Consider the following 109952-nt stretch of genomic DNA (forward strand, 5'->3'; position numbering starts at 1 on the left):
ACCAAATACTGACTGCAGAGACTAATATTATACACCAAATACTGACTGCAGAGACTAATATTATACCCCAAATACTGACTGCAGGAGACTAATATTATACACCAAATACTGACTGCAGGAGACTAATATTATACCCCAAATACTGACTGCAGAGACTAATATTATACCCCAAATACTGACTGCAGGAGACTAATATTATACCCCAAATACTGACTGCAGGAGACTAATATTATACACCAAATACTGACTGCAGAGACTAATATTATACCCCAAATACTGACTGCCGGAGACTAATATTATACCCCAAATACTGACTGCAGGAGACTAATATTATACACCAAATACTGACTGCCGGAGACTAATATTATACACCAAATACTGACTGCAGAGACTAATATTATACACCAAATACTGACTGCAGGAGACTAATATTATACCCCAAATACTGACTGCAGAGACTAATATTATACCCCAAATACTGACTGCAGAGACTAATATTATACACCAAATACTGACTGCAGGAGACTAATATTATACACCAAATACTGACTGCAGGAGACTAATATTATACACCAAATACTGACTGCAGGAGACTAATATTATACCCCAAATACTGACTGCAGGAGACTAATATTATACACCAAATACTGACTGCAGGAGACTAATATTATACCCCAAATACTGACTGCAGGAGACTAATATTATACCCCAAATACTGACTGCAGGAGACTAATATTATACACCAAATACTGACTGCAGGAGACTAATATTATACACCAAATACTGACTGCAGGAGACTAATATTATACACCAAATACTGACTGCAGGAGACTAATATTATACACCAAATACTGACTGCAGGAGACTAATATTATACCCCAAATACTGACTGCAGGAGACTAATATTATACACCAAATACTGACTGCAGGAGACTAATATTATACCCCAAATACTGACTGCAGGAGACTAATATTATACCCCAAATACTGACTGCAGGAGACTAATATTATACCCCAAATACTGACTGCAGGAGACTAATATTATACACCAAATACTGACTGCAGGAGACTAATATTATACCCCAAATACTGACTGCAGAGACTAATATTATACACCAAATACTGACTGCAGAGACTAATATTATACCCCAAATACTGACTGCAGGAGAGACTAATATTATACCCCAAATACTGACTGCAGAGACTAATATTATACCCCAAATACTGACTGCAGGAGACTAATATTATACACCAAATACTGACTGCAGGAGACTAATATTATACACCAAATACTGACTGCAGGAGACTAATATTATACCAAATACTGACTGCAGGAGACTAATATTATACCCCAAATACTGACTGCCGGAGACTAATATTATACACCAAATACTGACTGCAGAGACTAATATTATACACCAAATACTGACTGCAGGAGACTAATATTATACACCAAATACTGACTGCAGGAGACTAATATTATACACCAAATACTGACTGCAGGAGACTAATATTATACACCAAATACTGACTGCAGGAGACTAATATTATACACCAAATACTGACTGCAGGAGACTAATATTATACACCAAATACTGACTGCAGGAGACTAATATTATACACCAAATACTGACTGCAGGAGAGACTAATATTATACACCAAATACTGACTGCAGAGACTAATATTATACACCAAATACTGACTGCAGAGACTAATATTATACACCAAATACTGACTGCAGAGACTAATATTATACACCAAATACTGACTGCAGGAGACTAATATTATACACCAAATACTGACTGCCGGAGACTAATATTATACACCAAATACTGACTGCAGGAGAGACTAATATTATACACCAAATACTGACTGCAGGAGACTAATATTATACACCAAATACTGACTGCAGGAGACTAATATTATACACCAAATACTGACTGCAGGAGACTAATATTATACACCAAATACTGACTGCAGGAGACTAATATTATACACCAAATACTGACTGCCGGAGACTAATATTATACACCAAATACTGACTGCAGGAGAGACTAATATTATACACCAAATACTGACTGCAGGAGACTAATATTATACACCAAATACTGACTGCAGGAGACTAATATTATACACCAAATACTGACTGCAGGAGAGACTAATATTATACACCAAATACTGACTGCAGGAGACTAATATTATACACCAAATACTGACTGCAGAGACTAATATTATACACCAAATACTGACTGCAGGAGACTAATATTATACCCCAAATACTGACTGCCGGAGACTAATATTATACACCAAATACTGACTGCAGGAGAGACTAATATTATACACCAAATACTGACTGCAGGAGACTAATATTATACACCAAATACTGACTGCAGGAGACTAATATTATACCCCAAATACTGACTGCCGGAGACTAATATTATACACCAAATACTGACTGCAGAGACTAATATTATACACCAAATACTGACTGCAGGAGACTAATATTATACCCCAAATACTGACTGCAGGAGACTAATATTATACACCAAATACTGACTGCAGGAGACTAATATTATACACCAAATACTGACTGCAGGAGAGACTAATATTATACCCCAAATACTGACTGCCGGAGACTAATATTATACACCAAATACTGACTGCAGGAGACTAATATTATACACCAAATACTGACTGCAGGAGAGACTAATATTATACACCAAATACTGACTGCAGGAGACTAATATTATACACCAAATACTGACTGCAGGAGAGACTAATATTATACACCAAATACTGACTGCAGAGACTAATATTATACCCCAAATACTGACTGCCGGAGACTAATATTATACACCAAATACTGACTGCAGGAGACTAATATTATACACCAAATACTGACTGCAGAGACTAATATTATACCCCAAATACTGACTGCCGGAGACTAATATTATACCCCAAATACTGACTGCCGGAGACTAATATTATACACCAAATACTGACTGCAGGAGAGACTAATATTATACCCCAAATACTGACTGCAGGAGACTAATATTATACACCAAATACTGACTGCCGGAGACTAATATTATACACCAAATACTGACTGCAGGAGACTAATATTATACACCAAATACTGACTGCAGAGACTAATATTATACACCAAATACTGACTGCCGGAGACTAATATTATACACCAAATACTGACTGCAGGAGACTAATATTATACACCAAATACTGACTGCAGAGACTAATATTATACCCCAAATACTGACTGCAGGAGACTAATATTATACACCAAATACTGACTGCAGAGACTAATATTATACACCAAATACTGACTGCAGGAGACTAATATTATACACCAAATACTGACTGCAGAGACTAATATTATACCCCAAATACTGACTGCAGGAGAGACTAATATTATACACCAAATACTGACTGCAGGAGAGACTAATATTATACACCAAATACTGACTGCAGGAGACTAATATTATACACCAAATACTGACTGCAGGAGACTAATATTATACACCAAATACTGACTGCCGGAGACTAATATTATACACCAAATACTGACTGCAGAGACTAATATTATACCCCAAATACTGACTGCAGAGACTAATATTATACCCCAAATACTGACTGCAGGAGACTAATATTATACACCAAATACTGACTGCAGGAGACTAATATTATACACCAAATACTGACTGCAGGAGACTAATATTATACACCAAATACTGACTGCAGAGACTAATATTATACACCAAATACTGACTGCAGGAGACTAATATTATACCCCAAATACTGACTGCAGAGACTAATATTATACACCAAATACTGACTGCAGGAGACTAATATTATACACCAAATACTGACTGCAGGAGACTAATATTATACACCAAATACTGACTGCAGAGACTAATATTATACACCAAATACTGACTGCAGGAGACTAATATTATACACCAAATACTGACTGCAGGAGACTAATATTATACCCCAAATACTGACTGCCGGAGACTAATATTATACCCCAAATACTGACTGCAGGAGACTAATATTATACACCAAATACTGACTGCAGGAGACTAATATTATACACCAAATACTGACTGCAGGAGAGACTAATATTATACCCCAAATACTGACTGCAGGAGACTAATATTAAACACCAAATACTGACTGCAGGAGACTAATATTATACACCAAATACTGACTGCAGGAGACTAATATTATACCCCAAATACTGACTGCCGGAGACTAATATTATACACCAAATACTGACTGCAGGAGACTAATATTATACACCAAATACTGACTGCAGGAGACTAATATTATACCCCAAATACTGACTGCAGAGACTAATATTATACACCAAATACTGACTGCCGGAGACTAATATTATACCCCAAATACTGACTGCAGAGACTAATATTATACACCAAATACTGACTGCAGGAGACTAATATTATACACCAAATACTGACTGCAGAGACTAATATTATACACCAAATACTGACTGCAGAGACTAATATTATACCCCAAATACTGACTGCAGGAGACTAATATTATACACCAAATACTGACTGCAGGAGACTAATATTATACCCCAAATACTGACTGCAGGAGACTAATATTATACACCAAATACTGACTGCAGAGACTAATATTATACACCAAATACTGACTGCAGGAGACTAATATTATACACCAAATACTGACTGCAGAGACTAATATTATACACCAAATACTGACTGCAGACTAATATTATACCCCAAATACTGACTGCAGGAGACTAATATTATACACCAAATACTGACTGCAGGAGACTAATATTATACCCCAAATACTGACTGCAGGAGACTAATATTATACACCAAATACTGACTGCAGGAGACTAATATTATACCCCAAATACTGACTGCAGGAGAGACTAATATTATACCCCAAATACTGACTGCAGGAGACTAATATTATACACCAAATACTGACTGCAGGAGAGACTAATATTATACACCAAATACTGACTGCAGGAGACTAATATTATACCCCAAATACTGACTGCAGGAGACTAATATTATACACCAAATACTGACTGCAGGAGACTAATATTATACACCAAATACTGACTGCAGGAGACTAATATTATACACCAAATACTGACTGCAGGAGACTAATATTATACACCAAATACTGACTGCAGAGACTAATATTATACCCCAAATACTGACTGCCGGAGACTAATATTATACCCCAAATACTGACTGCAGGAGACTAATATTATACACCAAATACTGACTGCAGAGACTAATATTATACACCAAATACTGACTGCAGGAGACTAATATTATACACCAAATACTGACTGCAGGAGACTAATATTATACACCAAATACTGACTGCAGGAGAGACTAATATTATACACCAAATACTGACTGCAGAGACTAATATTATACACCAAATACTGACTGCAGGAGACTAATATTATACACCAAATACTGACTGCAGGAGACTAATATTATACACCAAATACTGACTGCAGAGACTAATATTATACACCAAATACTGACTGCAGGAGACTAATATTATACACCAAATACTGACTGCAGGAGACTAATATTATACCCCAAATACTGACTGCCGGAGACTAATATTATACCCCAAATACTGACTGCAGGAGACTAATATTATACACCAAATACTGACTGCCGGAGACTAATATTATACACCAAATACTGACTGCAGAGACTAATATTATACCCCAAATACTGACTGCCGGAGACTAATATTATACACCAAATACTGACTGCAGAGACTAATATTATACACCAAATACTGACTGCAGGAGAGACTAATATTATACACCAAATACTGACTGCAGGAGAGACTAATATTATACACCAAATACTGACTGCAGGAGACTAATATTATACACCAAATACTGACTGCAGAGACTAATATTATACCCCAAATACTGACTGCAGGAGACTAATATTATACACCAAATACTGACTGCAGGAGACTAATATTATACCCCAAATACTGACTGCAGGAGACTAATATTATACACCAAATACTGACTGCAGGAGACTAATATTATACACCAAATACTGACTGCAGGAGACTAATATTATACCCCAAATACTGACTGCAGGAGAGACTAATATTATACCCCAAATACTGACTGCAGGAGACTAATATTATACACCAAATACTGACTGCAGGAGAGACTAATATTATACACCAAATACTGACTGCAGGAGACTAATATTATACCCCAAATACTGACTGCAGGAGACTAATATTATACACCAAATACTGACTGCAGGAGACTAATATTATACCCCAAATACTGACTGCAGGAGAGACTAATATTATACACCAAATACTGACTGCAGAGACTAATATTATACCCCAAATACTGACTGCAGGAGACTAATATTATACCCCAAATACTGACTGCAGGAGACTAATATTATACCCCAAATACTGACTGCAGGAGACTAATATTATACCCCAAATACTGACTGCAGAGACTAATATTATACACCAAATACTGACTGCAGGAGACTAATATTATACACCAAATACTGACTGCAGAGACTAATATTATACACCAAATACTGACTGCCGGAGACTAATATTATACCCCAAATACTGACTGCAGGAGACTAATATTATACCCCAAATACTGACTGCCGGAGACTAATATTATACCCCAAATACTGACTGCAGGAGACTAATATTATACACCAAATACTGACTGCAGGAGACTAATATTATACACCAAATACTGACTGCAGAGACTAATATTATACACCAAATACTGACTGCAGAGACTAATATTATACACCAAATACTGACTGCCGGAGACTAATATTATACCCCAAATACTGACTGCAGGAGACTAATATTATACCCCAAATACTGACTGCCGGAGACTAATATTATACCCCAAATACTGACTGCAGGAGACTAATATTATACACCAAATACTGACTGCAGGAGACTAATATTATACACCAAATACTGACTGCAGGAGACTAATATTATACCCCAAATACTGACTGCAGGAGAGACTAATATTATACACCAAATACTGACTGCAGGAGACTAATATTATACACCAAATACTGACTGCAGAGACTAATATTATACCCCAAATACTGACTGCAGGAGACTAATATTATACACCAAATACTGACTGCCGGAGACTAATATTATACACCAAATACTGACTGCAGGAGACTAATATTATACACCAAATACTGACTGCAGGAGACTAATATTATACACCAAATACTGACTGCAGAGACTAATATTATACACCAAATACTGACTGCAGGAGACTAATATTATACACCAAATACTGACTGCAGGAGACTAATATTATACACCAAATACTGACTGCCGGAGACTAATATTATACACCAAATACTGACTGCAGAGACTAATATTATACACCAAATACTGACTGCAGAGACTAATATTATACACCAAATACTGACTGCCGGAGACTAATATTATACACCAAATACTGACTGCAGGAGAGACTAATATTATACACCAAATACTGACTGCAGGAGACTAATATTATACCCCAAATACTGACTGCAGGAGACTAATATTATACACCAAATACTGACTGCAGGAGACTAATATTATACCACAAATACTGACTGCAGAGACTAATATTATACACCAAATACTGACTGCAGAGACTAATATTATACCCCAAATACTGACTGCCGGAGACTAATATTATACCCCAAATACTGACTGCAGGAGACTAATATTATACACGAAATACTGACTGCAGGAGACTAATATTATACCCCAAATACTGACTGCAGAGACTAATATTATACACCAAATACTGACTGCAGAGACTAATATTATACCCCAAATACTGACTGCCGGAGACTAATATTATACACCAAATACTGACTGCCGGAGACTAATATTATACCCCAAATACTGACTGCAGGAGACTAATATTATACCCCAAATACTGACTGCAGGAGACTAATATTATACACCAAATACTGACTGCAGGAGACTAATATTATACACCAAATACTGACTGCAGGAGAGACTAATATTATACACCAAATACTGACTGCAGGAGACTAATATTATACCCCAAATACTGACTGCAGGAGACTAATATTATACACCAAATACTGACTGCAGGAGACTAATATTATACACCAAATACTGACTGCAGGAGACTAATATTATACCCCAAATACTGACTGCAGAGACTAATATTATACACCAAATACTGACTGCAGGAGACTAATATTATACACCAAATACTGACTGCAGGAGACTAATATTATACCCCAAATACTGACTGCAGGAGACTAATATTATACACCAAATACTGACTGCAGGAGACTAATATTATACACCAAATACTGACTGCAGGAGACTAATATTATACCCCAAATACTGACTGCAGGAGACTAATATTATACCCCAAATACTGACTGCAGGAGACTAATATTATACACCAAATACTGACTGCAGGAGACTAATATTATACACCAAATACTGACTGCAGGAGACTAATATTATACCCCAAATACTGACTGCAGAGACTAATATTATACACCAAATACTGACTGCAGGAGACTAATATTATACACCAAATACTGACTGCCGGAGACTAATATTATACCCCAAATACTGACTGCAGAGACTAATATTATACACCAAATACCGACTGCCGGAGACTAATATTATACACCAAATACCGACTGCCGGAGACTAATATTATACACCAAATACTGACTGCAGGAGAGACTAATATTATACCCCAAATACTGACTGCCGGAGACTAATATTATACACCAAATACTGACTGCAGAGACTAATATTATACCCCAAATACTGACTGCAGGAGACTAATATTATACCCCAAATACTGACTGCAGGAGACTAATATTATACACCAAATACTGACTGCAGGAGACTAATATTATACCCCAAATACTGACTGCAGGAGACTAATATTATACACCAAATACTGACTGCAGAGACTAATATTATACACCAAATACTGACTGCAGGAGAGACTAATATTATACACCAAATACTGACTGCAGAGACTAATATTATACCCCAAATACTGACTGCAGGAGACTAATATTATACACCAAATACTGACTGCAGGAGACTAATATTATACCCCAAATACTGACTGCAGGAGACTAATATTATACACCAAATACTGACTGCAGAGACTAATATTATACACCAAATACTGACTGCAGGAGACTAATATTATACCCCAAATACTGACTGCAGGAGACTAATATTATACACCAAATACTGACTGCAGGAGAGACTAATATTATACACCAAATACTGACTGCAGGAGACTAATATTATACACCAAATACTGACTGCAGAGACTAATATTATACACCAAATACTGACTGCAGGAGAGACTAATATTATACACCAAATACTGACTGCAGGAGACTAATATTATACCCCAAATACTGACTGCAGGAGACTAATATTATACACCAAATACTGACTGCAGGAGACTAATATTATACCCCAAATACTGACTGCAGGAGACTAATATTATACACCAAATACTGACTGCAGGAGACTAATATTATACACCAAATACTGACTGCAGGAGACTAATATTATACACCAAATACTGACTGCAGAGACTAATATTATACACCAAATACTGACTGCAGGAGAGACTAATATTATACACCAAATACTGACTGCAGGAGACTAATATTATACCCCAAATACTGACTGCAGAGACTAATATTATACACCAAATACTGACTGCAGGAGACTAATATTATACACCAAATACTGACTGCCGGAGACTAATATTATACCCCAAATACTGACTGCAGGAGACTAATATTATACCCCAAATACTGACTGCAGGAGACTAATATTATACACCAAATACTGACTGCAGGAGACTAATATTATACACCAAATACTGACTGCAGGAGAGACTAATATTATACACCAAATACTGACTGCAGGAGACTAATATTATACACCAAATACTGACTGCAGGAGAGACTAATATTATACACCAAATACTGACTGCAGGAGACTAATATTATACACCAAATACTGACTGCAGGAGAGACTAATATTATACACCAAATACTGACTGCAGAGACTAATATTATACCCCAAATACTGACTGCAGAGACTAATATTATACACCAAATACTGACTGCAGGAGACTAATATTATACACCAAATACTGACTGCAGAGACTAATATTATACACCAAATACTGACTGCAGGAGACTAATATTATACACCAAATACTGACTGCCGGAGACTAATATTATACACCAAATACTGACTGCCGGAGACTAATATTATACACCAAATACTGACTGCAGGAGACTAATATTATACACCAAATACTGACTGCAGGAGACTAATATTATACCCCAAATACTGACTGCAGAGACTAATATTATACACCAAATACTGACTGCAGAGACTAATATTATACACCAAATACTGACTGCAGGAGACTAATATTATACACCAAATACTGACTGCAGGAGACTAATATTATACACCAAATACTGACTGCAGGAGACTAATATTATACACCAAATACTGACTGCAGGAGACTAATATTATATACCAAATACTGACTGCAGGAGACTAATATTATACACCAAATACTGACTGCAGGAGACTAATATTATACCCCAAATACTGACTGCAGAGACTAATATTATACCCCAAATACTGACTGCAGAGACTAATATTATACCCCAAATACTGACTGCAGAGACTAATATTATACACCAAATACTGACTGCAGGAGACTAATATTATATACCAAATACTGACTGCAGGAGACTAATATTATACACCAAATACTGACTGCAGGAGACTAATATTATACCCCAAATACTGACTGCAGAGACTAATATTATACCCCAAATACTGACTGCAGGAGACTAATATTATACACCAAATACTGACTGCAGAGACTAATATTATACCCCAAATACTGACTGCAGGAGACTAATATTATACCCCAAATACTGACTGCAGGAGACTAATATTATACACCAAATACTGACTGCCGGAGACTAATATTATACCACAAATACTGACTGCAGGAGAGACTAATATTATACACCAAATACTGACTGCAGGAGACTAATATTATACACCAAATACTGACTGCAGGAGACTAATATTATACACCAAATACTGACTGCAGAGACTAATATTATACACCAAATACTGACTGCAGGAGACTAATATTATACACCAAATACTGACTGCAGGAGAGACTAATATTATACACCAAATACTGACTGCAGGAGAGACTAATATTATACACCAAATACTGACTGCAGAGACTAATATTATACCCCAAATACTGACTGCAGGAGACTAATATTATACACCAAATACTGACTGCAGGAGACTAATATTATACCCCAAATACTGACTGCAGGAGACTAATATTATACACCAAATACTGACTGCAGAGACTAATATTATACACCAAATACTGACTGCAGGAGACTAATATTATACCCCAAATACTGACTGCAGGAGACTAATATTATACACCAAATACTGACTGCAGGAGACTAATATTATACACCAAATACTGACTGCAGGAGACTAATATTATACCCCAAATACTGACTGCAGGAGACTAATATTATACACCAAATACTGACTGCAGGAGACTAATATTATACACCAAATACTGACTGCAGGAGACTAATATTATACACCAAATACTGACTGCAGAGACTAATATTATACACCAAATACTGACTGCAGGAGAGACTAATATTATACACCAAATACTGACTGCAGGAGACTAATATTATACACCAAATACTGACTGCAGGAGACTAATATTATACACCAAATACTGACTGCAGGAGACTAATATTATACCCCAAATACTGACTGCAGGAGAGACTAATATTATACACCAAATACTGACTGCAGAGACTAATATTATATACCAAATACTGACTGCAGGAGACTAATATTATACACCAAATACCGACTGCAGGAGACTAATATTATACACCAAATACTGACTGCCGGAGACTAATATTATACCCCAAATACTGACTGCAGAGACTAATATTATACACCAAATACTGACTGCAGGAGACTAATATTATACCCCAAATACTGACTGCAGGAGAGACTAATATTATACACCAAATACTGACTGCAGAGACTAATATTATATACCAAATACTGACTGCAGGAGACTAATATTATACACCAAATACCGACTGCAGGAGACTAATATTATACACCAAATACTGACTGCAGGAGAGACTAATATTATACACCAAATACTGACTGCAGGAGACTAATATTATACCCCAAATACTGACTGCAGAGACTAATATTATACACCAAATACTGACTGCAGGAGACTAATATTATACACCAAATACTGACTGCAGAGACTAATATTATATACCAAATACTGACTGCAGAGACTAATATTATACACCAAATACTGACTGCAGGAGACTAATATTATACACCAAATACTGACTGCAGGAGACTAATATTATACACCAAATACTGACTGCAGGAGACTAATATTATACCCCAAATACTGACTGCAGAGACTAATATTATACACCAAATACTGACCGCAGGAGAGACTAATATTATACACCAAATACTGACTGCAGGAGACTAATATTATACACCAAATACTGACTGCAGGAGACTAATATTATACACCAAATACTGACTGCAGAGACTAATATTATACACCAAATACTGACTGCAGGAGACTAATATTATACACCAAATACTGACTGCCGGAGACTAATATTATACACCAAATACTGACTGCAGGAGAGACTAATATTATACACCAAATACTGACTGCAGGAGACTAATATTATACACCAAATACTGACTGCAGAGACTAATATTATACACCAAATACTGACTGCCGGAGACTAATATTATACACCAAATACTGACTGCAGGAGACTAATATTATACACCAAATACTGACTGCAGAGACTAATATTATACACCAAATACTGACTGCAGAGACTAATATTATACACCAAATACTGACTGCAGGAGACTAATATTATACCCCAAATACTGACTGCCGGAGACTAATATTATACACCAAATACTGACTGCCGGAGACTAATATTATACACCAAATACTGACTGCCGGAGACTAATATTATACCCCAAATACTGACTGCAGGAGACTAATATTATACCCCAAATACTGACTGCCGGAGACTAATATTATACCCCAAATACTGACTGCAGGAGACTAATATTATACACCAAATACTGACTGCAGGAGAGACTAATATTATACACCAAATACTGACTGCAGAGACCAATATTATACCCCAAATACTGACTGCAGAGACTAATATTATACACCAAATACTGACTGCAGAGACTAATATTATACACCAAATACTGACTGCAGGAGACTAATATTATACACCAAATACTGACTGCAGGAGACTAATATTATACACCAAATACTGACTGCAGGAGACTAATATTATACACCAAATACTGACTGCAAGAGACTAATATTATACACCAAATACTGACTGCAGGAGACTAATATTATACACCAAATACTGACTGCAGGAGACTAATATTATACACCAAATACTGACTGCAGGAGACTAATATTATACACCAAATACTGACTGCAGGAGACTAATATTATACACCAAATACTGACTGCAGAGACTAATATTATACCCCAAATACTGACTGCAGGAGACTAATATTATACACCAAATACTGACTGCAGGAGACTAATATTATACCCCAAATACTGACTGCAGAGACTAATATTATACACCAAATACTGACTGCAGAGACTAATATTATACACCAAATACTGACTGCAGAGACTAATATTATACCCCAAATACTGACTGCAGGAGACTAATATTATACACCAAATACTGACTGCAGGAGACTAATATTATACACCAAATACTGACTGCAGAGACTAATATTATACCCCAAATACTGACTGCAGAGACTAATATTATACACCAAATACTGACTGCAGGAGACTAATATTATACACCAAATACTGACTGCAGGAGACTAATATTATACCCCAAATACTGACTGCAGAGACTAATATTATACCCCAAATACTGACTGCAGGAGACTAATATTATACCCCAAATACTGACTGCAGGAGACTAATATTATACCCCAAATACTGACTGCAGAGACTAATATTATACACCAAATACTGACTGCAGGAGACTAATATTATACACCAAATACTGACTGCAGGAGACTAATATTATACACCAAATACTGACTGCAGAGACTAATATTATACCCCAAATACTGACTGCAGGAGACTAATATTATACACCAAATACTGACTGCAGGAGACTAATATTATACCCCAAATACTGACTGCAGGAGACTAATATTATACCCCAAATACTGACTGCAGGAGACTAATATTATACACCAAATACTGACTGCAGGAGACTAATATTATACCCCAAATACTGACTGCAGGAGACTAATATTATACCCCAAATACTGACTGCAGGAGAGACTAATATTATACACCAAATACTGACTGCAGAGACTAATATTATACACCAAATACTGACTGCAGGAGACTAATATTATACACCAAATACTGACTGCAGGAGACTAATATTATACCCCAAATACTGACTGCAGGAGACTAATATTATACACCAAATACTGACTGCAGGAGACTAATATTATACACCAAATACTGACTGCAGGAGACTAATATTATACACCAAATACTGACTGCAGGAGACTAATATTATACACCAAATACTGACTGCCGGAGACTAATATTATACACCAAATACTGACTGCCGGAGACTAATATTATACACCAAATACTGACTGCCGGAGACTAATATTATACACCAAATACTGACTGCAGGAGACTAATATTATACACCAAATACTGACTGCAGAGACTAATATTATACCCCAAATACTGACTGCAGGAGACTAATATTATACACCAAATACTGACTGCAGGAGACTAATATTATACACCAAATACTGACTGCAGGAGACTAATATTATACACCAAATACTGACTGCAGAGACTAATATTATACACCAAATACTGACTGCAGGAGAGACTAATATTATACACCAAATACTGACTGCAGGAGAGACTAATATTATACCCCAAATACTGACTGCCGGAGACTAATATTATACACCAAATACTGACTGCAGGAGACTAATATTATACACCAAATACTGACTGCCGGAGACTAATATTATACACCAAATACTGACTGCCGGAGACTAATATTATACCCCAAATACTGACTGCAGGAGACTAATATTATACACCAAATACTGACTGCAGGAGACTAATATTATACACCAAATACTGACTGCAGGAGACTAATATTATACACCAAATACTGACTGCAGAGACTAATATTATACACCAAATACTGACTGCCGGAGACTAATATTATACCCCAAATACTGACTGCAGGAGACTAATATTATACACCAAATACTGACTGCAGGAGAGACTAATATTATACACCAAATACTGACTGCAGGAGACTAATATTATACACCAAATACTGACTGCAGGAGACTAATATTATACCAGAGTCCTGACCTCTGGTTGCTTTATAGTATGACAGGCAGTGCTCCCCATGTTACTCCCTCTTCCTCTGACACGCAGTGCTCCCCATGTTACTCCCTCTTCCTCTGACACGCAGTGCTCCCCATGTTACTCCCTCTTCCTCTGACACGCAGTGCTCCCCATGTTACTCCCTTCTCCTCTGACACCCGGTGCTCCCCATGTTACTCCCTTCTCCTCTGACACGCAGTGCTCCCCATGTTACTCCCTTCTCCTCTGACACGCGGTGCTCCCCATGTTACTCCCTTCTCCTCTGACACCCGGTGCTCCCTCATGTTTCTTCCTCTGACACGCAGTGCTCCCCATGTTACTCCCTCTTCCTCTGACACGCAGTGCTCCCTCATGTTACTCCCTGCTCCTCTGACACGCAGTGCTCCCCATGTTACTCCCTTCTCCTCTGACACGCAGTGCTCCCCATGTTACTCCCTCTTCCTCTGACACGCAGTGCTCCCCATGTTACTCCCTTCTCCTCTGACACGCGGTGCTCCCTCATGTTACTCCCTCTTCATCTGACACGCAGTGCTCCCCATGTTACTCCCTTCTCCTCTGACACGCAGTGCTCCCTCATGTTACTCCCTCTTCATCTGACACGCAGTGCTCCCCATGTTACTCCCTTCTCCTCTGACACGCGGTGCTCCCCATGTTACTCCCTCTTCCTCTGACACGCAGTGCTCCCCATGTTACTCCCTTCTCCTCTGACACGCGGTGCTCCCTCATGTTACTCCCTCTTCATCTGACACGCAGTGCTCCCCATGTTACTCCCTTCTCCTCTGACACGCAGTGCTCCCCATGTTACTCCCTTCTCCTCTGACACGCAGTGCTCCCCATGTTACTCCCTTCACCTCTGACACGCAGTGCTCCCCATGTTACTTCCTTCTCCTCTGACACGCAGTGCTCCCCATGTTACTCCCTTCTCCTCTGACACGCAGTGCTCCCTCATGTTACTCCCTCTTCCTCTGACACGCAGTGCTCCCTCATGTTACTCCCTCTTCCTCTGACACGCAGTGCTCCCCATGTTACTCCCTTCTCCTCTGACACGCAGTACTCCCCATGTTACTCCCTCTTCCTCTGACACGCAGTGCTCCCCATGTTACTCCCTTCTCCTCTGACACGCAGTGCTCCCCATGTTACTCCCTTCTCCTCTGACACGCAGTGCTCCCTCATGTTACTCCCTCTTCATCTGACACGCGGTGCTCCCCATGTTACTCCCTTCTCCTCTGACACCCGGTGCTCCCCATGTTACTCCCTTCTCCTCTGACACCCGGTGCTCCCCATGTTACTCCCTTATCCTCTGACACCCGGTGCTCCAACATGTTACTCCCTCTTCCTCTGACACCCGGTGCTCCCCATGTTACTCCCTCTGACACCCGGTGCTCCCCATGTTACTGCCTTCTCCTCTGACACCCGGTGCTCCCCATGTTACTCCCTCTTCCTCTGACACCCGGTTCTCCCCATGTTACTCCTTTATCCTCTGACACCCGGTGCTCCCCATGTTACTCCCTTCTCCTCTGACACCCGGTGCTCCCCATGTTACTCCCTTATCCTCTGACACCCGGTGCTCCAACATGTTACTCCCTCTTCCTCTGACACGCACTGCTCCCCATGTTACTCCCTTCTCCTCTGACACGCAGTGCTCCCCATGTTACTCCCTTCTCCTCTGACACGCAGTGCTCCCTCATGTTACTCCCTCTTCATCTGACACGCAGTGCTCCCCATGTTACTCCCTTCTCCTCTGACACGCAGTGCTCCCCATGTTACTCCCTTCTCCTCTGACACCCGGTGCTCCCCATGTTACTCCCTTCTCCTCTGATACCCGGTGCTCCCCATGTTACTCCCTTATCCTCTGACACCCGGTGCTCCAACATGTTACTCCCTCTTCCTCTGACACCCGGTGCTCCCCATGTTACTCCCTTATCCTCTGACACCCGGTGCTCCAACATGTTACTCCCTCTTCCTCTGACACCCGGTGCTCCCCATGTTACTCCCTTCTCCTCTGACACCCGGTGCTCCCCATGTTACTCCCTTATCCTCTGACACCCGGTGCTCCAACATGTTACTCCCTCTTCCTCTGACACGCACTGCTCCCCATGTTACTCCCTTCTCCTCTGACAGGCAGTGCTCCCCATGTTACTCCCTCTGACACCCGGTGCTCCCCATGTTACTCCTTTATCCTCTGACACCCGGTGCTCCCCATGTTACTCCCTCTTCCTCTGACACCCGGTGCTCCCCATGTTACTCCCTTATCCTCTGACACCCGGTGCTCCAACATGTTACTCCCTCTTCCTCTGACACCCGGTGCTCCCCATGTTACTCCCTTATCCTCTGACACCCGGTGCTCCCCATGTTACTCCCTCTTCCTCTGACACCCGGTTCTCCCCATGTTACTCCTTTATCCTCTGACACCCGGTGCTCCCCATGTTACTCCCTTCTCCTCTGACACCCGGTGCTCCCCATGTTACTCCCTTATCCTCTGACACCCGGTGCTCCAACATGTTACTCCCTCTTCCTCTGACACGCACTGCTCCCCATGTTACTCCCTTCTCCTCTGACACGCAGTGCTCCCCATGTTACTCCCTCTTCCTCTGGCACCCGGTGCTCCCCATGTTACTCCCTTCTCCTCTGACACGCAGTGCTCCCCATGTTACTCCCTGCTCCTCTGACACGCAGTGCTCCCTCATGTTACTCCCTCTTCATCTGACACGCAGTGCTCCCCATGTTACTCCCTTCTCCTCTGACACGCAGTGCTCCCCATGTTACTCCCTTCTCCTCTGACACGCAGTGCTCCCCATGTTACTCCCTCTTCCTCTGGCACCCGGTGCTCCCCATGTTACTCCCTCTTCCTCTGGCACCCGGTGCTCCCCATGTTACTCCCTTCTCCTCTGATACCCGGTGCTCCCCATGTTACTCCCTTCTCCTCTGATACCCGGTGCTCCCCATGTTACTCCCTTATCCTCTGACACCCGGTGCTCCAACATGTTACTCCCTCTTCCTCTGACACCCGGTGCTCCCCATGTTACTCCCTTATCCTCTGACACCCGATGCTCCAACATGTTACTCCCTCTTCCTCTGACACCCGGTGCTCCCCATGTTACTCCCTTCTCCTCTGACACCCGGTGCTCCCCATGTTACTCCCTTATCCTCTGACACCCGGTGCTCCAACATGTTACTCCCTCTTCCTCTGACACGCACTGCTCCCCATGTTACTCCCTTCTCCTCTGACAGGCAGTGCTCCCCATGTTACTCCCTCTTCCTCTGACACCCGGTGCTCCCCATGTTACTCCTTTATCCTCTGACACCCGGTGCTCCCCATGTTACTCCCTCTTCCTCTGACACCCGGTGCTCCCCATGTTACTCCTTTATCCTCTGACACCCGGTGCTCCCTCATGTTACTCACTCTTCCTCTGACACGCAGTGCTCCCCATGTTACTCCCTCTTCCTCTGACACGCAGTGCTCCCCATGTTACTCCCTCTTCCTCTGACACCCGGTGACCTGTATTTCTGTAATTTGGGACCGTTCTCCCTCCCAGTGGCTTTCAGTGGTTTCCTCTATATTTAGGAATAGCGTGACTGGCTGGATGCCGGGCCTCACCTTTGCTGCCCCATGGATCCTCTGGGCGCCCGCTCTTGTTTCGTGGACGTGGATTCGTTACCCTGCTGGGCTGGTTCTCCAGTGGGGACCGATGTTCCTGATTCGTCTATGTGGCCAGAAGACATTGAGCGCCATGTCGTCTGTTCGCCTTTCCCACGCAGAGAGGACATTAATGAGAAGGTGATACTGTGGTGAGTGAGCGCCCCGTCCATCGTTCTGTCTGCACCTCTGCCCAAACGCCAAATAATAATTATATTATAAAAATGGTGCACATGCGTACTACAGACCAGACGCTGCCGGTCTCTCCATCTAGATGGGAAGCAGACGGTGCCACGTGCCTACCTACCGTGCCCGATGGTCCTAGATCCTGGGCAGACTCTCCACCTCTCCCGTCAATGGCTGGCGTGCAGTGCTACATGTAGCTCCCTCTAGTGGTCAGTGTACAGTTATACATGCCAGAGCTCCCTCTAGTGGTCAGCTTGAGGAGCTACCCTCTTGTGTCACATGATTTCACTTGACCGCCTATATAAGCCTCTTTCCGAGCACCAACAGGTTCCAGAGTGTTGGGTCCCGTCCAGAGTCCAGCACTCTTGTTCTAGTACCTGTGGTTGGCTATTCGTGCGCCTGATCCATTGCTTGTTACTAGGGTTGTGCGATGCGTCGAAAGTTTGAAGATGTCGTGCACCCTGAAACGGTTTAATACTGTTAATTCATGTATTTCCATACTTCGTTGTGCGGCCGCCCAGGTTAGTATTGTAACACATGAATGTAGTCCGATTGGGGCACCTGACCAGTGTGTGTGTGCGCGCGCGCGCGGTCATCATGATGTGATGCTGCCCGCGCTGCACTAATGAGCGCTGGCGCTGAAGACGGAGAACATTGTGGGATCACTGCAATACACCCCCATGTTCTGTCTTCATTAGCGCAGCGCCGGCCGCATCATCTCATACTGACCGCATGCGCACACTTGTTGTCAGGAGCGGGCAATGGCTGTATTACGGGACATACCATATATGGGCAGACAGGCCAGGGCTTCTGACCATATTTCCTGTTAGGGAATACTGAGGTATGTCCGAACAACTGCCTGTGTACTATCAGTATATAGATATATGCCTGTGTGCTATCAGTATATAGATATATGCCTGTGTACTATCAGTATATAGATATATGCCTGTGTACTATCAGTATATAGATATATGCCTGTGTACTATCAGTATATAGATGTATGCCTGTGTACTATCAGTATATAGATATATGCCTGTGTACTATCAGTATATAGATATATGCCTGTGTGCTATCAGTATATAGATATATGCCTGTGTACTATCAGTATATAGATATATGCCTGCGTGCTATCAGTATATAGATATATGCCTGTGTACTATCAGTATATAGATATATGCCTGTGTGCTATCAGTATATAGATATATGCCTGTGTACTATCAGTATATAGATATATGCCTGTGTGCTATCAGTATATAGATACATGCCTGTGTACTATCCGTATATAGATCTATGCCTGTGTGCTATCAGTGTATAGATATATGCCTGTGTGCTATCAGTATATAGATATATGCCTGTGTACTATCAGTATATAGATATATGCCTGTGTGCTATCAGTATATAGATATATGCCTGTGTGCTATCAGTATATAGATATATGCCTGTGTGCTATCAGTATATAGATATATGCCTGTGTACTATCAGTATATAGATATATGTCTGTGTATTATCAGTGTATAGATATATGCCTGTGTGCTATCAGTATATAGATATATGCCTGTGTATTATCAGTATATAGATATATGCCTGCGTGCTATCAGTATATAGATATATGCCTGTGTACTATCAGTGTATAGATATATGCCTGTGTGCTATCAGTATATAGATATATGCCTGTGTGCTATCAGTATATAGATATATGCCTGTGTGCTATCAGTATATAGATATATGCCTGTGTACTATCAGTATATAGATATATGTCTGTGTATTATCAGTGTATAGATATATGCCTGTGTGCTATCAGTATATAGATATATGCCTGTGTATTATCAGTATATAGATATATGCCTGCGTGCTATCAGTATATAGATATATGCCTGTGTACTATCAGTATATAGATGTATGCCTGTGTATTATCAGTATATAGATGTATGCCTGTGTACTATCAGTGTATAGATATATGCCTGTGTGCTATCAGTATATAGATATATGCCTGTGTGCTATCAGTATATAGATATATGCCTGTGTGCTATCAGTATATATGCCTGTGTGCTATCAGTATATAGATATATGCCTGTGTACTATCAGTATATAGATATATGCCTGTGTACTATCAGTATATAGATATATGCCTGTGTGTTATCAGTATATAGATATATGCCTGTGTGCTATCAGTATATAGATATATGCCTGTGTGCTATCAGTATATATGCCTGTGTGCTATCAGTATATAGATATATGCCTGTGTACTATCAGTATATAGATATATGCCTGTGTGCTATCAGTATATAGATATATGCCTGTGTGCTATCAGTATATAGATATATGCCTGTGTGCTATCAGTATATATGCCTGTGTGCTATCAGTATATAGATATATGCCTGTGTACTATCAGTATATAGATATATGCCTGTGTACTATCAGTATATAGATATATGTCTGTGTATTATCAGTGTATAGATATATGCCTGTGTGCTATCAGTATATAGATATATGCCTGTGTATTATCAGTATATAGATATATGCCTGCGTGCTATCAGTATATAGATATATGCCTGTGTACTATCAGTATATAGATGTATGCCTGTGTATTATCAGTATATAGATGTATGCCTGTGTACTATCAGTGTATAGATATATGCCTGTGTGCTATCAGTATATAGATATATGCCTGTGTGCTATCAGTATATAGATATATGCCTGTGTGCTATCAGTATATATGCCTGTGTGCTATCAGTATATAGATATATGCCTGTGTACTATCAGTATATAGATATATGCCTGTGTACTATCAGTATATAGATATATGCCTGTGTGTTATCAGTATATAGATATATGCCTGTGTGCTATCAGTATATAGATATATGCCTGTGTGCTATCAGTATATATGCCTGTGTGCTATCAGTATATAGATATATGCCTGTGTACTATCAGTATATAGATATATGCCTGTGTGCTATCAGTATATAGATATATGCCTGTGTGCTATCAGTATATAGATATATGCCTGTGTGCTATCAGTATATATGCCTGTGTGCTATCAGTATATAGATATATGCCTGTGTACTATCAGTATATAGATATATGCCTGTGTACTATCAGTATATAGATATATGCCTGTGTGTTATCAGTATATAGATATATGCCTGTGTGCTATCAGTATATAGATATATGCCTGTGTGCTATCAGTATATATGCCTGTGTGCTATCAGTATATAGATATATGCCTGTGTACTATCAGTATATAGATATATGCCTGTGTTCTATCAGTATATAGATGTATGCCTGTGTACTATCAGTATATAGATATATGCCTGTGTACTATCAGTATATAGATATATGCCTGTGTGCTATCAGTATATAGATATATGCCTGTGTGCTATCAGTATATAGATATATGCCTGTGTGCTATCAGTATATAGATATATGCCTGTGTGCTATCAGTATATAGATGTATGCCTGTGTACTATCAGTATATAGATATATGCCTGTGTACTATCAGTATATAGATATATGCCTGTGTACTATCAGTATATAGATATATGCCTGTGTGCTATCAGTATATAGATATATGCCTGTGTGCTATCAGTATATAGATATATGCCTGTGTACTATCAGTATATAGATATATGCCTGTGTACTATCAGTATATAGATATATGCCTGTGTACTATCAGTATATAGATATATGCCTGCGTGCTATCAGTATATAGATATATGCCTGTGTACTATCAGTATATAGATACATGCCTGTGTGCTATCAGTATATAGATATATGCCTGTGTACTATCAGTATATAGATATATGCCTGTGTACTATCAGTATATAGATATATGCCTGTGTACTATCAGTATATAGATATATGCCTGTGTGCTATCAGTATATAGATATATGCCTGTGTGCTATCAGTATATAGATATATGCCTGTGTACTATCAGTATATAGATATATGCCTGTGTGCTATCAGTATATAGATATATGCCTGTGTACTATCAGTATATAGATGTATGCCTGTGTGCTATCAGTATATAGATATATGCCTGTGTACTATCAGTATATAGATATATGCCTGCGTGCTATCAGTATATAGATACATGCCTGTGTACTATCAGTATATAGATATATGCCTGTGTACTATCAGTATATAGATATATGCCTGTGTGCTATCAGTATATATGCCTGTGTGCTATCAGTATATAGATATATGCCTGTGTACTATCAGTATATAGATATATGCCTGTGTGCTATCAGTATATATGCCTGTGTGCTATCAGTATATAGATATATGCCTGTGTACTATCAGTATATAGATATATGCCTGTGTGCTATCAGTATATAGATATATGCCTGTGTACTATCAGTATATAGATATATGCCTGTGTGCTATCAGTATATAGATATATGCCTGTGTACTATCAGTATATAGATATATGCCTGTGTGCTATCAGTATATAGATATATGCCTGTGTACTATCAGTATATAGATATATGCCTGTGTACTATCCGTATATAGATATATGCCTGTGTGCTATCAGTGTATAGATATATGCCTGTGTACTATCAGTGTATAGATATATGCCTGTGTACTATCAGTATATAGATATATGCCTGTGTACTATCAGTATATAGATGTATGCCTGTGTACTATCAGTATATAGATATATGCCTGTGTACTATCAGTGTATAGATATATGCCTGTGTGCTATCAGTATATAGATATATGCCTGCGTGCTATCAGTATATAGATATATGCCTGTGTACTATCAGTATATAGATATATGCATGTGTACTATCAGTATATAGATATATGCCTGTGTACTATCAGTATATAGATATATGCCTGTGTACTATCAGTGTATAGATATATGCCTGTGTACTATCAGTATATAGATATATGCCTGTGTACTATCAGTATATAGATGTATGCCTGTGTACTATCAGTATATAGATATGTGCCTGTGTACTATCAGTATATAGATATATGCCTGTGTGCTATCAGTATATAGATATATGCCTGTGTACTATCCGTATATAGATCTATGTCTGTGTATTATCAGTATATAGATATATGCCTGTGTGCTATCAGTATATAGATATATGCCTGTGTGCTATCAGTATATAGATATATGCCTGTGTGCTATCAGTATATAGATATGTGCCTGTGTACTATCAGTATATAGATATGTGCCTGTGTGCTATCAGTATATAGATATATGCCTGTGTGCTATCAGTATATAGATATATGCCTGTGTGCTATCAGTATATAGATATATGCCTGTGTACTATCCGTATATAGATATATGCCTGTGTACTATCAGTATATATGCCTGTGTGCTATCAGTATATAGATATATGCCTGTGTACTATCAGTATATAGATATATGCCTGTGTACTATCAGTATATATGCCTGTGTGCTATCAGTATATAGATATATGCCTGTGTGCTATCAGTATATAGATATATGCCTGTGTACTATCAGTATATAGATATATGCCTGTGTACTATCAGTATATAGATATATGCCTGTGTACTATCAGTATATAGATATATGCCTGTGTACTATCAGTATATAGATATATGCCTGTGTGCTATCAGTATATAGATATATGCCTGTGTACTATCAGTATATATGCCTGTGTGCTATCAGTATATAGATATATGCCTGTGTGCTATCAGTATATAGATATATGCCTGTGTACTATCAGTATATAGATATATGCCTGTGTACCATCAGTGTATAGATATATGCCTGTGTGCTATCAGTATATAGATATATGCCTGTGTGCTATCAGTATATAGATATATGCCTGTGTACTATCAGTATATATGCCTGTGTGCTATCAGTATATAGATATATGCCTGTGTGCTATCAGTATATAGATATATGCCTGTGTACTATCAGTATATAGATATATGCCTGTGTACTATCAGTATATAGATATATGCCTGTGTACTATCAGTATATAGATATATGCCTGTGTACTATCAGTATATAGATATATGCCTGTGTGCTATCAGTATATAGATATATGCCTGTGTACTATCAGTATATATGCCTGTGTGCTATCAGTATATAGATATATGCCTGTGTGCTATCAGTATATAGATATATGCCTGTGTACTATCAGTATATAGATATATGCCTGTGTACCATCAGTGTATAGATATATGCCTGTGTGCTATCAGTATATAGATATATGCCTGTGTGCTATCAGTATATAGATATATGCCTGTGTGCTATCAGTATATAGATATATGCCTGTGTGCCATCAGTATATAGATATATGCCTGTGTGCTATCAGTATATAGATATATGCCTGTGTACTATCAGTATATAGATATATGCCTGTGTACTATCAGTATATAGATATATGCCTGTCTACTATCAGTATATAGATATATGCCTGTGTACTATCAGTATATAGATATATGCCTGTATACTATCAGTATATAGATATATGCCTGTGTACTATCAGTATATAGATATATGCCTGTGTGCTATCAGTGTATAGATATATGCCTGTGTACTATCAGTGTATAGATATATGCCTGTGTACTATCAGTATATAGATATATGCCTGTGTGCTATCAGTATATAGATATAGGCCTGTGTACTATCAGTGTATAGATATATGCCTGTGTGCTATCAGTATATAGATATATGCCTGTGTGCTATCAGTATATAGATATATGCCTGTGTACTATCAGTGTATAGATATATGCCTGTGTACTATCAGTATATAGATATATGCCTGTGTGCTATCAGTATATAGATATATGCCTGTGTGCTATCAGTGTATAGATATATGCCTGTGTACTATCAGTGTATAGATATATGCCTGTGTACTATCAGTATGTAGATACATGCCTGTGTACTATCAGTATATAGATATATGCCTGTGTGCTATCAGTGTATAGATATATGCCTGTGTACTATCAGTATATAGATATATGCCTGTGTGCTATCAGTATATAGATATATGCCTGTGTGCTATCAGTATATAGATATATGCCTGTGTACTATCAGTATATAGATATATGCCTGTATACTATCAGTATATAGATATATGCCTGTGTACTATCAGTGTATAGATATATGCCTGTGTACTATCAGTATATAGATATATGCCTGTGTGCTATCAGTATATAGATATATGCCTGTGTACTATCAGTATATAGATATATGCCTGTGTACTATCAGTATATAGATATAGGCCTGTGTACTATCAGTATATAGATATATGCCTGTGTACTATCAGTATATAGATATATGCCTGTGTACTATCAGTATATAGATATATGCCTGTGTACTATCAGTATATAGATATATGCCTGTGTACTATCCGTATATAGATCTATGTCTGTGTATTATCAGTATATAGATATATGCCTGTGTGCTATCAGTATATAGATATATGCCTGTGTACTATCAGTATATAGATATATGCCTGTGTGCTATCAGTATATAGATATATGCCTGTGTACTATCAGTATATAGATATATGCCTGTGTACTATCAGTATATAGATATATGCCTGTGTACTATCAGTATATAGATATATGCCTGTGTACTATCAGTATATAGATATATGCCTGTGTACTATCAGTATATAGATATATGCCTGTGTACTATCAGTGTATAGATATATGCCTGTGTGCTATCAGTATATAGATATATGCCTGTGTGCTATCAGTATATAGATACATGCCTGTGTACTATCCGTATATAGATCTATGTCTGTGTATTATCAGTATATAGATATATGCCTGTGTACCATCAGTGTATAGATATATGCCTGTGTATTATCAGTATATAGATATATGCCTGCGTGCTATCAGTATATAGATACATGCCTGTGTGCTATCAGTATATAGATATATGCCTGTGTACTATCAGTATATAGATATATGCATGTGTACTATCAGTATATAGATATGTGCCTGTGTACTATCAGTATATAGATATATGCCTGTGTACTATCAGTATATAGATATATGCCTGTGTGCTATCAGTATATAGATATATGCCTGTGTGCTATCAGTATATAGATATATGCCTGTGTGCTATCAGTATATATGCCTGTGTACTATCCGTATATAGATATATGCCTGTGTGCTATCAGTATATATGCCTGTGTACTATCCGTATATAGATATATGCCTGTGTACTATCAGTGTATAGATGTATGCCTGTGTACTATCAGTATATAGATATATGCCTGTGTGCTATCAGTATATAGATATATGCCTGTGTGCTATCAGTATATAGATATATGCCTGTGTACTATCAGTATATAGATATATGCCTGTGTACTATCAGTATATAGATATATGCATGTGTACTATCAGTATATAGATATATGCCTGTGTGCTATCAGTATATAGATATATGCCTGTGTACTATCAGTATATAGATATATGCCTGTGTACTATCAGTATATAGATATATGCCTGTGTGCTATCAGTATATATGCCTGTGTGCTATCAGTATATAGATATATGCATGTGTACTATCAGTATATAGATGTATGCCTGTGTACTATCAGTATATAGATATATGCCTGTGTGCTATCAGTATATAGATGTATGCCTGTGTACTATCAGTATATAGATGTATGCCTGTGTGCTATCAGTATATAGATATATGCCTGTGTGCTATCAGTATATAGATATATGCCTGTGTGCTATCAGTATATAGATATATGCCTGTGTACTATCAGTGTATAGATATATGCCTGTGTGCTATCAGTATATAGATATATGCCTGTGTGCTATCAGTATATAGATATATGCCTGTGTACTATCAGTATATAGATATATGCCTGTGTGCTATCAGTATATAGATACATGCCTGTGTGCTATCAGTATATAGATATATGCCTGTGTACCATCAGTGTATAGATATATGCCTGTGTACTATCAGTATATAGATATATGCCTGTGTACTATCAGTATATAGATATATGCCTGTGTACCATCAGTGTATAGATATATGCCTGTGTACTATCAGTATATAGATATATGCCTGTGTACTATCAGTATATAGATGTATGCCTGTGTGCTATCAGTATATAGATGTATGCCTGTGTACTATCAGTATATAGATATATGCCTGTGTGCCATCAGTATATAGATATATGCCTGTGTACTATCAGTATATAGATATATGCCTGTGTACCATCAGTGTATAGATATATGCCTGTGTACTATCAGTATATAGATATATGCCTGTGTACTATCAGTATATAGATGTATGCCTGTGTGCTATCAGTATATAGATATATGCCTGTGTGCTATCAGTATATAGATATATGCCTGTGTGCTATCAGTATATAGATATGTGCCTGTGTACTATCAGTATATAGATATATGCCTGTGTACTATCAGTATATAGATATATGCCTGTGTATTATCAGTATATAGATATGTGCCTGTGTACTATCAGTATATAGATATGTGCCTGTGTACTATCAGTATATAGATATATGCCTGTGTACTATCAGTGTATAGATATATGCCTGTGTGCTATCAGTATATAGATATGTGCCTGTGTACTATCAGTATATAGATATGTGCCTGTGTACTATCAGTATATAGATATATGCCTGTGTGCTATCAGTATATAGATATATGCCTGTGTACTATCAGTATATAGATATATGCCTGTGTGCTATCAGTATATAGATACATGCCTGTGTGCTATCAGTATATAGATATATGCCTGTGTGCTATCAGTATATAGATATATGCCTGTGTGCTATCAGTATATAGATATATGCCTGTGTGCTATCAGTATATAGATATATGCCTGTGTGCTATCAGTATATAGATATATGCCTGTGTGCTATCAGTATATAGATATATGCCTGTGTGCTATCAGTATATAGATATATGCCTGTGTGCTATCAGTATATAGATATATGCCTGTGTGCTATCAGTATATAGATATATGCCTGTGTATTATCAGTATATAGATATATGCCTGTGTACTATCAGTATATAGATATATGCCTGTGTACTATCAGTATATAGATATATGCCTGTGTACTATCAGTATATAGATATATGCCTGTGTGCTATCAGTATATAGATATATGCCTGTGTATTATCAGTATATAGATATATGCCTGTGTACTATCAGTATATAGATATAGGCCTGTGTGCTATCAGTATATAGATATATGCCTCTGTACTATCAGTATATAGATATATGCCTGTGTGCTATCAGTATATAGATATATGCCTGTGTGCTATCAGTATATAGATATATGCCTGTGTGCTATCAGTATATAGATATATGCCTGTGTGCTATCAGTATATAGATATATGCCTGTGTACTATCAGTATATAGATATGTGCCTGTGTACTATCAGTATATAGATATATGCCTGTGTACTATCAGTATATAGATATATGCCTGTGTGCTATCAGTATATAGATATATGCCTGTGTGCTATCAGTATATAGATATATGCCTGTGTGCTATCAGTATATAGATATATGCCTGTGTGCTATCAGTATATAGATATATGCCTGTGTACTATCAGTATATAGATATATGCCTGTGTGCTATCAGTATATAGATATATGCCTGTGTGCTATCAGTATATAGATATATGCCTGTGTGCTATCAGTATATAGATATATGCCTGTGTGCTATCAGTATATAGATATATGCCTGTGTACTATCAGTGTATAGATATATGCCTGTGTGCTATCAGTATATAGATATATGCCTGTGTACTATCAGTATATAGATATATGCCTGTGTGCTATCAGTATATAGATATATGCCTGTGTACTATCGGTATATAGATATATGGCTGTGTAGTATCAGTATATAGATGTATGCCTGTGTACTATCGGTATATAGATACATGCCTGTGTGCTATCAGTATATAGATATATGCCTGTATACTATCAGTATATAGATGTATGCCTGTGTGCTATCAGTATATAGATATATGCCTGTGTGATATCAGTATATAGATATATGCCTGTCTACTATCAGTATATAGATATATGCCTGTGTACTATCAGTATATAGATATATGCCTGTGTGCTATCAGTATATAGATATATGCCTGTGTACTATCAGTATATAGATATATGCCTGTGTGCTATCAGTATATAGATATATGCCCGTGTGCTATCAGTATATAGATATATGCCTGTGTACTATCAGTATATAGATATATGCCTGTGTGCTATCAGTATATAGATATATGCCTGTGTACTATCAGTATATAGATATATGCCTGTGTACTATCGGTATATAGATACATGCCTGTGTGCTATCAGTATATAGATATATGCCTGTATACTATCAGTATATAGATGTATGCCTGTGTGCTATCAGTATATAGATATATGCCTGTGTGATATCAGTATATAGATATATGCCTGTCTACTATCAGTATATAGATATATGCCTGTGTACTATCAGTATATAGATATATGCCTGTGTGCTATCAGTATATAGATATATGCCTGTGTGCTATCAGTATATAGATATATGCCTGTGTACTATCAGTGTATAGATATATGCCTGTGTGCTATCAGTATATAGATATATGCCTGTGTACTATCAGTATATAGATATATGCCTGTGTGCTATCAGTATATAGATATATGCCTGTGTACTATCAGTATATAGATATATGCCTGTGTACTATCGGTATATAGATACATGCCTGTGTGCTATCAGTATATAGATATATGCCTGTATACTATCAGTATATAGATGTATGCCTGTGTGCTATCAGTATATAGATATATGCCTGTGTGATATCAGTATATAGATATATGCCTGTCTACTATCAGTATATAGATATATGCCTGTGTGCTATCAGTATATAGATATATGCCTGTGTACTATCAGTATATAGATATATGCCTGTGTACTATCAGTATATAGATATATGCCTGTGTGCTATCAGTATATAGATGTATGCCTGTGTGCTATCAGTATATAGATATATGCCTGTGTACTATCAGTATATAGATATATGCCTGTGTGCTATCAGTATATAGATATATGCCTGTGTGCTATCAGTATATAGCTATATGCCTGTGTGCTATCAGTATATAGATTTATGCCTGTGTACTATCAGTATATAGATATATGCCTGTGTACTATCAGTATATAGATATATGCCTGTGTACTATCAGTATATAGATATATGCCTGTGTGCTATCAGTATATAGATATATGCCTGTGTGCTATCAGTATATAGATATATGCCTGTGTGCTATCAGTATATAGATATATGCCTGTGTGCTATCAGTATATAGATATATGCCTGTGTACTATCAGTATATAGATATATGCCTGTGTGCTATCAGTATATAGATATATGCCTGTGTGCTATCAGTATATAGATATAGGCCTGTGTGCTATCAGTATATAGATATATGCCTGTGTACTATCAGTATATAGATATATGCCTGTGTACTATCAGTATATAGATATATGCCTGTGTGCTATCAGTATATAGATATATGCCTGTGTACTATCAGTATATAGATTTATGCCTGTGTACTATCAGTATATAGATATATGCCTGTGTACTATCAGTATATAGATATATGCCTGTGTACTATCAGTATATATGCCTGTGTGCTATCAGTATATAGATATATGCCTGTGTGCTATCAGTATATAGATATATGCCTGTGTACTATCAGTATATAGATATATGCCTGTGTGCTATCAGTATATAGATATATGCCTGTGTACTATCAGTATATATGCCTGTGTGCTATCAGTATATAGATATATGCCTGTGTGCTATCAGTATATAGATATATGCCTGTGTACTATCAGTATATAGATATATGCCTGTGTACCATCAGTGTATAGATATATGCCTGTGTGCTATCAGTATATAGATATATGCCTGTGTGCTATCAGTATATAGATATATGCCTGTGTGCTATCAGTATATAGATATATGCCTGTGTGCCATCAGTATATAGATATGTGCCTGTGTACTATCAGTATATAGATATGTGCCTGTGTGCTATCAGTATATAGATATATGCCTGTGTGCTATCAGTATATAGATATATGCCTGTGTGCTATCAGTATATAGATATATGCCTGTGTACTATCAGTATATAGATATATGCCTGTGTACTATCAGTATATAGATATATGCCTGTGTGCTATCAGTATATAGATGTATGCCTGTGTGCTATCAGTATATAGATATATGCCTGTCTACTATCAGTATATAGATATATGCCTGTGTACTATCAGTATATAGATATATGCCTGTATACTATCAGTATATAGATATATGCCTGTGTACTATCAGTATATAGATATATGCCTGTGTGCTATCAGTGTATAGATATATGCCTGTGTACTATCAGTGTATAGATATATGCCTGTGTACTATCAGTATATAGATATATGCCTGTGTGCTATCAGTATATAGATATAGGCCTGTGTACTATCAGTGTATAGATATATGCCTGTGTGCTATCAGTATATAGATATATGCCTGTGTGCTATCAGTATATAGATATATGCCTGTGTACTATCAGTATATAGATATATGCCTGTGTACTATCAGTATATAGATATATGCCTGTGTGCTATCAGTATATAGATATATGCCTGTGTACTATCGGTATATAGATATATGGCTGTGTAGTATCAGTATATAGATGTATGCCTGTGTACTATCGGTATATAGATACATGCCTGTGTGCTATCAGTATATAGATATATGCCTGTATACTATCAGTATATAGATGTATGCCTGTGTGCTATCAGTATATAGATATATGCCTGTGTGATATCAGTATATAGATATATGCCTGTCTACTATCAGTATATAGATATATGCCTGTGTACTATCAGTATATAGATATATGCCTGTGTGCTATCAGTATATAGATATATGCCTGTGTACTATCAGTATATAGATATATGCCTGTGTGCTATCAGTATATAGATATATGCCCGTGTGCTATCAGTATATAGATATATGCCTGTGTACTATCAGTATATAGATATATGCCTGTGTGCTATCAGTATATAGATATATGCCTGTGTACTATCAGTATATAGATATATGCCTGTGTACTATCGGTATATAGATACATGCCTGTGTGCTATCAGTATATAGATATATGCCTGTATACTATCAGTATATAGATGTATGCCTGTGTGCTATCAGTATATAGATATATGCCTGTGTGATATCAGTATATAGATATATGCCTGTCTACTATCAGTATATAGATATATGCCTGTGTACTATCAGTATATAGATATATGCCTGTGTGCTATCAGTATATAGATATATGCCTGTGTGCTATCAGTATATAGATATATGCCTGTGTACTATCAGTGTATAGATATATGCCTGTGTGCTATCAGTATATAGATATATGCCTGTGTACTATCAGTATATAGATATATGCCTGTGTGCTATCAGTATATAGATATATGCCTGTGTACTATCAGTATATAGATATATGCCTGTGTACTATCGGTATATAGATACATGCCTGTGTGCTATCAGTATATAGATATATGCCTGTATACTATCAGTATATAGATGTATGCCTGTGTGCTATCAGTATATAGATATATGCCTGTGTGATATCAGTATATAGATATATGCCTGTCTACTATCAGTATATAGATATATGCCTGTGTGCTATCAGTATATAGATATATGCCTGTGTACTATCAGTATATAGATATATGCCTGTGTACTATCAGTATATAGATATATGCCTGTGTGCTATCAGTATATAGATGTATGCCTGTGTGCTATCAGTATATAGATATATGCCTGTGTACTATCAGTATATAGATATATGCCTGTGTGCTATCAGTATATAGATATATGCCTGTGTGCTATCAGTATATAGCTATATGCCTGTGTGCTATCAGTATATAGATTTATGCCTGTGTACTATCAGTATATAGATATATGCCTGTGTACTATCAGTATATAGATATATGCCTGTGTACTATCAGTATATAGATATATGCCTGTGTGCTATCAGTATATAGATATATGCCTGTGTGCTATCAGTATATAGATATATGCCTGTGTGCTATCAGTATATAGATATATGCCTGTGTGCTATCAGTATATAGATATATGCCTGTGTACTATCAGTATATAGATATATGCCTGTGTGCTATCAGTATATAGATATATGCCTGTGTGCTATCAGTATATAGATATAGGCCTGTGTGCTATCAGTATATAGATATATGCCTGTGTACTATCAGTATATAGATATATGCCTGTGTACTATCAGTATATAGATATATGCCTGTGTGCTATCAGTATATAGATATATGCCTGTGTACTATCAGTATATAGATATATGCCTGTGTACTATCAGTATATAGATATATGCCTGTGTACTATCAGTATATAGATATATGCCTGTGTGCTATCAGTATATAGATATATGCCTGTGTGCTATCAGTATATAGATATATGCCTGTGTGCTATCAGTATATAGATATATGCCTGTGTACTATCAGTATATAGATGTATGCCTGTGTACTATCAGTATATAGATATATGCCTGTGTGCTATCAGTATATAGATATATGCCTGCGTACTATCAGTGTATAGATATATGCCTGTGTGCTATCAGTATATAGATATATGCCTGTGTGCTATCAGTGTATAGATATATGCCTGTGTGCTATCAGTATATAGATATATGCCTGTGTGCTATCAGTATATAGATATATGCCTGTGTGCTATCAGTATATAGATATATGCCTGTGTGCTATCAGTATATAGATATATGCCTGTGTACTATCAGTATATAGATGTATGCCTGTGTACTATCAGTATATAGATATATGCCTGTGTACTATCAGTATATAGATATATGCCTGTGTGCTATCAGTATATAGATATATGCCTGTGTACTATCAGTATATAGATATATGCCTGTGTACTATCAGTATATAGATATATGCCTGTGTGCTATCAGTATATAGATATATGCCTGTGTACTATCAGTATATAGATATATGCCTGTGTACTATCAGTATATAGATATATGCCTGTGTACTATCAGTATATAGATATATGCCTGTGTACTATCAGTATATAGATATATGCCTGTGTACTATCAGTATATAGATATATGCCTGTGTGATATCAGTATATAGATATATGCCTGTGTACTATCAGTATATAGATATATGCCTGTGTGCTATCAGTGTATAGATATATGCCTGTGTACTATCAGTATATAGATATATGCCTGTGTACTATCAGTATATAGATATATGCCTGTGTGCTATCAGTATATAGATATATGCCTGTGTGCTATCAGTATATAGATATATGCCTGTGTACTATCAGTATATAGATATATGCCTGTGTACTATCAGTATATAGATATATGCCTGTGTGCTATCAGTATATAGATGTATGTCTGTGAAATAAACATAAATTTAACACTCGCATTATTTACTATAAACATGAAGTCTCGATACATAAAATATCGGCACGTTCTGTAATGACCGGCGCACGTGTGTGTGACGTGTGTGTGTGACGTGTGTGTGTGACGTGTGTGTGTGACGTGTGTGTGTGACGCGTGTGTGTGACGCGTGTGTGTGACGCGTGTGTGTGACGCGTGTGTGTGACGCGTGTGTGTGACGCGTGTGTGTGTGACGCGTGTGTGTGTGACGCGTGTGTGTGTGTCGCGTGTGTGTGTGATGTGAGTGACGCGTGTGTGTGTGTGTGTGTGTGTGTGTGTGTGTGTGACGTGTGTGTGTGTGTGTGACGCGTGTGTGTGTGACGCGTGTGTGTGACGCGTGTGTGTGACGCGTGTGTGTGTGACGCGTGTGTGTGACGCGTGTGTGTGTGACGCGTGTGTGTGTGACGCGTGTGTGTGTGTCGCGTGTGTGTGTGTCACGTGTGTGTGTGATGTGAGTGACGCGTGTGTGTGTGTGTGTGTGTGTGTGTGTGACGTGTGTGTGTGTGTGTGACGCGTGTGTGTGTGACGCGTGTGTGTGTGTGACGCGTGTGTGTGTCGCGTGTGTGTGTGTCGCGTGTGTGTGTGTGTCGCGTGTGTGTGTGTCGCGTGTGTGTGTGTGTCGCGTGTGTGTGTGATGTGAGTGACGCGTGTGTGTGTGTGACGCGTGTGTGTGTGTGACGCGTGTGTGTGTGTGACGCGTGTGTGTGTGTGACGCGTGTGTGTGTGTGACGCGTGTGTGTGTGTGACGCGTGTGTGTGTGTGACGCGTGTGTGACACGTGTGTGTGTGTGTGTGACGTGTGTGTGACGCGTGTGTGTGTGTGACGCGTGTGTGTGTGTGACGTGAGTGACGTGTGTGTGTGTGACGCGTGTGTGTGTAACGCGTGTGTGTGTGTGTGACGTGTGTGTGACGTGTGTGTGTGTGTGTGACGTGTGTGTGTGTGTGTGACGTGTGTGTGTGTGTGTGTGTGATGTGTGTGTGTGTGACGTGTGTGTGTGTGACACGTGTGTGTGTGACGCGTGTGTGTGTGTGTGTGTGACGCGTGTGTGTGTGTGTGACGCGTGTGTGTGTGACGCGCGTGTGTGACGCGCGTGTGTGTGACGCGCGTGTGTGTGTGTGACGCGCGTGTGTGTGTGACGCGTGTGTGACGTGTGTGCTGGAAAAAAAGAACACAAACTTTTCTTTCGCTTGTTAACATGAGGTGTGATGATGAGGATGAGGATGATGAGGATGATGATGATGAGGATGAGGATGAGGATGATGATGATGAGGATGATGAGGAGGATGAGGTGTGATGATGAGGTGTGAGGATGAGGATGATGATGATTATGAGGATGAGGTGTGATGATGATGATGATGATGATGATGAGGATGATGATTAATTCTGATCCTCCGCGTGCCGCACATTAATAGTAATGAACCCCGTCATGTACCTCACACATTAACCCAATGTTGTCCATTATGACTGAGGTACATGATGGGGTTAATTACTATTGTGAGGCACGCAGAGGATCAGAATTCATCATCTTCACACCTTTCAGGCATCCGGAAACCATATAAATCCTCGTAGTCCCCAAGGCTATTAACCCCTTCCCGACATTTGCCGTATGAGTAAGCTACGACCTCCCGCAAATTGCCGTATCCATACGCCAAATGTATGGCACCGGCTCAGGAGCTGCTGCGGCGTCATCAGCGGTGGAAGTCTGCTGTATGTTGCAGCGGGCATCCACCTGTAACGGCAGGAAACGGAGCTAGCTCCGATCCCTGCCATTAACCCCTTCGATGCAGCAATCGAAAGCGATTGCTGCATCGTAGCGGTTACTAGCAGATCGCCAGCCCTGACAGGCAATCGGGACTGGCGACTGCTGCTATGGCAACAGGAGACACAATGGTCTCCTGCTCTGCCATTACGGAAGCCGATTAGGCCCTGCCCGGAGGCGAAGCCTAATCGGCTTGCTGTCAGTGAATAACTGACAGATCTAATACATTGCACTACGTAGGTAGTGCAATGTATTAGAAAAAAATAAATCTGACAGCTGGACCTTCAAGTCCCCTAGTGGGACTTGAGAAAAAGTGTAAAAAAAGTATAAAAAAGTGTAAAAAAATAAAAGTTTGAAAACAATAAAAGTTTCAAGTAATCAAATAAAACACAATCCCCGCTTTACACTTATCAAGTCCTTTATTATTGAAAAAAAATAATAAACCATATGTATTTGGTATCGCCACGACCGTAACGACCGGAGGTATCAAAATATTATATTATTTATTGCACGCGGTGAACAGCGTAAAAAAACGTTACCAGAGTTTGTTTTTTGGTCATTTTGCCCTATAAATATAGGAATAAAAAGTGATCAAAAAGTCACACGTATCCAAAAATGGTTCCTATAAAAACTATAGCTCGTCCCGCAAAAAACAAGCCCTGATACAGCTCCGGTGACAAAAAAATTAAACGTTCTGGTTCTCACAACTTGGCGACAGAAAAAATACATTCTTTTTACAAAAGTTATTTTATTGTGCAAAAAGTTGTAAAACATAAAAAAGTTCTATAAATTATGAATCGGCGGAATCAGACCGACCCGCAGAATAAAGGTAACATGTAATTTATAACGCGTGGTGAACGCTGTATAAAAAAAAAAAAAAAAACTATGCCCGAATTGCAGTTTTTTGGTCACTTGGCCTCCCAAAAAATAGAATAAAAGGTGATCAAAAAGTCACATGTACCCCAAAATGGTACCAATAATAACTACAGCTCGTCCCGCAACAAACCAGCCCTCATACCGCTACGTCTATGAAAAAATACAATTAGTTATGACTCCAATAAGTCAGGAAATAAAAAATATGCAGTTGTGCCCGAGGGGAACATTTCTTCTGTTTGAAGAGGCGATATATCAAGGACCTAAAATTAGGGAACCAGGAAAGGGAGGTCCCAAACATATCCGCTGGAAGCGACGGTGCCCGTATTATACCAGGAAGGGAGGGCCCAAACATATCTGCTGGAAGCGAGGGCGCCCGTATTATACCAGGAAGGAGAGGACCCAAACATGTCTGCTGGAAGCGAGGGCGCCCGTATTATACCAGGAAGGGGAGGACCCAAACATATCTGCTGGAAGCGAGGGCGCCCGTATTATACCAGGAAGGGGAGGACCCAAACATATCTGCTGGAAGCGAGGGCGTCCGTATTATACCAGGAAGGGGAGGACCCAAACATATCTGCTGGGAGCGAGGGCGCACGTATTATACCAGGAAGGGAGGGCCCAAACATATCTGCTGGAAGCGAGGGCGCCCGTATTATACCAGGAAGGGGAGGACCCAAACATATCTGCTGGAAACGAGGGCGCCCGTATTATACCAGGAAGGGGAGGACCCAAACATATCTGCTGGAAGCGAGGGCGTCCGTATTATACCAGGAAGGGGTGGACCCAAACATATCTGCTGGGAGCGAGGGCGCACGTATTATACCAGGAAGGGGTGGACCCAAACATATCTGCTTGGAGCGAGGGCGCCCGTATTATACCAGGAAGGGGAGGACCCAAACATGTCTGCTGGAAGCGAGGGCGCCCGTATTATACCAGGAAGGAGAGGACCCAAACATATCTGCTGGAAGCGAGGGTGCCCGTATTATACCAGGAAGGGGAGGGCCCAAACATGTCTGCTGGAAGCGAGGGCACCCGTATTATACCAGTAAGGGGAGGGCCCAAACATATCTACTGGAAGCGAAGGTGCCCGTATTATACCAGCAAGGGGAGGACCCAAACATATTTGCTGTAAGCGGGGGTGCCTGTATTATACCAGGAAGGGAAGGGCCCAAACATATCAGCTGGAAGCGAGGGCGTCCGTATTATACCAGGAAGGGGAGGACCCAAACATATCTGCTGGAAGCGAAGGTGCCCGTATTATACCAGCAAGGGGAGGGCCCAAACATATCTGCTGGAAGCGAGGGTGCCCGTATTATACCAGGAAGGGGAGGACCCAAACATATCTGCTGGAAGCGAGGGCGTCCGTATTATACCAGGAAGGGGAGGACCCAAACATATCTGCTGGAAGCGAGGGCGCCCGGATTATACCAGAAAGGGGAGGACCCAAACATATCTGCTGGAAGCGAGGGCACCCGTATTATACCAGCAAGGGGAGGGCCCAAACATATCTGCTGGAAGCGAGGGTGCCCGTATTATACCAGGAAGGGGAGGACCCAAACATATCTGCTGGAAGCGAAGGTGCCCGTATTATACCAGCAAGGGGAGGGCCCAAACATATCTGCTGGAAGCGAGGACGCCCGTATTATACCAGGAAGGGGAGGGCCCAAACATATCTGCTGGAAGCGAGGGCGTCCGTATTATACCAGGAAGGGGAGGACCCAAACATATCTGCTGGAAGCGAGGGCGCCCGGATTATACCAGAAAGGGGAGGACCCAAACATATCTGCTGGAAGCGAGGGCGCCCGTATTATACCAGGAAGGGGAGGACCCAAACATATCTGCTGTAAGCGAGGGCGCCCGTATTATACCAGGAAGGGGAGGACCCAAACATATCTGCTGGAAGCGAGGGCGTCCGTATTATACCAGGAAGGGGAGGACCCAAACATATCTGCTGGGAGCGAGGGCGCACGTATTATACCAGGAAGGGAGGGCCCAAACATATCTGCTGGAAGCGAGGGCGCCCGTATTATACCAGGAAGGGGAGGACCCAAACATATCTGCTGGAAACGAGGGCGCCCGTATTATACCAGGAAGGGGAGGACCCAAACATATCTGCTGGAAGCGAGGGCGTCCGTATTATACCAGGAAGGGGTGGACCCAAACATATCTGCTGGGAGCGAGGGCGCACGTATTATACCAGGAAGGGGTGGACCCAAACATATCTGCTTGGAGCGAGGGCGCCCGTATTATACCAGGAAGGGGAGGACCCAAACATGTCTGCTGGAAGCGAGGGCGCCCGCATTATACCAGGAAGGGGAGGACCCAAACATATCTGCTGGAAGCGAGGGCGCCCGTATTATACCAGGAAGGAGAGGACCCAAACATGTCTGCTGGAAGCGAGGGCGCCCGTATTATACCAGGAAGGAGAGGACCCAAACATATCTGCTGGAAGCGAGGGTGCCCGTATTATACCAGGAAGGGGAGGGCCCAAACATGTCTGCTGGAAGCGAGGGCACCCGTATTATACCAGTAAGGGGAGGGCCCAAACATATCTACTGGAAGCGAAGGTGCCCGTATTATACCAGCAAGGGGAGGACCCAAACATATTTGCTGTAAGCGGGGGTGCCTGTATTATACCAGGAAGGGAAGGGCCCAAACATATCAGCTGGAAGCGAGGGCGTCCGTATTATACCAGGAAGGGGAGGACCCAAACATATCTGCTGGAAGCGAAGGTGCCCGTATTATACCAGCAAGGGGAGGGCCCAAACATATCTGCTGGAAGCGAGGGTGCCCGTATTATACCAGGAAGGGGAGGACCCAAACATATCTGCTGGAAGCGAGGGCGTCCGTATTATACCAGGAAGGGGAGGACCCAAACATATCTGCTGGAAGCGAGGGCGCCCGGATTATACCAGAAAGGGGAGGACCCAAACATATCTGCTGGAAGCGAGGGCACCCGTATTATACCAGCAAGGGGAGGGCCCAAACATATCTGCTGGAAGCGAGGGTGCCCGTATTATACCAGGAAGGGGAGGACCCAAACATATCTGCTGGAAGCGAAGGTGCCCGTATTATACCAGCAAGGGGAGGGCCCAAACATATCTGCTGGAAGCGAGGACGCCCGTATTATACCAGGAAGGGGAGGGCCCAAACATATCTGCTGGAAGCGAGGGCGTCCGTATTATACCAGGAAGGGGAGGACCCAAACATATCTGCTGGAAGCGAGGGCGCCCGGATTATACCAGAAAGGGGAGGACCCAAACATATCTGCTGGAAGCGAGGGCGCCCGTATTATACCGGGAAGGGAAGGGCCCAAACATATCAGCTGGAAGCGAGGACGCCCGTATTATACCAGGAAGGGGAGGACCCAAACATATCTGCTGGAAGCGAGGGCGCCCGGATTATACCAGAAAGGGGAGGACCCAAACATATCTGCTGGAAGCGAGGGCACCCGTATTATACCGGGACAACACTTCCCAGCAAAATTCCCCAAACTGCAAAGGTGCGGAGTGTGGACCAAAAGGGGGATAAGAAAGGACGCCATATATCAGTGCGACACCGGCCTGTGCAGAAAGGATTGATCACAGCGTAACACACATCTATGGATTATTTTACCCCATTATTATAGCACCTGACTGTGCCCCTGATGTACTCTGCCCTGCTTACATGTACCCCCCCCCACATTATTATACCACCTGACTATGCCCCTGATGTACTCTGCTCTGCTTACATGTACCCCCCACATTATTATACCACCTGACTATGCCCCTGATGTACTCTGCTCCGGCTTACATGTACCCCCCACATTATTATACCACCTGACTATGCCCCTGATGTACTCTGCCCTGCTTACATGTGCCCCCCACATTATTATACCACCTGACTATGCCCCTGATGTACTCTGCTCCGGCTTACATGTACCCCCACATTATACCACCTGACTATGCCCCTGATGTACTCTGCCCGGCTTACATGTACCCCCACATTATAAATGGAAACACCAGCAATAATCAAACAAATCTACCAAGCAAAATCCGCTCTCCAAATGGCGCTCCCTCCGCTCTGAACCCTACAGCGTGCCCAAACAGCAGTTTCCTTCCACATATATAGCATCGTCATACCCGGGAGAACCCTTTTAACAATTTTTGGGGTGTGTCTCCAGTGGCATAAGCTTGGCACGACATATTTGCCACTGAATGGCACATCTAGGGAAAAATATAAATGTTTAATTTGCACTATCCGCAGTGCATTCATTTATGGAAAAGACCTGTGGGGTGAAAATGCTCACTAGACCCCTTAATAAATGCCTTGAGGGGTGTAGCTTTCAAATGGGGTCACTTCTGGGGGGTTTCTTTTTATTATTTCACATCTGAGCCTCTGCAATTGTGAACCAATACTTTGTAAATCGCCAAATTAGGCCTCAATTTTACATGGTAGTCTTTCACTCCTGAGCCTGGTCGAATGTCCAGGCAAAAGAGTAGGGCCACATGTAGGGTGTTTCTAAAACCGGGAAACCCAGCATAATAATTAAAGAGCTGTCTTGTTATGGTGGCACAAGCTGGGCACCACATATTGGCATATCTATGGAAAAAAATCCCATTTTCACTCTGCAACATCGAGTGCACACTAATTTCTACAAAACACCTGCGGGGTTAACATGCTTACTACACCCCTAGGTGAATGCATTGAGGGGTGTAGTTTCCAAAATGGGGTCACTTCTGGGGGGGTCTCCACTGTTTTGGTCCCACAGGCACCCAGAAACCAATCCAGCAAAATCTGCACTCCAAATGGCGCTCCTTCCGTTCTGAGCCCCGCCGTGTGCCCAAACAGCAGTTTATGACCACATATGGGGTATTGCCGTACTCGGGAGAAGTTGCTTTACAAATGTTAGGTTCTTTGTTTGTTTTTTTTTCCTTTTATTTGTTGAGAAAATGAACAATTTTGCGCTAAAGCTACGTCTTATTGAAGAAAAAGGATTGTTTTTATTTTCACTGCCCAATTCTAATAAATTCTATGGGGTCTAAATGCTTACTACACCCCTAGATGAATTCCTCAAGGGGTGTAGTTTCCTAAATGGGGTCACTTTTTGGGCATTTTCACTGTTTTGTCCCCTCACGGGCTTTGTAAATGTGACCTGGCCTCCGCAAACCATTCCTGCTAAATGTGATCTCCAAAAGCCAAATAGCGCTCTTTCCCTTCTAAGCCCTGCCGTGTGTCCAAATAGCCGATTATTACCACATGTGAGGTATTGTTTTACTCGGGAGAAATTGTTTTACAGACTTTGCGGTGCTTTTTCTCCTTCAGTCCTTGTGGAAATGAGAAAAAAAAATGCTAAACCTACATTTTCTTTGAAAAAAATGTAGATATTAATTTTCACGGCCTACTTCCAATAATTTCTGTAAAAAATCTGTGCGGTCAAAATGCTCACTACACCCCTAGATAATTTCCTTGAGGTGTGTAGTTTCCCAAATGGGGTCACTTTTGGGGTGTTTCCACTGTTTTGGCACCGCAAGAGTCCTTCAAACCTGACTTGGTGCCTAAAATATATTCTAATAAAAATAAGGCCCCCACGTGCTCCTTTGATTCTGAGGCCGGTGCTTCAGTCCAGTGGCACGCTACGGCCACATGTGGGATATTTCCTAAAACTGCAGAACCCGGGCAATAAATATTGAGTTGCGTTTCTCTGGTAAAACCTTCTGTGTTATAAAGAAAATTGGATTAAAAAATTATTTCTGCAAAAAAAAAATATGCAATTTGTAAATTTCACCTCTACTTTGCTTTAATTCCTGTGAAAAGTCTAAAGGGTTAAGAAACGTTCTAAATGCTGTTTTGAATTCTTTGAGGGGTGAAGTTGTTAAAATGGGGTGATTTATGGGGACTTTCTAATATATAAGGCCCTCAAAGCCACTTCACAACTGAACTGGCCCCTGTAATAACGGCCTTTTGAAATTTTCTTGAAAATGTGAGAAATTGCAGCTAAAGTTCTAAGCCTTGTGAGGTCATAGAAAAATAAAAGGATGTTCAGAAAACTATGCCAATCTAAAGTAGACATATGGGGGATGTTAATTAGCGACTATTTTGTGTGGTATAACGGCCTGTCTTACAAGCAGATACATTTAAGTTGAGCAAAATGCTAATTTTTGCCATTTTTCGCTAAATTTTGGTGTTTTTCACAATTAAATACTGAACATATCGAGCAAATTTTGCCAGTAACATAAAGTCCAATGTGTCACGAGAAAACAATCTCAGAATCGCTTGGATAGGTGAAAGCATTCCGGAGTTATTACCACATAAAGTGACACATGTCAGATTAGAAAAATGAGGCTCGGTCAGGAAGGTCAAAAGTGGCCAAAGTGGGAAGGGGTTAAAAGGGCTGTCCGAGATTTAAGTTTTCTGGAGAGGTTCTAAAATACAAACAGAAAAAGGACTCCCCTGTTAATTCCCTGCTGCTCCAGTGCAGATCCCCAGTGGCCCCTGCCAGACTTTGTCTCCCTGTCCTGCAGCGATGGCGTGCTGTACATCCACGTGACCGCTGCTGTCAATCAATCTGATGTATGGCATGTCACTGCTGTGGCCAGTGATTGGCTGTAGTGGTCATGTGCATGGACTGCACGCCATCGCGGAAAGTAGATTTTTAGTTTTTATTTAATATGCAGCAGCTTTTTTTTAACATTTCTTATGCGCTGCAGCTCCTTCGCAGTATTTCCCTGCAGGGCAATGCTCCCGTCCGCCCGCTGTGAATACACATGAATGGAGCTGTGTTGCAGTTCACTGCACAGCGATGGCTGGGAGCGCTGCTGTGCAGGGAACAAGGCGAAGTGTTGGTATATGCAGTGCCGGTGCAGTGTGTGTGATAATTGTATAAACGTTTCACAAGTTTTTATGTGCTCGCCAGGAGGGGTGATGTGGCGTTACTGAACTGCACGGCGGTGGTCAACACCAGCAATGAGACCCTCAACGACAAGAACCCCGTGTCAGACAGTATTTACCGCTACGCTGGGGCAGAGCTGCAGGAGGACATGCAGAAGCTGAAAGGTGCGCCACCTGGTGGACATTGTAATCTGTAATAACCCCTACTGCTGTCGCTCCATGCAGTCCGTATATATTTATACATCTGGGGCAATGGTCATTTAACTCCTATTATCCTGTCTGCTGAACCTTTTCTATTGTTTTTTTTTCTTGATTTCACTTCTTGGTTCTCCTAGTTCCTGTGCTTACATCCATCCTCTCACCTCCTATCACTATTCCCCCCTCCTCTCACCTCCTGATCGCTATCCCCCCCCCCTCCTCTCACCTCCTGATCGCTATCCCCCCTCCTCTCACCTCCTGATCGCTATTCCCCCCCCCCCTCCTCTTACCTCCTGATCGCTATCCCCCCTCCTCTCACCTCCTGATCGCTATCCCCCCTCCTCTCACCTCCTGATCGCTATTCTCCCCCTCCTCTCACCTCCTGATCGCTATTCTCCCCCTCCTCTCACCTCCTGATCGCTATTCTCCCCCTCCTCTCACCTCCTGATCGCTGTTCCCCCTCCTCTCCTCCCTTCTCCTCTCACCTCCTGATCGCTGTTCCCCCTCCTCTCCTCCCTTCTCCTCTCACCTCCTGATCGCTGTTCCCCCTCCTCTCCTCCCTTCTCCTCTCACCTCCTTATCGCTGTTCCCCCTCCTCCTCCTCTCACCTCCTGATCGCTATTCCTCCTCCTCCTGATCGCTATTCCCCCTCCCCTCCTCCTCCTCTCACCTCCTGATCGCTGTTCCCCCCCTCTCTTCCTCCTCCTCCTCTCACCTCCTGATCGCTGTTCCCCCTCCTCTCCTCCCTTCTCCTCACCTCCTGATCGCTGTTCCCCCTCCTCCTCTCACCTCCTGATCGCTATTCCTCCTCCTCCTCCTCTCACCTCCTGATCGCTATTCCCCCTCCCCTCCTCCTCCTCCTCTCACCTCCTGATCGCTATTCCCCTCCCCTCCTCCTCCTCCTCTCACCTCCTGATCGCTATTCCCCCTCCCCTCCTCCTCCTCCTCCTCTCACCTCCTGATCGCTATTCCCCCTCCTCCTCTCGCCTTCCGATCGCTATTCCCCCTCCTCCTCTCGCCTTCCGATCGCTATTCCCCCTCCTCCTCTCGCCTTCCGATCGCTATTCCCCCTCCTCCTCTCGCCTTCCGATCGCTATTCCCCCTCCTCCTCTCGCCTTCCGATCGCTATTCCCCCTCCTCCTCTCGCCTTCCGATCGCTCCTCCCCCTCCTCCCTCTCCTCCCCCTCCTCCCCTCACCTCCTGATCCCTGTTCCCCCTCCTCCCCTCACCTCCTGATCCCTGTTCCCCCTCCTCCCCTCACCTCCTGATCGCTGTTCCCCCTCCTCCTCTCACCTCCTGATCGCTATTCCTCCTCCTCCTCCTCTCACCTCCTGATCGCTATTCCCCCTCCCCTCCTCCTCTCACCTCCTGATCGCTATTCCCCTCCCCTCCTCCTCCTCCTCTCACCTCCTGATCGCTATTCCCCCTCCCCTCCTCCTCTCACCTCCCGATCGCTATGCCCCCTCCTCCTCTCGCCTTCCGATCGCTATGCCCCCTCCTCCTCTCGCCTTCCGATCGCTATGCCCCCTCCTCCTCTCGCCTTCCGATCGCTATGCCCCCTCCTCCTCTCGCCTTCCGATCGCTATGCCCCCTCCTCCTCTCGCCTTCCGATCGCTATGCCCCCTCCTCCTCTCGCCTTCCGATCGCTATTCCCCCTCCTCCTCTCGCCTTCCGATCGCTATTCCCCCTCCTCCTCTCGCCTTCCGATCGCTATTCCCCCTCCTCCTCTCGTTTTCCGATCGCTCCTCCCCCTCCTCCCTCTCCTCCCCCTCCTCCCCTCACCTCCTGATCCCTGTTCCCCCTCCTCCCCTCACCTCCTGATCCCTGTTCCCCCTCCTCCTCTTCTTCCTTCCTCTCACCTCCTGATCGCTGTTCCCCCTCCTTCTCCTCTTCCTTCCTCTCACCTCCTGATCGCTGTTCCCCCTCCTCCTCTTCTTCCTTCCTCTCACCTCCTGATCGCTGTTCCCCCTCCTCCCCTCACCTTTCCGATCGCTGTTCCCCCTCCTCCCCTCACCTTTCCGATCGCTGTTCCCCCTCCTCCCCTCACCTTCCGATCGCTATTCCCCCTCCTCCCCCTCACCTCCTGATCCCTGTTCCCCCTCCTCCTCTTCTTCCTTCCTCTCACCTCCTGATCCCAGTTCCCCCTCCTCCTCTTCTTCCTTCCTCTCACCTCCTGATCGCTGTTCCCCCTCCTCCTCTTCTTCCTTCCTCTCACCTCCTGATCGCTGTTCCCCCTCCTCCCCTCACCTCCTGATCGCTGTTCCCCCTCCTCCCCTCACCTCCTGATCGCTGTTCCCCCTCCTCCCCTCACCTCCTGATCGCTGTTCCCCCTCCTCCCCTCACCTCCTGATTGCTGTTCCCCCTCCTCCCCTCACCTCCTGATTGATTGCTGTTCCCCCTCCTCCCCTCACCTCCTGATTGCTGTTCCCCCTCCTCCCCTCACCTCCTGATTGCTGTTCCCCCTCCTCCCCTCACCTCCTGATTGCTGTTCCCCCTCCTCCCCTCACCTCCTGATCGCTGTTCCCCCTCCTCCCACCAGTCTCTCTCACTGGGCACTTGTCACCATTTTCCCGGCAGGTTGCAGGACAGGAGAGGCTAAGCTCACCAAGGGATTTAACTTGGCCGCCCGCTACATCATCCACACTGTCGGTCCTAAGTACAAGAACAAGTACCGCACGGCGGCTGAGAGCTCCCTGTACAGCTGCTACAGAAACGTCCTCCAGCTCGCCAAGTAACTAATTATTCCTTTGTTATTGTGCCCTTCTTGCTGCTTCGTGTTCTGAGGTTCAGCGTCACCGCTGGAGGGTCCTGCAGCGAGTATAGTGATGGGCAACAGTCGTTTCATGATTAAAACGAAGAATTTCACTATAAATGTAAATCTCCGATAATCTCCCTCCAGCTCACCGAGCATTACACACCGCACTCGTGACGCTGGGGGTGACACACATGTGACTTGTGGTTTCTGGCCGTCCGTGATATCCTGACAAATGGAGAAATTCTGGTAGAACAGCAAATGATGAAGTCTTCCCCTTCTAAATACAGAGAATAATTACGGTCTCTGCCCTGTTATACCCTGTATTGTTACATTGTATCATATACACTACATGACCCCTCCTCCTCCAGTTATACCCTGTATTGTTACATTGTATCATATACACTACGTGACCCCTCCTCCAGTTATACCCTGTATTGTTACATTGTATCATATACACTACATGACCCCTCCTCCTCCAGTTATACCCTGTATTGTTACATTGTATCATATACACTACGTGACCCCTCCTCCAGTTATACCCTGTATTGTTACATTGTATCATATACACTACATGACCCCTCCTCCAGTTATACCCTGTATTGTTATATTTTATCATATACACTACATGACCCCTCCTCCAGTTATACCCTGTATTGTTACATTGTATCATATACACTACATGACCCCTCCTCCAGTTATAGCCTGTATTGTTACATTGTATCGTATACACTACATGACCCCCTCCTCCAGTTATACCCTGTATTGTTACATTGTATCGTATACACTACATGACTCCCTCCTCCAGTTCTACCCTGTATTGTTACATTGTATCATATACACTACGTGACCCCTCCTCCAGTTATATCCTGTATTGTTACATTGTATCATATACACTACGTGAACCCTCCTCCAGTTATATCCTGTATTGTTACATTGTATCATATATACTACATGACCCCTCCTCCAGTTCTATCCTGTATTGTTACATTGTATCATATACACTACATTATCCCTCCTCCAGTTATATCCTGTATTGTTACATTGTATCATATATACTACATGACCCCTCCTCCAGTTCTATCCTGTATTGTTACATTGTATCATATACACTACATTATCCCTCCTCCAGTTATATCCTGTATTGTTACATTGTATCATATATACTACATGACCCCCTCCTCCAGTTATGTCCTGTATTGTTACATTGTATCATATACACTACATGACCCCTCCTCCAGTTATACCCTGTATTGTTACATTGTATCATATACACTACATGACCCCTCCTCCAGTTATATCCTGTATTGTTATATTGTCTCATATATACTACTTGACCCCTCCTCCAGTTATATCCTGTATTGTTACATTGTATCATATACACTACATTACCCCTCCTCCAGCTCTATCCTGTATTGTTACATTGTATCATATACACTACATTATCCCTCCTCCAGTTATATCCTGTACTGTTACATTGTATCATATACACTACATGACCCCTCCTCCAGTTATAGCCTGTACTGTTACATTGTATCCCATACACTACATGACCCCATCCTCCAGTTCTACCCTGTATTGTTAATTTGTATCGTATACACTACATTATCCCTCCTCCAGTTATATCCTGTATTGTTACATTGTATCATATACACTACGTGACCCCCTCCTCCAGTTCTACCCTGTATTGTTACATTGTATCATATACACTACATTACATGACCCCTCCTCCAGTTATACCCTGTATTGTTACATTGTATCATATACACTACATTACCCCTCCTCCAGTTCTATCCTGTATTGTTACATTGTATCATATACACTACGTGACCCCTCCTCCAGTTATACCCTGTATTGTTACATTGTATCGTATACACTACATGACTCCTCCAGTTATATCACTTTGTACTCTAGTCGCAACCAAAGCTGCATTCATATTTCTGCTTTGGAGCTTCACAAATTCATGTGTCCTTGATCCTCCCTCTTGTTTCGGGTCTTCACTTTGTACAGTAGAATGGTTTCAGTAATTTTAATGTTAAGAAAGTACACAGAATGCAATGCAGTGTGGAACCTCAGCCGTGCAGCTAGATCTTTATCTTCCTACACCGGGCCAATGGATACGAATTTGCATTCAGCAAAACTGTTAATGCAGCTCTAGCTGTGATCAGTGTATGGATGTAACTTGTTATGACGTCTTCTTTTTCCATGTGGTATTCACTGCCGTCTCTCACTCCTCTCGTCCGTCTACCATTGCATTTCTCAGTCTGTATTATCTGTGAGTGTAATGATTTTACGAGGGGCCTCCAGGTGGCGCTGCGGTCCAGCCTTTCATCCCATCATGTCTGTTTCTGCAGAGAACAAGCTGTGTCCTCCGTGGGATTCTGTGTGATCAGCACTCAAAAGAGGGGCTACCCAGTGGAAGACGCCGCACACATCGCCCTGCGTGAGTCTCCTGCAGAACATCGCGCTTTAAAAATAGGGATATTGCAAGGGGGGCGAACACCCACCCCAGTGATTAATAGAGCTGAAGAATAAAGAGAGTAACATACAAAAGCTTCACACCGATATTCAATCAAATAGAAAACACTCAAACCTCGAGGAAAAACTGCCTGAAATGTCTCATCACGGCCTCCTCTGGTGTGGGGGTACAGTGTAGAGTATTACAGTTGGATGGTGTCTCTGGTGTGGGGGTACAGTGTAGAGTATTACAGTTGGATGGTGTCTCTGGTGTAGGGGTACAGTGTAGAGTATTACAGTTGGATGATGTCTCTGGTGTAGGGGTACAGTGTAGAGTATTACAGTTGGATGGTGTCTCTGGTGTGGGGGTACAGTGTAGAGTATTACAGTTGGATGGTGTCTCTGGTGTAGGGGTACAGTGTAGAGTATTACAGTTGGATGATGTCTCTGGTGTAGGGGTACAGTGTAGAGTATTACAGTTGGATGATGTCTCTGGTGTAGGGGTACAGTGTAGAGTATTACAGTTGGATGGTGTCTCTGGTGTGGGGGTACAGTGTAGAGTATTACAGTTGGATGGTGTCTCTGGTGTAGGGGTACAGTGTAGAGTATTACAGTTGGATGATGTCTCTGGTGTAGGGGTACAGTGTAGAGTATTACAGTTGGATGATGTCTCTGGTGTAGGGGTACAGTGTAGAGTATTACAGTTGGATGGTGTCTCTGGTGTAGGGGTACAGTGTAGAGTATTACAGTTGGATGATGTCTCTGGTGTAGGTGTACAGTGTAGAGTATTACAGTTGGATGATGTCTCTGGTGTAGGGGTACAGTGTAGAGTATTACAGTTGGATGGTGTCTCTGGTGTGGGGGTACAGTGTAGAGTATTACAGTTGGATGGTGTCTCTGGTGTAGGTGTACAGTGTAGAGTATTACAGTTGGATGATGTCTCTGGTGTAGGGGTACAGTGTAGAGTATTACAGTTGGATGGTGTCTCTGGTGTGGGGGTACAGTGTAGAGTATTACAGTTGGATGGTGTCTCTGGTGTAGGGGTACAGTGTAGAGTATTACAGTTGGATGGTGTCTCTGGTGTAGGGGTACAGTGTAGAGTATTACAGTTGGATGATGTCTCTGGTGTGTGGGTACAGTGTAGAGTATTACAGTTGGATGGTGTCTCTGGTGTGGGGGTACAGTGTAGAGTATTACAGTTGGATGGTGTCTGGTGTAGGGGTACAGTGTAGAGTATTACAGTTGGATGATGTCTCTGGTGTAGGGGTACAGTGCAGAGTATTACAGTTGGATGGTGTCTGGTGTAGGGGTACAGTGTAGAGTATTACAGTTGGATGATGTCTCTGGTGTAGGGGTACAGTGTAGAGTATTACAGTTGGATGATGTCTCTGGTGTAGGGGTACAGTGCAGAGTATTACAGTTGGATGGTGTGTCTGGTGTAGGGGTACAGTGTAGAGTATTACAGTTGGATGGTGTCTCTGGTGTAGGGGTACAGTGTAGAGTATTACAGTTGGATGGTGTCTGGTGTAGGGGTACAGTGCAGAGTATTACAGTTGGATGGTGTCTCTGGTGTAGGGGTACAGTGTAGAGTATTACAGTTGGATGGTGTCTCTGGTGTAGGGGTACAGTGTAGAGTATTACAGTTGGATGGTGTCTCTGGTGTGGGGGTACAGTGTAGGGTATTACAGTTGGATGATGTCTCTGGTGTAGGGGTACAGTGTAGAGTATTACAGTTGGATGGTGTGTCTGGTGTAGGGGTACAGTGTAGACTATTACAGTTGGATGATGTCTGGTGTAGGGGTACAGTGTAGAGTATTACAGTTGGATGATGTCTCTGGTGTAGGGGTACAGTGTAGAGTATTACAGTTGGATGATGTCTCTGGTGTAGGGGTACAGTGCAGAGTATTACAGTTGGATGGTGTGTCTGGTGTAGGGGTACAGTGTAGAGTATTACAGTTGGATGGTGTCTCTGGTGTAGGGGTACAGTGTAGAGTATTACAGTTGGATGGTGTCTGGTGTAGGGGTACAGTGCAGAGTATTACAGTTGGATGGTGTCTCTGGTGTAGGGGTACAGTGTAGAGTATTACAGTTGGATGGTGTCTCTGGTGTAGGGGTACAGTGTAGAGTATTACAGTTGGATGGTGTCTCTGGTGTGGGGGTACAGTGTAGGGTATTACAGTTGGATGATGTCTCTGGTGTAGGGGTACAGTGTAGAGTATTACAGTTGGATGGTGTCTCTGGTGTAGGGGTACAGTGTAGAGTATTACAGTTGTATGGTGTCTCTGGTGTGGGGGTACAGTGCAGAGTATTACAGTTGGATGGTGTCTCTGGTGTAGGGGTACAGTGTAGAGTATTACAGTTGGATGGTGTCTCTGGTGTGGGGGTACAGTGTAGAGTATTACAGTTGGATGGTGTCTCTGGTGTGGGGGTACAGTGCAGAGTATTACAGTTGGATGGTGTCTCTGGTGTAGGGGTACAGTGTAGAGTATTACAGTTGGATGGTGTCTCTGGTGTAGGGGTACAGTGTAGAGTATTACAGTTGGATGGTGTCTGGTGTAGGGGTACAGTGTAGAGTATTACAGTTGGATGGTGTGTCTGGTGTACGGGTACAGTGTAGAGTATTACAGTTGGATGGTGTCTCTGGTGTGGGGGTACAGTGCAGAGTATTACAGTTGGATGGTGTCTCTGGTGTAGGGGTACAGTGTAGAGTATTACAGTTGGATGGTGTCTCTGGTGTAGGGGTACAGTGTAGGGTATTACAGTTGGATGGTGTCTCTGGTGTAGGGGTACAGTGTAGAGTATTACAGTTGGATGGTGTAGGGGTACAGTGTAGAGTATTACAGTTGGATGATGTCTCTGGTGTAGGGGTACAGTGTAGAGTATTACAGTTGGATGGTGTCTCTGGTGTAGGGGTACAGTGTAGAGTATTACAGTTGGATGATGTCTCTGGTGTAGGGGTACAGTGTAGAGTATTACAGTTGGATGATGTCTCTGGTGTGGGGGTACAGTGTAGAGTATTACAGTTGGATGTCTCTGGTGTAGGGGTACAGTGTAGAGTATTACAGTTGGATGGTGTCTCTGGTGTGGGGGTACAGTGTAGAGTATTACATTTGGATGATGTCTCTGGTGTAGGGGTACAGTGTAGAGTATTACAGTTGGATGATGTCTCTGGTGTAGGGGTACAGTGCAGAGTATTACAGTTGGATGATGTCTCTGGTGTAGGGGTACAGTGCAGAGTATTACAGTTGGATGATGTCTCTGGTGTAGGGGTACAGTGCAGAGTATTACAGTTGGATGATGTCTCTGGTGTAGGGGTACAGTGCAGAGTATTACAGTTGGATGATGTCTCTGGTGTAGGGGTACAGTGTAGAGTATTACAGTTGGATGGTGTCTCTGGTGTAGGGGTACAGTGTAGAGTATTACAGTTGGATGATGTCTCTGGTGTAGGGGTACAGTGTAGAGTATTACAGTTGGATGGTGTCTGGTGTGGGGGTACAGTGTAGAGTATTACAGTTGGATGGTGTCTGGTGTAGGGGTACAGTGCAGAGTATTACAGTTGGATGATGTCTCTGGTGTAGGGGTACAGTGCAGAGTATTACAGTTGGATGATGTCTCTGGTGTAGGGGTACAGTGTAGAGTATTACAGTTGGATGGTGTCTCTGGTGTGGGGGTACAGTGTAGAGTATTACAGTTGGATGATTTCTCTGGTGTAGGGGTACAGTGTAGAGTATTACAGTTGGATGAGGTCTCTGGTGTAGGGGTACAGTGTAGAGTATTACAGTTGGATGGTGTCTGGTGTGGGGGTACAGTGTAGAGTATTACAGTTGGATGGTGTCTGGTGTAGGGGTACAGTGTAGAGTATTACAGTTGGATGGTGTCTCTGGTGTGGGGGTACAGTGTAGAGTATTACAGTTGGATGATGTCTCTCGTGTGGGGGTACAGTGTAGAGTATTACAGTTGGATGATGTCTCTGGTGTGGGGGTACAGTGTAGAGTATTACAGTTGGATGGTGTCTCTGGTGTGGGGGTACAGTGTAGAGTATTACAGTTGGATGGTGTGTCTGGTGTAGGGGTACAGTGTAGAGTATTACAGTTGGATGGTGTCTCTGGTGTAGGGGTACAGTGTAGAGTAGAGTATTACAGTTGGATGGTGTCTGGTGTGGGGGTACAGTGTAGAGTATTACAGTTGGATGGTGTCTCTGGTGTGGGGGTACAGTGTAGAGTATTACAGTTGGATGGTGTCTGGTGTGGGGGTACAGTGTAGAGTATTACAGTTGGATGATGTCTCTGGTGTAGGGGTACGGTGTAGAGTATTACAGTTGGATGATGTCTCTGGTGTAGGGGTACAGTGCAGAGTATTACAGTTGGATGATGTCTCTGGTGTAGGGGTACAGTGTAAAGTATTACAGTTGGATGATGTCTCTGGTGTAGGGGTACAGTGTAGAGTATTACAGTTGGATGATGTCTGGTGTAGGGGTACGGTGTAGAGTATTACAGTTGGATGATGTCTCTGGTGTAGGGGTACAGTGCAGAGTATTACAGTTGGATGATGTCTCTGGTGTAGGGGTACAGTGTAAAGTATTACAGTTGGATGATGTCTCTGGTGTAGGGGTACAGTGTAGAGTATTACAGTTGGATGGTGTCTCTGGTGTAGGGGTACAGTGTAGAGTATTACAGTTGGATGGTGTCTCTGGTGTGGGGGTACAGTGTAGAGTATTACAGTTGGATGATGTCTCTGGTGTAGGGGTACAGTGTAGAGTATTACAGTTGGATGGTGTCTCTGGTGTAGGGGTACAGTGCAGAGTATTACAGTTGGATGTCTCTGGTGTAGGGGTACAGTGTAGAGTATTACAGTTGGATGATGTCTCTGGTGTAGGGGTACAGTGCAGAGTATTACAGTTGGATGATGTCTCTGGTGTAGGGGTACAGTGTAAAGTATTACAGTTGGATGATGTCTCTGGTGTAGGGGTACAGTGTAGAGTATTACAGTTGGATGATGTCTCTGGTGTAGGGGTACGGTGTAGAGTATTACAGTTGGATGATGTCTCTGGTGTAGGGGTACAGTGTAGAGTATTACAGTTGGATGGTGTCTCTGGTGTAGGGGTACAGTGCAGAGTATTACAGTTGGATGTCTCTGGTGTAGGGGTACAGTGTAGAGTATTACAGTTGGATGGTGTCTCTGGTGTAGGGGTACAGTGTAGAGTATTACAGTTGGATGGTGTCTCTGGTGTGGGGGTACAGTGCAGAGTATTACAGTTGGATGGTGTCTCTGGTGTAGGGGTACAGTGTAGAGTATTACAGTTGGATGGTGTCTCTGGTGTAGGGGTACAGTGTAGAGTATTACAGTTGGATGGTGTCTCTGGTGTAGGGGTACAGTGTAGGGTATTACAGTTGGATGATGTCTCTGGTGTAGGGGTACAGTGTAGAGTATTACAGTTGGATGATGTCTCTGGTGTAGGGGTACAGTGCAGAGTATTACAGTTGGATGTCTCTGGTGTAGGGGTACAGTGTAGAGTATTACAGTTGGATGATGTCTCTGGTGTAGGGGTACAGTGCAGAGTATTACAGTTGGATGTCTCTGGTGTGGGGGTACAGTGTAGAGTATTACAGTTGGATGATGTCTCTGGTGTAGGGGTACAGTGTAGAGTATTACAGTTGGATGATGTCTCTGGTGTAGGGGTACAGTGCAGAGTATTACAGTTGGATGGTGTCTCTGGTGTAGGGGTACAGTGTAGAGTATTACAGTTGGATGGTGTCTCTGGTGTAGGGGTACAGTGTAGAGTATTACAGTTGGATGGTGTCTGGTGTAGGGGTACAGTGTAGAGTATTACAGTTGGATGGTGTCTCTGGTGTAGGGGTACAGTGTAGAGTATTACAGTTGGATGGTGTCTGGTGTAGGGGTACAGTGTAGAGTATTACAGTTGGATGGTGTCTCTGGTGTGGGGGTACAGTGTAGAGTATTACAGTTGGATGGTGTGTCTGGTGTAGGGGTACAGTGTAGAGTATTACAGTTGGATGGTGTCTCTGGTGTAGGGGTACAGTGCAGAGTATTACAGTTGGATGGTGTCTCTGGTGTAGGGGTACAGTGTAGAGTATTACAGTTGGATGGTGTCTCTGGTGTAGCGGTACAGTGTAGAGTATTACAGTTGGATGATGTCTCTGGTGTAGGGGTACAGTGTAGAGTATTACAGTTGGATGTCTCTGGTGTAGGGGTACAGTGTAGAGTATTACAGTTGGATGTCTCTGGTGTAGGGGTACAGTGTAGAGTATTACAGTTGGATGGTGTCTCTGGTGTAGGGGTACAGTGTAGGGTATTACAGTTGGATGGTGTCTCTGGTGTAGGGGTACAGTGTAGAGTATTACAGTTGGATGGTGTCTCTGGTGTAGGGGTACAGTGTAGAGTATTACAGTTGGATGGTGTCTCTGGTGTAGGGGTACAGTGTAGAGTATTACAGTTGAATGATGTCTCTGGTGTGGGGGTACAGTGTAGAGTATTACAGTTGGATGATGTCTCTGGTGTAGGGGTACAGTGTAGAGTATTACAGTTGGATGTCTCTGGTGTAGGGGTACAGTGTAAAGTATTACAGTTGGATGGTGTGTCTGGTGTAGGGGTACAGTGTAGGGTATTACAGTTGGATGGTGTCTCTGGTGTAGGGGTACAGTGCAGAGTATTACAGTTGGATGGTGTCTCTGGTGTAGGGGTACAGTGCAGAGTATTACAGTTGGATGTCTCTGGTGTAGGGGTACAGTGCAGAGTATTACAGTTGGATGGTGTCTCTGGTGTAGGGGTACAGTGCAGAGTATTACAGTTGGATGTCTCTGGTGTAGGGGTACAGTGTAGGGTATTACAGTTGGATGGTGTCTCTGGTGTGGGGGTACAGTGTAGAGTATTACAGTTGGATGGTGTCTCTGGTGTAGGGGTACAGTGCAGAGTATTACAGTTGGATGGTGTCTCTGGTGTAGGGGTACAGTGCAGAGTATTACAGTTGGATGGTGTCTCTGGTGTAGGGGTACAGTGTAGGGTATTACAGTTGGATGGTGTCTGGTGTAGGGGTACAGTGTAGAGTATTACAGTTGGATGGTGTCTCTGGTGTAGGGGTACAGTGTAGAGTATTACAGTTGGATGGTGTCTCTGGTGTAGGGGTACAGTGTAGAGTATTACAGTTGGATGGTGTCTGGTGTGGGGGTACAGTGCAGAGTATTACAGTTGGATGATGTCTCTGGTGTAGGGGTACAGTGTAGAGTATTACAGTTGGATGGTGTGTCTGGTGTAGGGGTACAGTGTAGGGTATTACAGTTGGATGGTGTCTCTGGTGTAGGGGTACAGTGCAGAGTATTACAGTTGGATGGTGTCTCTGGTGTGGGGGTACAGTGTAGAGTATTACAGTTGGATGGTGTCTCTGGTGTAGGGGTACAGTGTAGAGTATTACAGTTGGATGGTGTCTCTGGTGTAGGGGTACAGTGCAGAGTATTACAGTTGGATGGTGTCTCTGGTGTGGGGGTACAGTGTAGAGTATTACAGTTGGATGGTGTCTCTGGTGTGGGGGTACAGTGTAGAGTATTACAGTTGGATGGTGTCTCTGGTGTAGGGGTACAGTGTAGAGTATTACAGTTGGATGGTGTCTCTGGTGTAGGGGTACAGTGTAGGGTATTACAGTTGGATGGTGTCTCTGGTGTAGGGGTACAGTGTAGAGTATTACAGTTGGATGATGTCTCTGGTGTGGGGGTACAGTGTAGAGTATTACAGTTGGATGGTGTCTCTGGTGTAGGGGTACAGTGTAGAGTATTACAGTTGGATGGTGTCTCTGGTGTGGGGGTACAGTGTAGAGTATTACAGTTGGATGGTGTCTGGTGTAGGGGTACAGTGTAGAGTATTACAGTTGGATGGTGTCTCTGGTGTAGGGGTACAGTGTAGAGTATTACAGTTGGATGGTGTCTCTGGTGTGGGGGTACAGTGTAGAGTATTACAGTTGGATGGTGTCTGGTGTAGGGGTACAGTGTAGGGTATTACAGTTGGATGATGTCTCTGGTGTGGGGGTACAGTGTAGAGTATTACAGTTGGATGATGTCTCTGGTGTGGGGGTACAGTGTAGAGTATTACAGTTGGATGGTGTCTGGTGTAGGGGTACAGTGTAGAGTATTACAGTTGGATGGTGTCTCTGGTGTGGGGGTACAGTGTAGAGTATTACAGTTGGATGGTGTCTGGTGTAGGGGTACAGTGTAGGGTATTACAGTTGGATGGTGTCTCTGGTGTGGGGGTACAGTGTAGAGTATTACAGTTGGATGATGTCTCTGGTGTAGGGGTACAGTGTAGAGTATTACAGTTGGATGATGTCTCTGGTGTGGGGGTACAGTGTAGAGTATTACAGTTGGATGATGTCTCTGGTGTGGGGGTACAGTGTAGAGTATTACAGTTGGATGGTGTCTCTGGTGTGGGGGTACAGTGCAGAGTATTACAGTTGGATGATGTCTCTGGTGTGGGGGTACAGTGTAGGGTATTACAGTTGGATGGTGTCTCTGGTGTAGGGGTACAGTGTAGAGTATTACAGTTGGATGATGTCTCTGGTGTAGGGGTACAGTGTAGGGTATTACAGTTGGATGGTGTCTCTGGTGTAGGGGTACAGTGTAGAGTATTACAGTTGGATGATGTCTCTGGTGTGGGGGTACAGTGCAGAGTATTACAGTTGGATGGTGTCTCTGGTGTGGGGGTACAGTGTAGAGTATTACAGTTGGATGATGTCTCTGGTGTGGGGGTACAGTGCAGAGTATTACAGTTGGATGATGTCTCTGGTGTAGGGGTACAGTGCAGAGTATCCCTCTGTAGCGTTCCTCTTGTATAAGGATCATGTTGTGGGGGTGGGGGGGGTTTGTCGTCTGTCATATGTAGCTGATTCCAGGCTGTTCTCTTCCAGGCACGGTGCGGCGGTTCCTGGAGTCGCACGGCTCGGCACTGGACAGGGTTGTGTTCGCGGTGACGCAGCAAGAGGAGGTACGGTTGGTTGGTTGCTGGGTTGGTTGGTTGCTGGGTTGGTTGGTTGGTTGCTGGGTTGGTTGGTTGGTTGCTGGGTTGGTTGGTTGGTTGCTGGGTTGGTTGGTTGGTTGCTGGGTTGGTTGCTGGGTGGGTTGGTGGGGTGGGTTGGTTGATTGGTTGGTGGGTGGGTGGGTTGGTTACTGGGTTGGTTGGTTACTGGATCTCTTGGGCGGTTTGCGTCTTATAATGGCCGCTCCTTACTGTTCCTGTGATGGACTGCGAGGCGCTGAGCTCCTGTGTGACTGACTGACTGCGTCTTCTCTTCCAGGCCACTTACCTGCATCTCCTTCCACTTTACTTCCCTCGGTCCCTGCAGGAGGAGCAGAGCTCCCTGCCCCTTTTACCCCCAGACATTGGGAACGCAGATGGAGAACCAATCGTTCCAGAGCGACAGATCAGAATCTGCGAGAAGCCGGGCGCACATGAAGGTGACTGTTTAACAGCACGGAAATGTTAAAGGGCCGGTCCAGTCTTTTTTTCTAATTGTGTAATGGAAAGTTCTTTGTTTCATTTACTGATTGTATTCAAGATCTCTGCTTGCTGTCAGCAAATTGAAAAATTCTTGTTTACATTCATCCTTATCTAAAGCTGGCCGTATTAAGATAGTCAGATGAGCGCTCTTTCAGTCGATAACTATTCCCTCTCATCTCCACCATAGACCTGCGGCCACAGCTCAGCCGAGTGTGCTTATGGTTTCAATGGGGAGAGGGGAGACCGATACATTTTACCTGCACTGATTCATTGTAACAAACTATTGCGACAGGAGAGGGTTTTGTGTAGCTGATGTGTTTTAGCTCACAGAGGATTGTCTAGACTGGATATAACTGTAACAAACCCTCAGCTCTGAGAAGTATTAGGTTAGGATGCATTTTCATCCTCTGGATGTCAACGGGAATGTTCCCTTTCGCTGACAACAAGCAGAGATCTTGAAAATGTAGATGAAGCACGAAGTACATAAGAAAAGCACAGATTTTTTTTCATGTTTTTATTTGCTGTACTGGCCCTTTAATATCTGTGTCGTTCCGGTTTCACATATGCAGCGTCCATGTTGACATTTTATGACTTGGGACCCCCCATGACTGACACGTTTGTACCCCGGATTGTGACTAATCCTGATTCCTTGTGTGCAGACTCCTCGGAGGAGGATGAAGGGCTGGGCCGCGATCTGTCCCTCATCGGCTCGCACGCTTTTGCACGTATGGAAGGTGACGTGGACAAGCAGCGGCGGCTGGCACTGCAGGGGCACATGTCTGGGGTCGCTCTACTGAAGCAGCACCAGAGGAAGTGAGTCCCCCACTTTATGTATGTGCCTCATTCTCACTAGGGGGGTCACAGAAACCAAAGTCTCACCGACACCAACAACTGCACAAGCGGCTCCTGCGGAAATGGAATCCTGGTTTATTGAGGTTTGTGCGGCTCAGAGGGGTATTCACTAGAGGGGGTCCCCCCGTTCCTCCTCACCTCCAAGTCCATTGTATGGAGCCTCTGTCTAGAAATTGGATGGGGGTTCCCGAGTCTAGACCCTCATTGATCTGACATCTGAAGCGTTCTGCAACTGACACAAGAGCTGACGATCTCCTCCGTGGCCGATATGAGTAAATGTCCGGGAGCCGCGTCTGAGACGTGTGGGCGTCCTCTGTTTCGGGGCAGTGGTCAGATCGCTGGGTAGTCGCCATCTTACTGTTCTTCTTTCCTCCTCAGTTACAATCGCTGGCTGTCTCGGGCGCGGACGGAAGATCTCTCGGACATCGCCGCCCTGAAGGCGTTATACCAGTCCGGTGAGTGAGTGATAGACCCGGTGTCCAGATCACGCCGCTGACACTGGCAGAGATCACGTAACATGCGACGCTGGCTGTATTACATGGCGGGGGCGGTGTTTACCGGTGACCAGGGGGGGCTGTGTGTGTTCTGTTCTCACCTCGTCCTCTGTTCCAGGGATGGATACCTGCGGCCGCACCGTCATTGTCGTCGTCGGAAGGAACATTCCAGTCCTGCTGATCAACATGGAGAAGGTAATTACATCATCTGAGACCCCCACAAGGGGAGACAGGACTGCGGGACCCTCCGAGGCACCAAAGCCGCCTCTATGTGGGCTCCAATCCAGCAGCGGCATTCATGAGTAAAGTCAAGCAGGGACAACGGGGCACACGATGGTGGGCAGCAGACCCTTCATTCATGGGGCGCCCGGACCCCCTGACATTTATCTTAATGCTTTATATGCTGTTGCCCAAGGAAAGTCTGAGACTTTTCCTAATATAACGGACAGGTGGGGGGGACAGAGGGCTGCTGACAAACTGTGACATGTGCACTGACGCCTGACCTCCCCTCACGCGCGCGCCTGACCTCCCCTCACGCCCGCGCCTGACCTCCCCTCACGCGCGCGCCTGACCTCCCCTCACGCGCGCGCCTGACCTCCCCTCACGCGCGCGCCGCTACATGTAACTTGCGTGTTCTGTCTCTCCCTGCCAGGCCCTCCTGTACTTCATACATATGATGGATCATGTGGCCGCCAAGGATTATGTCCTGGTATATTTCCACACCCTGACCGGCGAACACAACCACCTGGACTCCGACTTCTTGAAAAACATGTACGACGTGGCGGACGCCAAGTGAGTGACCCGCACATCCATAACCCTAGCAGGTCACCCTGCGGCCCGAGCTCCTGACCTGCTCTGATCTCCGCTCACTTATGGAGCCAGCCATAGACGCCGCGAACAGTCCGACCATAAAAGAGGAGCAGAGGAAGTTCAGTGGCTTAGAACTTCTTCAGACCGAGCTGATTTAAAGGGCAAAACACTTCCTCTAAATGCAACCCACCTGCTCATTAATCGGGGGAGGGGGCTGTACTGCACCCGGGTGCTCAGCCCCTAAACCCACATACATTTATTTTACCCTGCGCCGTTGTTTAACGCTCAGGTAGGTTGTCGCTTCCCTTCCCCCACACAGAGGTGAAGCTCCGGGGAGTCCTGAGTCACGTACAGGAAAAATCTGCAGAAAATCTATAGCAAAATACTGAGTGCCACTGATTTGTTAACGTTTTCTGAATTTTCAGCATGTACTACGCCTCCCATCATGCATGGGGATGCAGTGCACCTAATATTAAAAAATCCCGGGCCGTGCTGATTCACGTGCATCCCCCTCGTGCAGGCTAAAAAAACGAAGCAGCGATCGCGTCCACTGTGCCGCAATATTACAGGACTGACCATTCAGATCACCTGTTCTCCCTCCAGTCTCCCACAGGGGGCGCTGTGAGCACAAGTAACATTGAGAAGTCCACGTGTGATCTGTAAATATATAACGCGTTCAGAATGTTTGTTTAAAGGGGAAGTACGGCTTTATAAACATTTATTTAGCAAATTCTCCCACATTTAAGTACTTCCCTCTCTGCAGAACTTTTTAGGGAAGGTGAAAGAATAGGGACGGGGGGAGTGATCTTTGTGTATTTGCAGTAACCTGCACTCTGCATTACGTGGACACATTACTGCCTAAGCAACTGCCACGCATGTAAAGTGACTGGGGCTCAGGGAAGCCGGGAGGACGTGCTCTGTGTGCTCCTTGCATGTCCCCGTTTACAGGTGACTGATGTGGTGGCGATCGCCCATGATATTAAATCTTCTCTGCGTTATTGATCTCACCGCTCCATCGCAACTGGGGCTTCAGACTCTGAATGTAAACAGGAATGTTTCCATTCACTGGCAGCTATCGGAGATATTGAAAATTGTGAACCAATAAAGTCTATTAGAAAGTTGCAGTTTTTTTTTTACAGACTAGATGAGCGCTTTAAAGGGGTTGTACAGGATTAGAAAAACATGGCCGCTTTCTCCCAGGAACAGCGCTACACCTGGCCACAGGATGTGTCTGGTATTGCAGCTCAGCTTTATTAGGGCTGAGCTGCAAAACCAAACACAACCCATGGACAGGTGCAGCGCGGTTTTTAGGAAAAAAGCAGCCGTGTTTTTTTTAATCCTGTACAACCCCTTTAATGGGATTTTCTGTAGAATTAGGAGGGGGCTGCAGTAATGTCCGTGTCCCCCCCCCCCCCCCCCCACACCTATTTGCCGATCTGAATTTCTTATTTTTATTCCTGACAGGTACAAGAACAACCTGAAGGCCCTTTATTTTGTCCATCCAACGTTTCGCTCTAAGGTGAGTCGCCGCGGCTGTGAAGCGAGGTGCTGTGCTTCTCTTCTAGAACTGTGCTGAACCTCACTGCTGAAGCTTCTTTGGTAAATGTCTCTGACCCCGGTCACCCGTCGGCTTTACATCACCATCACTTCATCCTGTCCACTTTGGTGCCATGATCTCTGGGGAGAACGATCGCTGCTTAAAGTTCAGCGCTATTCTACAGTCTGACCCCAGACAGAACCGATAATGATATAGAATCTGTAGTGTATCCACTATTGCCCCTCATTCCTGTATACAAATGACCTAATCCCAGCCCCCTCAGCCAATCAGATGTACCTTCATCTAATCTTAGAGTAATTGGTGATCAGAATGTCCTGTAGTCCTTCTAGTCCGTCATGCAGCAGGTGATGGATGCGGCCCCGCTGACCCACTCCCCTCCTGCCGGTACTGTACAGTAGGGCCGGTCCAGTCTTCTGTATATGACGTTAATCAGTTTATAATTAAAAGTTGTGCAGCCTTCATATATACTTTGTTTCAATATCGCACCAATTTTAAGATCTCTGCTTGCTGTTAGTGAATGGGAACATTCTTGTTTGAGAAACCCCTCCTAATCTAGTACAGCTCCCAGCTGAGGGTTTGTTACAATTGTATCCAGCCTAGACCATTCATCTGTGAAATAACAGGTTTTCAGACTGATACATTTTACCTGCACTGATACATTTTAACAAAGTATCAGGACAGGGGAAAGATTTCTGCTGCTGCAGCGTTTAGCTCACAGAGAATTGCTTAGAATGGATACAATTGTAACAAACACTCAGCTGTGCCAAGTGTTAAGTCTATTCTGCAGATACTTTACCAATAAACCTTGTGACACCATCACTTTTTACTGCTATTGGCTGCACAAATGATCGGAACGTGCGTGTTAATGGAAGAGCGTGGCGCCGCTGTCTTACGTGCCCGGCGATAGGATGCCGGATTATTGTTTTGTCTCTGCGTGCGAGGTGCGCGCGCTGCTCAGTACACTTCTCCAGCCGACCTCCTACTGAACCCCTTTCTGTGATTGAAGTGATAAAATGCAAATTTGAAGCCCACTTCCTCGCCAACGCAAAAAATTACAACACTTTCCAAGTTCAGAAGATCTCAGTTTCACATTCTTTTTCAAACGAGTCCAGAAAGAAGAAAAAAAAAAAAAAATCACTCACCCCCCCCCCCAAACTGTGATGATTATCCAGCCGGGTGTTGCTGGCGGCTTCTACTGTAGTCAATGTGTCTTTAAGGAGAAACAGCTGCGAGGGCCGAGAATATGGTGCGCAGAGCAAGGAGGACCTGGGAGCAGTGAGTGTGGCGGGATTCACATCCCCAGCATCCACTCCCCGACAGGAATAATGAATAAATTAATTACATTTTTTAAATTGTATATCTAAAATATAATAGTTCACTACAATCCTGTTGGCCAATTCTCTTCTCTAATGCCCTGTCATTTGATTATAATCACCTCTATGGTTGTCACCTAGTTCTGTTTAGTGATTCCTACAAGTGTGAGTTGTTACACGAGGATGCGTTCCTCCCCACTCCATGACCTCTCAGAAATCTCTAAGAAAGTAATAGAGATGTGAAGGGGCTGAGACTAGATCTATTGTATGAGAACAGGAGGTAATAGGGATGTGAGGGAGCTGAGACTAGATCTATTGTATGAGAACAGGAGGTAATAGAGATGTGAGGGAGCTGAGACTAGATCTATTGTATGGAGGAACAGGAGGTAATAGAGATGTGAGGGAGCTGAGACTAGATCTATTGTATGAAGGAACAGGAGGTAATAGAGATGTGAGGGCGCTAAGACCAGATCTATTGTATGAGAACAGGAGGTAATAGGGATGTGAGGGAGCTGAGACTAGATCTATTGTATGAGAACAGGAGGTAATAGGGATGTGAGGGAGCTGAGACTAGATCTATTGTATGAGAGGAACAGGAGGTAATAGGGATGTGAGGGAGCTGAGACTAGATCTATTGTATGAGAACAGGAGGTAATAGGGATGTGAGGGAGCGGAGACCAGATCTATTGTATGAAGGAACAGGAGGTAATAGGGATGTGAGGGAGCTGAGACCAGATCTATTGTATGAAGAGAACAGGAGGTAATAGAGATGTGAGGGAGCTGAGACCAGATCTATTGTATGAGAACAGGAGGTAATAGGGATGTGAGGGAGCTGAGACTAGATCTATTGTATGAGAACAGGAGGTAATGGGGATGTGAGGGAGCTGAGACTAGATCTATTGTATGAGAACAGGAGGTAATAGAGATGTGAGGGAGCTGAGACTAGATCTATTGTTTGAAGGTACAGGAGGTAATGGGGATGTGAGGGAGCTGAGACTAGATCTATTGTATGACAGGAACAGGAGGTAATAGAGTTGTGAGGGAGCTGAGACTAGATCTATTGTATGAGAACAGGAGGTAATAGGGATGTGAGGGAGCTGAGACTAGATCTATTGTATGGAGGAACAGGAGGTAATAGAGATGTGAGGGAGCTGAGACCAGATCTATTGTATGAAGGAACAGGAGGTAATAGAGATGTGAGGGAGCTGAGACTAGATCTATTGTATGAAGTAACAGGAGGTAATAGAGATGTGAGGGAGCTGAGACTAGATCTATTGTATGAAGAGAACAGGAAGTAATAGGGATGTGAGGGAGCTGAGACTAGATCTATTGTATGAAGGAACAGGAGGTAATAGAGATGTGAGGGAGCTGAGACTAGATCTATTGTATGAAGTAACAGGAGGTAATAGAGATGTGAGGGAGCTGAGACTAGATCTATTGTATGAAGAGAACAGGAAGTAATAGGGATGTGAGGGAGCTGAGACTAGATCTATTGTATGAAGGAACAGGAGGTAATAGGGATGTGAGGGAGCTGAGACCAGATCTATTGTATGAGAGGAACAGGAGGTAATAGAGATGTGAGGGAGCTGAGACCAGATCTATTGTATGAAGAGAACAGGAGGTAATAGAGATGTGAGGCAGCTGAGACTAGATCTATTGTATGAAGAGAACAGGAGGTAATAGAGATGTGAGGCAGCTGAGACTAGATCTATTGTATGAAGAGAACAGGAGGTAATAGAGATGTGAGGGAGCTGAGACTAGATCTATTGTATGAAGGAACAGGAGGTAATAGGGATGTGAGGGAGCTGAGACTAGATCTATTGTATGAGAGGAACAGGAGGTAATAGAGATGTGAGGGATCTGAGACCAGATCTATTGTATGAAGGTACAGGAGGTAATAGAGATGTGAGGGAGCTGAGACTAGATCTATTGTATGAAGGAACTGGAGGTAATAGGGATGTGAGGGAGCTGAGACTAGATCTATTGTATGAAGAGAACAGGAGGTAATAGAGATGTGAGGGAGCTGAGACCAGATCTATTGTATGAAGGAACAGGAGGTAATAGAGATGTGAGGGAGCTGAGACCAGATCTATTGTATGAAGGAACAGGAGGTAATAGAGATGTGAGGGAGCTGAGACTAGATCTATTGTATGAGAGGAACAGGAGGTAATAGAGATGTGAGGGAGCTGAGACTAGATCTATTGTATGAAGTAACAGGAGGTAATAGAGATGTGAGGGAGCTGAGACTAGATCTATTGTATGAAGAGAACAGGAAGTAATAGGGATGTGAGGGAGCTGAGACTAGATCTATTGTATGAAGAGAACAGGAGGTAATAGGGATGTGAGGGAGCTGAGACTAGATCTATTGTATGAAGGAACAGGAGGTAATAGGGATGTGAGGGAGCTGAGACTAGATCTATTGTATGAGAGGAACAGGAGGTAATAGAGATGTGAGGGATCTGAGACCAGATCTATTGTATGAAGGTACAGGAGGTAATAGAGATGTGAGGGAGCTGAGACTAGATCTATTGTATGAAGAGAACAGGAGGTAATAGAGATGTGAGGCAGCTGAGACTAGATCTATTGTATGAAGGAACTGGAGGTAATAGGGATGTGAGGGAGCTGAGACTAGATCTATTGTATGAAGAGAACAGGAGGTAATAGAGATGTGAGGGAGCTGAGACCAGATCTATTGTATGAAGGAACAGGAGGTAATAGAGATGTGAGGGAGCTGAGACCAGATCTATTGTATGAAGGAACAGGAGGTAATAGAGATGTGAGGGAGCTGAGACTAGATCTATTGTATGAGAGGAACAGGAGGTAATAGAGATGTGAGGGAGCTGAGACTAGATCTATTGTATGAAGTAACAGGAGGTAATAGAGATGTGAGGGAGCTGAGACTAGATCTATTGTATGAAGAGAACAGGAAGTAATAGGGATGTGAGGGAGCTGAGACTAGATCTATTGTATGAAGGAACAGGAGGTAATAGGGATGTGAGGGAGCTGAGACCAGATCTATTGTATGAGAGGAACAGGAGGTAATAGAGATGTGAGGGAGCTGAGACCAGATCTATTGTATGAAGAGAACAGGAGGTAATAGAGATGTGAGGCAGCTGAGACTAGATCTATTGTATGAAGAGAACAGGAGGTAATAGAGATGTGAGGCAGCTGAGACTAGATCTATTGTATGAAGAGAACAGGAGGTAATAGAGATGTGAGGCAGCTGAGACCAGATCTATTGTATGAAGGTACAGGAGGTAATAGAGATGTGAGGGAGCTGAGACTAGATCTTTTGTATGAAGAGAACAGGAGGTAATAGGGATGTGAGGGAGCTGAGACTAGATCTATTGTATGAAGGAACAGGAGGTAATAGAGATGTGAGGGAGCTGAGACTAGATCTATTGTATGAAGGAACAGGAGGTAATAGAGATGTGAGGGAGCTGAGACTAGATCTATTGTATGAAGGAACAGGAGGTAATAGAGATGTGAGGGAGCTGAGACTAGATCTATTGTATGAAGGAACAGGAGGTAATAGAGATGTGAGGGAGCTGAGACCAGATCTATTGTATGAAGGTACAGGAGGTAATAGAGATGTGAGGGAGCTGAGACCAGATCTATTGTATGAAGGTACAGGAGGTAATAGAGATGTGAGGGAGCTGAGACTAGATCTATTGTATGAGAGTAACAGGAGGTAATAGAGATGTGAGGGAGCTGAGACTAGATCTATTGTATGAAGGAACAGGAGGTAATAGAGATGTGAGGGAGCTGAGACTAGATCTATTGTATGAAGAGAACAGGAGGTAATAGGGATGTGAGGGAGCTGAGACTAGATCTATTGTATGAAGGAACAGGAGGTAATAGAGATGTGAGGGAGCTGAGACTAGATCTATTGTATGAAGGAACAGGAGGTAATAGAGATGTGAGGGAGCTGAGACTAGATCTATTGTATGAAGAGAACAGGAGGTAATAGGGATGTGAGGGAGCTGAGACTAGATCTATTGTATGGAGGAACAGGAGGTAATAGAGATGTGAGGGAGCTGAGACTAGATCTATTGTATGAAGGAACAGGAGGTAATAGAGATGTGAGGGAGCTGAGACTAGATCTATTGTATGAGAGTAGCAGGAGGTAATAGAGATGTGAGGGAGCTGAGACTAGATCTATTGTATGGAGGAACAGGAGGTAATAGAGATGTGAGGGAGCTGAGACCAGATCTGTTGTATGAAGGAACAGGAGGTAATAGAGATGTGAGGGAGCTGAGACTAGATCTATTGTATGGAGGAACAGGAGGTAATAGAGATGTGAGGGAGCTGAGACCAGATCTGTTGTATGAAGGAACAGGAGGTAATAGAGATGTGAGGGAGCTGAGACTAGATCTATTGTATGAAGGAACAGGAGGTAATAGAGATGTGAGGGAGCTGAGACTAGATCTATTGTATGAGAGTAGCAGGAGGTAATAGAGATGTGAGGGAGCTGAGACTAGATCTATTGTATGGAGGAACAGGAGGTAATAGAGATGTGAGGGGGCTGAGACCAGATCTGTTGTATGAAGGAACAGGAGGTAATAGAGATGTGAGGGAGCTGAGACTAGATCTATTGTATGAAGGAACAGGAGGTAATAGGGATGTGAGGGAGCTGAGACCAGATCTATTGTATGAGAGGAACAGGAGGTAATAGAGATGTGAGGGAGCTGAGACCAGATCTATTGTATGAAGAGAACAGGAGGTAATAGAGATGTGAGGCAGCTGAGACTAGATCTATTGTATGAAGAGAACAGGAGGTAATAGAGATGTGAGGCAGCTGAGACTAGATCTATTGTATGAAGAGAACAGGAGGTAATAGAGATGTGAGGCAGCTGAGACCAGATCTATTGTATGAAGGTACAGGAGGTAATAGAGATGTGAGGGAGCTGAGACTAGATCTTTTGTATGAAGAGAACAGGAGGTAATAGGGATGTGAGGGAGCTGAGACTAGATCTATTGTATGAAGGAACAGGAGGTAATAGAGATGTGAGGGAGCTGAGACTAGATCTATTGTATGAAGGAACAGGAGGTAATAGAGATGTGAGGGAGCTGAGACTAGATCTATTGTATGAAGGAACAGGAGGTAATAGAGATGTGAGGGAGCTGAGACTAGATCTATTGTATGAAGGAACAGGAGGTAATAGAGATGTGAGGGAGCTGAGACCAGATCTATTGTATGAAGGTACAGGAGGTAATAGAGATGTGAGGGAGCTGAGACCAGATCTATTGTATGAAGGTACAGGAGGTAATAGAGATGTGAGGGAGCTGAGACTAGATCTATTGTATGAGAGTAACAGGAGGTAATAGAGATGTGAGGGAGCTGAGACTAGATCTATTGTATGAAGGAACAGGAGGTAATAGGGATGTGAGGGAGCTGAGACTAGATCTATTGTATGAAGGAACAGGAGGTAATAGAGATGTGAGGGAGCTGAGACTAGATCTATTGTATGAAGGAACAGGAGGTAATAGAGATGTGAGGGAGCTGAGACTAGATCTATTGTATGAAGGAACAGGAGGTAATAGAGATGTGAGGGAGCTGAGACTAGATCTATTGTATGAAGAGAACAGGAGGTAATAGGGATGTGAGGGAGCTGAGACTAGATCTATTGTATGGAGGAACAGGAGGTAATAGAGATGTGAGGGAGCTGAGACTAGATCTATTGTATGAAGGAACAGGAGGTAATAGAGATGTGAGGGAGCTGAGACTAGATCTATTGTATGAGAGTAGCAGGAGGTAATAGAGATGTGAGGGAGCTGAGACTAGATCTATTGTATGGAGGAACAGGAGGTAATAGAGATGTGAGGGAGCTGAGACCAGATCTGTTGTATGAAGGAACAGGAGGTAATAGAGATGTGAGGGAGCTGAGACTAGATCTATTGTATGGAGGAACAGGAGGTAATAGAGATGTGAGGGAGCTGAGACCAGATCTGTTGTATGAAGGAACAGGAGGTAATAGGGATGTGAGGGAGCTGAGACCAGATCTATTGTATGAGAGGACAGGAGGTAATAGGGATGTGAGGGAGCTGAGACTAGATCTATTGTATGAAGGAACAGGAGGTAATAGAGATGTGAGGGAGCTGAGACTAGATCTATTGTATGAAGGAACAGGAGGTAATAGGGATGTGAGGGAGCTGAGACCAGATCTATTGTATGAAGAGAACAGGAGGTAATAGGGATGTGAGGGAGCTGAGACTAGATCTATTGTATGGAGGAACAGGAGGTAATAGGGATGTGAGGGAGCTGAGACTTGATCTATTGTATGGAGGAACAGGAGGTAATAGATGTGAGGGAGCTGAGACTAGATCTATTGTATGAAGGAACAGGAGGTAATAGAGATGTGAGGGAGCTGAGACTAGATCTATTGTATGAAGGAACAGGAGGTAATAGAGATGTGAGGGAGCTGACACTAGATCTATTGTATGAAGAGAACAGGAGGTAATAGAGATCTGAGGGAGCTGAGACCAGATCTATTGTATGAAGGAACAGGAGGTAATAGGGATGTGAGGGAGCTGAGACTAGATCTATTGTATGAGAGGAACAGGAGGTAATAGAGATGTGAGGGAGCTGAGACTAGATCTATTGTATGAGAGAACAGGAGGTAATAGAGATGTGGAGGTGCTTGGGTAGGATTCACTGTATGGGAGAACAGACGGTAATAATACAATAAACCTAGACGTTATATACACATGTGCAGTGGCTCTCTAGGAAACGTCGCTGTTGATGATTTATTTGTACGTAGTGGATCGTATATCGTGCACGCAGCACCTAGTTTCTGGCTGTGGTCGGGGGAGGGTTGTATGGTCTATTACATTAGAGCTCCTATTCATTAGTTTATGTAATATTGGCAGGAATTTTCTGTTTCACGCTGTTTTTTCGCTCAGCGTCTATGCGTCTGTACTATTTTTTATTTTGTGATAGACTTGTGCATGTGTTGGATAAAGCTGAGTGGGTCCCTTTAACTGATGAACCACGGACACGTCTGGCGGGGGGCCCACGATTTAGCGGCACTTGCCTGTTTCTGTGATTATGTAATACTTGTAGACTGCAGCAATAAAAGCTTTACAAGGATCAGGACAAGGGTGACGGGCAGCTCTTGTTATTGACCCTCATGATGGCTGATTGTGCTCCCGGAGAGCCGCGTGGTCAGAGCTTTCGGTGCTGATGACGCCATATTATAATCCGTCTGATGAGGTCAATCGCAGTCTGTCCGTGGCCACCATATTTGTGGCTCTTACCACTAAGGCACGTTTTCTCTGCCTATGGATCAAAAGGTGAGGTTTCAAAAGGATGAATTTGATGAGCACGTAACCATATAATTTAGACCTATGACTTGATAAGGGTAGAGCTTTAAGATGGGATTCAGTGTCTGTAGAAAGCAGACGGTAATAGGGGTGTACATGTGCAGAAAAAAGGGAGCACTGTCTGAGGGGGAAAAGCAAATAGACGGGTGATTGAAGCCACGACAGGATCCTAAATCTGAGCAATGGGGGGAATGAGAACACAAGAGATCAGACAGAGTCCTGTGTCTGAAGAGGGGGGCGCTAAAACCAGCTCCAGTCTGAGAGGAACTGAATGAAACGGGTGAGGGAGCGATGTCTAACGCCAGGGTCCGGGAAGAGCAGTGATGTGTTAGAGCGGAGACTTGAGCCAGTGTAGAAGAGGAGCTGGAGGTGTTACAGGGTTGTGAGGGAGCTCAGACCGGATACAGGTAGGTACAAAAGGCAATAGGCGCAATGGCAGGATCCATTGAGGAGTTCAAGATTGTAGGAGGTTAGAGAGAGAAAACAGGATTTAGTCTGAGGATTAGGAGGTAATAAGGGTTCATAAGAGTGAACGATGAACAGCTCCACACCTGCAAATTGGTCATAGCTGCAATACCACACGCAATCTGTGGACCGGGGTGGCGCTGTTTTTGTAGGAAGCAGTTCTGTTTTTCCAATCCTGTGCAACCCCTAGGATTAAAGGATTAAGTGTTCTAGAGGAAGAGGATGTAAAGACACTAAGTACTAATGTAAAATCGAGTGTCTGGATCCGGAGGATTAGAAGGTAATGAAGGGGTGAGGGGTTGGGAGAGCTTCCAATCTTTTAGAGGAAAAGCTGATTACAAAGCAAAGAAAAGATGCAGTGTTCTAGAGGAACATAATAGACTAAAAATAATGTCAGAGTAATAAGGATGCGAAGGAACGAGGGTGAAGAACTGGAGGTAACGGGGGAGTGAGGGAGCTTAGATGGGATTATTTATAGGAGGTTTCGCATGACGACAACCCCTTTGCATTTGCCTTATTGGGGTATATGACGACAGGTAATGTAATACTAATGTCTTCATAATGCACCTTCTTTCGATAACCACTTTTAAAGGGACAGGAGCTGGTGCGGTTGGGCTGGTGCGGCTATTCTGATAAGGGGGAATTTCTCTCTGCTTTGACTTTTGCTCTCAACCACTTTTCTTAGTCTCATAACTAGAGAAGAATGGATTTACTGTTTCAAAAAACCTTGCAGCCACCAGATTTAGGGCTAGTTTACACGGGGTACTTTGGCGTTGTTTTCCATGCGGAAACCGCGCAAAAAAAAACGCCTGAAACCCTTTGAGCGGTAAAAAACGCTCGCGGGAAAAAGCAACATACCCTTTCTTCGGGCGTTTCCGTCTCTGACCTCCCATTGATATCAATGGAAGGCATGGAAAGCAGTTTTTACTGCGCTCATTGGCCGCAGGCGAAAAACACGGCAAATGTTTTGCCGCCAGGTCAAAATGCTCCTCAAAATTTGTGATGGAATCTTGCGGCAGATTTTTCCACCTGCAAAAAAACTCTGTGTGAATAGGACCTTAGATTTTCTTGAAGGTCATCCAGGATCTGGCTCTTGCAGTGTGAACTGGAGTATATGGGGAAGGGGGTTGTGTTATTTTTTTAATTGGCTTTGCTGATGGTTACAAAATGTACAAGATCTGATGTTCACACTTGTATGGCTGCTCGAGCTTGAGGTGCTGAGAAATTAAATAATAAAGAGCAAAGAACTATAATGAGGGAGCTGAGACCAGATCTATTGTATGAAGGAACAGGAGGTAATAGAGATGTGAGGGAGCTGAGACTAGATCTATTGTATGAAGAGAACAGGAGGTAATAGAGATGTGAGGGAGCTGAGACCAGATCTATTGTATGGAGGAACAGGAGGTAATAGGGATGTGAGGGAGCTGAGACTAGATCTATTGTATGAGAGTAACAGGAGGTAATAGAGATGTGAGGGAGCTGAGACTAGATCTATTGTATGAAGGAACAGGAGGTAATAGGGATGTGAGGGAGCTGAGACTAGATCTATTGTATGAAGGAACAGGAGGTAATCGGGATGTGAGGGAGCTGAGACTAGATCTATTGTATGAAGAGAACAGGAGGTAATAGAGATGTGAGGGAGCTGAGACTAGATCTATTGTATGAGAGGACAGGAGGTAATAGAGATGTGAGGGAGCTGAGACCAGATCTATTGTATGAAGGAACAGGAGGTAATAGAGATGTGAGGGAGCTGAGACTAGATCTATTGTATGAAGGAACAGGAGGTAATAGAGATCTGATGGAGCTGAGACCAGATCTATTGTATGAAGGGGCAGGAGGTAATAGAGATGTGGGGGAGCTGAGACTAGATCTATTGTATGAGAGTAGCAGGAGGTAATAGAGATGTGAGGGAGCTGAGACTAGATCAATTGTATGAAGGAACAGGAGGTAATAGGGATGTGAGGGAGCTGAGACTAGATCTATTGTATGAAGGAACAGGAGGTATAGAGATCTGAGGGAGCTGAGACCAGATCTATTGTATGAAGGGGCAGGAGGTAATAGAGATGTGAGGGAGCGGAGACTAGATCTATTGTATGAGAGGAACAGGAGGGAATAGGGATGTGAGGGAGCTGAGACCAGATCTATTGTATGAAGGAACAGGAGGTAATAGGGATGTGAGGGAGCTGAGACCAGATCTATTGTATGAAGGGGCAGGAGGTAATAGAGATGTGAGGGAGCTGAGACTAGATCTATTGTATGAGAGGAACAGGAGGGAATAGGGATGTGAGGGAGCTGAGACTAGATCTATTGTATGAAGGAACAGGAGGTAATAGAGATGTGAGGGAGCTGAGACTAGATCTATTGTATGAAGGAACAGGAGGTAATAGAGATGTGAGGGAGCTGACACTAGATCTATTGTATGAAGAGAACAGGAGGTAATAGAGATGTGAAGGAGCTGAGACCAGATCTATTGTATGAAGGAACAGGAGGTAATAGGGATGTGAGGGAGCTGAGACTAGATCTATTGTATGAAGGAACAGGAGGTAATAGAGATCTGAGGGAGCTGAGATCAGATCTATTGTATGAAGGAACAGGAGGTAATCGGGATGTGAGGGAGCAGAGACTAGATCTATTGTATGAAGAGAACAGGAGGGAATAGAGATGTGAGGGAGCTGAGACCAGATCTATTGTATGAAGAGAACAGGAGGTAATAGAGATGTGAGGGAGCTGAGACTAGATCTATTGTATGAAGAGAACAGGAGGTAATAGGGATGTGAGGGAGCTGAGAGCAGATCTATTGTATGGAGGAACAGGAGGTAATAGAGATGTGAGGGAGCTGAGACTAGATCTATTGTATGGAGGAACAGGAGGTAATAGAGATGTGGGGGAGCTGAGACTAGATCTATTGTATGAGAGTAGCAGGAGGTAATAGAGATGTGAGGGAGCTGAGACTAGATCTATTGTATGAAGGAACAGGAGGTAATAGGGATGTGAGGGAGCTGAGACTAGATCTATTGTATGAAGGAACAGGAGGTAATAGAGATCTGAGGGAGCTGAGACCAGATCTATTGTATGAAGGGGCAGGAGGTAATAGAGATGTGAGGGAGCGGAGACTAGATCTATTGTATGAAAGGAACAGGAGGGAATAGGGATGTGAGGGAGCTGAGACCAGATCTATTGTATGAAGGAACAGGAGGTAATAGGGATGTGAGGGAGCTGAGACCAGATCTATTGTATGAAGGGGCAGGAGGTAATAGAGATGTGAGGGAGCTGAGACTAGATCTATTGTATGAGAGGAACAGGAGGGAATAGGGATGTGAGGGAGCTGAGACTAGATCTATTGTATGAAGGAACAGGAGGTAATAGGGATGTGAGGGAGCTTAGACCAGATCTATTGTATGAAGGAACAGGAGGTAATAGAGATGTGAGGCAGCTGAGACTAGATCTATTGTATGAGAGTAACAGGAGGTAATAGAGATGTGAGGGAGCTGAGACTAGATCTATTGTATGAAGAAACAGGAGGTAATAGGGATGTGAGGGAGCTGAGACTAGATCTATTGTATGAAGGAACAGGAGGTAATAGAGATCTGAGGGAACTGAGACCAGATCTATTGTATGAAGGAACAGGAGGTAATAGAGATGTGAGGGAGCTGACATTAGATCTATTGTATGAGAGGAACAGGAGGTAATAGAGATGTGAGGGAGCTGAGACCAGATCTATTGTATGAAGGAACAGGAGGTAATAGAGATGTGAGGGAGCTGAGACTAGATCTATTGTATGACAGGAACAGGAGGTAATAGAGATCTGATGGAGCTGAGACCAGATCTATTGTATGAAGGGGCAGGAGGTAATAGAGATGTGAGGGAGCGGAGACTATATCTATTGTATGAGAGGAACAGGAGGGAATAGGGATGTGAGGGAGCTGAGACCAGATCTATTGTATGAAGGAACAGGAGGTAATAGGGATGTGAGGGAGCTGAGACCAGATCTATTGTATGAAGGTACAGGAGGTAATAGAGATGTGAGGGAGCTGAGACTAGATCTATTGTATGACAGGAACAGGAGGTAATAGAGATGTGAGGGAGCTGAGACTAGATCTATTGTATGAAGGAACAGGAGGTAATAGGGATGTGAGGGAGCTGAGACCAGATCTATTGTATGAAGGAACAGGAGGTAATAGGGATGTGAGGGAGCTGAGACCAGATCTATTGTATGAAGGGGCAGGAGGTAATAGAGATGTGAGGGAGCTGAGACCAGATCTATTGTATGAAGGAACAGGAGGTAATAGAGATGTGAGGGAGCTGAGACTAGATCTATTGTATGAAGGAACAGGAGGTAATAGGGATGTGAGGGAGCTGAGACTAGATCTATTGTATGAAGGAACAGGAGGTAATAGAGATCTGAGGGAGCTGAGACCAGATCTATTGTATGAAGGAACAGGAGGTAATAGGGATGTGAGGGAGCTGAGACTAGATCTATTGTATGAAGGAACAGGAGGTAATAGAGATCTGAGGGAGCTGAGACCAGATCTATTGTATGAAGGAACAGGAGGTAATCGGGATGTGAGGGAGCTGAGACTAGATCTATTGTATGAAGAGAACAGGAGGTAATAGGGATGTGAGGGAGCTGAGAGCAGATCTATTGTATGGAGGAACAGGAGGTAATAGAGATGTGAGGGAGCTGAGACTAGATCTATTGTATGGAGGAACAGGAGGTAATAGAGATGTGGGGGAGCTGAGACTAGATCTATTGTATGAAGGAACAGGAGGTAATAGGGATGTGAGGGAGCTGAGACTAGATCTATTGTATGAAGGAACAGGAGGTAATAGGGATGTGAGGGAGCTGAGACCAGATCTATTGTATGAAGGAACAGGAGGTAATAGGGATGTGAGGGAGCTGAGACCAGATCTATTGTATGAAGGGGCAGGAGGTAATAGAGATGTGAGGGAGCTGAGACTAGATCTATTGTATGAGAGGAACAGGAGGGAATAGGGATGTGAGGGAGCTGAGACTAGATCTATTGTATGAAGGAACAGGAGGTAATAGAGATGTGAGGGAGCCGAGACTAGATCTATTGTATGAAGGAACAGGAGGTAATAGAGATGTGAGGGAGCTGAGACTAGATCTATTGTATGAAGAGAACAGGAGGTAATAGAGATGTGAAGGAGCTGAGACTAGATCTATTGTATGAAGGTACAGGAGGTAATAGGGATGTGAGGGAGCTGAGACCAGATCTACTGTATGAAGGAACAGGAGGTAATAGAGATGTGAGGGAGCTGAGACTAGATCTATTGTATGAAGGAACAGGAGGTAATAGAGATGTGAGGGAGCTGAGACTAGATCTATTGTATGAGAGGACAGGAGGTAATAGGGATGTGAGGGAGCTGAGACTAGATCTATTGTATGAAGAGAACCGGAGGTAATAGAGATGTGAGGGAGCTGAGACCAGATCTATTGTATGAAGGAACAGGAGGTAATAGGGATGTGAGGCAGCTGAGACCAGATCTATTGTATGAAGAGAACAGGAGGTAATAGGGATGTGAGGGAGCTGAGACTAGATCTATTGTATGAAGGAACAGGAGGTAATAGGGATGTGAGGGAGCTGAGACTAGATCTATTGTATGAAGGAACAGGAGGTAATCGGGATGTGAGGGAGCTGAGACTAGATCTATTGTATGAAGAGAACAGGAGGTAATAGAGATGTGAGGGAGCTGAGACTAGATCTATTGTATGAGAGGACAGGAGGTAATAGAGATGTGAGGGAGCTGAGACCAGATCTATTGTATGAAGGAACAGGAGGTAATAGAGATCTGATGGAGCTGAGACCAGATCTATTGTATGAAGGGGCAGGAGGTAATAGAGATGTGAGGGAGCGGAGACTAGATCTATTGTATGAGAGGAACAGGAGGTAATAGGGATGTGAGGGAGCTGAGACCAGATCTATTGTATGAAGGAACAGGAGGTAATCGGGATGTGAGGGAGCTGAGACTAGATCTATTGTATGAAGAGAACAGGAGGTAATAGGGATGTGAGGGAGCTGAGAGCAGATCTATTGTATGGAGGAACAGGAGGTAATAGAGATGTGAGGGAGCTGAGACTAGATCTATTGTATGGAGGAACAGGAGGTAATAGAGATGTGGGGGAGCTGAGACTAGATCTATTGTATGAAGGAACAGGAGGTAATAGGGATGTGAGGGAGCTGAGACTAGATCTATTGTATGAAGGAACAGGAGGTAATAGGGATGTGAGGGAGCTGAGACCAGATCTATTGTATGAAGGAACAGGAGGTAATAGGGATGTGAGGGAGCTGAGACCAGATCTATTGTATGAAGGGGCAGGAGGTAATAGAGATGTGAGGGAGCTGAGACTAGATCTATTGTATGAGAGGAACAGGAGGGAATAGGGATGTGAGGGAGCTGAGACTAGATCTATTGTATGAAGGAACAGGAGGTAATAGAGATGTGAGGGAGCCGAGACTAGATCTATTGTATGAAGGAACAGGAGGTAATAGAGATGTGAGGGAGCTGAGACTAGATCTATTGTATGAAGAGAACAGGAGGTAATAGAGATGTGAAGGAGCTGAGACTAGATCTATTGTATGAAGGTACAGGAGGTAATAGGGATGTGAGGGAGCTGAGACCAGATCTACTGTATGAAGGAACAGGAGGTAATAGAGATGTGAGGGAGCTGAGACTAGATCTATTGTATGAAGGAACAGGAGGTAATAGGGATGTGAGGGAGCTGAGACTAGATCTATTGTATGAAGGAACAGGAGGTAATAGAGATGTGAGGGAGCTGAGACTAGATCTATTGTATGAAGAGAACAGGAGGTAATAGAGATGTGAAGGAGCTGAGATTAGATCTATTGTATGAAGGAACAGGAGGTAATAGGGATGTGAGGGAGCTGAGACTAGATCTATTGTATGAAGGAACAGGAGGTAATAGAGATCTGAGGGAGCTGAGACCAGATCTATTGTATGAAGGGGCAGGAGGTAATAGAGATGTGAGGGAGCGGAGACTAGATCTATTGTATGAGAGGAACAGGAGGGAATAGGGATGTGAGGGAGCTGAGACCAGATCTATTGTATGAAGGAACAGGAGGTAATAGGGATGTGAGGGAGCTGAGACCAGATCTATTGTATGAAGGGGCAGGAGGTAATAGAGATGTGAGGGAGCTGAGACTAGATCTATTGTATGAGAGGAACAGGAGGGAATAGGGATGTGAGGGAGCTGAGACTAGATCTATTGTATGAAGGAACAGGAGGTAATAGAGATGTGAGGGAGCTGAGACTAGATCTATTGTATGAAGGAACAGGAGGTAATAGAGATGTGAGGGAGCTGAGACTAGATCTATTGTATGAAGAGAACAGGAGGTAATAGAGATGTGAAGGAGCTGAGACTAGATCTATTGTATGAAGGTACAGGAGGTAATAGAGATGTGAGGGAGCTGAGACTATTACCTCCTGTTCCTGTCATACAATAGATCTAGAGATGTGAGGGAGCTGAGACTAGATCTATTGTATGAAGAGAACAGGAGGTAATAGGGATGTGAGGGACCTTAGACCAGATCTATTGTATGAAGGAACAGGAGGTAATAGAGATGTGAGGGAGCTGAGACTAGATCTATTGTATGAAGGTACAGGAGGTAATAGAGATGTGAAGGAGCTGAGACTAGATCTATTGTATGAGAGTAACAGGAGGTAATAGAGATGTGAGGGAGCTGAGACTAGATCTATTGTATGAAGAAACAGGAGGTAATAGGGATGTGAGGGAGCGGAGACTAGATCTATTGTATGAAGGAACAGGAGATAATAGAGATCTGAGGGAACTGAGACCAGATCTATTGTATGAAGGAACAGGAGGTAATAGAGATGTGAGGGAGCTGAGAGCAGATCTATTGTATGGAGAACAGGAGGTAATAGAGATGTGAGGGAGCTGAGACTAGATCTATTGTATGAAGGTACAGGAGGTAATAGAGATGTGAGGGAGCTGAGACTAGATCTATTGTATGAGAGAACAGGAGGTAATAGAGATGTGAGGGAGCTGAGACCAGATCTATTGTATGAGAGGACAGGAGGTAATAGAGATGTGAGGGAGCTGAGACCAGATCTATTGTATGAGAGGACAGGAGGTAATAGGGATGTGAGGGAGCTGAGACTAGATCTATTGTATGAAGGAACAGGAGGTAATAGAGATGTGAGGGAGCTGAGACCAGATCTATTGTATGAGAGGACAGGAGGTAATAGGGATGTGAGGGAGCTGAGACCAGATCTATTGTATGAAGGAACAGGAGGTAATAGGGATGTGAGGGAGCTGAGACTAGATCTATTGTATGAAGGAACAGGAGGTAATAGAGATGTGAGGGAGCTGAGACTAGATCTATTGTATGAGAGGACAGGAGGTAATAGGGATGTGAGGGAGCTGAGACTAGATCTATTGTATGAAGAGAACCGGAGGTAATAGAGATGTGAGGGAGCTGAGACCAGATCTATTGTATGAAGGAACAGGAGGTAATAGGGATGTGAGGGAGCTGAGACTAGATCTATTGTATGAAGGAACAGGAGGTAATAGGGATGTGAGGCAGCTGAGACCAGATCTATTGTATGAAGAGAACAGGAGGTAATAGGGATGTGAGGGAGCTGAGACTAGATCTATTGTATGAAGGAACAGGAGGTAATAGGGATGTGAGGGAGCTGAGACTAGATCTATTGTATGAAGGAACAGGAGGTAATCGGGATGTGAGGGAGCTGAGACTAGATCTATTGTATGAAGAGAACAGGAGGTAATAGAGATGTGAGGGAGCTGAGACTAGATCTATTGTATGAGAGAACAGGAGGTAATAGAGATCTGATGGAGCTGAGACCAGATCTATTGTATGAAGGGGCAGGAGGTAATAGAGATGTGAGGGAGCGGAGACTAGATCTATTGTATGAGAGGAACAGGAGGGAATAGGGATGTGAGGGAGCTGAGACCAGATCTATTGTATGAAGGAACAGGAGGTAATAGGGATGTGAGGGAGCTGAGACCAGATCTATTGTATGAAGGGGCAGGAGGTAATAGAGATGTGAGGGAGCTGAGACTAGATCTATTGTATGAGAGGAACAGGAGGGAATAGGGATGTGAGGGAGCTGAGACTAGATCTATTGTATGAAGGAACAGGAGGTAATAGAGATGTGAGGGAGCTGAGACTAGATCTATTGTATGAAGGAACAGGAGGTAATAGAGATGTGAGGGAGCTGACACTAGATCTATTGTATGAAGAGAACAGGAGGTAATAGAGATCTGAGGGAGCTGAGACCAGATCTATTGTATGAAGGAACAGGAGGTAATCGGGATGTGAGGGAGCAGAGACTAGATCTATTGTATGAAGAGAACAGGAGGGAATAGAGATGTGAGGGAGCTGAGACCAGATCTATTGTATGAAGAGAACAGGAGGTAATAGAGATGTGAGGGAGCTGAGACTAGATCTATTGTATGAAGAGAACAGGAGGTAATAGGGATGTGTGGGAGCTGAGAGCAGATCTATTGTATGGAGGAACAGGAGGTAATAGAGATGTGGGGGAGCTGAGACTAGATCTATTGTATGAGAGTAGCAGGAGGTAATAGAGATGTGAGGGAGCTGAGACTAGATCTATTGTATGAAGGAACAGGAGGTAATAGGGATGTGAGGGAGCTGAGACTAGATCTATTGTATGAAGGAACAGGAGGTAATAGAGATCTGAGGGAGCTGAGACCAGATCTATTGTATGAAGGGGCAGGAGGTAATAGAGATGTGAGGGAGCGGAGACTAGATCTATTGTATGAAAGGAACAGGAGGGAATAGGGATGTGAGGGAGCTGAGACCAGATCTATTGTATGAAGGAACAGGAGGTAATAGGGATGTGAGGGAGCTGAGACCAGATCTATTGTATGAAGGGGCAGGAGGTAATAGAGATGTGAGGGAGCTGAGACTAGATCTATTGTATGAGAGGAACAGGAGGTAATAGAGATGTGAGGGAGCTGAGACTAGATCTATTGTATGAAGGAACAGGAGGTAATAGAGATGTGAGGGAGCTTAGACCAGATCTATTGTATGAAGGAACAGGAGGTAATAGAGATGTGAGGGAGCTGAGACTAGATCTATTGTATGAGAGTAACAGGAGGTAATAGATGTGAGGGAGCTGAGACTAGATCTATTGTATGAAGAAACAGGAGGTAATAGGGATGTGAGGGAGCTGAGACTAGATCTATTGTATGAAGGAACAGGAGGTAATAGAGATCTGAGGGAACTGAGACCAGATCTATTGTATGAAGGAACAGGAGGTAATAGAGATGTGAGGGAGCTGACATTAGATCTATTGTATGAGAGGAACAGGAGGTAATAGAGATGTGAGGGAGCTGAGACCAGATCTATTGTATGAAGGAACAGGAGGTAATAGAGATGTGAGGGAGCTGAGACTAGATCTATTGTATGACAGGAACAGGAGGTAATAGAGATCTGATGGAGCTGAGACCAGATCTATTGTATGAAGGGGCAGGAGGTAATAGAGATGTGAGGGAGCGGAGACTAGATCTATTGTATGAGAGGAACAGGAGGGAATAGGGATGTGAGGGAGCTGAGACCAGATCTATTGTATGAAGGAACAGGAGGTAATAGGGATGTGAGGGAGCTGAGACCAGATCTATTGTATGAAGGTACAGGAGGTAATAGAGATGTGAGGGAGCTGAGACTAGATCTATTGTATGACAGGAACAGGAGGTAATAGAGATGTGAGGGAGCTGAGACTAGATCTATTGTATGAAGGAACAGGAGGTAATAGGGATGTGAGGGAGCTGAGACCAGATCTATTGTATGAAGGAACAGGAGGTAATAGAGATGTGAGGGAGCTGAGACTAGATCTATTGTATGAGAGAACAGGAGGTAATAGAGATGTGAGGGAGCTGAGACCAGATCTATTGTATGAGAGGACAGGAGGTAATAGAGATGTGAGGGAGCTGAGACCAGATCTATTGTATGAGAGGACAGGAGGTAATAGGGATGTGAGGGAGCTGAGACTAGATCTATTGTATGAAGGAACAGGAGGTAATAGAGATGTGAGGGAGCTGAGACCAGATCTATTGTATGAGAGGACAGGAGGTAATAGGGATGTGAGGGAGCTGAGACCAGATCTATTGTATGAAGGAACAGGAGGTAATAGGGATGTGAGGGAGCTGAGACTAGATCTATTGTATGAAGGAACAGGAGGTAATAGAGATGTGAGGGAGCTGAGACTAGATCTATTGTATGAGAGGACAGGAGGTAATAGGGATGTGAGGGAGCTGAGACTAGATCTATTGTATGAAGAGAACAGGAGGTAATAGAGATGTGAGGGAGCTGAGACCAGATCTATTGTATGAAGGAACAGGAGGTAATAGGGATGTGAGGGAGCTGAGACTAGATCTATTGTATGAAGGAACAGGAGGTAATAGGGATGTGAGGCAGCTGAGACCAGATCTATTGTATGAAGAGAACAGGAGGTAATAGGGATGTGAGGGAGCTGAGACTAGATCTATTGTATGAAGGAACAGGAGGTAATAGGGATGTGAGGGAGCTGAGACTAGATCTATTGTATGAAGGAACAGGAGGTAATCGGGATGTGAGGGAGCTGAGACTAGATCTATTGTATGAAGAGAACAGGAGGTAATAGAGATGTGAGGGAGCTGAGACTAGATCTATTGTATGAGAGGACAGGAGGTAATCGAGATCTGATGGAGCTGAGACCAGATCTATTGTATGAAGGGGCAGGAGGTAATAGAGATGTGGGGGAGCTGAGACTAGATCTATTGTATGAGAGTAGCAGGAGGTAATAGAGATGTGAGGGAGCTGAGACTAGATCTATTGTATGAAGGAACAGGAGGTAATAGGGATGTGAGGGAGCTGAGACTAGATTTATTGTATGAAGGAACAGGAGGTATAGAGATCTGAGGGAGCTGAGACCAGATCTATTGTATGAAGGGGCAGGAGGTAATAGAGATGTGAGGGAGCGGAGACTAGATCTATTGTATGAGAGGAACAGGAGGGAATAGGGATGTGAGGGAGCTGAGACCAGATCTATTGTATGAAGGAACAGGAGGTAATAGGGATGTGAGGGAGCTGAGACCAGATCTATTGTATGAAGGGGCAGGAGGTAATAGAGATGTGAGGGAGCTGAGACTAGATCTATTGTATGAGAGGAACAGGAGGGAATAGGGATGTGAGGGAGCTGAGACTAGATCTATTGTATGAAGGAACAGGAGGTAATAGAGATGTGAGGGAGCTGAGACTAGATCTATTGTATGAAGGAACAGGAGGTAATAGAGATGTGAGGGAGCTGACACTAGATCTATTGTATGAAGAGAACAGGAGGTAATAGAGATCTGAGGGAGCTGAGACCAGATCTATTGTATGAAGGAACAGGAGGTAATCGGGATGTGAGGGAGCAGAGACTAGATCTATTGTATGAAGAGAACAGGAGGGAATAGAGATGTGAGGGAGCTGAGACCAGATCTATTGTATGAAGAGAACAGGAGGTAATAGAGATGTGAGGGAGCTGAGACTAGATCTATTGTATGAAGAGAACAGGAGGTAATAGGGATGTGAGGGAGCTGAGAGCAGATCTATTGTATGGAGGAACAGGAGGTAATATAGATGTGGGGGAGCTGAGACTAGATCTATTGTATGAGAGTAGCAGGAGGGAATAGGGATGTGAGGGAGCTGAGACTAGATCTATTGTATGAAGGAACAGGAGGTAATAGAGATGTGAGGGAGCTTAGACCAGATCTATTGTATGAAGGAACAGGAGGTAATAGAGATGTGAGGGAGCTGAGACTAGATCTATTGTATGAGAGTAACAGGAGGTAATAGATGTGAGGGAGCTGAGACTAGATCTATTGTATGAAGAAACAGGAGGTAATAGGGATGTGAGGGAGCTGAGACTAGATCTATTGTATGAAGGAACAGGAGGTAATAGAGATCTGAGGGAACTGAGACCAGATCTATTGTATGAAGGAACAGGAGGTAATAGAGATGTGAGGGAGCTGACATTAGATCTATTGTATGAGAGGAACAGGAGGTAATAGAGATGTGAGGGAGCTGAGACCAGATCTATTGTATGAAGGAACAGGAGGTAATAGAGATGTGAGGGAGCTGAGACTAGATCTATTGTATGACAGGAACAGGAGGTAATAGAGATCTGATGGAGCTGAGACCAGATCTATTGTATGAAGGGGCAGGAGGTAATAGAGATGTGAGGGAGCGGAGACTAGATCTATTGTATGAGAGGAACAGGAGGGAATAGGGATGTGAGGGAGCTGAGACCAGATCTATTGTATGAAGGAACAGGAGGTAATAGGGATGTGAGGGAGCTGAGACCAGATCTATTGTATGAAGGTACAGGAGGTAATAGAGATGTGAGGGAGCTGAGACTAGATCTATTGTATGACAGGAACAGGAGGTAATAGAGATGTGAGGGAGCTGAGACTAGATCTATTGTATGAAGGAACAGGAGGTAATAGGGATGTGAGGGAGCTGAGACCAGATCTATTGTATGAAGGAACAGGAGGTAATAGAGATGTGAGGGAGCTGAGACTAGATCTATTGTATGAAGGAACAGGAGGTAATAGGGATGTGAGGGAGCTGAGACTAGATCTATTGTATGAAGGAACAGGAGGTAATAGAGATCTGAGGGAGCTGAGACCAGATCTATTGTATGAAGGAACAGGAGGTAATCGGGATGTGAGGGAGCTGAGACTAGATCTATTGTATGAAGAGAACAGGAGGTAATAGGGATGTGAGGGAGCTGAGAGCAGATCTATTGTATGGAGGAACAGGAGGTAATAGAGATGTGAGGGAGCTGAGACTAGATCTATTGTATGAAGGAACAGGAGGTAATAGAGATGTGAGGGAGCCGAGACTAGATCTATTGTATGAAGGAACAGGAGGTAATAGAGATGTGAGGGAGCTGAGACTAGATCTATTGTATGAAGAGAACAGGAGGTAATAGAGATGTGAAGGAGCTGAGATTAGATCTATTGTATGAAGGAACAGGAGGTAATAGGGATGTGAGGGAGCTGAGACCAGATCTATTGTATGAAGGAACAGGAGGTAATAGGGATGTGAGGGAGCTGAGACTAGATCTATTGTATGAAGGAACAGGAGGTAATAGAGATCTGAGGGAGCTGAGACCAGATCTATTGTATGAAGAGAACAGGAGGTAATAGAGATGTGAGGGAGCTGAGACTAGATCTATTGTATGAAGAGAACAGGAGGTAATAGGGATGTGAGGGAGCTGAGAGCAGATCTATTGTATGGAGGAACAGGAGGTAATAGAGATGTGAGGGAGCTGAGACTAGATCTATTGTATGGAGGAACAGGAGGTAATAGAGATGTGGGGGAGCTGAGACTAGATCTATTGTATGAGAGTAGCAGGAGGTAATAGAGATGTGAGGGAGCTGAGACTAGATCTATTGTATGAAGGAACAGGAGGTAATAGGGATGTGAGGGAGCTGAGACTAGATCTATTGTATGAAGGAACAGGAGGTAATAGAGATCTGAGGGAGCTGAGACCAGATCTATTGTATGAAGGGGCAGGAGGTAATAGAGATGTGAGGGAGCGGAGACTAGATCTATTGTATGAAAGGAACAGGAGGGAATAGGGATGTGAGGGAGCTGAGACCAGATCTATTGTATGAAGGAACAGGAGGTAATAGGGATGTGAGGGAGCTGAGACCAGATCTATTGTATGAAGGGGCAGGAGGTAATAGAGATGTGAGGGAGCTGAGACTAGATCTATTGTATGAGAGGAACAGGAGGGAATAGGGATGTGAGGGAGCTGAGACTAGATCTATTGTATGAAGGAACAGGAGGTAATAGAGATGTGAGGGAGCTGAGACTAGATCTATTGTATGAAGGAACAGGAGGTAATAGAGATGTGAGGGAGCTGAGACTAGATCTATTGTATGAAGGTACAGGAGGTAATAGAGATGTGAGGGAGCTGAGACTATTACCTCCTGTTCCTGTCATACAATAGATCTAGAGATGTGAGGGAGCTGAGACTAGATCTATTGTATGAAGAGAACAGGAGGTAATAGGGATGTGAGGGAGCTTAGACCAGATCTATTGTATGAAGGAACAGGAGGTAATAGAGATGTGAGGGAGCTGAGACTAGATCTATTGTATGAAGGTACAGGAGGTAATAGAGATGTGAGGGAGCTGAGACTAGATCTATTGTATGAGAGGACAGGAGGTAATAGGGATGTGAGGGAGCTGAGACTAGATCTATTGTATGAAGGAACAGGAGGTAATAGAGATGTGAGGGAGCTGAGACCAGATCTATTGTATGAGAGGACAGGAGGTAATAGGGATGTGAGGGAGCTGAGACCAGATCTATTGTATGAAGGAACAGGAGGTAATAGGGATGTGAGGGAGCTGAGACTAGATCTATTGTATGAAGGAACAGGAGGTAATAGAGATGTGAGGGAGCTGAGACTAGATCTATTGTATGAGAGGACAGGAGGTAATAGGGATGTGAGGGAGCTGAGACTAGATCTATTGTATGAAGAGAACAGGAGGTAATAGAGATGAGAGGGAGCTGAGACCAGATCTATTGTATGAAGGAACAGGAGGTAATAGGGATGTGAGGGAGCTGAGACTAGATCTATTGTATGAAGGAACAGGAGGTAATAGGGATGTGAGGCAGCTGAGACCAGATCTATTGTATGAAGAGAACAGGAGGTAATAGGGATGTGAGGGAGCTGAGACTAGATCTATTGTATGAAGGAACAGGAGGTAATAGGGATGTGAGGGAGCTGAGACTAGATCTATTGTATGAAGGAACAGGAGGTAATCGGGATGTGAGGGAGCTGAGACTAGATCTATTGTATGAAGAGAACAGGAGGTAATAGAGATGTGAGGGAGCTGAGACTAGATCTATTGTATGAGAGGACAGGAGGTAATAGAGATGTGAGGGAGCTGAGACCAGATCTATTGTATGAAGGAACAGGAGGTAATAGAGATCTGATGGAGCTGAGACCAGATCTATTGTATGAAGGGGCAGGAGGTAATAGAGATGTGGGGGAGCTGAGACTAGATCTATTGTATGAGAGTAGCAGGAGGTAATAGAGATGTGAGGGAGCTGAGACTAGATCTATTGTATGAAGGAACAGGAGGTAATAGGGATGTGAGGGAGCTGAGACTAGATTTATTGTATGAAGGAACAGGAGGTATAGAGATCTGAGGGAGCTGAGACCAGATCTATTGTATGAAGGGGCAGGAGGTAATAGAGATGTGAGGGAGCGGAGACTAGATCTATTGTATGAGAGGAACAGGAGGGAATAGGGATGTGAGGGAGCTGAGACCAGATCTATTGTATGAAGGAACAGGAGGTAATAGGGATGTGAGGGAGCTGAGACCAGATCTATTGTATGAAGGGGCAGGAGGTAATAGAGATGTGAGGGAGCTGAGACTAGATCTATTGTATGAGAGGAACAGGAGGGAATAGGGATGTGAGGGAGCTGAGACTAGATCTATTGTATGAAGGAACAGGAGGTAATAGAGATGTGAGGGAGCTGAGACTAGATCTATTGTATGAAGAGAACAGGAGGTAATAGAGATCTGAGGGAGCTGAGACCAGATCTATTGTATGAAGGAACAGGAGGTAATCGGGATGTGAGGGAGCAGAGACTAGATCTATTGTATGAAGAGAACAGGAGGGAATAGAGATGTGAGGGAGCTGAGACCAGATCTATTGTATGAAGAGAACAGGAGGTAATAGAGATGTGAGGGAGCTGAGACTAGATCTATTGTATGAAGAGAACAGGAGGTAATAGGGATGTGAGGGAGCTGAGAGCAGATCTATTGTATGGAGGAACAGGAGGTAATAGAGATGTGGGGGAGCTGAGACTAGATCTATTGTATGAGAGTAGCAGGAGGGAATAGGGATGTGAGGGAGCTGAGACTAGATCTATTGTATGAAGGAACAGGAGGTAATAGAGATGTGAGGGAGCTTAGACCAGATCTATTGTATGAAGGAACAGGAGGTAATAGAGATGTGAGGGAGCTGAGACTAGATCTATTGTATGAGAGTAACAGGAGGTAATAGATGTGAGGGAGCTGAGACTAGATCTATTGTATGAAGAAACAGGAGGTAATAGGGATGTGAGGGAGCTGAGACTAGATCTATTGTATGAAGGAACAGGAGGTAATAGAGATCTGAGGGAACTGAGACCAGATCTATTGTATGAAGGAACAGGAGGTAATAGAGATGTGAGGGAGCTGACATTAGATCTATTGTATGAGAGGAACAGGAGGTAATAGAGATGTGAGGGAGCTGAGACCAGATCTATTGTATGAAGGAACAGGAGGTAATAGAGATGTGAGGGAGCTGAGACTAGATCTATTGTATGACAGGAACAGGAGGTAATAGAGATCTGATGGAGCTGAGACCAGATCTATTGTATGAAGGGGCAGGAGGTAATAGAGATGTGAGGGAGCGGAGACTAGATCTATTGTATGAGAGGAACAGGAGGGAATAGGGATGTGAGGGAGCTGAGACCAGATCTATTGTATGAAGGAACAGGAGGTAATAGGGATGTGAGGGAGCTGAGACCAGATCTATTGTATGAAAGTACAGGAGGTAATAGAGATGTGAGGGAGCTGAGACTAGATCTATTGTATGACAGGAACAGGAGGTAATAGAGATGTGAGGGAGCTGAGACTAGATCTATTGTATGAAGGAACAGGAGGTAATAGGGATGTGAGGGAGCTGAGACCAGATCTATTGTATGAAGGAACAGGAGGTAATAGAGATGTGAGGGAGCTGAGACTAGATCTATTGTATGAAGGAACAGGAGGTAATAGGGATGTGAGGGAGCTGAGACTAGATCTATTGTATGAAGGAACAGGAGGTAATAGAGATCTGAGGGAGCTGAGACCAGATCTATTGTATGAAGGAACAGGAGGTAATCGGGATGTGAGGGAGCTGAGACTAGATCTATTGTATGAAGAGAACAGGAGGTAATAGGGATGTGAGGGAGCTGAGAGCAGATCTATTGTATGGAGGAACAGGAGGTAATAGAGATGTGAGGGAGCTGAGACTAGATCTATTGTATGAAGGAACAGGAGGTAATAGAGATGTGAGGGAGCCGAGACTAGATCTATTGTATGAAGGAACAGGAGGTAATAGAGATGTGAGGGAGCTGAGACTAGATCTATTGTATGAAGAGAACAGGAGGTAATAGAGATGTGAAGGAGCTGAGATTAGATCTATTGTATGAAGGAACAGGAGGTAATAGGGATGTGAGGGAGCTGAGACCAGATCTATTGTATGAAGGAACAGGAGGTAATAGGGATGTGAGGGAGCTGAGACTAGATCTATTGTATGAAGGAACAGGAGGTAATAGAGATCTGAGGGAGCTGAGACCAGATCTATTGTATGAAGAGAACAGGAGGTAATAGAGATGTGAGGGAGCTGAGACTAGATCTATTGTATGAAGAGAACAGGAGGTAATAGGGATGTGAGGGAGCTGAGAGCAGATCTATTGTATGGAGGAACAGGAGGTAATAGAGATGTGAGGGAGCTGAGACTAGATCTATTGTATGGAGGAACAGGAGGTAATAGAGATGTGGGGGAGCTGAGACTAGATCTATTGTATGAGAGTAGCAGGAGGTAATAGAGATGTGAGGGAGCTGAGACTAGATCTATTGTATGAAGGAACAGGAGGTAATAGGGATGTGAGGGAGCTGAGACTAGATCTATTGTATGAAGGAACAGGAGGTAATAGAGATGTGAGGGAGCTGAGACTAGATCTATTGTATGAAGAAACAGGAGGTAATAGGGATGTGAGGGAGCTGAGACTAGATCTATTGTATGAAGGAACAGGAGGTAATAGAGATCTGAGGGAACTGAGACCAGATCTATTGTATGAAGGAACAGGAGGTAATAGAGATGTGAGGGAGCTGACATTAGATCTATTGTATGAGAGGAACAGGAGGTAATAGAGATGTGAGGGAGCTGAGACCAGATCTATTGTATGAAGGAACAGGAGGTAATAGAGATGTGAGGGAGCTGAGACTAGATCTATTGTATGACAGGAACAGGAGGTAATAGAGATCTGATGGAGCTGAGACCAGATCTATTGTATGAAGGGGCAGGAGGTAATAGAGATGTGAGGGAGCGGAGACTAGATCTATTGTATGAGAGGAACAGGAGGGAATAGGGATGTGAGGGAGCTGAGACCAGATCTATTGTATGAAGGAACAGGAGGTAATAGGGATGTGAGGGAGCTGAGACCAGATCTATTGTATGAAGGTACAGGAGGTAATAGAGATGTGAGGGAGCTGAGACTAGATCTATTGTATGACAGGAACAGGAGGTAATAGAGATGTGAGGGAGCTGAGACTAGATCTATTGTATGAAGGAACAGGAGGTAATAGGGATGTGAGGGAGCTGAGACCAGATCTATTGTATGAAGGAACAGGAGGTAATAGAGATGTGAGGGAGCTGAGACTAGATCTATTGTATGAAGGAACAGGAGGTAATAGGGATGTGAGGGAGCTGAGACTAGATCTATTGTATGAAGGAACAGGAGGTAATAGAGATCTGAGGGAGCTGAGACCAGATCTATTGTATGAAGGAACAGGAGGTAATCGGGATGTGAGGGAGCTGAGACTAGATCTATTGTATGAAGAGAACAGGAGGTAATAGGGATGTGAGGGAGCTGAGAGCAGATCTATTGTATGGAGGAACAGGAGGTAATAGAGATGTGAGGGAGCTGAGACTAGATCTATTGTATGGAGGAACAGGAGGTAATAGAGATGTGGGGGAGCTGAGACTAGATCTATTGTATGAGAGTAGCAGGAGGTAATAGAGATGTGAGGGAGCTGAGACTAGATCTATTGTATGAAGGAACAGGAGGTAATAGAGATCTGAGGGAGCTGAGACCAGATCTATTGTATGAAGGGGCAGGAGGTAATAGAGATGTGAGGGAGCGGAGACTAGATCTATTGTATGAAAGGAACAGGAGGGAATAGGGATGTGAGGGAGCTGAGACCAGATCTATTGTATGAAGGAACAGGAGGTAATAGGGATGTGAGGGAGCTGAGACCAGATCTATTGTATGAAGGGGCAGGAGGTAATAGAGATGTGAGGGAGCTGAGACTAGATCTATTGTATGAGAGGAACAGGAGGGAATAGGGATGTGAGGGAGCTGAGACTAGATCTATTGTATGAAGGAACAGGAGGTAATAGAGATGTGAGGGAGCTGAGACTAGATCTATTGTATGAAGGAACAGGAGGTAATAGAGATGTGAGGGAGCTGAGACTAGATCTATTGTATGAAGGTACAGGAGGTAATAGAGATGTGAGGGAGCTGAGACTATTACCTCCTGTTCCTGTCATACAATAGATCTAGAGATGTGAGGGAGCTGAGACTAGATCTATTGTATGAAGAGAACAGGAGGTAATAGGGATGTGAGGGAGCTTAGACCAGATCTATTGTATGAAGGAACAGGAGGTAATAGAGATGTGAGGGAGCTGAGACTAGATCTATTGTATGAAGGTACAGGAGGTAATAGAGATGTGAGGGAGCTGAGACTAGATCTATTGTATGAGAGGACAGGAGGTAATAGGGATGTGAGGGAGCTGAGACTAGATCTATTGTATGAAGGAACAGGAGGTAATAGAGATGTGAGGGAGCTGAGACCAGATCTATTGTATGAGAGGACAGGAGGTAATAGGGATGTGAGGGAGCTGAGACCAGATCTATTGTATGAAGGAACAGGAGGTAATAGGGATGTGAGGGAGCTGAGACTAGATCTATTGTATGAAGGAACAGGAGGTAATAGAGATGTGAGGGAGCTGAGACTAGATCTATTGTATGAGAGGACAGGAGGTAATAGGGATGTGAGGGAGCTGAGACTAGATCTATTGTATGAAGAGAACAGGAGGTAATAGAGATGAGAGGGAGCTGAGACCAGATCTATTGTATGAAGGAACAGGAGGTAATAGGGATGTGAGGGAGCTGAGACTAGATCTATTGTATGAAGGAACAGGAGGTAATAGGGATGTGAGGCAGCTGAGACCAGATCTATTGTATGAAGAGAACAGGAGGTAATAGGGATGTGAGGGAGCTGAGACTAGATCTATTGTATGAAGGAACAGGAGGTAATAGGGATGTGAGGGAGCTGAGACTAGATCTATTGTATGAAGGAACAGGAGGTAATCGGGATGTGAGGGAGCTGAGACTAGATCTATTGTATGAAGAGAACAGGAGGTAATAGAGATGTGAGGGAGCTGAGACTAGATCTATTGTATGAGAGGACAGGAGGTAATAGAGATGTGAGGGAGCTGAGACCAGATCTATTGTATGAAGGAACAGGAGGTAATAGAGATCTGATGGAGCTGAGACCAGATCTATTGTATGAAGGGGCAGGAGGTAATAGAGATGTGGGGGAGCTGAGACTAGATCTATTGTATGAGAGTAGCAGGAGGTAATAGAGATGTGAGGGAGCTGAGACTAGATCTATTGTATGAAGGAACAGGAGGTAATAGGGATGTGAGGGAGCTGAGACTAGATTTATTGTATGAAGGAACAGGAGGTATAGAGATCTGAGGGAGCTGAGACCAGATCTATTGTATGAAGGGGCAGGAGGTAATAGAGATGTGAGGGAGCGGAGACTAGATCTATTGTATGAGAGGAACAGGAGGGAATAGGGATGTGAGGGAGCTGAGACCAGATCTATTGTATGAAGGAACAGGAGGTAATAGGGATGTGAGGGAGCTGAGACCAGATCTATTGTATGAAGGGGCAGGAGGTAATAGAGATGTGAGGGAGCTGAGACTAGATCTATTGTATGAGAGGAACAGGAGGGAATAGGGATGTGAGGGAGCTGAGACTAGATCTATTGTATGAAGGAACAGGAGGTAATAGAGATGTGAGGGAGCTGAGACTAGATCTATTGTATGAAGGAACAGGAGGTAATAGAGATGTGAGGGAGCTGACACTAGATCTATTGTATGAAGAGAACAGGAGGTAATAGAGATCTGAGGGAGCTGAGACCAGATCTATTGTATGAAGGAACAGGAGGTAATCGGGATGTGAGGGAGCAGAGACTAGATCTATTGTATGAAGAGAACAGGAGGGAATAGAGATGTGAGGGAGCTGAGACCAGATCTATTGTATGAAGAGAACAGGAGGTAATAGAGATGTGAGGGAGCTGAGACTAGATCTATTGTATGAAGAGAACAGGAGGTAATAGGGATGTGAGGGAGCTGAGAGCAGATCTATTGTATGGAGGAACAGGAGGTAATATAGATGTGGGGGAGCTGAGACTAGATCTATTGTATGAGAGTAGCAGGAGGGAATAGGGATGTGAGGGAGCTGAGACTAGATCTATTGTATGAAGGAACAGGAGGTAATAGAGATGTGAGGGAGCTTAGACCAGATCTATTGTATGAAGGAACAGGAGGTAATAGAGATGTGAGGGAGCTGAGACTAGATCTATTGTATGAGAGGAACAGGAGGTAATAGATGTGAGGGAGCTGAGACTAGATCTATTGTATGAAGAAACAGGAGGTAATAGGGATGTGAGGGAGCTGAGACTAGATCTATTGTATGAAGGAACAGGAGGTAATAGAGATCTGAGGGAACTGAGACCAGATCTATTGTATGAAGGAACAGGAGGTAATAGAGATGTGAGGGAGCTGACATTAGATCTATTGTATGAGAGGAACAGGAGGTAATAGAGATGTGAGGGAGCTGAGACCAGATCTATTGTATGAAGGAACAGGAGGTAATAGAGATGTGAGGGAGCTGAGACTAGATCTATTGTATGACAGGAACAGGAGGTAATAGAGATCTGATGGAGCTGAGACCAGATCTATTGTATGAAGGGGCAGGAGGTAATAGAGATGTGAGGGAGCGGAGACTAGATCTATTGTATGAGAGGAACAGGAGGGAATAGGGATGTGAGGGAGCTGAGACCAGATCTATTGTATGAAGGAACAGGAGGTAATAGGGATGTGAGGGAGCTGAGACCAGATCTATTGTATGAAGGTACAGGAGGTAATAGAGATGTGAGGGAGCTGAGACTAGATCTATTGTATGACAGGAACAGGAGGTAATAGAGATGTGAGGGAGCTGAGACTAGATCTATTGTATGAAGGAACAGGAGGTAATAGGGATGTGAGGGAGCTGAGACCAGATCTATTGTATGAAGGAACAGGAGGTAATAGAGATGTGAGGGAGCTGAGACTAGATCTATTGTATGAAGGAACAGGAGGTAATAGGGATGTGAGGGAGCTGAGACTAGATCTATTGTATGAAGGAACAGGAGGTAATAGAGATCTGAGGGAGCTGAGACCAGATCTATTGTATGAAGGAACAGGAGGTAATCGGGATGTGAGGGAGCTGAGACTAGATCTATTGTATGAAGAGAACAGGAGGTAATAGGGATGTGAGGGAGCTGAGAGCAGATCTATTGTATGGAGGAACAGGAGGTAATAGAGATGTGAGGGAGCTGAGACTAGATCTATTGTATGAAGGAACAGGAGGTAATAGAGATGTGAGGGAGCTGAGACTAGATCTATTGTATGAAGAGAACAGGAGGTAATAGAGATGTGAAGGAGCTGAGATTAGATCTATTGTATGAAGGAACAGGAGGTAATAGGGATGTGAGGGAGCTGAGACCAGATCTATTGTATGAAGGAACAGGAGGTAATAGGGATGTGAGGGAGCTGAGACTAGATCTATTGTATGAAGGAACAGGAGGTAATAGAGATCTGAGGGAGCTGAGACCAGATCTATTGTATGAAGAGAACAGGAGGTAATAGAGATGTGAGGGAGCTGAGACTAGATCTATTGTATGAAGAGAACAGGAGGTAATAGGGATGTGAGGGAGCTGAGAGCAGATCTATTGTATGGAGGAACAGGAGGTAATAGAGATGTGAGGGAGCTGAGACTAGATCTATTGTATGGAGGAACAGGAGGTAATAGAGATGTGGGGGAGCTGAGACTAGATCTATTGTATGAGAGTAGCAGGAGGTAATAGAGATGTGAGGGAGCTGAGACTAGATCTATTGTATGAAGGAACAGGAGGTAATAGAGATCTGAGGGAGCTGAGACCAGATCTATTGTATGAAGGGGCAGGAGGTAATAGAGATGTGAGGGAGCGGAGACTAGATCTATTGTATGAAAGGAACAGGAGGGAATAGGGATGTGAGGGAGCTGAGACCAGATCTATTGTATGAAGGAACAGGAGGTAATAGGGATGTGAGGGAGCTGAGACCAGATCTATTGTATGAAGGGGCAGGAGGTAATAGAGATGTGAGGGAGCTGAGACTAGATCTATTGTATGAGAGGAACAGGAGGGAATAGGGATGTGAGGGAGCTGAGACTAGATCTATTGTATGAAGGAACAGGAGGTAATAGAGATGTGAGGGAGCTGAGACTAGATCTATTGTATGAAGGAACAGGAGGTAATAGAGATGTGAGGGAGCTGAGACTAGATCTATTGTATGAAGGTACAGGAGGTAATAGAGATGTGAGGGAGCTGAGACTATTACCTCCTGTTCCTGTCATACAATAGATCTAGAGATGTGAGGGAGCTGAGACTAGATCTATTGTATGAAGAGAACAGGAGGTAATAGGGATGTGAGGGAGCTTAGACCAGATCTATTGTATGAAGGAACAGGAGGTAATAGAGATGTGAGGGAGCTGAGACTAGATCTATTGTATGAAGGTACAGGAGGTAATAGAGATGTGAGGGAGCTGAGACTAGATCTATTGTATGAGAGGACAGGAGGTAATAGGGATGTGAGGGAGCTGAGACTAGATCTATTGTATGAAGGAACAGGAGGTAATAGAGATGTGAGGGAGCTGAGACCAGATCTATTGTATGAGAGGACAGGAGGTAATAGGGATGTGAGGGAGCTGAGACCAGATCTATTGTATGAAGGAACAGGAGGTAATAGGGATGTGAGGGAGCTGAGACTAGATCTATTGTATGAAGGAACAGGAGGTAATAGAGATGTGAGGGAGCTGAGACTAGATCTATTGTATGAGAGGACAGGAGGTAATAGGGATGTGAGGGAGCTGAGACTAGATCTATTGTATGAAGAGAACAGGAGGTAATAGAGATGAGAGGGAGCTGAGACCAGATCTATTGTATGAAGGAACAGGAGGTAATAGGGATGTGAGGGAGCTGAGACTAGATCTATTGTATGAAGGAACAGGAGGTAATAGGGATGTGAGGCAGCTGAGACCAGATCTATTGTATGAAGAGAACAGGAGGTAATAGGGATGTGAGGGAGCTGAGACTAGATCTATTGTATGAAGGAACAGGAGGTAATAGGGATGTGAGGGAGCTGAGACTAGATCTATTGTATGAAGGAACAGGAGGTAATCGGGATGTGAGGGAGCTGAGACTAGATCTATTGTATGAAGAGAACAGGAGGTAATAGAGATGTGAGGGAGCTGAGACTAGATCTATTGTATGAGAGGACAGGAGGTAATAGAGATGTGAGGGAGCTGAGACCAGATCTATTGTATGAAGGAACAGGAGGTAATAGAGATCTGATGGAGCTGAGACCAGATCTATTGTATGAAGGGGCAGGAGGTAATAGAGATGTGGGGGAGCTGAGACTAGATCTATTGTATGAGAGTAGCAGGAGGTAATAGAGATGTGAGGGAGCTGAGACTAGATCTATTGTATGAAGGAACAGGAGGTAATAGGGATGTGAGGGAGCTGAGACTAGATTTATTGTATGAAGGAACAGGAGGTATAGAGATCTGAGGGAGCTGAGACCAGATCTATTGTATGAAGGGGCAGGAGGTAATAGAGATGTGAGGGAGCGGAGACTAGATCTATTGTATGAGAGGAACAGGAGGGAATAGGGATGTGAGGGAGCTGAGACCAGATCTATTGTATGAAGGAACAGGAGGTAATAGGGATGTGAGGGAGCTGAGACCAGATCTATTGTATGAAGGGGCAGGAGGTAATAGAGATGTGAGGGAGCTGAGACTAGATCTATTGTATGAGAGGAACAGGAGGGAATAGGGATGTGAGGGAGCTGAGACTAGATCTATTGTATGAAGGAACAGGAGGTAATAGAGATGTGAGGGAGCTGAGACTAGATCTATTGTATGAAGGAACAGGAGGTAATAGAGATGTGAGGGAGCTGACACTAGATCTATTGTATGAAGAGAACAGGAGGTAATAGAGATCTGAGGGAGCTGAGACCAGATCTATTGTATGAAGGAACAGGAGGTAATCGGGATGTGAGGGAGCAGAGACTAGATCTATTGTATGAAGAGAACAGGAGGGAATAGAGATGTGAGGGAGCTGAGACCAGATCTATTGTATGAAGAGAACAGGAGGTAATAGAGATGTGAGGGAGCTGAGACTAGATCTATTGTATGAAGAGAACAGGAGGTAATAGGGATGTGAGGGAGCTGAGAGCAGATCTATTGTATGGAGGAACAGGAGGTAATAGAGATGTGGGGGAGCTGAGACTAGATCTATTGTATGAGAGTAGCAGGAGGGAATAGGGATGTGAGGGAGCTGAGACTAGATCTATTGTATGAAGGAACAGGAGGTAATAGAGATGTGAGGGAGCTTAGACCAGATCTATTGTATGAAGGAACAGGAGGTAATAGAGATGTGAGGGAGCTGAGACTAGATCTATTGTATGAGAGTAACAGGAGGTAATAGATGTGAGGGAGCTGAGACTAGATCTATTGTATGAAGAAACAGGAGGTAATAGGGATGTGAGGGAGCTGAGACTAGATCTATTGTATGAAGGAACAGGAGGTAATAGAGATCTGAGGGAACTGAGACCAGATCTATTGTATGAAGGAACAGGAGGTAATAGAGATGTGAGGGAGCTGACATTAGATCTATTGTATGAGAGGAACAGGAGGTAATAGAGATGTGAGGGAGCTGAGACCAGATCTATTGTATGAAGGAACAGGAGGTAATAGAGATGTGAGGGAGCTGAGACTAGATCTATTGTATGACAGGAACAGGAGGTAATAGAGATCTGATGGAGCTGAGACCAGATCTATTGTATGAAGGGGCAGGAGGTAATAGAGATGTGAGGGAGCGGAGACTAGATCTATTGTATGAGAGGAACAGGAGGGAATAGGGATGTGAGGGAGCTGAGACCAGATCTATTGTATGAAGGAACAGGAGGTAATAGGGATGTGAGGGAGCTGAGACCAGATCTATTGTATGAAAGTACAGGAGGTAATAGAGATGTGAGGGAGCTGAGACTAGATCTATTGTATGACAGGAACAGGAGGTAATAGAGATGTGAGGGAGCTGAGACTAGATCTATTGTATGAAGGAACAGGAGGTAATAGGGATGTGAGGGAGCTGAGACCAGATCTATTGTATGAAGGAACAGGAGGTAATAGAGATGTGAGGGAGCTGAGACTAGATCTATTGTATGAAGGAACAGGAGGTAATAGGGATGTGAGGGAGCTGAGACTAGATCTATTGTATGAAGGAACAGGAGGTAATAGAGATCTGAGGGAGCTGAGACCAGATCTATTGTATGAAGGAACAGGAGGTAATCGGGATGTGAGGGAGCTGAGACTAGATCTATTGTATGAAGAGAACAGGAGGTAATAGGGATGTGAGGGAGCTGAGATTAGATCTATTGTATGAAGGAACAGGAAGGTAATAGGGATGTGAGGGAGCTGAGACCAGATCTATTGTATGAAGGAACAGGAGGTAATAGGGATGTGAGGGAGCTGAGACTAGATCTATTGTATGAAGGAACAGGAGGTAATAGAGATCTGAGGGAGCTGAGACCAGATCTATTGTATGAAGAGAACAGGAGGTAATAGAGATGTGAGGGAGCTGAGACTAGATCTATTGTATGAAGAGAACAGGAGGTAATAGGGATGTGAGGGAGCTGAGAGCAGATCTATTGTATGGAGGAACAGGAGGTAATAGAGATGTGAGGGAGCTGAGACTAGATCTATTGTATGGAGGAACAGGAGGTAATAGAGATGTGGGGGAGCTGAGACTAGATCTATTGTATGAGAGTAGCAGGAGGTAATAGAGATGTGAGGGAGCTGAGACTAGATCTATTGTATGAAGGAACAGGAGGTAATAGGGATGTGAGGGAGCTGAGACTAGATCTATTGTATGAAGGAACAGGAGGTAATAGAGATCTGAGGGAGCTGAGACCAGATCTATTGTATGAAGGGGCAGGAGGTAATAGAGATGTGAGGGAGCGGAGACTAGATCTATTGTATGAAAGGAACAGGAGGGAATAGGGATGTGAGGGAGCTGAGACCAGATCTATTGTATGAAGGAACAGGAGGTAATAGGGATGTGAGGGAGCTGAGACCAGATCTATTGTATGAAGGGGCAGGAGGTAATAGAGATGTGAGGGAGCTGAGACTAGATCTATTGTATGAGAGGAACAGGAGGGAATAGGGATGTGAGGGAGCTGAGACTAGATCTATTGTATGAAGGAACAGGAGGTAATAGAGATGTGAGGGAGCTGAGACTAGATCTATTGTATGAAGGAACAGGAGGTAATAGAGATGTGAGGGAGCTGAGACTAGATCTATTGTATGAAGGTACAGGAGGTAATAGAGATGTGAGGGAGCTGAGACTATTACCTCCTGTTCCTGTCATACAATAGATCTAGAGATGTGAGGGAGCTGAGACTAGATCTATTGTATGAAGAGAACAGGAGGTAATAGGGATGTGAGGGAGCTTAGACCAGATCTATTGTATGAAGGAACAGGAGGTAATAGAGATGTGAGGGAGCTGAGACTAGATCTATTGTATGAAGGTACAGGAGGTAATAGAGATGTGAGGGAGCTGAGACTAGATCTATTGTATGAGAGGACAGGAGGTAATAGGGATGTGAGGGAGCTGAGACTAGATCTATTGTATGAAGGAACAGGAGGTAATAGAGATGTGAGGGAGCTGAGACCAGATCTATTGTATGAGAGGACAGGAGGTAATAGGGATGTGAGGGAGCTGAGACCAGATCTATTGTATGAAGGAACAGGAGGTAATAGGGATGTGAGGGAGCTGAGACTAGATCTATTGTATGAAGGAACAGGAGGTAATAGAGATGTGAGGGAGCTGAGACTAGATCTATTGTATGAGAGGACAGGAGGTAATAGGGATGTGAGGGAGCTGAGACTAGATCTATTGTATGAAGAGAACAGGAGGTAATAGAGATGAGAGGGAGCTGAGACCAGATCTATTGTATGAAGGAACAGGAGGTAATAGGGATGTGAGGGAGCTGAGACTAGATCTATTGTATGAAGGAACAGGAGGTAATAGGGATGTGAGGCAGCTGAGACCAGATCTATTGTATGAAGAGAACAGGAGGTAATAGGGATGTGAGGGAGCTGAGACTAGATCTATTGTATGAAGGAACAGGAGGTAATAGGGATGTGAGGGAGCTGAGACTAGATCTATTGTATGAAGGAACAGGAGGTAATCGGGATGTGAGGGAGCTGAGACTAGATCTATTGTATGAAGAGAACAGGAGGTAATAGAGATGTGAGGGAGCTGAGACTAGATCTATTGTATGAGAGGACAGGAGGTAATAGAGATGTGAGGGAGCTGAGACCAGATCTATTGTATGAAGGAACAGGAGGTAATAGAGATCTGATGGAGCTGAGACCAGATCTATTGTATGAAGGGGCAGGAGGTAATAGAGATGTGGGGGAGCTGAGACTAGATCTATTGTATGAGAGTAGCAGGAGGTAATAGAGATGTGAGGGAGCTGAGACTAGATCTATTGTATGAAGGAACAGGAGGTAATAGGGATGTGAGGGAGCTGAGACTAGATTTATTGTATGAAGGAACAGGAGGTATAGAGATCTGAGGGAGCTGAGACCAGATCTATTGTATGAAGGGGCAGGAGGTAATAGAGATGTGAGGGAGCGGAGACTAGATCTATTGTATGAGAGGAACAGGAGGGAATAGGGATGTGAGGGAGCTGAGACCAGATCTATTGTATGAAGGAACAGGAGGTAATAGGGATGTGAGGGAGCTGAGACCAGATCTATTGTATGAAGGGGCAGGAGGTAATAGAGATGTGAGGGAGCTGAGACTAGATCTATTGTATGAGAGGAACAGGAGGGAATAGGGATGTGAGGGAGCTGAGACTAGATCTATTGTATGAAGGAACAGGAGGTAATAGAGATGTGAGGGAGCTGAGACTAGATCTATTGTATGAAGGAACAGGAGGTAATAGAGATGTGAGGGAGCTGACACTAGATCTATTGTATGAAGAGAACAGGAGGTAATAGAGATCTGAGGGAGCTGAGACCAGATCTATTGTATGAAGGAACAGGAGGTAATCGGGATGTGAGGGAGCAGAGACTAGATCTATTGTATGAAGAGAACAGGAGGGAATAGAGATGTGAGGGAGCTGAGACCAGATCTATTGTATGAAGAGAACAGGAGGTAATAGAGATGTGAGGGAGCTGAGACTAGATCTATTGTATGAAGAGAACAGGAGGTAATAGGGATGTGAGGGAGCTGAGAGCAGATCTATTGTATGGAGGAACAGGAGGTAATAGAGATGTGGGGGAGCTGAGACTAGATCTATTGTATGAGAGTAGCAGGAGGTAATAGAGATGTGAGGGAGCTGAGACTAGATCTATTGTATGAAGGAAGAGGAGGTAATAGGGATGTGAGGGAGCTGAGACTAGATCTATTGTATGAAGGAACAGGAGGTAATAGAGATCTGAGGGAGCTGAGACCAGATCTATTGTATGAAGGGGCAGGAGGTAATAGAGATGTGAGGGAGCGGAGACTAGATCTATTGTATGAAAGGAACAGGAGGGAATAGGGATGTGAGGGAGCTGAGACCAGATCTATTGTATGAAGGAACAGGAGGTAATAGGGATGTGAGGGAGCTGAGACCAGATCTATTGTATGAAGGGGCAGGAGGTAATAGAGATGTGAGGGAGCTGAGACTAGATCTATTGTATGAGAGGAACAGGAGGGAATAGGGATGTGAGGGAGCTGAGACTAGATCTATTGTATGAAGGAACAGGAGGTAATAGAGATGTGAGGGAGCTTAGACCAGATCTATTGTATGAAGGAACAGGAGGTAATAGAGATGTGAGGGAGCTGAGACTAGATCTATTGTATGAGAGTAACAGGAGGTAATAGATGTGAGGGAGCTGAGACTAGATCTATTGTATGAAGAAACAGGAGGTAATAGGGATGTGAGGGAGCTGAGACTAGATCTATTGTATGAAGGAACAGGAGGTAATAGAGATCTGAGGGAACTGAGACCAGATCTATTGTATGAAGGAACAGGAGGTAATAGAGATGTGAGGGAGCTGACATTAGATCTATTGTATGAGAGGAACAGGAGGTAATAGAGATGTGAGGGAGCTGAGACCAGATCTATTGTATGAAGGAACAGGAGGTAATAGAGATGTGAGGGAGCTGAGACTAGATCTATTGTATGACAGGAACAGGAGGTAATAGAGATCTGATGGAGCTGAGACCAGATCTATTGTATGAAGGGGCAGGAGGTAATAGAGATGTGAGGGAGCGGAGACTAGATCTATTGTATGAGAGGAACAGGAGGGAATAGGGATGTGAGGGAGCTGAGACCAGATCTATTGTATGAAGGAACAGGAGGTAATAGGGATGTGAGGGAGCTGAGACCAGATCTATTGTATGAAGGTACAGGAGGTAATAGAGATGTGAGGGAGCTGAGACTAGATCTATTGTATGACAGGAACAGGAGGTAATAGAGATGTGAGGGAGCTGAGACTAGATCTATTGTATGAAGGAACAGGAGGTAATAGGGATGTGAGGGAGCTGAGACCAGATCTATTGTATGAAGGAACAGGAGGTAATAGAGATGTGAGGGAGCTGAGACTAGATCTATTGTATGAAGGAACAGGAGGTAATAGGGATGTGAGGGAGCTGAGACTAGATCTATTGTATGAAGGAACAGGAGGTAATAGAGATCTGAGGGAGCTGAGACCAGATCTATTGTATGAAGGAACAGGAGGTAATCGGGATGTGAGGGAGCTGAGACTAGATCTATTGTATGAAGAGAACAGGAGGTAATAGGGATGTGAGGGAGCTGAGAGCAGATCTATTGTATGGAGGAACAGGAGGTAATAGAGATGTGAGGGAGCTGAGACTAGATCTATTGTATGGAGGAACAGGAGGTAATAGAGATGTGGGGGAGCTGAGACTAGATCTATTGTATGAAGGAACAGGAGGTAATAGAGATGTGAGGGAGCCGAGACTAGATCTATTGTATGAAGGAACAGGAGGTAATAGAGATGTGAGGGAGCTGAGACTAGATCTATTGTATGAAGAGAACAGGAGGTAATAGAGATGTGAAGGAGCTGAGATTAGATCTATTGTATGAAGGAACAGGAGGTAATAGGGATGTGAGGGAGCTGAGACCAGATCTATTGTATGAAGGAACAGGAGGTAATAGGGATGTGAGGGAGCTGAGACTAGATCTATTGTATGAAGGAACAGGAGGTAATAGAGATCTGAGGGAGCTGAGACCAGATCTATTGTATGAAGAGAACAGGAGGTAATAGAGATGTGAGGGAGCTGAGACTAGATCTATTGTATGAAGAGAACAGGAGGTAATAGGGATGTGAGGGAGCTGAGAGCAGATCTATTGTATGGAGGAACAGGAGGTAATAGAGATGTGAGGGAGCTGAGACTAGATCTATTGTATGGAGGAACAGGAGGTAATAGAGATGTGAGGGAGCTGAGACTAGATCTATTGTATGAAGGAACAGGAGGTAATAGAGATGTGAGGGAGCTGAGACTAGATCTATTGTATGAAGGTACAGGAGGTAATAGAGATGTGAGGGAGCTGAGACTATTACCTCCTGTTCCTGTCATACAATAGATCTAGAGATGTGAGGGAGCTGAGACTAGATCTATTGTATGAAGAGAACAGGAGGTAATAGGGATGTGAGGGAGCTTAGACCAGATCTATTGTATGAAGGAACAGGAGGTAATAGAGATGTGAGGGAGCTGAGACTAGATCTATTGTATGAAGAAACAGGAGGTAATAGGGATGTGAGGGAGCTGAGACTAGATCTATTGTATGAGAGAACAGGAGGTAATAGAGATGTGAGGGAGCTGAGACTAGATCTATTGTATGAAGGAACAGGAGGTAATAGAGATGTGAGGGAGCTGAGACTAGATCTATTGTATGAGAGGACAGGAGGTAATAGGGATGTGAGGGAGCTGAGACTAGATCTATTGTATGAAGAGAACAGGAGGTAATAGAGATGTGAGGGAGCTGAGACCAGATCTATTGTATGAAGGAACAGGAGGTAATAGGGATGTGAGGGAGCTGAGACTAGATCTATTGTATGAAGGAACAGGAGGTAATAGGGATGTGAGGCAGCTGAGACTAGATCTATTGTATGAAGGAACAGGAGGTAATAGAGATGTGAGGGAGCTGAGACCAGATCTATTGTATGAAGAGAACAGGAGGTAATAGAGATGTGAGGGAGCTGAGACCAGATCTATTGTATGAAGTGATAGGATAAGGAGGGCGCTGAGACCAGATCCATTTCGGCATGTGGTGTAATAGGGGCATGGGAATATTTAGATGAGGTGTTGGAGAAGAACACGGGGTAATAGGTAAATGTTGTGGGTTTTTATGTATTATTGTATGATGTTGTTTCTCTTATTTAACCTCTTCTTTACTGTTCAGGTTTCCTCCTGGTTCTTCACCACTTTTACAGTCTCTGGATTGAAGGATAAAGTCCAGCACGTTGACAGCCTTCACCAGCTCTTCACCACCATCTCCCCCGACCAGATAGAGATCCCCCCGTTTGTGCTGGATTACGATGCCCGGGTGAGACACGGCTGATGTTACTGTTATTACATTCGGGCCTGGTGTCAATAAATAAATGGCGCGGTGTGTTGATACATATGGTGCCGTATAACCAGCTGCAAATATTTGATGAGGGAGAAAATGTCACAATCTGCTGATAAATATGGTGCATGTTTTGACCGCCATCTTTCCGATACGCTCTCGCCATTTCTATATGAAGACCGTTCACACCAGAAGTGGTTGCGTCAGCGGGATCTAATGTAAACCACATGTATTATGAAATATGTGCAGAATGGAGAAATGTCGCCAAGATAAGGCAAACACAGGGTTAACGGACCCCATCCCCATTCCCCTTTTTGATGTCTGTCCTCCTGGAGGGTCTGATTAGAGCTGTGCGGGTGCTGGGAGCAGCCTGTCACCCAGATGACGGTTTACAGAGCCCAACTCTGCTCAATCTTCGGAGATTTATTTACTGACGGACGCCAGAAACGTGTTCTTTTTTCTCCTGCCCCTCCCCCTCCAGTGTAGATATCGGAGCTCGTCACCATCTACAGGACACAGAACAATATCACATATTTACTGCCGGTCATACAGTGGCCCTTATCCGTATGATTGACGATTCTGGGGCCCCACGTGGAAGGTTTACAGCCAGTAGAGGGGAATTCCTCCTCTAGTTACCCCTGTCATTCTCCATTACTGGTGGTCTGTGAGCCGGGACCCCCACTATTTCCCAAAACAGCTGTAGTCAAAGAAACGTTACCCTGTGGACCGATCCAACCACTAATCTCTTCTGTTCATATCCTGATGGGGGTTGTGATCACAGACTTCTGAGGATTCAGTATACGTGACTGCAGAGGAAGAAAACGACACTGCAGAAGTGCGCAGCATCGGTCTTAAAGGGCCACGTCTCGTTTTCCCTCAATAAAGCTTTATTATGGTGTAGTGAAAAGTTTTGTAACTTTAGAATATACTTTGTTTTTGATTTTTACTCTATTTTCAATACCGCTGCTTGCTCCCTAAAATAGGAACAGTCCTGGTTTATACGAGTTCTGCTCACACATTTGAGCATTTGCTACAATGTATCCGCGTAGACCAGGGGTCTCAAACTCGGCCGGGTAAATGGGCCGCACATACAAGAAATGTGACGTTGGGCGCCGCGTTACTTTCAAATTTGATACAATACAAAATTATTGTTAATCAATTAGATATTCGAACTACTATATAATACTACATTACTAGAACATTACTACATTATTACATTACTAGAACACTGCTACATTACTAATACTATAATACTACATTACTAGAACATTACTACATTATTACATTACTAGAACAATACTACATTACTAATACTACATTACTAGAACAATACTACATTACTATAATAATACTACATTACAGCCCCTCTGTAGATACTGCCACACACACATGCACGCGCACACACACCCACCCTATAGATCCTGCTACACACACACCTCCCTGTAGATGGCTCCATTGGGGCTCCCTCTAGGAGTAGAATTCCCAGCCAGAGTGTTTGCGATGCTTAGACCGGAATGTGATGTCAGGAGAAACCCCAGAGACGGAGTCGCAGAGCACTAGTATAGGCAGATGTGGACAGTGATGTCAGGGGCAACCCTCGAGCCGGAGTCCCGGAGCAGAGCCGCTTCTAGCACTCTGCCTGGGACACTGCTCTGCTCCTGACATCACTGCACATATATGGACAGTGATGTCAGAGGCTTCCTCAGCACAGGAGTTACGGAGCATTCTGTGATGTTATGAAGGACTGCTGGCACATTCCTCCTTCGGCCAGCTCTATCTCCTCTCCCGAGAGAGCTATGGTGCCCCGCAAGACGTACATCACCACCTCAGGGGCCGCATGCGGTCCGCATGTTTGGGACCCCTGGCATAGATGATCCTCTGAACTAAACAGCAGTGTTTGTTACAATGTATCAGTGCAGGTAAGAGCAGACAGCCTGGCGTCCAGGACGGCAGAGAGATTTGTCCTGCTGATGTGTTTAGCTCATAGAGTATTACCTACACTGATACATTGTAACAAACCCTCAGCTGTGTGAGCAGGACTAGGTCAGGACAGGTTTTCAGCCTCCTGGATGTGTGGAGCAAGCAGAGATATTGAAAATGGAGAGGAATAGAAGGAAGGTTTCATGAAATGCATTGAAGTATGGTCTGCACCGTCTCCTATTCTCATCATCCTGTAATGTACTCTCATCCTCTGCAGGAGAATGGACCCATCTTCCCATCACGCTCCTTCTCAGGCTTGTGACTTCCCCTCCCCCTCCTCTTTGCCCCGGTTTGGGACGGTTGACCATTTCCGCTGCTTCTCTGCTCATATTTCCGGACTGGACGCTGGCCAGCGATGGACAATGCTTTATACGTGGACTGCGAGCTGACGACCCCCAGAGACGATGCCGCGCGGACAGCGGGGTGTCAGGTTATATGTATACTCGGGTACATAACAGCGCTAAGTGGAGGGTGCGCAGCGAGGGCTGATCCCGGCTGTGCTGACAATAAAGACCCTTTATAATGTGCTCCTTCCTCTGCGGCCTGCAGGCTGGTTTATCTTCACAGCAATGAGTCCGACCGCCGCCGCATGACACCAGCCAGCATAGCCCCCTACACGTCATGATACGCTAGAAGCCATTGACCTGGGACGGCTCAGGTGTCCTGGCTCTTTTCTTCGCAGTTCTTGTGGTTGGGTTTTTTTGGGAGCAGATGGGTCAGACCTTTATTATTTAGGGACGCTGCCTTATGTGCTCCCAGAGCAGCAATCCTCTCTGTTGGATTTCTAGATTTGTAGTGTGTTGAAAAGCAGGAGCTCCCAGGTCAATGGTGAGCGGTTAGTTTAGGGTCCCAGA

General features: G+C 43.5%; 1 protein-coding gene across 1 annotated transcript; it reads left to right on the plus strand.

The window, feature by feature from the left end:
* Positions 1–19287: 19287 nt before the first annotated feature.
* On the plus strand, positions 19288–109625 carry GDAP2 (ganglioside induced differentiation associated protein 2). Its single transcript, XM_075849263.1, has 13 exons — positions 19288–19507; positions 45551–45690; positions 48301–48454; positions 50830–50918; positions 59844–59920; positions 60231–60390; positions 61093–61246; positions 61664–61740; positions 61898–61974; positions 62432–62571; positions 64054–64108; positions 106954–107097; positions 109316–109625. The coding sequence occupies exons 1-13, from the start codon at positions 19329–19331 to the stop codon at positions 109358–109360; spliced, it is 1491 nt and encodes a 496-aa protein (XP_075705378.1). The 5' UTR covers positions 19288–19328; the 3' UTR covers positions 109361–109625.
* The last annotated feature ends 327 nt before the right edge of the window (positions 109626–109952 follow it).

Source organism: Rhinoderma darwinii, unplaced genomic scaffold (assembly GCF_050947455.1).
Source record: "Rhinoderma darwinii isolate aRhiDar2 unplaced genomic scaffold, aRhiDar2.hap1 Scaffold_722, whole genome shotgun sequence".
Taxonomy (NCBI): domain Eukaryota; kingdom Metazoa; phylum Chordata; class Amphibia; order Anura; family Rhinodermatidae; genus Rhinoderma; species Rhinoderma darwinii.

Excerpts from the sequence above, each read along its gene's own strand:
- GDAP2 (XM_075849263.1), top strand. The coding sequence starts at position 19,329 with ATGGATCCTCTGGGCGCCCGCTCTTGTTTCGTGGACGTGGATTCGTTA. Across the intron at positions 59,921-60,230 it reads CGGTGACGCAGCAAGAGGAG|GCCACTTACCTGCATCTCCT; the intron begins GTACGGTTGGTT and ends CTTCTCTTCCAG. Across the intron at positions 61,741-61,897 it reads GAAGGCGTTATACCAGTCCG|GGATGGATACCTGCGGCCGC; the intron begins GTGAGTGAGTGA and ends CCTCTGTTCCAG.